General features: G+C 38.1%; 2 protein-coding genes and 1 pseudogene across 8 annotated transcripts; 2 read left to right on the forward strand and 1 right to left on the reverse strand.

Moving 5' to 3' along the window:
* Positions 1-29,811: 29,811 nt before the first annotated feature.
* Positions 29,812-93,661, reverse strand: LOC118933319 (sestrin-3-like). Of its 7 annotated transcripts, none has more exons than XR_008992268.1 (6): positions 92,886-93,661; positions 51,728-51,814; positions 50,007-50,189; positions 45,415-45,648; positions 41,990-42,138; positions 29,812-29,832 (listed from the first exon to the last, which is right to left on the reverse strand). XR_008992268.1 is itself a non-coding variant. In XM_057487514.1 (5 exons), the coding sequence occupies exons 1-5, from the start codon at positions 93,012-93,014 to the stop codon at positions 42,133-42,135; spliced, it is 639 nt and encodes a 212-aa protein (XP_057343497.1). In that variant the 5' UTR covers positions 93,015-93,661; the 3' UTR covers positions 39,777-42,132. The 7 variants fall into 7 exon arrangements, 1 of the variants encoding a protein (XP_057343497.1); XR_008992267.1 differs by lacking the exon at positions 29,812-29,832 and adding an exon at positions 32,475-33,163; XM_057487514.1 differs by lacking the exon at positions 29,812-29,832 and having other exon boundaries at positions 39,777-42,138.
* Positions 93,662-135,815: 42,154 nt separating this feature from the next.
* Positions 135,816-137,139, forward strand: LOC118908716 (lysine-specific demethylase 4D-like). Its single transcript, XM_036878610.2, is given in 2 exon segments — positions 135,816-136,064; positions 136,066-137,139. Coding segments are annotated over 2 exon segments (1,230 nt in total). The 5' UTR covers positions 135,816-135,908.
* A 5,012-nt stretch (positions 137,140-142,151) lies between these two features.
* LOC118908717 (nicotinamide phosphoribosyltransferase-like) overlaps positions 142,152-144,179 on the forward strand; it is a 9,082-nt pseudogene continuing 7,054 nt past the window's right edge.

Consider the following 144,179-nt stretch of genomic DNA (forward strand, 5'->3'; position numbering starts at 1 on the left):
TTCCTACCTTTGAGCCTTTGATTACATTCATTCATGGCCCTGTGTACATCTTTTCCCATCTTACCACCCACCTTTGCCCACAACAATTATCCAATATACAAAGCCCAACTTAAATCACATCTTGCCATGTAGTATAACATCCTGTCCATAGCACTGAAATCACACAGAACTCGTTGTGATATCCTAAGTTGTACTTCCTTGCTCTGTGAATGTACATCATTGTGAGGAAAATATTTTAAACACTAGCACTGCACCTGATAATATATATTCCTCTCACTTTTTGTCTAGATTCCACCACACCATAACTGACACCTACCTACATCAGAAAAACAGTATGAATCTCTAGGCATTTGCCCCAAACTCCACCCCACTAACTTCCAATGTTCTGTTCTCACTCTTGTCCACCTAGTTTTTACATGTGTTTCATGTGCTGTTCTCTGCTTTGGTATCTGCTTTATAACTGCTGCCATTGTCTGTCAGCTTTGATTGGGCTTCTTGAACTCGGTTCCTACATTCTCTTCAGCCCTATTCATTTGCAGCCATTTTTTGCCTTAGGGGAAATATTCCTCTGTTTCCAACATACTGTATTACTCCCTTCAGCACACATGTCATCAGGGAGCAGGGTTTCCACAGATTAGTAAACACTGATCTTTGAGCAATTACTGGAGGTGAATCTGAGAACTCTCCCCCATTAGAGACCAGGCTCTTCTTTCACATAGGGAAGTTTGATTTCAAAGCAGAAGAAGTATCCTTGCCAGTGGAAGTTCTAGAGAGAAAGAGCTCTAGCAACAGGGTGGGTCCCAGTGCTGCAGGGGCAGTATGAAAAGCGAATAAAGAGGGGTGCTACTTCACAGAGAGTAACCATAAAGGCCCCACAGAAGAGATAGTAGTTGAGGGGGGATGAAAAGGAAGTCAGTATCCAAACCATGTGATTTTATCTGGGAGACAAGCATTCCATAAAAGTAGAAAAAAAAAATATATATATATATATAATTTCCTGATATTGAATAGTTCTTCAATGTTTTAAGGAGATACAAGTGAACTAATTGCCTATAGCAGAATCAGGGTGAAAGGAATCAGCAATAAGGTCACAGAATGCAGCTACCATAAGGCCTTGTAGGTGATGGTAAAGACTGGATTCCCTATTAAGCATGATAAGAAACTATTAAAATGTTGAAAATGAGAAAGTGAGAAGATCTGATTTACATTTTTAAAAACAACCCTGATTTAAATATATTTGTGGGGTTCAAAATGTTACAAATAAATGCAACATTCAGATAGGTACAGACAACATCCTATAAAAATCAACAGGTTTCTAACTGTTATAACAAACATAAACAAAAAACAGGCTATTTTCCTCTAGTATTTTTCTAAAATTCAGTCTCAATTGACTAAGAAAAGCATAAACTATATGCATATATATATATATGAATACATAAAAATATGTATTGATTATTATTTTACTTGTCTTCAACTTACCCTGAATATCCAGCAAGTAAAATTAATGTGTATAAATTACAGAAAAATATTTTATCAATCCTATTGTGAGAAAACATTTTCATTTTTCCTAACTACATCTTTTAATTAAATATGTTGAGAATTTTGAAAATGAAGTTTCAGATATGGGACTCTGAATGCTCTTTCATACTTAAAGGAAAAGCAAAGGTACAAAATAGACAATAAAATGAATTAGCAAATGCAAAACACATATATGAAAAGCAGTAGAAAATGAGAGAAGTTAAATATCGTTTTTACCAAACACCATGTAAATACCAGCAAGAGATAATAATATGAAATATTATTCAAGGCTTTGTAGCAGAAGCCTAGTACTTTAATTCAGCTCTGCTATCAGCAGTACTGTTTTTCCTTATTAGATCACAGGAGAGATATTCCGCAGGTGTTATGACTTGCTGGTTTTATCTTTTTTTAATGGCAAAAAAGAGTAGAACAGAATGTTTAACATCTCTGATTGCAGGACTGGCTCCACCGATTGCTAATCATGTCACTTTTAGTAAGTCATGTACGTAACTGCTCGAAGTCTTAATTCTTTTACCTATAAAATGGCCATAATACCAAATCCTACATCAAAAGATTACTCCTAAAAAGTATATAGACCACAGTTTGAAATACAATAATAACCTTTTAAACGTTACCTATGATTATTATTTCTGGGCCATGTTGTGCTGTTGCTATCAAGATACAATAATAGGGGGATTTTCAAGATGGCAGCCTGAGAAGGGTGGCAGAAATCTCCTCCCTAAACCATATATACTTTGAAAATACAGCGAATACAACTATTCCTAAAAGAGTGACCAGATCACCAGCCAGGCTACATCTACATCTGCGAACTCAACATCTCACGGAAAAGATAAGATACAAAGCCGTGACCCGGCGGGACTGAGCACTCCCTACACCCCAGCTCACCCGGGGGAGGAAAAGAATCAGAGTGGGGAGGGAGTGGAAGCACAGGACTGCTAAATAACCAGCCCTAGTAATCTGCACCGGGAGCACTGACACACATTGCATGGTGTACTAGATATTAGAGGAACGGAAAAGTAAAATCCGAGACTAAGACTGTGAACAGGTTCCCACAGCCAGCTGCCCTGGGACAAAAGAAAGGTGGGTGCTTAAAAAATCTTAAAGGGACAAGGGTTTAACATGTGGAAGAAATCGTCCTGACACACTCAGCCCAGCAGGCTGGGAACCTTAAGGAACTTCAGGTGCCCAAACCCCCTGGGTGGCAACACAGCACCAAAGCCCCTCATGGTGATAAGCAGCCTGCCATTCATTCCCCCCAACCAGCACTGCCAGCAAACTGGCTGACCCGCCATTTCTGTGGAGCAACCCGGGAGCAGCCCCACCCACAGCAACCACAAAGAGGCTGCTCACAGCACGCAGCTAACCGGGCCAGACCCAGGGGCTGCTCCTTGCCCGCAGTTGACCACCACAGACAGCAGAGTCCAGAAGGCACAAAGGAGCTTTATTCTCGTGATGAACACATGCTGATCACCTGCAACCCCCGCCAGTGCCCTAGGCCATCCCGAGGGCCACCCCACCCATGACAGCTCAGGGGATTAACCCAGAAGCTGCCCACTGCATGCAGCCAATCAACACAGGCAGAGGAGGCCGGTGTGGAGTCTGGAAAGCATGTAGTGGCTCTGTTCTGGTGGTGAACACGCGCTGATCACCTGCAAACACCGCCAGTGCCCTGGGCCATCCCGAGGGCTGCCCCACACATGGCAGCTCAAGTAGTCAACCCAGAGACTGCCCCCTGCACATGGCTTACCAGCACAGGCAGTGGAAACTGGCATGGAGTCCGCAAAACACGTAGGGGCTCTGTTCTTACGGCAAAGACGTGCTGATCGCCTGCAAGCACCACCAGTGTGCTAAGACATCTTGAGGGCCGCCCTGTCCACAGCAACTCAGGGGATCAACCCAGAGGCTGCTCTCTGTGTGCGGTTGCCCAGAACAGGCAGCAGAGACTGAAGCAGAGTCTCAAAAGCACGAAGGAGCGCCGTTCTTGCAGTAGAACAAATGACACTCACTCTGACCTCTGCCAGTGCCCTAGGCCATCGTGACAGCCATCCTTCCATGGCAGCCCAGGGGATCAAATCAACCCAGAGGCTACACCCTGTGTGCAGTTGACTGGCAAAGGCAGCAAAGACAGGCAAGGGAACCAAGAAGCAGGAAGTGACTTTGTTCTCATAGCTGACATATACACCATTCACCGGCAATCACTTCCACTGCCATGAGAAGGCAGAAGAACATTGTGGAGTCCAAAATACCTCAAACACCAGAGAGAGAGCCTGGTGCGACCAAATTCACAAATCTTCCTGAAAAAGAATTCAAAATAAAAGTCATAAGCATGCTGATGAAGCTACAGAGAATCATGCAAGAGCTAAGGGATGAATTCCAGAGGGAAATAACAGAAATGAAAAAACAATGGAAGGATTTAAGAGCGCACTGGATGAGGTGAAAGAGACTGTTAATGGAATAGAAATCAGAGAACATGAATACAGAGAAGCTGAGGCAGAGAGAGATAAAAGGGTCCCTAGGAATGAAAGAATATTAAGAGAACTGTGTGACAAATCCAAAGAGAACAATATTTGCACTATTGGGGTACCAGAAGAAAAAGAGAGAGAAAAAGGGACAGAGAGTGCCTTTGAAGAAAAAATTGCTGAAAACTTCCCCAAGCTGGGGAAGGAAACAGGCTCTTAGAACATGCAAGTCCACAGATCTCCAAACACAAGAGACCCAAGGAGGACAACACCAAGACATATAATAATTAAAATGGCAAAGATCAAGGACAAGGACAGAGTTTTAAAAGCAGTCAGAGAGAGAAAAAAGATCACCTACAAAGGAAAACACATTAGGCTATCATCGGATTTCTCAGAAGAAAACTATAGGTAAGAAGGGAATAGATATATGCAATGGAATGAAATAGAAGGGCCTTGAACCAAGAATACTGTACAGAGCAAGATTATCATTTAAATTTAAAGGAGGAATTAAACAATTCACAAATAAGCAAAAGCCGATGGAATTTACCTCCCACAAACCATTTCTACAATATATTTTAAAGGGACTGCTCTAGATGGAAGTGCTCCTAAGACTAAACAGATGTCACCAGAGAAAATAAAACTACAGCAAAGAAAAGAGACCAAACAAATACTAACTAAATGCAAAATAAAATCAGCTATCCACAAAATCACTCAAAGGAAATACAAAACAGTACAGAATAAAACACCAAAATATACAGAGGGAAGGAGGAAGAAAAACAAGGGAGAGAAATAAAGAATCATTAGACTGTGTTCATAATAGCATAATTAAGTGAGTTAAAATTAGATAGATAGTAAAGAAGATACCCTTGAAACTTTGGTAACCATGAATCCAAAGCCTGCAGTGGTAATAAGTACATATTTATTGATAATCACCATAAATGTAAATTGTCTGAATGCACAAATCAAAAGACAGAGTAAGAGAATGGATGAAAAGGCAAGATCCATTTAGATACGCTGCTTACAAGAGACTCATCTCCAACCCAAAGACATACACAGACTAAAAGTGAAGGGATGGAAAAAGATATTTCATGCAAACAATAGGGAGAAAAAAGCAAGTGCTGCAGTAGTTGTATCAGGCAAAATAGACTTTAAAACACAGAAAGTAACAAGATTCACAGAAAGTATTCAAAAATACATCAAGAGGATCATATACCATGATCAAGTGGGATTCATTTTAGGGATTCAAGGATGGTACAACATTCAAAAATCCATCAACATCATCCACCACATCAGCAAAAAGAAGGACAAAACCACATGATCACTTCCATAGATGCTGAAAGCATATTAGACAAAGTTCAATATCCATTCATGATAAAAACTCTTAACAAAATGGGAATAGAGGGCAAGTATGTAAACATAATGGAGGCCATATATGACAAACCTACAGCCAACATTATACTTATCAGTGAGAAGCTGAAAGCTTTTCCTTTAAGATTGGGAACAAGACAAGGATGTCCACTCTCCCCACTTTTATTCAACATAGTACTGGAGGTTCTAGCCATGGCACTCAGACAACACAAAGAAATAAAAGGCATCCAGACTGGTAAGAAAGAAGTCAAACTGTCACTGTTTGCAGATGACATGATATTGAACATAAAAAACCCTAAAGACTCTACCCCAAAAACTACTAGAACTAATATCTGATTTCAGCAAAGTTTCAGGATACAAAATTAATACACAGAAATATGTTGCATTACTATACACTCATGATGAACTAGCAGAAAGAGAAGTCAGGAAAACAATTTCATTCACTACTGCTTAAAAAAGAATAAAATACCTAGGAATAAACTGAACCAAGGAAGTGAAAGACCTGTACCCTAAAAACTACAAGACACTCTTAAGAAAAATTAGAGAGGATACTAATAAATAGAAATTCATCCCATGCTCTTGGCTAGGAAGAATTAATATCATCAAAATGGCCATCCTGCCTAAAGCAATCAAAAGATTCAATGCAACCACTATCAAAATAACAACAACATTCTTCAATGAACTGGAACAAATAATTCTAAAATTCATATGGAACCACAAAAGAACCCAAATAGCCAAATCAATCCTGAGAAGGAAGAATAAAGCTGGGGCTACTACAAAGCCACAGTAATCAAGACAATTTGGCACTGGCACAAGAACAGACCCATAGACCAGTGAAACAGAATAGAGAGTCCACATATTAACCCAAGCATATATGTTCAATTAATACATGATAAAGGAGACATGGATATACAATAGGGAAATGACAGCCTCTTCAACAGCTGGTGTTGGCAAAGCTGGACAGTTACATGTAGGAGAATGAAACTGGATTACTGTCTAACTCCATACAAAAAAGTAAACTGGACATGGATCAAACACCTGAAAGTAAGACATGAAACCATAAAACCCTTAGAAGAAACTATAGGCAAAACTCCGTAGAATATAAACATGAACAACTCTTCATGAACATATCTCCACGGGCAAGGGAAACAAAAGCAAAAATGAACAAGTGGGACTATATCAAATTAAAAACCTTCTGTACATCAAAGGACACCATCAGTAAAACAAAAAGACGTCCTATAGTATGGGAGAATATATTCATAAACGACATATCTGATAAGGGGTTGACATCCAAAATATACAAAGAGCTCACACATCTCAACAAACAAAAAGCAAATAATCCAATTAAAAAATGGGCAGAGGATTTGAACAGAACACTTCTCCAAAGAAGAAATTCAGATGGCCAACAGACACATGAAAAGATGTTCCCCATCACTAATCATCAGAGAAATGCAAATTAAAGCCACAATGAGATATCACCTCACACCAGTTAGGATGGCCACTATCCAAAAGACAAACAACAACAAATGTTGGCGAGGATGTGGAGAAGAAAAGGGGAACCCTCCTACACTGCTAGTGGGAATGCAAATTAGTTCAACCACTGTGGAAAGCAGTATGGAGGTTCCTCAAAAAACTAAAAATAGAAATACTATTTGACACAGGACTTCCACTCCTGGGAATTTACCCTAAGAATCCAGGAGTCCAGTTTGAAAAAGATATATGCACTGGAATGTTTATCGCAGCACTGTTTACAATAGCCAAGAAATGGAAGCAACCTAAGTGTTCATGAGTAGATGAACGGATAAAGAGGATGTGGTACATATACACAATGGAATATTACACAGCCATAAGAAGAAAACAAACCCTACCATTTGCAACAACATGGATGGAGCTAGAGGGTTTTATGCTCAGTGAAATAAGCCTGGTGGGGAAAGCAAGTATCACATGATTTCACTCAACTGTGGAGTATAAGAACAAATGAAAAACTGATGGAACAAAATGGCAGAAGACTCAGAGAACCCAATAGTGGACTAACAGTTCCCAAAGGGAAAGGGACTAGGGAGGATGGGTGGGAAGGGAGGGATAAGGGGGGAAAGGGATATTATAATCGGCACACATAATGTAGGGAGAGGGCACGGGGAAGGCAGTATAACACAGAGAAGACAAGTAGTGATTTTACAGCATCTTACTACTCTGGTGGACAGTGACTGTAATGGGGTATGTGGGGGGACTTGATAATGGGGGGAGTCTAGTAACCATAATGTTGCTCATGTAATTGTACACTGATACCAATCAATTAATTATTTAATTAATTAAAAGGTACAATAATAATCTCCATGAGTTTAAAATAAAATGTAGTTAGGAAAAAGAATGTACTAATTAAAATATGTATTTTGTGTGTGGCTGTCAGTCAAATATTTATCAGGAAACAATATATTAATAGTCTATATCTGATTATAAAATTTTGACTATAAAATATACATAATGCAAAAGCAGAAGATAAAGATCAGTTTTCCTGGGGATGTTATAAAGTAGATCTACTTACTCTTATAAATCTAAATGTTAAAGCATATGGACTGAGATCCTTCTACTACCATTTCTATCAGGCTGAATCCTGTTTATCTTTCCAGGGCCAGCTCAAGTGCGACACATCAAGTTCTTTCTGACCCATCAGCCCTCTGTCGTAGTAACTCTTTTAACACTTTACGTTTATTACAGCTCACCAAAATCTGACAGCAATGCAGGAGACTTCACAGAAATCCAATGCAAAGCACTTAGCCTTCACTGCAGAGAGTACTACAGAAGACATCCAAAGGCATGTGCAGAAGATCTGAGAGAAATACCTGCTATGCACTCTGAACTTTTAGAGGATCCCAGAAGGCTTAGAGTCAGTCAACAAGACAAAGAAGGAACCCTCAAGGTGCAGAAACCTTCCTAGTTAATAATAAAGCTTAAAGAGATTTCTTTATTCAGGTGATCAGATTCTAAGTCTTGCTTAAAAGAAAATCTCACTTCTGCCCCAAAAATATTTGAAGCTAATAGTGGAATAAATTTAACTGAAAGTTGCAACGAAACCTAAATACAGTTTAACTACATATTATATTGATTCATCCTCTCCCTAAACTAACAACCAAACAAAAGAAGAGGTATTCCTTTTTTCTGGGGGCAAATATTATTTACTTCATGGTCTACTATTCTTTTACCACACAATGGCAAGCATACAAAAAAAAATTACAAGACATAAAAAAATGGTACCTATTTTCAAGAGAAGAAATTGCCAGTAGAAAATGAACCAGAGATAAATCAGTTGCTGGAGTTATTGGACAGGGACTTTAAAAAACTGTAAGTATATTAAAGGGCTATTACCAAAAGAAAATCCTGTTAAATTATTTCTTTGCATAATTATCTTGCTTGGTCTTATGTTCCAAGTTAAGTACAGGGGAATTTCTTATCAATCTTTGTATCCACAGAACAAACTGATTATTTTGTCCTTAGTAATATTCAACAGGTCTATTGAATAAATAAAATAAGTAATTATAACAATCTATTTTCATGTCTTGGGAAAAAATATGTACGCATACTTAATATGCATGATGATGGAAAAATAAACTAAAAGATGTATACACAGTATGGCTATTCCCAAGTATTCCATAAATGAAACAGCAGTTTGAACTTAGTCTCATCACTGTAATAATGCATGACTCTGCTTCAGTTATTAAACATCTCAGTTCAAGAAATCTGTGAAAAAAATACATTAATAGCATTGATCTAATTTTTTAGGCTGAAAGAATACAATTGCTTCAGGCATTTGAGGGTTGCACTGCAGTACTGGCAAAGTCACAATGAGAAGGCTACTTATCACCTGAGAAGCGCTGTAGATCATACTGTTATGCCAAAGGATTAAAGTTATACCTACAGGTAAACTCCCTTGCTGTGAGATATTACCTATAACCAATTCCTAGATCATTAAATGTTCTGTAGTGACATAAGGAGGACTGAATAAATACTTTCAGTTTCAATTATAATTTTTCCCTTTCAAAGGATAGTGATGGACTTACGGGTATCTATCTACCATCCATCCATCCATCCATTCCAATATTTTTCAAATAATTTTTAATATTTTCAGATTTCTATAGTCATACCCCTTCACCTTTGAATTCATGGAAGGAAGTAGGATATAACATAAGGATGTTGAGTTAAAAAGGAAGAGGGAAAAGAGAGCTGGTATTTTCCTCCCTCTTCCTCAGTGAGAATAGGGGAGGATAGGAGAAATAAAGTAGGATAAAAGGGTAGGTTTCAGAGTTCTCGTTTTTTCCCACTCCTCGTGACTAAGCTGCACATGGATGGTATTTCTATCCAACTATGTATGGGGAGGGCCACAAAACAGTTCGCTCACTGTCAGCATATCTGGGGAGGCTGAAGGCTTCTAGAAGCTTAGCAACAAGTTCACTGTTATGTCAGTTATGGTATATTAGTAGAACCTTGGCAGAAAAGATTATCTGGAAAAAGAGCCTATGCAGTACCCTGATTCTTCATGTCCTACACAGGACATATTAACTATTAGAGGTTACCATGTACCCAGTAAGGGAACATGAAGGGTCTAGGAGGGGTCACAGCTTCTAGTATATGAGGGAAATGTGGACTGAAACACAAGTTTGGGTTATAGCAGCCACCCAACACCCAAAAAGCCAGAGTCTACCACCAGCCCCCACAGTGGAGACAGGATTCAGGGAATACCACCTTTTCCCCTACCACCCTAAACCATATATCTTGCATAGAAGCAGATTGTTGGGGGAGAAAATATGAATAGCCAAGCATTTGACAAAAGGAGGTAAGTCATTCATAGGATACTATTTCAGCCAGAAGAAACAGTGACACTGTTAATTGTCTTATTTAGAGATCTGCTTCCGACTTAACACTCCATGGAGTTGGAGGTGAGAGAGGATAATTAAGTCTGTTACAGAAGCAAAAATATATTCTTTGCACATTTGGTTTTTAATGAGTATACATTTCCTCCTCACTACTGATAGGAAAATAGTCAAAAAGATCAATGGATTGATAGATGACAGCTAGGCAGACACAGACAAATATATCAGTTATATGATTCTGGAGTAAGACAATTCTGAAACTATGGCAGATTCTCTTCTAAAAAAATATGCAAACACTCAAAATTAATGAGTTAAAGGGGGATAGACCAGACATTCTCTATGTTTGACTATGAAAAGGATAATATGTTCACAAGTTGTGCTGCTTCATCTTGTATTTTCTTCTGATTACTAAAGAATGGAGGAATGTGTTAAATCAGTAAATAACACAAAATGTTATTTTCCATATGAAATAATATATAAAAATATTGATGTGACCTCTGCCTGATTCTACACTCAGAGCCAAGGATGAAGTGTCTAATGCCACTACACACTAACGGAGGAACTAAAAGGTATAAAAATTCAATTCAACTAAGAAATAGAAATCCATTTAGAAAAAAAAAACATACTTTTCTCTAAATTAGGGACAAGACAAAAAGTTTGATTTATTTTACTTATTAAAGCAAAAGTCTTCTTTCATCCTAAGACTCTTCTCCAAGATTTCATTTAAAAATTCCGAAGAAGCAGGATTATTTTATTTTAAATTTTTTTTATTGGTATTTTCTCTTCTCTTTTCCAGATCCATGTATCAAATGCAATTAATGGTATACTCCTTAATTTAAAAAAATACTATTGTCATTTCTACTGCATTGACAAGTACATTTAAAAATTTTGGTTTCTTTGCTTGCTATTGTCCCATGTCCTTTTGTCTGCTGTGGACAATATTTCTCAGACTCAACAGTCCAGGGAAATGTGGAAAGTCCCTGGTCCATGAGGGCCACCATCATCATTGCTCCATTTGAAAACAGGCAGCTCATCTCTCACTGTGACAAGATTGGCCCACTGCTCAGGCCGCTAAGATGTGCACACAGTCCCTGCCCACTGAGGTCTTGCTGCCCCAGAGGCTCCATATTTGAGGGACCTTGGGTTCCTGCATCTCCCATAGAACTGAAAACCCACAGCTTCATAGTGATTCCAGTATACACTGTTAAGTGAAGAGAAAATGCAGAAGGGTGAATATAATATGGTAGCTTTTATAAAATAAAGGAGTTGAAAATAAAAATAAAGAATTCTGGTTTCCTGAATGTCATAGTGTTTTAGAGCAGTGCTACTCAAAGTACAGTTGGTAGACCACTGATGGTCTTTGAATTATTTATTACTGATCTGCAAAGAAATAACATGGAAATTGAGCTTATGTGTTCAGAAATTTTTATAGTAACAATGAAATTTCATATCTGTTGAATCTAAAAATAAGACATAACAGGCTGCACTTAATTTCTCTAGTAATTCATTTATATCGTATTTTATAAGTTTTTGGTCTGCAATAGTTTGGATGGAGACAAATGAATACCTTCCCATAGTTAAGGTTTTAGAAGCAGTGGTTAAGGATGAGCTCTGGCAATAAACAGAGATTGTTTCCAGTCCCCGGTCTGCTAAATTCTAACTGTATGATGTTGGAAAAATTAAGTTTCAATTTCCTCATTTGAAAAATGAGTAACTATTGTATATACTTGTGTGGCTCCTGATCAGCAACATCAGGATTACCCAGGTGCTTGTTAGAAATGTAGATTCTCAGACCTACCCCAGACCTACTAAATCAGAATCTGCTTTTTTAACAAAATCTTCAGGTGATACATGTGCAGACATACAGTGCTTGAAATAAAGAAAATAAGCAGGAACTCTTAGCTGTTGCTGATTTTATTCATCATAATAATATATAAATATTATCACTTGAAATAGAGGGTGATATTTGGGATTATGTAAAAGCAGAGACAAAAAAAACAAACAATTATATTTCCAGTATTTTACAGGTACCTAAATAGTACAAAATATAATGCAAATGCTGCGGATCTTAGTAACAAAGAACACATGCTTCTCATCCCTGAAAATCCCATGTGATAAAATATAAGACAAGTACATCTAATAGAAATAACCAAGTATTATGACTTGTTGGTATAGCCATAAAGAAATTATTTCCAGAGAAAAATCCATAAATTGATGCAATGGTAGTTGAAGACAGTACTCTTGCACAAAGAGTCAAAGAAGACAAAGGGGGAAAATCCACTCTGTGCCTCACCAATAACACTTGTGTATGCTCAGTCTACATCAAGAATAACCTGAATGCTCAAGGGTTGAAATGCCAACTCCAGCCAAATTCCTCACCCTTTAAAGTCACCCTGCTGTGACAAGGCAATAGAGAGTTCACATGCCATTTCAGTTGCAATAGCAAAGCTCCGTGGGAAGTACAGAATGAAATCACTTGCTGCTTATCTCTAGATCCCTGTCTAGATTCCTGAGAAACCATTCTAAGGTAGCAAATATAACATAGTAATGATTTTGCAGAATCAACCCATGAAGGTTAAGACAGGAAATAAAGGGGTACACTGACATTTGCCATTTTTACAAAATAAAAGTGCATCCCAAAAATTTACACAAGGACTGTGCATCAACCTAATACTGTCAGTGATGCTCTGGAGGCGACAGCAGATACCTAATAGGACTGGTTTAATACCAAATACACATCTGATTGTTCATTTCTGTTACAGACACTTACAAGGATTGCCCAGAGCAGAGAGACAAACACTGGTAAGTCACCATTTCACTTTCTGTACTTTTACTTTTTTAACTCCATACAGCTGACTTTTATAAAAACTGAACTTTTACAAAATGGAAAGTTAAGTGTATAGGAATAAGGTGTAGTTTCTCATAATTTAAAATTCTGTTTCTATATTGCAAGGGAGAAAATCATCTGAAATATCAGAAGACTTGTGAACCTGATATACTATACTTAGTCCTAGAAACCAAATAAGAGTGCATGGATACACTTAATTCAGTAATTAGTTTCATATGCCATTCTTACACTTGGTAATACAGTGTCATTTTTTAAATGGTTCCATACTTCAAAATTACATTATTAGTTTCTAAAGACTATATTATCACTATTTCAGCCCAAAAAAGAAGTTGTGGAAACTTTATTTTAAATGTCATGGTACTATCTAATTTTCTTTGTAAGAATCTTCCTAAAGTACATGTGAATAATTCTGTTAAATTATTCATCATGAAAGTTAATTTGACAGTAAATTATAATAAAGGAGAGGGTTTTCTGAATGTAATCCAGGGCTTTAATGCCTAAAGAATAAATTACACTGAAAGAACTTGTCCTTGACTGTGGCCTTACTGCTATATACCAACCCCAAAATTAACATTTCTTACTTCAAAGAGCTAAAAAGAATGATTATGTTTTTAGACAGCACACTGTAGGCTGATTTTTCTTTTGGGGAGGAGCATGAAAGAGTGAAAGCTCAACATGCTTTGGACTGAATTCCTAACTTCACCTTTCATCAGCATGTAATTGGGACAAACTGTTTAATTCTCTGAGCTGCATGATTTTTTTTTTCCAGCTGTAAAATGTTGATTGAAATAAACAATTTTTGGCTCTGTTTGTCATTAAAAGCAATGAAAAGCAGCCCATATAAAAGTTACATTTACACTATATTACAGTCTACTAAGTGTGCAATATCATTCTCTTAATAAAAAAAAACCCCAACACTTGATGGCTAAAAAATCCTAACTAACCACCACTGAGCTTTCATCAGGTCCTAATCTTTTTGCTTATAAAAAGGGTCCTGCCTCAATGTTGATGGCTGCTAACTGATCAGGGCGATCGTTGCTCAAGGTTGGGGCAGCTGTGGCAATTTCTTAAAATAAGACAATGAAGTTCGCTTCACTGCTTGACTCTCCTTTCATGAACATTTTCTTTGTAGCATATGATGCTGTTTGTTAGCATTTTACCAACATAGAACTTCTTTCAAAATTGGAGGCAGTCCTCTCATACCCTGCCACTGCTTTATCATCTAAGTTTATGTAATAGTCTAAATCCTTTGTTGTCTTTTCAACAATCTTCACAGCATTTTCACCAGAAGATGATTCCATCTCAAAACACTACTTTCTTCGCTGATCCAGAAGAAGCAACTTCATCTGTTATAGTTTCATCATGAAATCACAGCAATTGTTCACTTCTTCAGACTCTACTTCTAATTCTACTTCTCCTATTTCTGCCTCATCTGTAGTTAGTCCCTCCACTGAAATCTTGAAGCCCTCGAAGTCACCCATAAAAGTTGCAATCAACTTCTTCCAAGCTCCTGTTAATGTTGATATTTTTGGCCTTTTTTCATGAATCACAAACATTGTTAATGGCATCTAGAATGGTGAATCCTTTCCTGAAGATTTTCAATTTATTTTGCTCAGATTCTTCAGAGGAATCACTAGCTATGGCAGCTACAGCCTTATGAAATGTATTTCTTCAATAAGATTTGGAAGTCAAAATTAGTTCTTGGTCCATGGGTTGCAACATGGATGTTGTGTTAGCAGACATGAAAACAGCATTGATCTCACCGTACACCTCCATCAGAGCTCCCGGGTGACAGGGTGCACTGTCAATGAACAAGGAATCTCTTGAAAGGAATCTTTTTTTCTAAGCAGTAGATCTCAACAGTAGGCTTAAAATATTCAGTAAACCATGCTGTTAACATGTGTGCTGTCATTCAGACTTTGTTGATCCATTTACAGAGCACAGGCAGAGTAGAGTTAGCATAATTCTTAAGAGCCCTGGGGTTTTTAAACTGGTAAATGAGCATTTGCTTCAACTTAAAGTCACCAGCTGCATTAGCCCCGAACAAGACAGTCACTGTTTTTTGAAGCTTTGAAGCCAGGCATTGACTTCTCCTTGCTAGCTATGAAAGACTTAGATGGCACTTTCTTCATCAGAAGGCTATTTTCATCCACAATGAAAATCTGTCGTCCAGTGTAGCCACCTTTGTTCATTATCTCAGGGAGATCTTCTGGATTAAGTTGCTGCAGCTTCTCCACCAACACTTGCTACCTCACCCTGAAATTTTATGTTATGCAGATGGCTTTTCTTAAACCTCATGAACCAACATGTTAGCTTCCAACTTTTCTTCCACAGCTGCCTCACTTCTCTCAGCCTTCATAGAACCAGACAGTTGCAGTCTCGCTTGGGATTAGACATTGGCTTAAAGGAATGAATGTTCTGGCTGGTATGATATCCGACCACTAAAACTTTATCTGTATCAACACTAAGGCTGTTTCACTTTCTTTTCATATGTGTGTTCACTGGAGTAACACTTTTACTTTCCTTCAAGAGTTTTTTCTTTGCATTCACAACTTGGCTGTTTGGCACAAAATGCCTAGCTTTCAGCCTGCGCTGGCTTTCAATATGTCTTTCTCAGTAAGCTTAGTCATTTCTAGCTTTTGATTTAAAATGAGAGACTTGCAACTTTTCCTTCCACATCAATACTTAGACACCATTGTAGGGTTATTAACTGGCCTAATGTCAATATTGTTGTGTCTCCAGAAATAAGGAGAGAGACCAGAAAACAGATCAGTGGAGCGGTCAAAACACACACAATATTTGCCAATTTAGTTTGCATCTCATACGGGTGATTCATGGCACCCCAAAACAATCACAATAGTAGCAGCAAAGATCACTGATCACAGTATTCACATAACATATAAAATAATAATGAAGTTTGAAATATTACAAGAATTACCAAAATGTGACACACAGACACAAAGTGACCAAATGCTGTTGGAAAAATGGCACCAATAAATTGTTCAACATAGAGTTTCCCAACCTTCAATTTGGGAAAAAATACACAGTATCTGCAAAACTCAATTTAAATTAGCAGCACAGAGGTTATGAGAACCACATTTTGGGAATACAGGACTAGAATGACCCTCCGTTTTCTCGTTTGGGGAACTGACTCTTTGGTAGTTACATTAACTAAGATTAAATAAAAAGGAAAAGAAAGAAAGTGGAAAAGATGTAGGGTGACAATCATTCTATGATGGCTGGGGCTATACCGTTATTAGTTCTGAAAGTCCTCCAACCTGGGAAATCCCTTGGTCCTGGGCAAGACCAGGTGGCTTGTCGCCCATAATTTAGAAAAGAAAAATGTATTTAGATAAGTAAGAACTGCTTGCTGAAAGTCTACAGATAGATGTCTAATAGGCAATTATCAATCTGGAAACTAAGACAAGACATATAAGCAGGAAGTACGTGTTCAGAAGTCACTATTACATTAAGTAGAAATTGAAGTAATGGAACTAGATGACACAGGTCTGGATAAATTGCAGAAACTAGCAGTAAGAATAAAGGGGAGGAAAAGAGGAGCAGGAAGACAACTATGGCAATTTTAATGAACATCAGAATTTAAGGAAATGGAGAAGAAAAGGAGTCTGCAAAGGAGAAGGCAGTTTCAATGAAGACACTGAGGAGAGTGTCAGGGTCATCAGTGTAAGCGATCGCACCTGGCAAAAGGGGTGATCCAGAACCCCAACTGCCGCAGAGAGGCAGCCGTTGGCTCTGGTATTTAGGAGACCATAAGTGAATTTATTTATGTGGAGTTTTACTTACAGTTCAACTTACATAGTGCTGTATTGTAATGTTTGAAGAATTAATGAGAAAAGAGAAAGTGAGGACAATAAAGACTGCAAATTTCCAAAGACTGTAAATTAGCCCAGACTAGCAAGTTATAGGCTGAATTCAGAAATCTCTTCACAGACCTGCAAAGTGTTTGTTGTTCTTTCATTTTATTCATCAGTAGCACTTAGCATTTGAGACAGTTTAGCTAAAATCCAGATATCCAGCTTTTCTTGGAAAATGAGAAGCTCTGGCACCTGGATTCTGCTGATGAGCGCAAACTCTGACAATTTTCCATTGTCTCCCTCAGGTTTCACATCTTATTTCCTCCAGCAGCAGCCTGGTCCCTAGACATCTGAGAGTGAGATTCAGGTATAACATATACCACTCTGAAGGGAAGGGGGAAATATCTCTATAGAGGATGATTGGGTCCAGTGACAGTTTTGACTTTATTGTCCATTTTAAAGAAAAGGATTAGCTAGAGCCTATCTATATGCTAAATAGGAGAAGCAAGAGGATAATTATTGAAGCAAGGGCAAAATGTGAGAGGGATGTGATGTAGAACAATGATGGAGATATCAACCTTGGATAAGCAGAAGGATTCCTCCTGAGAACCTAGCTATCTATGTAATGAATCTATAATTTAAGAATATGACATTGTAGCCCTATTCAGATCACAAGTCGGCAATTAAAAAGACAATAAAAGCCCTAGAATTTTCAGTTACATCAAGAAACTAGTATTCACTTTTTAAAGAGGCCCTGAGCATAGCTCATGTTTTTGTGGTTCTGAAGAATTACACCCAACAGTCCTTTGCTGCTATAGTGTGCTCTCATACAAAGGAATGGAGAAAATATGTTTGTATAAATCCAGAGTTTATAAATCAAGATTACTACAGCACAAAATGATCTACTTCCCAGCCTTGCCAAGAAGTATTATTTTACACATACATATTATGAAGTTAAAATTCTTTTTGCTCTGGTTGATGTACTGAGGCCAAGTGAAAGCACAAAGTATATTACCTGAGATACAGTTTCATATGAATTAGAGAAAGTTGTTGACAGTGGCTTGATTCTAAAACTGGGTTAGAATCTGCAACTAAATCTCTGATGGATTTGGTGCATCACCAACACTCCTTCAAATGAAAGCATATATATTATATGGTTCGGTATGACTATACAGTTAAGATAAACCTTCTCAATCAAACATCAAGAACACCTAAAATACAGCTTGATTTATGTAAATGAAATAAGTGAAAATTCAAGACAATCTACATATTTGGCAGATCAGATTGCTTTCTGGCTCATTCTGGTTGGGTGGGAACAGTTGTTCTTTCTCCATGATAATGATGGTCTAAATGTTCCATTTGCTTTAATGTCTTTATTGGACATCCACATTACGGCAACACTGCATCATTACAGACTCAGTCATTGTGACAAGTAGGGTTTGGGAGTTTAAAAACTTCCCAAAGGAAATCATACCTAGATGTAAGCAGGACCAAAATACTATAATTGTTACAACTTTAGAGAAATTAACCTATACATCATTTCCACAAGTATATTTGAAAATAGAAATATATTACAACCACTATGGCAATACTAAAAAATGATTACATCCAAAATGTCAATTTTCTGCAGACCTATAGCTCCTTTTATAGTCCTGAAGGAAAATATATATGTTGAAGGATGTGACATGAAAGTGAATTGAGCAACTTTGCAACTCCTACTCAATTTCAAGAAATTCTCTTCAGTCATATTGAAACCATGCAGGTCAACCTAATGTAATCTTAACTGGCAATCTGCAAATGAATGATCTTAAAATTTGTCCATTTCTCTTGTGCATATGCTTCTGAAGTTGGCCTAAAAAGATTTAGTGAAATTTGGGGCATAGCACACATTTGTTGTTACTCTCTTTCAAACATTGGTCCACTCGGGTATTTTTTGGACACGTGTTTCATCTCCTTCGTGAGAGTGCCCTGAGTTGCATAGGGATTCCAGATGTTCATGCTATTGAGGAAGCTCAGTCTAGGAAGGGGAGGTAGGTCAGCATGGATACATACCTTAACCTGAGCTCAGGCCTCCCCCAGTAGTTCAAATCACCTCTCTCCTAGATTTTTGCTGCCCATTTTTCAAAGAGCAACCACACGAACGAACTTTTGAAAACTTTGGTCATTTACACGCCCCTGCTTGCCTTGGACCCAGCCACAGTTTCCAGCTGCACTTCGAGCAGCACCCAAACTCCTCACCACAGCCTAAGGACCCAGGAGGCCCGGCCCCGGCCAACTCCTCTAAGCCCTTTGGTGCTACGCACCGGGGCCTGCTTCCTGATTCTTGAAGCACAGATTCTAGCGTTGTGCATTCCGTTCCCTCTGACTGAAGGGTTCTGTCCCTTTGGCGTACTGGTGGATACCACCTGCTTGTCATTCAGAGCTCTCTCTGCAGGCCACCTCTTCAGAGAGGGCTTCCTGGGTCCTTGCCCCCACAGTCACACCAACAACCTTGTTTCTGACAACCCTGCTCTACTTTGAAGCACCCACCACTAAGCTATCTGTGTTCCTATGTTTACTTACTTGTTTTAGTTGGCTAGAATATAAGCTCTCTGATGGCAGGACCTTAATTACATTGTTCACAAATATGTCCTTGGGCATGGATGGTGCCTGGCTTATTATAGGCACTTAAAAACATTTTTGGGATTGATGAATCATGGACTAGAGTGACCCCTTACCTTGTTTGTTCTGACCCACTCACCACACTCAACTAGAGTCTTTCTACAAGGTAAAATTGATCCTAGTGCTTCCACTATGAATGGCTGATAATAACTTACATAATAAGGTAAAAACTACTGGAATGTGGCTTGGGAAATCTATACCTTTGTTATTATTTATGTGTGTGTGTGTGTGCGTGCGCGCGTGTGCGTGCGTGCTATAGCACTTTATTAAATTTATTTACTTTCATATCCTTCTTATCTCCACTGATCTAATATAGTGAGTACCTCAAGGGGAGGAACTGTGCCACATTCATCTCTGGATTAGAGAACCAATAGAGCACCTGATGCTAATGAACTCACTGATAGAACTTGCTTACTCATCAATTCATTTCATATTCAAGAAATAGTTGTTAAGCCCGAGACTCTCCTAGGAACTAAGCACTGTGTTCTGGTCACTGGGGATGGGACAGGGACCCAAAGCCCCTGTTCGCAGGAAGTTCACATTCCGTTAGGGAGGTCGGCCATATCCAAACAGACCAACAATGTATGTAATACGATGCTGGATGATGCTGAGTGCCTCAAATAAAATGAAGAAATTCACTTTGAGGGAATTTTCCTTTAAAAGACAACTAGACCCCACATGCTAAATAGAGCTTGCTGGACTTACAGGCAATGAGAGGTGGGGGAAAGGCCAGGAGCTAAAATAAAACAGGGAAGCCCCAAATACAGGAAGGGCAGATAGAGATGCTGAAAGCGAATACCAGTGTTGGCACTGCGGTGGGGGTCCCTGGAGTAGCAGCAATCAGGGGAGGCTCGGCTTGGACTGACAGGCTAACTGGGATCCCGAATGGGAACTTGCATGCTGCCAGGACAGTAAACCATCCCTGGATCCCAGCCAAATACCACAGGTCCTCTCTGAAGAAGAGCACCTCTAATGTATGCCCTCAATATTAGCTCACAATAAAGTTCAAACCCCGAATTCACACAGCATGAGAATGAGCAGGAGAAACAATAAACACATTAAACTTGAGCACAATATATGTGGAATATCAGATATAGAATGTAAAAGCCGTATGTAAAATATTTGAAGAAATAAGAAAGGAATTAAAAAATTGAGCAAGAAATAACACTGCACAAGTTATTTGAAAAAGAACCAAGTAGATATGAAACATACAATTGTTGCAATAAAAACTCAATGGATGAGTTAACTGGTAGATTACCAAGGTAGGAAAAAAAATTCAGCAAACTGGAAGAAAGATTTGAAGAAATGCGGCATAGGAGATGGAAAAAATGAAAGAGAGGGTAAGAAATCTGCCATATAGAATAAGAAGCTCTGATTGCTATTTCAGAAGATGAGAAAAAAGGAAGGTGATATTTGAAGAGCTAATGACTGAGACTCTCCCAGAAAATGAAAGACGTAATTGCAGATACAAAATGCACAGTGTAAACTAAACAGGATAAATTAAAAATCCACATGCAATGAAGCAACAGAACATCAAGGGCAAACGGGTATTAAAAGCACTCAGAAACAAAGGGTAAGTAACATACAAACTGACAGTAGACATCCCAAGAATAGAATGAAAACTAGAAGGCAGTTGAATAAAATCTTTAAAATATTGTGAGAAAATAACTATTAACTTAGAAATGTGCACCCAGATAGACTCTCTTTTAAGAAGAGGTATAAAATAAAAACAAAGATAATAAAAACTGGGAGAGAGTTTAGTTCCAATAAAACTACACCAAAGGAAATTTAAAGGATGTCCATTAGAAAGGAGAAAGTGATCCCAGAAGGAATGTCTTAGCTGTAAGTTGAATGGCAAGCAAAGAAACTGGTAAGCATCTAGGTAAACCTAAATGTCTGTAAAAAACAAGTATTACCTAATTTGTAGTTTTTTTAAAAACAAAATAATGGACAAAAGATCACAAAAGTCAGGAGAGAGGTGATCAGGGTTACATATTCCCCAAATGTTTTTGTATTTGTATTTCCCCAAATGTTAACATTTGCATAATCAGAATACAATGACCAAAGCCAGGAAATTAACATTGGTACAATACTATTAACTAATTTACAGTCGTTACTCAGTTTTCACCAATTGTCCTAATATATTTTTCTAGTCCAGGATCACATGGTGAATGCGCAGGCTTGCAAATCTCCAGCCATAAGCACAGCAGTTGCTAAGTGATAAGGTAAGGAACATAGATCCTTTCAATGGGAAGCGTTAAAGAATTTACAAGCATATTTTTAGATTATCCCAAAGAAGAGGTAAACAAGACTAGCTAAAGTCACTCCTGTGAAAAAGAATAATAAACTGGGAACTTTCTATTGTCAGATATCAAGGTTATTATAAAACCATTAATGAAGACAATGTGATATTGACAAATGAATAGATAACCAATGGAATACAATGAGGAATCTATTAGGAGACCCACACATAATGTATAATATGCTCTTGACCTATTCCAGGGGTGGTAATGTAATTAATTCAGTGGGAAGAGGGTAAAAGGAAAGAGAGGGTAAGAAATCTGCAATATAGAATAAGAAGCTCTGATTGCTATTTCAGAATATGAGAAAAAAGGAAGGTGTGTGCAAACATTTAATAATCCAAATGGAAAGTTATTGAATCATACCTCACACATAAATCAATTACATATTAAAAATTCAGTGTCTAAAGCCCTAGGTAAGACTATTTTGAGGATGTCACAGTGCCCATCTCCTGTCTCTTCAGAGGCCCACTGCTTTCCTGTCCCTTGGTTTTCATGAGTTATCCTGTAGTCTTTTAATAAACTTTTGTTTTTGCTTCATGCCTGCCATCATCTAAGTGCCTTACATATATTAATTCATTTAATTCCACAAACAAGCCAATGAAATAATCTCTGATTATCATCCCCATTTTACAGATGGACATACAGAGGCTCAGAGAAGTTAAGACATTTCTCCAAGGTCAAAGGGTTATTAACAAGTAGCACAGTAAGGATTTTAATCTGGACATTCTGGGTCCAGAACCTAACAAGGGAGCTGAAATTGAGGCTTTCTGTTGTATCCTTAAACTCTGTTGTACTGTGAAGACCAGAGTTATCACAGATCTGTTCATTTTATTGTGTTACTTGTGGTCAGGCCAATCCCAGCTCCAAGGAGGGGCACGGCAAAAGCTCGCTCTGGAAACAGGCTGAGGTACTACATACCCACTTCCTACAGGCCCTGGGACTGGCCCTCACCTCTGTCATGCACACATTTTGGCTCCTAAGTCCCAGCACTAAAACCAGAAGAGGGACCACTTTGCCCTGCCACCGTCTTCGACCCCAAGCACTGCGTGGAGTGCACTGCAGGGGGAGTAAGTCTGCTCCCATAATGCTCAGGCCCTCCCACTACCAGAGGGACAGATGGCTTTAGGTATCTGCAAGTCACAATAAAGTGCTCATAGGCACATTTGGTGCAAGGAAATCAGTGTTGGTTAGTTTCTGCACTTGGCGAGGTGGGGCACACCTAGGATTTTGTATCATCTGAGTTCTGTCTATCTGATAAAAATAAGACTTTCTTTCCATCTGTCACCTTCAGAGGCTTTGCCTTTTTAAGGAGCCATCACACAGGCTTCACTTCGGTCTTGTGACCTGCAGCTGATGGAGGCTCTCATAGGAAGCCGTCACTGAGAGAGCTATCTGAAGCCTTGCTCAGACATATTGTTTTATTTTGTTTCTGGATGAGATGTCTAAATTTTAAACATGGCTAACAATTCCAAATATGAACTGATAGTTTCTAGAAATTGCTTGGAGTTTCACATTTTCTGGTCAGAGAAAGGCTTCTAAGCTACCACAACTAGAAATGATTGCCTGCTTCTCCAGCTTTGCCAGAAGTAGGCACCTGAGGCATGTTCATGCTGTTTTATTGAATACATAGCTGTACAGTCTCTCACCTCCCTACCAGGCCAAGTGCAATGGTGACATTGCTCTGCGTGAGCATAATCTCCAAAAGTGGCCCTGATTTAGAGGTAAAATGTTGATATGACAGAGGGGTCACATGTATGTCATTCTTGCAACCCCAACACACTTCAACAAAACCTTGGCCAAAATACACCACCTCATGAAGTAGGTCATCTGAGCTTTAGAGCAGATGTGTCGAGAAATTAGTTACCATATGCAACGGAGTTGCACAGCCTAGGATGTTTAATTCCTGCACCCAGGCTATTTTAAAATCAAGGAAAGAGGTGTTAAGAAAAAAAATATCCAAAACATAGAAATAAGGCAAAGGAAAAGCAGTATATTCTTTCAATGTTAAACATTTTAACAAAGCTACTGTTTTGCCTGAGGGTTTCAGCCCTCGGCAGGTTCACTATGAATTCAGTGAGACTGAGAAAGGACAACGGAACGTTCTTGGGGTAAACGGGTTTATTCCCAGCTTTATTCTCCCGGTAGGTTGAGCACTAGAATCACGTCTGCATCCAGCAGTCTGCAGGTCTGTAACCCACCTCTGCCCAGGCCACTGGGCAGAGCTCTTCGTGTAGTGACTCAGTCGGTAGTAGCTCATTGCCTACAGGCTGGAAGCAGTAGCCTAGCAGGAGGCTGTTTAGGGTCAAGTGAGGATCTTGGCCATAGGAACTTCCTTTTTCCCCACAGCTACCCAAAGGTCATTTAAGTATGTAAGAGAATGTAACTGTACTTAACTCTCCGTCTAACAGTTATTAAAAACCCAGATTCTGTGAAGCTGCATCTTAATTTGGATTCTGTGAAGCTGCATCTTAATTTTGTAGATTGTTTCCTTTGTAAAGAGATGTAAATAATTTCTGTCTAGTGGAAGGATAATCCCAAATTTATTATTGCCTTGTAATTCATTTACCAGATTTATATTAACCTAACAACCTTATTTTAATATCCTTTTTTCTGATGTCTTTAAATATCTGTTTACTCAAGGGCTATTTGAATCTTGAATTAAGCTTTACCATCTTACTGATTCCTTCATTACTGTTTGAATGAATCTCTCACTTGTGTTCCCATTATTTCCTAGCAGATCACAGGTCCCTATGCTGAAGCAATGTGTGGCTCTCTGCTGCCTGACATGGCTGAGCCCCAGCAGGCTAGGAGACTGCCGCCAGCAGTGCACCTAGGAGAGAGTAGGGGCAGGATCGAGAAGCAGGGGAGGTATCAGAAGTCTACAATCCCCAGAGAGCAGAGGGGCAAGGGAAGCAGAAAAAAATGGAGGAGAAAGAAGACAAAATAGGGAAAGAAAAATACTTCCCAAGGCCAGCAAGGGCTGTGGGGTGGTGCAAATGACTGAATTTCAAGCTCTTTGGTGGGAATTTTGAGAAACTCTGGAAATGGACATAATAAGGACTCAGCAGAGAAAATACCCAGTTCAGTTAGATGAGCCAACAGTAGTAAGGAGGGGCATGAAAGAAGTGCATCTCCAAAAATAACTGAGCAGGCCCAGCAGGACAGAAGTTGCAGTCAGTTACAGGAAAATCAGAAATCTGTTATTAGCTGAACATGGATTCAAATGTTCTGTGAATCCACCTATAATTTTATCCATAGCATGCACATTAAATATTAACCTCTATTAAGAACTCTTTCCCCTCTCCCAGCAGTTCAAAATAGCTCAAAATCTTTGAGGAGAGATTATGTTGTCAAGACAAAACAAAACCTGAAGTGGAATGAGTCATACCACGTATCCAGTCGCTAAACCAATGCTAAGGTGAGGAGAAATGACAGACCTCTGGGTCTGCTCTCCGGGCTGGGGGGCATCAGAGGGTGAAAGGGCTCTGCATCATGTCTGTATCCCGAGCACGGATTCCAAAGGTGACTATTTTGCTCCAGTTTTTAAAGTGTCCAAAATCATTGCTTTACAGCTGTGATTTAAAAAATGTTGGAGGAAGCAGTGTCAACAACAGGAAAGAAAGGAAAGGAGGGGCCTTGTTTTTCATGCTCGCCCCACCGGCCAAGTCCCCACTCAGGCGTATGCGCCAAGCCTCTTCCCTCTGGTGGCAGGCCCTTTGTCCGTCTCTGCTTACGCGTGGTCAGAAGGGGGAAGTGTCTGAAAGACTGACGCCTCTAAAGAAATGTTCAACTGGCTCAAAAGAAAAAGACTGAGGTAGCAAACCCACCCAAAAAATACTGAACAGTACTTCAAATGTATTGTTTAATTGCATTTAAGTTAGTAAAAGAATGGAGATCAAACCTGGGCAGAGGCCTTTGGTACCGTTGAATGCCCTTGCATCACTGAATTCAATACCCAAGCAATAAAACTTCCACCCAATAAACATTTTTCTCTATAGGAAGCAGTTCTACTTCTATTTTAGGAATATAGATCGTTGATGAAATTCAGGTGCCATTATCTCTTCTCCCTGTTTAAAGGATTCAGATTCCCCTTCTGCACCTAGTGTGGTCCGTTATAATCTGGGGTTGGGGGAAGCAAGGCTTCAAAACAGGTAAAATTGCTTTCTTGTTCTCTGTTGTCACTGTTAGGCAGGAAAATAGACATGAGCTGGTGGAAAGAGAAAAAGGCCAGGAAAGTCCACTAAAAAGACCCAAAGTTAATCAATTAAAGCTCAAAAAGCCAGAAGCAACTTGGCCTGGAATGCTTGAATATTACCCAGATAAAGGAGGGTACCTCAGCATAGCCCATGTCTTTATTGTGTTAATCATGCAGGCCCAGTTTTTTAACTTTGCCTACATGCTGTTTTTTTTCTCCTTCCAGCCCTAATCAAGTAGTTTGTAACCTAGGCAACAAATTAGCATGCAGGCCCAGCCATAAACAACATAGTAAAAGGAAGGAAGAATTCCATCTTAAAGATTGTATTGTAATATTCCAGGAAGTTAAAAATGTAAGATTCTTAACTAACTCTTTAGCAAACAGACAATAACTCAGCCCACCTTGGGGGCTGGACAGGCAGCTTTGCTTCATTGCTCCCAGACCAAGCCTCCAGAGAAATCAGAGCAGTAAGTTCCTTGTGTTAAGTTAATTCTAAGCATTCAAAGATCATTTAACAAGTCTGCACCCCCAGGTCTCAGTCACATTCCTAGAGAATCCTTAAAAGGGGGAACCCCTAACCTTTTGGGGCACCCCTCTCTCTGAGGTCACCCGCATTTTCTAAGTGTGTAACCTTTTAATCTTAAACTTTCTCTTTCCAAACATCTCAGGGTGCCTCTCCTTTCTGAGGTGGCCTGTAATTTTTTCTGTCTTTAAGTAACTTTAAATAAAACTTTTACTCTACTTTACTACTGTGTCTGTGCCCTTCAATTCTTTGTTGCAGTGGGGACAAGGACCAAGGAAAATACACAACGCTCCCCCAACATCATAAGGGAGTTACGTATTCAGCTCCAAAAACTGAGTTCACTAATACAATTCTTTGCTTCACCAGGAATAAGACAAATGATTTAAATCTTTATTTCCTTTCCACCTATGGGTTCTTGTTACCCTGATCAGCTAAAGGAATCTTAGAATATCTGCTTGGGAGAATGCATGGCCGAAGTCCAAGTGGTTAAATGCCCACAGATGCTGGGCTCTAAGAACTCACAAGAAGTCTGTTTGCAATTTACTGCTGGTATCTGTTGACATTCGGCACATTGCTAATAGGCTACCCTTGGGAACTGATGCTCTCTGATAACTCACTTATAAAATCACCTAAGCAAGTGAAGTAATTTTTATTTGCTGGCATGAATTATGCCACTGGTGAAAATCAGAATCCAACTTGTTAAACCAATGTGGATTTACTCTAATTTATGCATCACTCAGATGATCAGGGCGAAAAGGGCAGGCTGCTTGCTATTAAAATTCAGAAACGAATAGTTCCAGCTAGACTCAAATGCAACAAGGTATCACCTCAGCGGAAGGCTGCCTGTATCCGCACCACCCACCAAGGGGCTCATTAGCATAAAAAGGCTTTTGAAATGCACTTATTTCATGCTTCCTGGCCTTTGTTAAACTCACCTAAGTGTATTGTTCATTTTCTCTTACTGTGCCTGAACATTCCCATCAGACAATACATTTGCTTCCTTTTCTCTTTTCACTGAATACAGGAGAGGCTTTCTATTTCCCTTTCTTGTCTAGCAGAAACTGTCTACACATCACATCTTCCTCTTTTGCCAAATGGCATTTACATGTTCCCCTTCCCCCACCATACACACACACTTTGCTACAGTTAGAATGGCAAATGGGCAGTCCTCAAGGAAGGCAACCAGATCATGGAAAAGGAAAAATACATCAGGGGCTATTTCTTCAAACTTTTTTGCATCAAGAAGTGTTCCTCCAATGGATTACTGTTCTGTGCACAGTTAGGAAAAAGACGGACATCAGGGTGTCCAATGAAGCCTGCTATCTACAGCTAGGTTAGGCAGAGGGAGTTGTGGTTCAGAGGCTGGAGACAAAGGTGCCATCAGCCCCAGATATGGAGGAGCTGGGGAAGGATGAAGGGGTTGGTCCCGGAGGCACTGAACCCTCCTCTACTGAAAGCACGCCCAGTGGTTGTAAAGAAAATAAAGACACAGCAACCAAGGGTTCCTCCTGGAGAGGTGCAGCCTCCTCCCCAGGTCACGGAGCACTCTATGCTCCACCCCAATACTCAGGCTGAGCTGGTGGATTTGGCCTCGCGGTTTAGGCAAAAGCCCTCGGAGTCGTTATCAGCCTGGCTCCTGCATCTGTGGGATTTAAGGGTGGATGGAATTGTTCTGTTGGGATCAGAGATGGGAAAGCTGGCTTCCCTGACAGTTCATCCTGCCTTGAGGCAGCATTTACAAAATGCACATCAGACCCCAGGAAATCACTCCCTCTCAATTGGCTTATGGCTGCACTGGTGCTGTGTTGCCCAATCCGGGTGATTTACCATCCTCTCCTGCTAGATGGCAGACGTATGCTGAGCTCCAACAGGTGTTACAGAAGCTAGGCATAAAAAATGCCATCTGTAGACCAGAGAATTATGGCCCAGATGAGGAAACTATTACTGCAGGAATGAGAAATGTTGTGCTTCAAATGCCTCCCACATCCCTCTTTGGGTCTCTAGTGGGCATTCTTGCCCCTCACTTAGTGAGGTTACACATACAGTAGCAGACTTAGGAGAGGCTTAAGCAATGAGAACACAGAAAGAAGTAAGTTCTGCTACTCAGAGGAAGAATTTAAAGGGCTCCATGAAGGTTACGAGAACCCATATGTGGGTTGATTTAATACAAGTGGAGGCAGAGATGAAGGAGGATTACAGCAGACTGTTGGATGTGTAAAGGAATGCAGGAAATACCCTAGAGCGAGAGCCACCCAGTTTCCATACCCTAAGGGGGACGAAACTCGTGACAAGACGTTAAGGAATGCTCGTGCAAAGGTCAGGCAAGCGGCAGGTCCCCGTTTCAACTTTATTGGTTAAAGTATGGGATGTGTTTCAAATTCATTGGTTGTGGTAATGTGTGGGCTTTGGTGCAATGGCTGTGAAAATCCTATATAATCTATACCTAAAGTTGCTTGGGGGGTCGGCAGCTCGGACTCAGCCTGCGTGTCAGGGGAGGTGCTGTCGGCCCCAGCTAGCCGGCTGAATAAAGGCTTTGCTTGGATTTACATCTCCGTGTCCGTGTGGTTTGTTCTCTGGGGAAACCCCGGAGTCCTGGACCCTAACAGGTGCAGACGTAATTCTAGTGCTCAACCTATTGCTGGGAGAACAAGGCTGGTAATAAACCCTTTCACCCCAAGAATGTTCCAGTGTCATTCCTTAGTCTCACTGAATCCATAGTGAACTTGCCTGGGGCTGAAACCCATTGGCAAGGCAGAGACAATGTCAGGAAATGGGAAGTGTAATTTAATATGTTCCTCCTCTTTCCTTAACTTGGTGTTCAAAGGTGTCTGGTTTTGCCCTAAGTAGAATTCAGACATTTTGGGGATTTTCTGGTGAGCCAGAGGGGTAGGGTTTCAAGAATCTGCAAGAGGGAAGAGGAGCCCTCTGGAGGGAATCACTCTCCGAGAAAAAGAAGTAGACACCACAGCTGTAGGAGGGCAGGGGCCATTCTGAGTACTGCATAGTATCCTCAACTCACATTTGCCATCAGATCAGGCCCTGCACACTCACATTCCACACAGGAATGTGTGCAGTAAATAAACACTAAGTGTTTGTTCACAAACATCAGGTGAGATGGCAGCAGTGTGCACTGGTGAGCCTCATAGAGGTGCAGGAGGCAGTTTCCACCCATTGCGTCACGGCCACCGGAGCTCCACCTGTGAGGAGCCTGCATCACCGGCAGCGACAGCAGAGTCTTGCACATCAGCTCCGTCTGGAGAAGGGGATTGACATGCTCAGTGGAGGTGAAATGATGGAAAGGAAATGACTGTTACTGTAGGGTAACTGACCAGCCTTGTTTGGAGAGACACCCTGGGGACCTTCAAAAACCTTGGCTTTGGGCAGGGCCTTTGCAGAACACCGAGATCTTATATTAGCAGGTGGGAGCAAGAGCCCAAGAAACCGGGGCGACAGCTGATTCTTTTACCAAGTGCTGTTTTACTTATGGAGGGCATAACCAAGTGAACAGACCCTGAACTGTTCCTCTTTTGAAAGACAAAAGGAGATCCATGTCACCCAGGGCTAGCTCCTGAAATGCTTTGACACCAAGAGTAGCAAAACTGGAATGTGCTGCAGCTTTTGGGGGGCTGCTGACTCCCTGAAAATGTCATGGAAAATATTGCCAGGACTACTGATAATTTTAGCACTCTGCTGAAGGAATTAAACTACAGCTATCAGCTACAGGATGTAGGGAAAATGGAAGTTCCGTGGCCAGGATCCTCACCTGATCCTAATCTACTCACCCACTGTGTATGTGGGATGATGTAATACTTAGCTACTGCACAGGCACATGCTTGTATACCTGTTGACTGTAAGCCATTATTGCCTGTGTTGATATAAAAAAGATTTCCGCCCCATGCTATGAGCTGAGAAAAGCAGAGCCTGGAGCAGAGACAGAGACTGAAGTGGAGGTGGACAAGATTCTAGTGCTTGACTTGCCACAGTGAAAATAAAGCTTGGTAGAAGCCCCTTTTGACCCACAACATTCCTTTGTCATTTTTCAGTCTCACCAAATCCAGAGTGAACTTGTCTGGGACTGAAACCCCCTTTGGCTCTGAGCTACATGGGCATTGCTGAAACTTTGTTTTAACATTTAATTTCTGTAGCCCTTTATGTTTATTCCTTTCAGGCTTGGTTCATCCTTATTCAGTGAAAGCATCTTCAAAGACCTCATATCTGGATCAATCCTCCATGCATATCTTTCGTGGTATTTTCAGTACACTTAATTTAAAACCTTATTTTATATAAACATACTTGGTTTATGTTCTTGTCTTCCCCAGTGAAGCTATAAGTTCCTCGTGGACTTTATAGGGACAGGGATCATGTCAGATATTCAAATTATTTGAACTGAACTCTTCATAGCCTTCATTATTATCAGAGTAAGCTCATATCACTGCCCCCCAAAAATCAGATCAATTTTTTTGTGAATATCCTACCATGGGTAAGACCTGTAGTCATCATCCAACATCTATTTTCCTCTTTTTCAAGAGTAATAAAAATTGTATGCGGGCATAAAGCAACCCAGTAAATAAGACATTTCCCAGAATCCCTTGCTGTTAAGTATGGTCATGTGATTAAATTTTGGCCATTGGGATGGGGGCAAAGTGTTGAGTGTTACTTCCAGTTTATGCCAAGAAAGGGAAGGAAAGTACCTTCTTTCCTCCATATCTTGCATCTTGCTACTTAAATCAAGGATATGGTGATGAACCATCTCTGACCTTACAGAAGAAGCCCCTCTCTGGATAAGGCAGAAACCCCGCTGAAAGGGGCCTGGGGCCTGACAGCCCTGATGCTCGCCCCTGAGCCGGTGGGTGAGGGAGAGATCAACCAGCCGACTCCAATCACTGAAGGTGTGAGGAGAATCACTTTTTTAATATGTGGTATACATAAAAATATTTATTTCCTGGGACCAGCCAGTGTTCTTTCTTTATTTATAATACCTCACAAATGCTCTTGACACAAAATAGGAAGAAGTTTAATATCAAAATATAAATAACACATTAGGTCAGTAGCTGGTATATGAAATTGGCAGAATCCCTTTTATAAGCAAGGAAATTGCTAATGTTTTAAGTCTTTAATTTGCTCCTAACTGTGAAATGAGGGAAGAAACTTCCCTTTTAGCCTTCATCACTCCCACCACCCACTCGTCTACCACACAGACATCCACTGGCCCAGCTCCAAGAGGGCTGAAGTCAAATTCTCCACTTCTTGTCCTTCTGTTTCCCTCAGGTCACTAAAGTGTGGCCCCCTTTCTACCCGCAATGTGAGACTCTCAGATCACATGCTGAACTCTGACCAACTGTAGTGAGAAACAAATTTTAGCAATGCCCCATGTAGCTCGGAGCCAAAGGGGGTTTCAGCCCCAGACAAGTTACGTGAATGCAATGGTCATATTCTTTATTCATTTTTCTCTTGGGTTTAGCATTTTCTTGTTTAGTTAACAAAATGTTTTGTCTGTTGCAGATATTCATCCCTTGTTTGCTTTAGTTGTTTCAAATACCTTTTTCTGGTATATGATCTGGATATCAACTTTGCCTCATATCTCTTAAGGAAGAGAAGTCTTTGATTTTAATCTTTTACATCCATTTCCTTTTTATCTTAGAGTTTGCATTTTGGGGAGTTGGTCTAAGAAATTCTTCCTGTACTTAAAGACAGAAAAATAATCTATGTATTTCTTTTTTCTTTTTCCATCAGCTTTTCAGATTTACCTTTTCCATTTTTTACTTTAATCCAACTGGATTTCACCCTTTCAAGGGCCATAAACAGATTTATACAATATTTGTGATATTAAAATTTAATTGTGAAAGGAGAAAAACTAAGAAAAAGGTCTAAAAAAGGTTTTTTAAGAGGACAGCAATGAAAATAAGGTTGAGAAACACTGGTATAAGCAAAGAATCCAGCATCACTTTTCTCCACAAAATGACATTTCCCTAATATCCATTAAAAGCTTTATTAATCCTTTCTCCATGTGCACATACCAGCTGTCTGATAGTTGGCAATGGGTGCCCCTCTCACTGCCCTTTTGCATAATTGCTTACTCATAAAATATCTAGCTTTCTTATAGATGTTAGGATAAGTATGTTGAATTCATTTTTTAAAATGAATTTTCATTGGGATTGAATTGAATGTATAGATTAATTTTGGAGAACAACATCTTCACACTGTTGCCATTGGTTCCATGAATATGGTATAGCACTTCATTTATTTAGACCTTTATTACCATTTTCTTGTTTAATTAACAAAATGTTTTGTCTGTTGCAGATATTCATTCCTTGTTTGCTTTAGTTGTTTCTAACACCTTTTTCTGGTATGTGAAAATACATTTCAAATGTTCTCTTTATAAAGATCTTATATATTGTTTATTTGGTTAAATTCATAATTTTTTACTTGCTATTACCAATAGCATCACAGAATCTTATTTTTGGTTGACTGTGGCTGACGCAGAGGAACACCACTGATTTCTGTAAAAGGATCTTGTATCTGGCATTCTCGTAACATCTCTTATGTCTATAGTCTTTTTGTTGATTCAGTTGAGATTATCTCATCTAAAAGAAAAGAAAGAAAGGGGGGAAGAAGGAAGAAGGAAAGGAAGGAAGAAAGGAAGAAAGAAAGAGGAAAGGAGACAGAAAGAAAGAAGGAAAGAAAAAAAAGAAATTGTGTACTTTCTCTGAAGCAGATAGAGAGAAACCAATAAGGTGACCTACATACAGCAAGAGCAGCAGTGAACTGAACCCTTGAGGAGCATAGTACAATAATCAGCTGGTCTAGTTTAATGGCACATATAATTTCTGCTTTGCATTTCAGTGATCAGCTTATTCAATTCTGCCTAATAAACACCTATAATTACTTTTGGCTTCCTTATTCATATGCTCAATCCTTTTTTTTCAATATAATTACATATTTCAGGAATTTATTATGTAACAAAAGGGTAAACCACTTCTATTGCTTTATCTCAGTGAGCAGAGCAGTAATCAATATTTTATGAGTTTCTTGGAATAGCTGTACTTACTAACTTCTCAACATTCTCACCAGTACTCATAATGAGAAGAAAATTTAATCATATGTATTAGAGGACGAAAAAAATCTCTTGAATAGTTTCCTAAATGATGACCTATCAAAAAATGTCTAAGTCAAAGCAATCATTTTTGCCTGATGATCCAAATTAATTGCTTAATAAGAGCTTCAAGGGATGAGTTGCATGAAAATATACACCATTCCCTGAATCTAACAATATGTACAAAATTAAATTATGCACCATAGTAATAACCTTGGACAAAGTTTCCATGCAAACACATAAAGTAGGGTCTGGAAATTTCCCAAAATATTCACAAGAAATCTAGATGCCTTTAGAAAAAAGTACCTGAAAATGATTAAATCAGTTAGACTGTATTTTTCTCTACTACCTAAAAAGTCCAAGAAATCACTTGGCCTACAAGTAATTTCTACTAGAACAAAAATGTGGCACTTGACAAAATTTAAGCATATGTATTTTACACACTACCAAATAAATTTGTATATAAAGCTTTTTGTAAGCTAAATGGAATTCAAAGCTAAGGCATACTAAATAAATGATAATACTAATTAACCCTTATTAGAGAGAATGGACTTCTCTGAATCTATTAAGTAGGACAGATGGAAAAACAAATTTGTAGCAATGACATAATCTTAGCTGCCCTTCCTAGAGTAGGCAAGACTCAAAGTGAAATATCACAGCTTAGCAAAGAGGGAGAAATTCAGAACGGAAACATTTTTATGAAGATAATCCTGTGTGATTCTATCAGAAAATATGAGAAGAACAGGAGGTTTAAGGGAAGCATTTTCACATAAAACAGTAGTGATTTAATGTAGGTCATCATTAAAGATAGCAGAGCTATCAATAGTATTGGTAACTCATTGCACTTTGCACGTATCTGTGTGAAAAACACAAATTCACTCCATGTCATGATCATGAGTAATCGGCAGTCAGAAATTCTCTCCTCCACTCCTGTTTTATTTTAGTCTCCTGCACCCAGCACAGTGCATCGACATGTGACATATGTTCAGTCCTACAAATGTTTTGTGTTTTAAGTAATGTGATTATGATTTAAGACTTTGCACTATTTCTAGAAGTATTCATTATCATTGGTTTGTCTGTCTAATAGGCATGTGAGTTATGCTGCTTGAGCCAGTGCCCTGAATTAGTTTAGTCTAGACCAAATTATTTTAACCCCCAAGTTGGACTTTTAACTCTGCCAGATGCTATTTGACAGTAGATTCCCAACACTGAAAATCTTGCCAAGCATGCATTATGCGTTGTATAATTACAGCTTTCGAGGACACAGTGTGGTATTATTAGCTTAAGCTGTAGCTCATTTAGTATACGTAATTACAGCACACGCAGCAGTGAACGCTGACCTACAAAGGGAGGGTTTCTGAGGCTATTCTTTATCTACATCAGATGATGATATGTGTAATTATTACTAGAACTCTAAATTTTGAGAGTTTGATATTCACACTGTATTTGCAAGTATCTTTGGAATATCTAACACCACAGTGATATTTTAGAGCTGTTATTTCTCCTATTGATTATTGGATATTAATATTACTTGAGTACCACTCTGTTCATTCCTCTGGTGAGTGCTCAGTGAAAAAACAAAAGAGGGCAAAACGGTACAAAAGTGTTCAAGTCTTAAAGAACTGTTCTATAGGAGAGTTATGGCTCATTAGATTTTTATAATGCCTAGGGCATATTCACACCTTGGTAAATTACACTTTATCATTCTATTTATTCATTTTACAGCTTCAAACACCCCTCTTTCAGAGAAAGACACAGGAATTAGCCCTTAGGCAACCAGTTGTGGGTGGGTTCTCATAGGGACCAAAATTGCCCTGGATACAAGGTAGTAAGCTTTGGGAGAACTTGGGGATGGGAGCCAGGAAAGGCCTCGGTTGCCTGTCCATTTCCTCTCTAGCTACCTTCATGTCTTATTGTACCCCTGTCACTATTACACATCTCAGCTGGGCTATTTTGCCTTTGCCTATGTGTTCCTCTACACTTTTTTGCTTGCATTACAAGAAAGGTTAAGGCTCAATCCAAACATATAGCACTTAACTGAAAGTCACAATGTCAATAATTAAAGAACTTTAACTTAAAAAAAAAAAATCCTAAAGACTATTCTCTTACCCTCCTTTATATAACTGTCATAAATAGCAGGGGCTAATGCTTTTGCACATTATTCACGCTTGTAAAGCTCTGTGAACTTCAAGAAGAAATCTCTTTAAGTGTGCAGTATATATTCCATTTTATTCCAGTGCACTCAATATTTTAATTCAAAGAAATTGATTTTTAAGAAAAACTTTCAGTTTTCAAACTAATAATTTACTTAAAAAATTTTTTTATTAAGGTATTATTGATAGATACTCTTATGAAGGTTTCACATGAAAAAACAATGTGGTTACTACATTTACCCATATTATCAAGTCCCCACTCATACCCCAATGCAGTCACTGTCCATCAGTGTAGTAAGATGCCACAGATTCAGTTTGCCTTCTCTGTGCTACACTGTTTTCCCCATGATAATTTACATTTTAACAATGTACTTTTAATATTCTGAAGGTGAAAGTCATGGCTGCTTCAATATTAAGGATCTCTTTCCATTTTCAAACACACATAAAACTAAGTTTCATTTATGTGGTTGAAAGTTCATATGCTAATGCCTTTAATTCAATAAGTCTTTTTGGTATTATGTAAGGAGATGCTTGCCAGCATAGTCAGTTAATAAAGTTTTGGGGGACTTTTATTTTATGTGGGAATTTTTCAGACTTAAATTTGACCAATAAATAACATACACACAATTTTCTTAATGCTAAACCGTGTTATATGAAATTCCACTTAAAACATCTTGACATTTCCCTCACACCAGTCTTGTGACCATTATAGAACTGAATGACCATTATAAAACTGAGTCACGGGTTGCATAAAAAAAAATGGGGCTCTCATGATAAGTGTTAATAAAGTACATAAACATTAGAGCCGTTTGAGATCTTGGAGATCATTAGTACAGCAATGTCATTTACAAATAAACTACGGCTCCGGGAAATCAACCTGACTTCTAACACTCAGACTATCTGCACAGATAAAATCTGATATCACCACCACCATCATCATCCAGGAGACTGTTAAAAGGAAAATCTTTCCATTTGCAAATAAATCAACTAGTAATTTGCAAAAAAGAGTTTCTCTTAGAGTATTCATGTAGACATACACTCTACAGTGTCTAATGATGAAGGCCTACCATTGTGAAATGTTTAATGAGAATACTTGAGTTCAACATATCCACCTGAAATTTATTAGAAATCTCTTGTAAGAAGCATGTGTGTTAGAGGCTCTGTACGATTTTTAAATTTAATTAAAGGAAGGAGAAAGGAAGGGGGGGAGGAAGGAAAGAAAAAGACAATGTCTGCCCTATAAAAACTTATTTCTAGCTGGAAAAAGGTATTGTTATCTAACACTTTATTTAAACCTCTATATGTTTTTCTATAGTATGTCTGTCTCATTAACTAAAAAAGTCTCTGAGGGAGGAAAGCATATCTTGTTTACTGATTAATCACTCAGAGTAAGTACCTTCCGTTAATAGCATTTCCTCAATACAAACTTCCTGAATTGAAATGAATTCTGTCTCTATTATGGTGCATCCAGTCTCCAACACTAGGGTGAATCCTGTCCTTTATACAGTGTTTCAGACTCACTAATGCACATCTAATAAATCTTTTGCATAAAGAATAATTAATATTGTTTTTTTTTGCATAATGGCTTGCACACCTGGGTTTCAAATACCCAAGGGAAAAGTACACAATGGAAACATTCACCTATTTAAAAACCTCACTGACCATTTTAGATGAAATAATCAGTACATTTTTCTTGAAATGAATAATTACTGCTTTAGAAATACACTCATTGACACTCTTGCTAGTCATTTAATTGTGACTCTAGGTAAACTGGCAATCTCAGTTGAAGCTGAGTGCCTTGATTCTACATGCCTTTGTTAAGTCACACCAGGTCAAAAGGGGAAAATATCTAAGAGAAAGCAAAGAAGGGTGTTAAAAATTGGCTGAGGCCACTATGGCAGATGATAGTTGACAGGCATCTGGTCTACCTAATGGGAAGAAGGGTGGGGCTTGGATGTCAAAACAGAGGGTCTAGTAGGAATCAACCAGGAAAAAGAGCATGAGCGAAGGCATGGAGGTGAAAGGGTCAGTGCCTGCTACCCTTTGTGCTAGACCCACGGGCACCCTTTTGGGGATCTGTTCTGATAAGTGGTCTCTGTTTTGCTCACTGTGCCTAAGTGTATCCTGACATCTTGCCTAATTCCCCAAGTCACTTTAGAACTAAGGTCTTGCTTAACTCAGCCACACCCACAATAGCTGAAATTCTCCCACCATGCCCCAGAAAATGCTCACCAACTGACTGGCTTTCCCCCGTGCAGCCTGACTCACTGCTTGGTTTCCTGGCAGCTGGGTGAACTCGGGTAAGTTATGTAAACTTCTCTGAACTTCAGTTTTCTCATATATAAAATGAAGAAATCATATCTACCATTTTGGTTTGCTGTGATGATAAAACCAATCATGTCTGCACATTGCCTAGCCTGCTGCCTGACACGTTATGTGCATTCCCCTTCTGAGCTCTGTCTATTAGCTGGCACACCTCTGCTACTTTGTTACTACCACCTTCACCCTCCATGCCATCCAGGCACACGGACTGCTGGCTTGAAACACCGTGCACTTTCTGTTGGCTTTCTCTGTACCGTCCACAGAGGAAGTGCCCCTGCTCCCATGCCACCTGCACCATCTGTCCAGTGGGAGGATCTCCTTTCTCACACCAGCTCCTGCCAGGCTGCCCTTCCTGACGACGACTTAATCCTGAGATAGAATACTAGGAACTTTTGGTCTGGAAAGAGAAAGCTTGGGGAAATAGCTGTTTTCTAATATATGAAGACCTGACTCAAACAAGGAATTAGACCAGGGTTTCTAAATATTTTACGCCCTTTGGCAGTTCAGTGACACTTACAGATGCTTTCTAAGAATAATGTTTTTGTTCTTTATCACAAACTCGAGCTGTCAGTGGTATTTCAGACTTTCTGGAACAGCTGGAATGTGCTAGAAAAACATGTGTGATTTCTGTTGTTGACAAATAATTCATAGTGACTGTTAAAACTACTGTGGTTTGTTGTCTATATTCATAATCAAAGGAAATCTAAACTTAGAGATAAGTAAATATAAAGATGTCATTTTTTTTCCCCCACTTTAGTTCACAGATCCCAGGAATCTTTGCATAGACACCCTTGGCCCCTGCCTTCCCCTCACCCACCTTGTGTAAGGACTGTGAGGACTCTATGTTAGACTCATTCTGTGCCATTCAAGAGAGCAGAACTAGGCTCAGTGGACTCATAAGAAGTCAGTTAATCACAATGAAGAACTTCCTGGCAATTAAAAAATCCTCAGAAATAATGGATCACTTAGTGTTTTTCATCACTAGACCCTATTTAAAAGAGGTTGAATATTACTAAATAAGGATTTCTGTATTAGAAATGAAAGTGGTATCCCATTTACAGAAATATAACATGAACAATGCTTTCTAGAGATGTGCAAAGCCACAGGTACAAGGTGCTTTACATGTATCAACTCATTCAATTCTAACAACACTGGGAGATAGACCGTGTCTGAACATTAGCTCAGTTATTTTTAAATACCTTGATCAAGCCAAACATCTAAGAGGTAGAATCCAAATCAAAGTCTTTCAAAGATCCAAAGATTAGTAGCTTCCATTTGTAAACTGGAGTTAATATTATCTACTTATAGGGTTGTTATAAAGACTTTGTTAAATAATATATGCCAAGTACAAGTATCAGATCATTAGGGATAACAATATTCTAGGTGCTCTACATGTATTAACTCATTTCATCTTCACAACGCTAATTGGCAACTCTAATAGGTTAATGATATTGTCATCCCCATTTTACAGATGAGAAAATAAAGACAATAAGATATTGAATAGCTTGCCAAAGGCTAGTAATTGGATTTGAACCCAGGGATCTAATACCAGAGTTCATGCTGGGAACCACTATGCTACACTACCCAAGACATAGGCCTTGCAATTTGTTTCATGTTTATGCAACCATCTTAGAAAAATTAGGGTTGTCTGAGGTATATAAATTCAAATTAGGCCTGCAGTTTTGTTCACCACTGTACAGCTCATAAATGTTTTGTATTGAAGATTTCTGACTATCATCTTAATTCACATTTACATGCTCTACCTGCTCATATCTAAGCAGGAAAGACAGTTTCTCACTTCTTGATTCTTATTCCTTCATTCCTACTTGCATCAGAGCTGTTGGATGAACCAGATAAAGGACAGTGAGCCAAAGGAAGAGTCCAGGCAGGTCTCCTACCTGACTGTCTTTGAGGCAGATCAGCAACAAGTATGCCAGCTTCACCTAAGTCCCTCTGCAAGACAATAACCACTTAAAAGAGCCTTACAATTTCCTTTGTAGATCCCCACCCACTGTTTTTGCCCTCCTATTACACCTTCCTGGTTCCCTTTGCCTCCACCTGAGGGACAGAGCAAGAAAGACTCTTAAAAAGGAAACATGAAAATTTCAAAATAATAACATAAACGAACAAGATTTTTCAGGATCCATCCCTGTCGGTTGGGCTCAAATGCAACTTGTTCTGCCTCTATTGTCTGTTTCCTTAATTATTCATATTATTAATTATTTGCAATCTCTGAGGACTTTTCTTCATGGTTGATCACTGGCCATGTACCTAAGGAAGAAACAAGAACTACCCAATCTCAGGGAAGTTTTGCAAAGGGCTGTTGTCATTATTACTAAGCTAGGTTTCTCTGTCCTGCAGGAGACTCCAGGATGGTGATACACAAGCTGAGAGTTATGACTTGCTACGTTCAAAGAGACAAGCAAAAATATTTATTTCTGTCATTTCTCTCAAAAAGTTATCTGAGTCACTCACATGTCTCACTTGGTATTTAAAAGGCTATAGTTTTGAGTAATCATATGACAATCCCCATAAATAGATATTGACTGATAGATATAATGAGTTAGATTTGGCCAAGATAATTGCACTAAACACGTATGGAGCCCACTACTCGCAAGGCAGCGTGTTAAAATTCACATATATTCTCTCATTTGATCCTTACAAAAACTGTGTGAGGTATTGGTATCTATGGTCACCATTTTATATAATGAACAAAATAAACAATGACTGAGCAATTTACCAAAGGGCCTACCTCTGGTAAGTGGTAACACTGGAATTCAATACATGTCTGTCAGATTCCAGGGTACAAATTCTTAATCCTCTATTTTCGATTACCAGGGACCTTTCTCAATAACCCAGGCAAGACAAAACTGCTGAAATACTTGGTTTATAGCTATGACCTATAAAAAAAATGTACCCCAAGCTACTATTCCTGATAATCTCTACGCCTTGAAAACCTTTTAGAGAGTGCTCTTAATATTTGCTGAGCACCCTCCATGTGCTGATAAGTGCAAAAATTATTTTTAACAAGAAGAAAAGCCTTTTCTGATGGTCAGTTTCATAAACACTGCCACCCATGCTCCTCTTCAGTGAGATCCGGCTGAACCTGGCTGAAGTCACGGTGATGAGCTGAATGGGGGTCTGTCTTGACACTTACGACACCCTACAGTGCCTATCTCCGGATAGCCTATGAGGAGAGAGACCACTAGGCCAAGTCATGGGGGGGGAGAAATTTGGGTTTTAGTAACCAGTAGGATTTAAAGCCAATTCTTATATGGTAATGTTGGTAAAGATGTTTAACACTTTTTAGGTCCTAAATAACAATTCTTATGTATTTCATCCAAAGAAATATTCTGACATAATAAATAATATATTTGGCTCAAAGGTCTTGCATTATATTGTCAAAATACTAAATTACCAATTAGAATGAGAAACTATTGTTCTGATGTGTTAACTCTAATGGCTAGAGTTAATGAATCTCTAAATGGACATGCCTTCTGAGCCAAGATACAATTACATCTAACAACATCTCAGTAGGCTTGATTTTTATTAATCATTAGAATGATAGACGCCTTCACAAATGTACTTCAAAAATATCAACATTCGGGTCTAATCTTTCAAAGGTCAATACTAAACTTTATATACCACGTTGGACAAAATATGACCAAAATTTAGTTAATATTCAATAAACCTAAATTTAGTAAAATTAAAGTAAACAGATGGCTAGCTGATGCCACTTTCATAATGGCGCTAATTTATTATTTTCCTGTATAGTTTTTCATAATTATTGCTAATTATACTGAACCTTTATCTATGGTAAAATGTCCGGTCCTGAAACATACCTTTTCTGAGTATTTGAACTGACGCCAGTAACTATCATACATGCACTTGCTAGTTCTTTCAGGACAGCAGGTCACTCACTGTCTTAACATAAACCTTCAGGCTTCATTCAAGTAATTGATTAACTTCTCCATAATCATAGTCATCATACCTATGAGCAAGGTGACAACAGCTTTATAATCACAAAATAAAATTTTCTAAAGTTATACTGAGACTTTTGTTACCTAGTAATTAAATACCAAGAGCTCAATCATTAACTCATCTAACAAATACTGAGTGCCTGTCATATGCCATGTACCTTCTGGAACTCCTCTGTGAACTGGTGATACACTACTGAACAAAGTAAGACAAAAATCCCTGGTCTCATGGAATTTAAATTCTACTGGAGAAAAAAAAAATTAAAAAGACAACCCTATACTATGTCAGTGGCGGTAACCACTAAGGAGAGCAGAGGGCACAGGAAGTCGGGAAGAGAGCAGCTGTGGTTGTGACAGGGTGGGCAGGAGGGCGTCTCTGAGAGGCTGACACCTGGGCGAGTATCAGGAGAAGGGGCTCCAGGGTCCAGCCCTAAGGCAGGAGTCAAACGTTCCAAGAATTGGGAGTAGCCATCTCTCCAATGCCGCTGACTCGTCGGGGAAAGTGAGAACCGAGGGCTGATGCTGGAGTAGCTACAGAGAGGTCACTGGCTGCCTCACTGCCAAGGTTTTTTGGCAAGGGAGGAGTAAAAGCCTGACAGGATAGTGGGTTCCAGAGGGAATGGGAGATGAGAAAATAGGGATGGTAAATATATAACATTTTTTCAAAGAGATATGCTGTGCATGGGAGCATAAAAATGAGGCAACAATTAGAGGGAAAAGAAGAGTAAAGAAAGGAGTTATTTTTTAAAGATGAAAGAAATAGCATGTTTCTATACTGATGGGAAAGATCCAATAAAGAGTAAAGCTGATTATGCAGGAGAAAGAAGGTAGAATCGCTAGAATAAGGACCTTCAGAAGATGAGGGGAGATGGGATTTTGTGCCGAAGTGCACAGGAGCAGACAGCTCATCCATATTAACAGAAGGGACAGCAGAGGAAATGGCTGGAGAGGCAGACAGGAGGGTAAAAGTAGTGAGAGCTTGTGGGATTCACTTCCACATTTTCAGTTAATTTTTATCCCAAACATAATGCTTAGTTAAAAAGAAGTTATCTCAAGGATTTTATATAAACTTTATTTAGTAGCATCCTACAGATAAATATAACCATGACATGTGATTTACTATTTCGAATATAACATTTGTCACAACTGAATTAAATTCTATTAGTATTTATTTTTCTTAATTAGCTAAGTACAATGTATGTTTTAAAATGTGAGGATTCTATGATAACTTACTAAGACGGTAAATGGTCTAATAGCTGTTACTTAACCACATTAATAGTGTCTTTTATGCAGAATGTTTCATTATTAGTTGATTGTTCAGTAAATTTCTTTTTTAAGTTAAAATTATAGAAAATACTTTACTTAACAAATCAATTCTAATTCCATTCCATTAAGCCTTTCTGATACTCTCTCAGAAAGGATACACTACAGAGTCAAATTGAATATATTCATAACTGAGAATTTCCTTTCTAAAAATCTATCTCCATAAAATCCTTTATACTCTAGCTCAAAAAGGTACCTTCTTCAAAAAAAGCTTGCCTTGCTGATTAGACCATTCAATTTCATGCACTCATTTGCTCACTGTCCTTTCATTGCTTATTTTCTAAACTTACAGGCCATTAATTTATACTGATTGATAGTTTTGTTTTTGTGTTCTGATGGAAGCTTCATGAGAGCTTAGTTTTATTTATAATTACCATTCCTTCAAAAATAATAAATAAACCAACAAAGCAACCAGCACTTACTACAGTGATCTAGAGGGACTCAGTGTTTGTTTTTTAGCTGTCAATTCTTTCAGGAAGGATTCTCAAATTCAGTCTGATTCTACCTTATCCCTACTGATTACTGGTTATTTTTTCCCCTTCTTGGTAAATCCTTACCACTGTATTCATATGTACATGTTAAGATTCAAAATATTTAAAGAAAAATGCTTTTCTATAAAATGGAATTAATTATTTTTATTTTGGTATCATTAATCTACAATTACATGAAGAACACTGTTTACCAGGCTCCCCCCTCACCAAGGCCCCCCAGCACACACCCTACTACAGTCACTGTCCATCAGTGTAGCAAGACGCTGTATAATCACCACCTGTCTTCTCTGTGTTGCACAGCCCTCCCCATGCCCCCCCTCACTCTATACATGCTAATCGTAATGCCCCCTTTCTTTTTTCCCATCCTTATCCCTCCCTTCCCACCCATCCTCCCCAGTCCCTTTCCCTTTGGTAATTGTTAGTCCATTCTTGGGTTCTGTGATTCTGCTGCTGTTATGTTCCTTCAGTTTTTCTTTGTTCTTATATTCCACATATGAGGCAAGGTTGTGGAGAAAGGGGAACCCTCCTGCACTGCTGGTGGGAATGTAAATTAGTTCAACCATTGTGGAAAGAAGTATGGAGGTTCCTGAAAAAGTTCAAAATAGACTTACCATTTGACCCAGGAATTCCACTTCTAGGAATTTATCCTAAGAATGCAGCAGCCCAGTTTGAAAAAGACAGATGCACCCCTATGTTTATTGCAGCACTATTTAGCTAAGAAATGGAAGCAACCTAAGTGTCCATCAGTAGATGAATGGATAAAGAAGATGTGGTACATATACACAATGGAATATTATTCAGCCATAAGAAGAAAACAAATCCTACCATTTGCAACAACATGGATGGAGCTAGAGGGTATTATGCTCAGTGCAATAAGCCAGGTGGAGAAAGACAAGTATCAAATGATTTCACTCATATGTGGAGTATAAGAACAAAGAAGAACTGAAGGAACAAAACAGCAGCAGAATCACAGAACCCAAGAATGGACTAACAGTTACCAAAGGGTTGACTGGGGAGGATGGGTGGGAAGGGAGGGATAAGGGCAGGAAAAAAGAAAGGGGGCCTTACAATTAGCATGTATAATGTGGGGGGGTGGGCATGCAGAGGGCTGTACAACACAGAGAAGACAAGTAGTGATTCTACAGCATCTTACTATGCAGATGGACAGTGACTGTAATGGGGTTTGTGGGGGGGACTTGGTGAAGGGGGGAGCCTAGTAAACATAGTGTTCTTCATGTAATTGTAGATTAATGATAACAAAATAAAAAATTAATTAATTAATTAATTTTAAAAAAAAGAAAAAAGATAATTCAGAACTTCTGGTACAGGTTAAATTTTTATAGTAGTAAAAATTATGCAAAAATATTTCAAGTGTGTAATATACTGTTTAGTCAGAGAATAAAATCTCTCCAGATGTTTTTAACATTAGGAAGTTTAAAGGCAAAATGGTAAAGAAAAGCAGTTAAGGAAACTAACCCCAAAGTTGGTGCCTGCAAGGGATGCGTTCTCTATGTTGTTGTCATTAGCGAGATCACACACACCGAAATTGTTGACTGATAGCCTGAATCCATTGGATATTTCTGGGTCTCTCTCCAGATTGATGCCACTACCAAAAACAAAGCTTGCCAGCGCATGATAATGTGCCAGTAGGACCACAGCGTGTACCAGTTCTGGCAGAGACCAGTTATTTTCTCCAGTTTTGACAAGTTTCTGAAATGAGAAAGTAAAAGTGAAAATGAAAATCACAGAATACTACAAAGTAATTTTAGAAAGCATGGAAAATCTACCAAATTTCTTTTGTAATACAATTTTATAGCAATAAACTTAAAATCCCCTTTTAAAAATGTCTCATATTAAAGATACGTGCTTTGGTCAAACAATGTTACATGAAAACTATCAAACCTAACAGTAGAATTATATTGTGGCTTCTTCTAAATTCCTTATATATTCAATGGAACTTCTGCCTTCAAAGCACTTTGATGTATTATTTTAATAAGACAAATGTTTAATAAGACAAAAAGAGAATCAGCGAACACTGGAGTTAGAAGGGATTAGCAAAACATCTACCAAAACCATTCATTTTAAGGTTTTAAGCAGAGACTCTACCTTAAAAATCACATAAGAATCAAATTCAGTAAGTCAACTTTTAGTTATCTTTTAGGCATCTACTCTGATGGAGAAAGAGCCTATAGCAGATGCCAGAAACTGTAGAATACTACCTAACATTTCAATAAGAATTTTAAAGTTTCAAAGCACTTTTTCATATGCTATCTTACTATCTTACTTGATCTTCCACCTGAATGACGGACTCACAAGAGACGCCATTCAAAACAGTGACACCTCTGTACCCAATTTCTCCCAGAGCCTGTTCCATCTGTGGATCCCTTGGGGTTTCTTTCCCATCAGTGTGTCCTCTCTCTGTGCATGTGTGCTGCTGCTCCCGCAAGCCTACCCTTGTCTCACTCACTTCACAGCTAAAGCCCCAAACCAAAACCTGCTTTTGCTTTACTGTCATTATTTAACTACCATGCTTGCACGCTTGCACACATGTAATTTAACATATTACCGAAAGTGCAGGGAAAAGAAAAGGACATTTCAACCACCCTAGTATCTTTTAAACATCACCTTTTATTTTTATAAGAATAATTATATAATCAGAGTATGCATCTACTTTTATCTGCTTTTCAAACTTGACATTTTGACATGTTCATTTTTCTTGAGGCTACAATGTTTTATATTAATTTTAAGCATGGGATATATTCTACACTAATGCATGTACACAACTACTGCACCTATTCCTTACTGTTAGATATGTCAACTGCTCCTACATTTTTGCTTATTTGCTATTATTAGTATCTTCATGCTAATGAAGTTAAGGAAACTTTGCTCATATTCTAGAAATAATTCCTAATAGGACTTTTAGGGCAAAGAATATTAATATTTTTATGATTTTTGATAGTATTGCCAAAGAGATTTCCCAAGGGACTGGTAGAATTTATAATGCCTTTACCAGTCTTTGCAGGGTTATTATTAAACTTGAAAGGACAGCGAATACTTTTTAAATTCATTATAATCTAGAATCTTTTTTTAAACAAATCCTGAAGCTCTTTCAGTAAGGTCACATATGACCTCCAAAAGACCAAATCTATTCCTTTCTAGTCCTTATCTTTTATCATCTCTGCAGGATTTACATTTTCTTTACTTCCTCCCTTCCTGAAATTAATCTCCTGCAACCTCAGAAATTCCATGAGTTCTTTGCATCCTTTCAACCCTGAGATGCACCTCCCTCCTCACAGGCCCCCCTTTCCCACAGCCCCTCCAAAATGCTGGCTTGCTCTTTTCTACTCATGATTTTCCTGGTACAGTAAATCCTGGAAGGATCATTCATTCTTACAACTTGACCTTTGCTAATCTGTAAATATATACCTGATCTTATTTTGAATCTATCCCTTACCTTGAACTATGGACCTGTATTTCCTTCTGTAACCGGACATCACTGTATCGATGTCATAGACTGTTGGCAGGCCTGTGTATGCCATCCTGCTCACAGCAGTGCCTTCTGCTCAGTCAGGAAGACACGTTAGAGTTACTCTCCTGTCCTACTCCCTTTCTCTATCCTACCAGTCACCGAGTCCTGATTGTTCTTGAGAATAGTTAACGTACAGCCTTACCTCTCCTCTTTATCTCTCCATGGCTTAAAAAAAATCATTTTGCAGGTTGATTACTGCAACTGTTTATGTCTGGCGTTTCTACTTCTACACTAGACCATTTGTAATTTACCTTCTGCATTCGCTGAAAATGCTTATACTACAATTCAGCTCAGAAACCTTTAATGGATCTTGATTCTTTATCATTGTGACCTCCAAGCTCTTTTGATTATATATACTTCTGACAGTAACAATTGGGAGGCCTAACTCCTGATAGCATGTACATTTATTTATAAGTTAATATGTACTTACAAAATACATTTTATATAGATTAGTTATATACATGTACTGTAGTACTAATATTGTAAAATGCAGAAACCTAAAAGGTTAAGAATACACACACACACACACACACACACTCTGGCATTTTGAAGGACTGTCTTATGTATCCCGGAGGTACTATTACTCTGGAGACTATAGTTTCCTGAGGATAAAACACAAATTCTTGAACACAGTATTCACTGGGTCAGACACAATATGATCCCAATTTTTCCCACCTCCCATCCTCCACCTTACATAACCATTCCTAACCTGAAGCTGTTAGCTACTTTTCCAAGACACCATAATATTTCATACATTATTGTCTGGCCGAAATACCCTTCTGTACTTAAAAATTCCCACTTAGTTCTCAAGACCTACCTCAAATGTCACTTCTTTCATAAAATGTCCTGATCCCATTCTCTTTATGCCTTCATAAACTACTGTGCTGCGGCCATTATCTCTGCCTCTCCTCCCCTAGCCTCCAAGCATGTCCAATGGCAGGGTCTATCTTTTTAGACCCACCAAAGTATCTGGCACAGACTAATTATATTAATTAAAATTAATTCCTTTATCTAACTGACATATCATCAAACTAGAATATAAATCTCAGCACAGCATTGTGTCTCACATTCCCAGGTAGCTACACAAAGTCTGAGAGCATACAGACTGAAAGCAGTTGAGTCTGGTTTAGGCTGGGCACCTCTGGGTGCACTCTGTCTCATGGCCGCGCACATGCCAATCAGCCACCAGGATCGCTCTTTCTGGAGGGGGAGTGAATCCACTTAGCAAGCTGGCCCAGCTCGTCGAGGTGGCCTCTGCCACAGCTTTCAGCCTTTTAACACTTCCTACACAGACACAGGATCATGGGGGATCTATAGGGTCTGTGAACCAGCCACCTTTGCGCACATCCTACATGTTGTTCAAAAAGAATGGATGTGACTTTGTACAAGTGTCGCCGAAAGTGAAGCTACGGAAGCCAGAAATCTTTCGAAAACAGACATGTCGTGACGGCCCCACTGCGGTTTGTGAGCATGTCAGCGGGTGGAGAGTTTCCATCCTGAGCTTAAAGCGGCAACTGTAAATGCTGGCCAGTACGAGATGTGTGTGTCGAATATATTTATGATTAAGACTCCAGCTATTGCTGCTGTTGGTACCATTGAGTGACTACCAGACTTTTAACCAGATTCGCAGTGACATGCTGTCTTCATGATTAAAATGCTCCTCATCAAAATATTTTGAATATATGTGTTTTATAAAACAGAGACCTTCAAGTTTTATACTGTCAATCCCTAAAGAGAAAAATTAAAATGAACATACATGCTTGGGAGAAAAAAAAGTTAAGTTTGGTTTAACTGAGCAAAAAATAAACATATAGTCTAAGAAGATTTTTTAAAAACAGGCATTTCTATGCATTAGAAGCAGGGATTTTTTAATACTTAAGGCTTCCATTGATGGTAAATGACATGACAGTTCTCACTGATTGAGTAGTTACCAAGTACACACACAGTGCTAAGGGTATTTGTAATAGCCTCACTCTGCAGGCTTTTGATGGACATTCCTTTTGATGTGCAAGTGCTCCAGTCAATCACAGCTTTATTTCTCTTTTAAGTTCCAGCTTCTAGAGGCCTTTAAGCATTCACACACCACTTAGAACTAGAAAAGAGTGTAGAACTCCTTTAATCTAGGTCCCTCGTTTTACAGAAGGGGAAATTACTGAGGTCCTCAGAAGTTAACTTACTAAAGGTCGTAAACTTGTGAGTAAGAGCGGAGGACTAGAACTCAGGTCTCTGATTGCGCCAGGGCTTCCTTTGTTGTACCCACTGCTTGAAAATAGAACCAACTTTTCTCATAGCCACTCACCGAAGCACTTGTATAGTTAACTACTGATTACTTAAAGTATTCATTTGTATATTCATTAAATCCACTGACTCTCTAAATTTTTCTCTTCTACACATATTAATGTTATTTTTTATTTTCCGAGTTCCTATAATTATTTAAAGATTAAGCAAAATTAATTCTTAAGCAAAAAACAAAACAAAACCATGTAACTCTTAGAATCATTAGTATACTTCTTTTTTATTTCAAAGAAACACTCAGTACCTGAATGTGCTCTTCTGTGATCAGCCAGGGTCGGTGTGCTAGCAGCTTATTTATTTCATTAAGATTTTTCAGCCTTTGTGGTACATATTCCAAACCATTCAACCACTCAGCAATACCTCCTGTCTTTAAAAATTCATCCACATGCTTGCTTATTAAATAAGAACACTGGTGCCTAGCTGCAGCCTAAAACACAAAAGGAAGAGTTAGTTGATTAAACGATCATTAGAAAAGAGTCCTACTCTTTTTCTAAACAAATAATTTAGATGGAGTTTAATAATTTTTATGGCCAATAATTTTCTTACAGATCCCTCCTCCTTCTAGAACTTTCATCACAGTGCTGCCATAGATTTTTGAGTCAATACATGGATACTTATATAAGCAAAATAATTGTTACACAAAGACAGTCACTTCCTCATCTAGAATTTGGGTCAACCTAGACATGAGAAAATACATGTCCATTCCATTATGGTAAATGATACCAACTGTATTCTATTTAAACCATAATAAAATGTTATTAATTTGTATCTTACCAATTCAGAATGCATGCTAACTTGGATACCTCTTATCCCCTTTAAGATAACTGATTTCACATCTTATCCATGCACAGCACCCTACTGAGGTAGAATTGAAGCTCCTGACATCTTCCTTCCTATGCATTCAAAATCAGCTTTGATACTGACAATTTGGTAAATCCATGCAAAGCAGACTTTTCACTGCTCCTTTACTCAGAGCTGATCCTTAGTAAAATAGCACTATTTTGTTCTTTCTATTTTCTGTATTTTGTTTATCTCTTGGTTTGTAAGCATTCTAAGTCTACCAGAACTTTAAGCTGAAATTAGTCAAGCTCACCATTCAGTAAAACACAGGATGCTGCCCTTTTGTCATTCAAAGTGCAAGTGACACAGCACAGACAAGATGATCAAATCAAACTTGTAAAAACCAATCTGCCAGCTCACGGCCCCCTCTGCTGGCTCTGCCAGCCCAGCTGCTCTAGTCTCTCCAAACAGGCAGACCTGCATCCTGCTGTTCTCCTTCCTCTTTCTCTGTCATAGTCCACCTGTAACCCTGTTTCAGCCTACCTTTCTCATCCTTGCTGCCTATGGTCCCAATTTATAAGTCTCTCCCCGCAAAAGTATTAACTAGTTAACTAGTTTGTACCAAGTACTATACTGAGAAATATTGTAACTCATTTCAGAGCTTTCCTCTTATCCAGCATCTCTATGGGTGCTGACTGGTATTTCCCTTTTAGTTGGCCAAATCAGTAATATTCTTCCTGTATAAAATGACTAAACAAAATGTTACAACCTGTTTTGTATTAATAATAATAACAACAAGATATCAAGAACAAAAACAAAACTTGTGCGATATTAGCGATATTGCTTTGGATCGATCGTACAAACATCTTTAATCATAAGAGATTAAACTGATAATTAAATGAGAAATGTTAAGTAATTAAGTGGTATAAAGCATTCAAAATGTATCCAAAAGGCCACAGGCTTCTTCAATTCTTATCCCTATAAAGTGCTGCTAGCTTTGTGCACATACCCGTAACATTAGGTGGGAGGAGCGAGGACGATGTCAGGTGGGGGCAGGGCACAGGCCAAGCGCACGTTTATTGCGATGTAGGGCCTGTGCGGCAGGGGAAGGGGGCCGTCCATGCGCAGCATGTAGAACTGGCTCCGCAGGAAGGACTCCAGGTACTGGGCGTGCAGAGCCATGACCTGCGTGACGTTGTCCAGGCGGCCGGACGTCGAGTACTCCTCCACCAGGAAGTTGGTGCGATCATCCGCTGTGTCTGCTTGGATGACCTGGACACCAAGACACACGAAACGGTATTTAAAAGTAAACCGATCTGTAGTTTACATAAATCATGCCACTACAGAAGCAAATGATTGTTCTTTTGATATTAACAGCCACAGAAATTATGCAGTTGTTCATACCAGAAACAAAAAGGAAAGCACTACTCATTTTTGGCTCTGGGACCACAATTTATTGAACAACAAATGTCAAATTAACGAACATTATACACACACAGCTATGAAACCAAAGAGAAGCAGCTCCCATTGCTTTGCCTGGCGCACACGGCAAAGCTTTCGGGGCCCACTTGCTTGGCTGTTGACATACCGGTCTGCGGTGAGGCTGAAGAAGTGGCATTTGATTACATATACTTACAATTTTATCTCAGCAACCTATGAAGATACTTAATCACACTATCTTAATATAAATACTTTCAGTTTGATCCTTTGCTTGTTTTTGCTATTCAACATAAAAAAGGGCTTCTGAACTTTTTATAGGGACAAAGGAAAATATTTATAGGAAAATTTATAGGAAATGTGTTAATTGAAAAATTAAGTACACTTAAGTACTGGCATTCCTATTTTGAGCCTATCATATTAATCATTAAAAAACAAGACAATTTATTAAAATGGACATCCTCCATTCTAGGAAATCAAAAGAGCTTTCTCAAAAACAGGTTATTTATATGCAGCTTGACACATAATGACAGATTGGGCATCACACCAATAATTGGCTCTGAAGTTGTTAAAAGGTTATTAGCACCTTGTAGAAGGATCCAGCTCTGTGGGAATTATGTGGGCATATTCTAGGACTGGTTCATTATTATGGATATTTTAGAGCTAGAGTTCTAGACTTAAGCAGAACGTACTCCTTATTTTAGGTAAGAAAACAGATTCAAGTTTAAATTCAAGGTAACAGCAGAGCCTGGTCTAGAATCCAGGTTTCCTAAAATCTAGACCAATGGTCTTTCCAGAGATCTACACTGCCATTAAGAAAGCACTCTTCAGGGCTGGCTTTACAGTCTCTTTTGAAAAATATGTACAAATTATGTAAAGGCACTACTGACTGAGGAAAATCTAACCCCAAAAGAAGTGTAAACTGTGAGAAAATGTTAATTGCAATAGTGTAAAAATGAGGCAATTTCACTTCAGCTAATTATAAAGTCAAATGTACTTGCATTTGTTCATTTTCCCCATTTCGTCAACTACAAGGACCAAGATAATAGTTAAAAACATATTAAACAGGATCCAGATAAACCACATACGATGAGGCATAAAATATTTGTTGTTTTTGCTGTCTTCCCCAGCAGACATTTCTTCTGTTTAACTGATACCTAAATATATTAATAGATTCATATGATTTGACAGATCCTGAAAAATCAGTGGCTTCTGCAAACCGTATTACCTTCCAACACATACTGTGAAAATTGCTGTGTTTCAGGAAGTCTTCATGTATATGTGGCAATCAGTCCACTAAGAGCAGCCCGTATGCCCTAAGAGGGAAGCAGGCAGAAGCACAACAGTCTCTCTAATGCATAGTCACTGAGTTCCCAAAACATTTCTGTTAAACTTTCCTTTAACATTTTCATTTAAATGTTACTAAAAGTTGAAATGAAGTTGAAGGAATTGCTGACTCTGGCAATGTCCTGGCATGTATTATTTAAATTCTACTCATCCCTTCTTTTAAAATAATGGCTGGAATATAACAGGTGTCCCATAAATATTTATTTATTTCAGAACAATATAGGAATGATTCTGGTGCTTTAAGATAAGTAATGTTTTTGCAGTCAACAGCGAATAAGTTTACAAAACTGTACTTAACCTGAGTTAGTAACTCCTTGAAACAGAGAAAAACTCAATTAGTGATTCTTAAATTTTTCTTAGTCCAAGTATATCTGAGAGACATCCAGGAATGTAAAAGGTCCTGTACATTGTTAAGGATTATCATCTCCTTGCGTCATTTCACAACCTCTCTTTTCTGCATTCACAGTCTTGACTCCCACCCTCACCAAAGGTGCAGACTGCATTGGGCCTTCTGTGACATGCTGTCCAGAGACTTAGAGCCACATGAAAGGAGTAACTATTAGGGACATAATATCATATTTTATTAGGTCTAGTTGGGAAACTTACTTTTTCATTTCAAAATATCTTAACATTTCTGTAACCCTTAACCACCATGAAACCACAGCCATTTTAAAACCTAAAACCTTCAGGTTAATACTAAATTTTATTAGTTAGCAGCTTTGTTCAGAAAAGTTATGTTTGAAATGAAATATGGTAAAATTTTTATTTTCCTAGACTAGCAGTACTATCTAACTCTAAAATAAGAAGGTAGATTATTATATACACAAACTTTTAAGTGAAGTTGAAAATAAAATATTTCCGGTTTTCTGACATATAAATAAGAAACAAAAGCAACCACAAGTTTACTTCTGTATTAGAAATGGAGCTATTCAGATACAATTAAGGCTTTTTGTATACATATACATAACACTTAGTATATTTTAAGACAGATAAACTTACTTCCTTCTCTGGAATAAAGGCACTTGGTCTTTCTTGTCAAGGGCTGAGATACTCTGATTCTTTTATCCTGTTTTTAAAAGAAGTTTTATGCATTAATGATGACTATCTAAGAAGAGTTAAATTGGCGCAAATTTACTGCCAGGGAACTAAAACAGAATAAATAGAATTATATAAAATTAGAAAAAGTGTTAGGTCTCAGACCAAAGAAAATCCGCAGGGCCGTTGTGTGAATAAGGTTAACAGGGTGAGCCCCTAACATGCGTGCACAGTAGACTCCTCAAATGTCATTTCCTTCACATATTCTATAGCACCACAGATTTTTTAGTCCATATTTGCCATGATTGAAAACCATTAAATTCCATTATAAAGTCATATCTAACATATGCCAGTTACTCTTAGACCTCAATTTGAAAGCTAAGGAAAGGTTAAATTCAAAGATTACATGTAACTCCCCAAGCAATGGCCTGATCTGTGTTTTTTTCTTCCCCCTGAATAAAATAGGAGTAAGTATATCTAGCGTAAAGGTTTGAAGTTTTAAGTAAGAAAAATGTAAAACTTGGAGAAGTAGAGGTTAATTTAAGAAATGGGAACCCTAACAATGCTTACTGTTAAATTTACTATCCATTAAGTATTCACAACTTAGGGATTACCAGTGGTGTATCTGAGTGTTAGTTCTTTTAAGTTTTTAAATTTTTTGTTAAATTTCTTTAATTGAAAAATACTTTGGTGTCTCCATTTTAAGTGTGATTATCTCTAAGCCACAAAAATTCCAATCAGAAGTAACTTCCTTCTCCATAGGCATGTTGAGGAGCAGGAATAGCCAGGGGGAGGCTCCCACGTTTTGAAGTCCTTCCCACTAGGAGAAGAGAGAGGAGAAATGACTACTTAATTTTCTATAATAAAAGCAATATTCTAAATTCTAAAAATGAAGCCCTCTAAAACCATAACATAAAACATCAATGCATACACAAAAATTAATTCAAAATAGACTAAAGACTTGAATGTTAGACCAGAAACCATAAAACTCCTAGAAGAAAACATAGACGGTAAGCAATTTGACCTCACCCTTGGTGAAATTTTTTTGGATCGAAGTCCAAAGGAAATGGGCAACAAAAGCAAATATAAACAAACAGGTTTACATCAAACTGAAAAGCTTTTGCATGGCAAAGGAAAATGCAAAACAAAATAAAAAGGCAGCTTACTGAGTGGGAGAAAGTATTTGTAAATCACATATCTGATAAGGGTTTGAAAGAACTCATATACAGCTCAACTAAGTGAGGAAAAAACCTGATTAAAAATGGGCAGAGGATCTGAACAGATATTTTTTCAAAGAAGACATACAAATGACCAACAGGCACATGAGAAGATGCCCAACATTACTAATTAGGGAAATGCAAATCAAACCCACAATGAGGTATTCTCTCACACGTCAGAATGGCTGGTATCAAAAGGACAGGACACAACAAGTGCTGGCAAGCATGTGGCAAAAATGGATCATTCACATGTTGTCGGTGTGAATGTAAATTGGCCCTGCCACCATGGAAAACAATACAGAGGTTCCTCAAAATATTATAACTAGAACTACCACTGGATGATCCAGTAATTCCACTTCTGAGGTACCCAAAGAAAACAGAAACACTAATTCCAAGATATATGCACCCTTTTGTTCGTTGCAGCATTACTGACAATAGCCAAGATACGGAAACAACCTAAGTGTCTATCAATGGTTGAATGGATAATGAAGATGTGGTACATATATACAATGGAACACTACTCAGCCATAGAAAAGAGAGAAATCTTGCCATTTGCAGCAACATGGACAGACCTACAGGGTATTATGCTAGGTGAAATAAATCAGAGGAAGACAAATGCCATATGATTTCACTTACATGTGGAATCTAAAAAACAGAACAAATGACCAAATGAAATAAAACAAACTCAGATACAGAAAACACTTTGGTGGTTGCCAGGGAGGAGGGAGTGGGGAGTGGACAAAATGGATGAAGGGAGTCTAGAGGTACAAACTTCCAGTTATAAAATAAAGAAGTCATGTGGATGTAATATACAGCATGGAGACTACAGTAAATAATATTATATTGCAAATTTGAAAGTTGCAAAGAAAGTAAACCTTAAAAGCTCATTACAACAAAAAAATTTTGTAATGGTAACAGATGGTAACTAGACTTACTGTCTGGTGATTATTTTGCAATGTCCACAAATACTGAGTAATTATGTCATACACCGGAAACTTGTATGTGTAAATTATAATTCAATTTAAAAAATAGGGACTATGCCATGGTTTATAAAAATATTAGAAAGCCTGAGTGGGAAATTTAAGAACATGGAAACAGGTTATCTATTGGAAAAGAGGGTGTTAAGCTTTACACAACACCAGATGCCTCTCAGGAAACTTCTAAACTGAGGAAATAACTGTAGGTGGTTCCTTATCTGAGGGTAGCAATTCTTATTTCACATGACCTTGTCTCCTGGCCAAAGCCAACTGGACCAATCAATGTAGAAGCTAACTGGGAGCCCACAGGGTGGGGTGGGGGGCCTTTATGAAAAAATTCTGCCTAAATTAAGGGTAATTAGCTGGACCAGAAAGATTCTGCAGTACTAGAAGTAACTCTGGAGTACTAGAGTTACATGAAAGTAATGTACTGTGACAAAGAGAAGAGAAACAAAGCAGCACTCAGAAGCAGAGGCAAAGAGAACACAATGGAGAAGCATCAGAGTCGGCAGGAAAAGACACCTGTTTCTAGGGGAAAACCACTAGCTTTTACAGATTCACTAGAGAAAGTAAAGCCTAACCATTGGCTCTCTTCTCTTTCCCCCTTTCTCTTTTTCCTTTGCACTTTTCTCTCTCCGTAAGAAAACCTGAATCTTTTTTGTTCCTTACAATCAAAGAGCCTGTCCAACACAAAATAGATACTTAAATCCCTTACTTTATTAGGAAGCCGTTACAGAACAAATGGGCAAAAGTAGGCAGTCAGGCATTCGATGATTTTTTGAGAGCTTAATCAGGTACTGTGATAGACTCTGAGGACACAGGGTGGGCAAAACAGATACGATACCTGGCTCATGAGCTTGACACTCAATTTTCAGGGTTCTATCAACTAAATATATTAAATAATGACAATCTTAAACTGCTAAAGTTTCAGAAAGAATAGGCATCTAGGTTTTATTTATAAAGTAATAACAAATATATATATATCTCAATCTGCTGGTCAAGTACACTAGAGGACTCCATGTAAAAAGGAGGAATTTAGAATTTCTAATATTGAAATTCTTGTCTACATCATTGTAATTATTTCTTGTCTACATCAACAATAATCTGGATTTACCCAGAAAAATAATGTAAAGGAAAATAACAGATTTCTTCTTTTTGCTAACCTCTGAAAGTTACAGAAAACAAAATTTCAAATACTCTACATCACATCCTAATGCACTAGTATGCAAATTCCTTGATGACTGATCATTTCAAATGAAAAAAGTAGTTAGAGAAACTAAATGTGTGGACAAATCATAGGTTTGAGGTATTTACAGGTTTTATTTGTATTATAAAAAAGACATAAAATTCAGAGAAAATATTGGGAGACAAAAATAAGCTACAAGTGTACAAAAAAGACTGGGGCCACAGAATGATTTATTACTAAAATTATTCGTTTATAAAAATCACTATCTGATACATTTATCAACTGAATTTACCTTTCAGTGTTTGAAATTGTTATTTTGTCTACAAAAATATTTTCTGGAAAAGGAGATATTTAAATCTAAAATAACATTTTTATTACAAATGGAACTGCATCATACTGATCTTTTAACCAATTGATAAGCAACTAAAACTCAATTTCATTTATGACAGTATTCATTGGTTTATTTATTCAGCAAACATTCATTGAGCATTTACAATGTATAGGCACAGCAGGGTCACAAGTATGGATTAGAATGGCAGAAATGCATACGACTGACTATAGCATGTAATATATCCCTAACAGATGCACACACAAAGTGATGGGGGAGGACATCATTTCAGCAACTGTCATTGTTGAACATTAAAGTTATGTACAGTTTTCACTATCTTAAATAATGCTATGAGGTATAGACCTTTGCACACAAGATTTGGGGACACAGTTTGTGGTATTTAGATAGTTTCTTTGGGAGGATTCCCAGATGTGAATTACTGGAGTTCAGGTGATAAAATATCTTTAAAGTTCTTGTTACATTCTGCCAATAGGCTAACAAAAATGTTTTACCACTTTTCTCATCAGCTGAGAAAACGTCCACATAGCCCATTAATTTCAAAGTGAAAAACAGCATCCAAAAATGTGTTTGAAACTTTTTATTAAATACATATGTGAGGTAAAATTTCCTGAGCAGAGATGTGGATCAGATCTCTAAAATTGTTTTTTAATAATATAATTCTGGGGATGATGTAGCCCCTGGGCCTGAGACAAAAAAAAAAGCAAAACAAGGCAAAACAAAAACTCAGCTGGGAAGTTACTGCAATGGCCCAGGGGAGAGATGATGTGGCCTAAGAGAGCTGCTCATACCCTGAAGAGAAGGGAAAACTAACATCATTTTTAAGTTTTACCATCGTGTACCCTTCCTCAGTTGCATTTTTAAAATGGCAGCACTGCTAACACCATCGGCCCAGGCCCTGCCTCTGCGTGAGCAGCCTCTCTCTGGTCAGCACTGGACTGTTGTCCCACTGGGCTGCTTTGTGTATTCATATGAAGGCGAAGAACAGAAATTAAAAACGATCAAGGTGACTCATGGATTCTGCTGTGAACTCGCTTCACTGATTGTTTTTTTTTTCTCCACCTATTTTCTATCTGTTTTTAAAGCTGGTAAGAGCAAACCCAAAAGAAACAGGATGACACCACTTTAAAGCCACATGTGGGAGTTCTGGTCCCTGGTAATGCATCATAATACCTTTCCTCAGCTTTTATTTCAAATCCAAATGCCTGAATGGAGTTCCTACTTCATTCATATGCTGATTAACTTTCCTCAAGTCTCTAGACTTGTGTTGCCTTCTATGGAAGCCACTAGCCACATATGAGTTAAATTTAAACTAATTAATACTAAATAAAGTTAAAAATACAGTTCCTCAATCACGCCAGTCCCATTTCAAGTACTCAACAGCTACATGTGGCTATGGCTACAGCACAGGGCAGCACAGACACTGCCATCTGCCACTGCGGAAGGTTCTACCACATTAAGTGCTTGCTCTGGGCCCATCATTTGATTTTTTTAAATGCTAAATGACCACCTGTTATTGGTTTGATAGTCACACCTACTCAATCCATAACCAAACATTTTAATGTAATTGCAGAAATGGTTTTAACCAAATTAAGAATGAACCCAGATAGGGGCAATTCAAGAAAAGGAAAAAAAACAACAACAACAATCAGCCAGTTCCAAGAATCCTTGTCTCAATTTCTGTTCACATTACAGTCTCCAAAAAAATATCAAGAGCTCCCCCCACCTTTAAAAATTATGGGAAAAAACACATAAATGAGACTATCCTCTTAGCAAACTAAGTGTACAGTACAGTTTTGGTAACTGTAAGCACAATATTGTGAAACAGATGTCTAGGCCTCTTCCGTCTTGCATAACTGAAACTTGGTATCTACTGAACAGCAACTTTCCATTTCTCTCGCCTCCCGGCCCTTGACAACCATTACTTTCTGCTTATTATAAGCACTTCCAGATCCTAGGTGAGATGCTCCCCTGCATCACCAGCCTTCTCGCCTCTTGCACAACGCAGATCTGACCCTTCCTGCGCGACTCTCCTCTTGCTCAGCCCGCACCACGCAGAAACATTCCCACTCACTTTGACCACTTTCACACTTCCCTGAGACCTTCCCTGCATTTCTTTCATCAGTTTCCATTGTCTCAGGTGAGTTTCTCCTCTGTGGCTTAGATCTTCTTTACATAAACAAACTTCTACTGAATTGTGTGTCAGTCACTATATGGGGGCTGGGGGGAAATGGATTCAGGAGAAAAATGGGCATGTGAGATGAAAATGAGCAAGCCCTGTCCCGGACTCCTGAATCTTTTCTATCCAGCTAGGAGCGAGGTCTTCTCTGCCCTTCAGTTCAGTTTTGGGGCATTTTGAACTGCCCATGCCATCTGTTTGTATTATCAGCACCTTAAACTCAAAATGTTCAAAACTATTCTTCTACCTCAAACCAGCTGTTCCTCTTCACTTTCCTCTGTAAGTTATACAATCACATGCACACCAGTAACCCTGGCTCCGATTTACAGTTACCTTTCACTCTTCATCCTAGGAGTCTGCATTCAGTTGCCATATCCTGTAACTGCCTTTTCCCAGCTAAACCTTAATGTCAACCTTAAAAGAGTCGAGAAATATTTTTTCCTTAGAACTGAGAATAATGTTGGTTCTAGGTCTTAGCTTTCCCTTTCGTTGGGAGGCGTGGAGAAGACAATGCATAGAAAAATGTAAAAAATGCAAAGACAATACAAAATAAAGACTTGTTTTTTTCTTCTGCCAATTCTGCCTAATGTAAAACAAAACACCCCAAACAAGAAAAGATGTACTTTAACAGATGCTACTCTAATAGAAGAAGTCAATGGTTGTTCTATTAGAGGAAATAGCCTGCAGCTGTGCAAAGTTTGAGGAATAATATTGCCATATTTTCCTCTCCTTAAGCCTTGTTTTGTTCTATGATACAGCTTTGTTTAGCATTAATTAGTCCTGAGTTCAGCTACTGGGATGATGCAAAGTTACAAAATGGTTAAAAATTCAGGAATGAACTTAGCATAATAAATATGTATTAAGATAACTTCATAGAAATAAAAATTGATTAAAACTGGGAAACCAGTAAAACCAACAAATTACAGTGGCAGAAAAGTTGGAAGATACTACTCTTTAGAGACTTAATTTAATGATAATGTTCAAATATCTAACTAAAAAGAAATTCTCTAAGATGATGACTTCAATGTTAAAAAATAAGGAGAATGAAAATTTTAAGGAATTTTGAACAATAGTAAATTTAATTGTGATTTGTTTTCAAGTATCTTAGATAAGTCACAGGATTTGCTTAAATTTTTTCCGTGAAATTCTATAATTTCAATCAAGAAAAAAGGTAGTTATAAAATAGGAACTGATACTTTCTATATGTCAGTTATATGTATTTTAAGAGAGATTTTAAAGGGTTGTGATCTCAAGAATGCTACCATAAGGGAAGATTCTTTTTTCAGTTATGTTATTATAGTTGAAAGAAGTTAGTTTGAAATTAATCAGATGAGAAAGATCATGTCTATTAAGTAATTCTCTTCTGGGAAACAAAACACTGAAAAAATAAGGATTAATTATATTTAGAAAATTGCTTATTTTGACACTTAACAGGTAAGCAATTTACTAGATACTTTTATATAAATTAATCCCAATAGAAAATTAAAATACTTGGAAATTAGGAATTCTTAAAATCATGAGTCTTTACAGGTAATCAACTAATTACTTGCCCCTAATTGCCAAAGAGAATTAATAGCTGCATTAAGTACCAAATACTTTTTAAATAAATTATTAAATTTAATTTGCATTTATTTCTTCTTTAGTTTCATTTAAAAAGGGAAAAGCAAAAATATACATATTCTATTGAAATGTAAAAACTGTTTATGAACTTATCTCCATGGGAGAGAAAGAATATTGAGAGCAATATATGGGTTTTACATAGAAACACTTAAAGAATTTTAAAAATTTGTTTAATACATAAAAAACTTTGGCAAAGCAGAGATTTGACTCCACTGAACATACTAATCCGACAATTTTTAAAGACATCCTTATAAGATAGTTTCATATTTCAACTTTCTTTAACATATTATGACAAAATCTTAAATATTAAACATATGCTCCTAATAAAATTTTAAAATGTGTATAAGAAAGCCAATTGCAATTATCAATACAAATAGTAAATTTCAGTTGCTGACTCTATTCTTCAAAGATGTTTTAGCAGAAACCACTGTAAAAAGGGCAGGAATGGATATGTGACTCTGTGCTATGAAATAATGTGATACCATCTTTTTATTCTTTGGCACACAATTTCTGGAATAATGACGGGGTTTATAGAAATTAGTGATAATACATATTCCAGAGGGAAAGAGAAAAAGGAAAGGAACACAGAGATAAAAACTATCCCTGAGTGTGAAAAGATGAACAGGTTTTAAATTAGGTTAACTGCAGAAGACTGGTTAATTTTACAGTAAACTCAAGTCTGTCATTACCTGGAATATACACTATCTTCCCATCATCCCAAAATAGCTTAAAAGACTATTTAACAAAATTGTGACTTCTTCTAAACTTGATTAAAATACATATTGACCGTCATGATATTACAACTCACTGAGATCTAAGGTTATTTAGTGAGAAAAACTCTGGAAGCAGAAAATGGCGATGGCACTAGAGTCTTTCGAATCACACCAGCTCTCCTGTTACTTGCAGCTAGAGTGGCGCAAGGCACCACTGGGCATCAGAGCCCAGCCAGAAACTACAGGGTGTGGTAGAAATTCACCGGCACTCCAAAGAACACACAAACCCCTTCACAAGTTGGCCTTCCTGTCTCATTCTAAGGGCCTGAGACTTGAGGAGTCTTTTAACTGAGACATTAAAACCAAGACTAGCCAGCCCTTTCTGGAACTGCTCCAGCTCTAGGTAGCCACTTAAACATTGCAAAGATCTTGTTACCAACACGGTGAATTTCAGCCTTCTTAAACAACACATACTGATTAAAAACTTTAACTTGAAATCTTAAAACATTTCCACTAAAAGCATTGCATTTATCAACTGTATTTTAGTGATTCTTTCCCTTCTGGCTGTCAGCACCAGGTGGGCTAGGACAGCACCTTGTTCATCCTCGAGTATATCAACTTTAGTATGTATGTGGCGTGAGGTAAACTTCTGGTCCGTTTTTGAAAATTTTACATGATAGTCATTTGAATAAGAGGGCATTTTTTTCTATTCCATCTTTCAAAAAAATGAGTTCCAAGAAATAATGAGATATTATGATCAAGCAACTAATACTAAAAAAACAAAAAAACTGGGTGTGTCATTTGGTAAATTTTGTCTTACCAACCGTGAGCCTATGGATAGACACAACATCCTACTGAAAAGGTAGCCCTGAGTGCTACTATTACCAGCAGAAATCAGTAGTAGGAGTTGGTATAGTAGATGCAGATACGTATGCAAAAATGAATGGACCCCATCCCAGCACTAGAAGAATTAAAATTTATATCCATATAGCAAAGAGTAGCTAAATGAGTTAAATTTGCACTATAGATGAATTTCTAAAATGAACCTTTCCTTGGCTAGTACAAAACCCCTTAAATTTTACTTATTAGAACACATAGTGTACTTATTCAAAGTGTAAGAAGTTATTATATTTACACACTGACTGTGGAAAGCAAAAGGACTAAAGTATGCCCTGTACAAACACAGAGTGACACAAACCTGCAAAGGCAGAAATATTAAGAATACGGGACTAGCATAGTCTTTACACCATTTATACTATGAGCTAATCATTTAAACTGGAAGTAAATCTAAAATCACATTCATGTCCAGTGCCATTTGGAAGCAAGTAGCAAAGAATACACCTCTTTTTTGCACTTTCTTTGTAATGCCACAGACGAGCGTAAATCAATCAAGTTAGATCACCTGTAAATTAAAAATCAGTAGTTCTAACATGGTAGTTTTTTCTTCTGTGTTCTATGGAATTGAGATATATTTGAACCAGCATGTCCTGAGGCTCTGCCTTCCCTTTTTATCACTACTGAAATTCTACCCATTTTTCCTTAAGAGCCAACTCAAACGCCAGTCCTTTGGTGTCCTTGCACTCCTACCACCTCCCAAGCTCTTCTGTGAATGTTAATCTTTTCTTCTTAACATTCACAACTGCATTTTGTTTCTCTTATAGCTATTAACAGATTATCATTATCTCATCATTCCTTTCAGACCATAAATAGAGCTCCTTAAGGAGAAGGATCAATTTCTAACAAAATATCTGTAGCATTAGAGTATAGCAACATGAAAATTACAGATACTCATATATATTTGTTGAACTGAATTAAGGAGACAGGAGTCAGGCCCTTCCATCCCTTTTCATTCAACAGGGCAAATGCATCCTGCGGACTTGATGCAGTTCTCTGTGCTCTTACCGAGAGACACCAATAAATTAAACTAACGAAATGAACACAGTTCTGGAACATCAATTCACTACCTTCCTTGGGCTCTCTGGGTTCCCTATGGGACAAATATTCACTTTTCCCCATTTGTTTATTTTCTTATGTTGTTAAAACAAGTAATATCTGCAATTTCGTATAATTGGTACTGTTTTCCGAGAAACCAGGAAAAGATACTGCATGCTGTGACACTAATCTTGAACAACAAAGGCTCCTATATAAGCTCTTTTAAAATGTTGAGTCCTTTCTTTAGAGATGTAGTACTACAAAACACACAGTATTGTTGAATATGCTATTATTTGGGCTAAAGCTCAAGAAAATGAAGAGGGAACTATGTCTTTGCACCTGAGATAATACAAGTACATAGTAACTACCCTAACTCAATGTTCCCCCATTAACGTATAGATAATATACTTTCCTACCACTAACCATAAGATCTCTTTCCAGGTCTCAAGTATTAAGGGCTTTACTTCTATATAAATGTTTGGTTTTGTGTAATAAAAAACTCATTGAATTTTAGAAAGCTTTATCTATTAAAATTATCCCCCAATTAGATCAAAAGAAATTAGGATTTGGAGTTTTAGAAAGTAAGACTCCCATTAGAGAAAATTACAGCTACATAAAATTCTGATATTACTCATTATATTGTTGATAGCTACCAGTCTTGAAGAGAAACAAAAAAATATGCTGTGAATGTAGTTCCCTTGGTATATAAGGGAAAAGTAGAATTTTAAATAAAACCTCTATACTCAGCATCAATATCTAGGTTATAACTAAATCAAGGGCCTTTAGGTTATTCTAATGGAACACAGATTGACAGGATAGCTTCCAGATATTTCAAAACACTATAATTAATAAAACACAGGCCATTTGCTCAGCTTGAAGGAATCAGGGAAAAACATTAGATACAGTTGATTTCTGGAGATTTACAAAATCTCTAGATGGCATTTTAGCCATCTAAAAACCAGTATTTCTTTACACACTGAGTAGTCAAAAATAACAAGAACTCATGTTTTTATTTAAATTGAGAAAGTATCTTTCACCCAGTTTCCTGAGAACACAACCAAGCAAAATTAAAGTACGATTTTACACTGAATTATATAAACTTCAGTTTTAATGAAATTTAAAAGAAAAGCAGAAGTTTTTGTTTTTAGTTTTGAAAAAGGACATTTGTGTTTTAATTTTTGCCTGGAATAATCTGATCTGTATAGCAAATTCTCATTAACCTCATCTTTGCTATATTTTTTGTCAATCTCTAACTCTTTTTTTTTTTTTTGAGGGTTATACCCAACTTTATTTCCACAGTGGCAGGTCAGTCACTAACATCTCGTTCACTCAGACTGAGTCTGCATGCAGCAAGCTGATCTCTGCCTCTGGGCCCCTCTGCCTGCACCGCCGTCCTCTGGGGCCTCTCTGCCCACACAGCCATCCTCTGGGGCCTCTCGGCCCGCACAGCCATACTCTTGTCCTCTGTCCTCGGTGCTGCCACACCTCCAGCCTCTGCTCTGCTCTCTTGCAGCCCTGCCACCTTGTTGCCCAGAGCACTGGGCGGACCTCTTTATAGAGTCAATAGCAACTTACTGCCCACATGTGTGTAGTGAGCTAGCCAACCAGGGCCAGGTGAGAATCCTGGCCACAGGAACTTTAATTTTATCCACAGAGGGACTCAACTCCAATCAGCTTAAGCAAAAGAGAGAACGTGTTGGCTCATAGTAATGAGAAGCCCAAGGGAGATGCTGGCCTCATACGCTATTCACCTCCATCTGTGTCTCATCTGCTTCTCTCTTTAGTCGTTGCCAGAGCAGACAGGCTTTTTCCCTGAGAGGAGAGCATCCCCCAATTCATTCACATCCTTTCAGCAACATGCCTGGAAAGGCAAGGCCCCTGCTCTCTCTCTGGGAGGACTTTCATGCCTCAGACCTGTCCTTGCCTTCCATTCCCAGACCTGCCCCTATGGCCAGGGCCCAGGTGGCCAGCAGCCTGCAGCTTCAAGTTAGTTTTTCTTTTTTTTTTTTTTTTAATAATTATTTTTTATTGAAGGGTAGTTGACGCACAGTATTACATTACATTAGTTTCCAGTGTACAACACAGTGGTAAAACATTTATATACATAATTCTAGGTTCCAGCTATCACCCTACCAAGCTGTTACAATATCTTGACTATATTCCTTATGCTATACATTACATCCCAGTTACTTATTTATTTTACCATTGGAAGCCTGTCCTTTTTTTTTTATTTTTTTGTGAGGGCATCTCTCATATTTATTGATCAAATGGTTGTTAACGACAATAAAATTCTGTATAGGGGAGTCAATGCTCAATGCACAATCATTAATCCACCCCAAGCCTAATTTTCGTCAGTCTCCAATCTTCTGAGGCATAACAAACAAGTTCTTACATGGAGAACAAATTCTTACATAATGAATAAGTTACATAGTGAACAGTACAAGGGCAGTCATCACAGAAACTTTCGGTTTGGCTCATGCATTATGAACTATAAACAGTCAGTTCAAATATGAATACTCATTTGGTTTTTATACTTGATTTATATGTGGATACCACATTTCTCTCTTTATTATTATTATTTTTAATACAATGCTGAAGTGGTAGGTAGATACAAAATAAAGGTAGAAAACATAGTTTAGTGTTGTAAGAGAGCAAATGTAGATGATCAGGTGTGTGCCTGTAGACTATGTGTTAATCCAAGCTAGACAAGGGCAATAAAACATCCACGTATGCAGAAGATTTCTCTCAGAACAGGGGGGGTGAGGTTCTAAGCCTCACCTCTGTTGATCCCCAATTTCTCACCTGATGGCCCCCCTGCGACTGTGCCTGTCTTAGGTTGTTCCTCCCTTGAGGAATCTTACCCGTCTCTGGCTAACCAGTCATCTTCCGGGGCCATACAGGGAAATGTGAAGTTGGTAAGTGAGAGGGAAGCCTTATTGTTTGAAAAGGTTAGCTTTTTACTTCTTTGCATATTTATGCCCTGTGGCTTTTATGCCCAGCATTTGTCTTGAGGTATCTTTACCACTTGGAAGAGTTATGATACTCGGTAAATTTGATATGAGGCACGAATTCTATTTAAGGGTTGTAATTAGGAAGGAAGAAGAAAAGCTATAGAAGTAGCAGGCGGAATAAAACATGGGAAGATTGATTATTTATTTGACATATCTTCTTGTAGAGTAACTTCAGCACGTATAGGTTTTAAGCTACTACTTAAATTGCGCACACACATTAACATAATAGGAGTATAGTTACATAACCAAAGCATATCTGTAATTACCAGCCATCTCCAGTGAAACCAAGAAAACCAGTTAGGCACCTTAGGAATTTGTGAAAACTTATCTATGATATGGTGGATATTGTCCAACTGAACTTGAACCGTCTGAGAGAAATCAGACAAATTAAAACAACCCATTCCTGGGGAATGTTCACCTCCCTTATGTTCTTTTAACAGTAAATAGTCTGTAGTTGTAAGATTTTGGAGCGCTACAATTTGCACTTCTCCTAATTCTTGGTTGAGTTCCAACAGTATAGATCCAGTCAAATTTGTTGTTTTACTGTATGCACAGGCCAGCTTAGATATCTCCTTCCTCATTCCCATGGCAAGTCCAGGAACTGGTGGGATGAGTGCATCTACAGCTGTAGCAGTGCGTGGATCTTTGTTGGGGTTTTTTGATGATCATCTTCTGGCATGAGTCTTCCAGAGAGTGCAGATGTTGGAAGTTCTTTTTCATATCGTATCTTAGTTCATTTTCAGGGTAGCCCAATTAGGCTTTGATCCTCTGTATAAACACAAACAGACCCTTTGCCTACACTTTTATATGCCCTTTATACCCTTGTGTAGAACTCGTTGGAGTTTACCACGCAGGAACTGCCCCCCTTTTTTTTTTTTGCTTTGTTTTTGGTATCACTAATCTACACTTACATGACGAATATTATGTTTACTAGGCTCTCCCCTATACCAGGTCTCCCCTATAAACCCCTTTACAGTCACTGTCCATCAGCATAGCAAAATGTTGTAGAATCACTACTTGCCTTGTCTGTGTTGTACAGCCTTCCCTTTTCTCCTACCCGCCCCATGCATGCTGATCTTAATACTCCCTTACTTCTCCCCCCCTTATCCCTCCCTACCCACCCATCCTCCCCAGTCCCTTTCCCTTTGCTACCTGTTACTCCATTCTTGAGTTCTGTGATTCTGCTGCTGTTTTGTTCCTTCAGTTTTTCCTTTGTTCTTATATTCCACAGATAAGTGAAATCATTTGGTATTTCTCTTTCTCTGCTTGGCTTGTTTCACTGAGCATAATACCCTCCAGCTCCATCCATGTTGCTGTAAATGGTTGGATTTGCCCTTTTCTTATGGCTGAGTAGTATTCCATTGTGTATATGTACCACTTCTTCTTTATCCATTCATCTATAGATGGACATTTAGGTTGCTTCCAATTCTTGGCTATTGTAAATAGTGCTGCAATAAACATAGGGGTGCATCTGTCTTTCTCAAACTTGATTGCTGCATTCTTAGGGTAAATTCCTAGGAGTGCAATTCCTGGGTCAAATGGTAAGTCTGTTTTGAGCATTTTGATGTACCTCCATACTGCTTTCCACAATGGTTGAACGAACTTACATTCCCACCAGCAGTGTAGGAGGGTTCCCCTTTCTCCACAGCCTCGCCAACATTTGTTGTTGTTTGTCTTTTGGATGGCAGCCATCCTTACTGGTGTGAGGTGATACCTCATTGTATTTTTAATTTGTATTTCTCTGATAATTAGCGATGTGGAGCATCTCTTCATGTGTCTGTTGGCCATCTGTATTTCTGTTTTGGAGAACTGTCTGTTCAGTTCCTCTGCCCATTTTTTAATTGGGTTATTTGTTTTTTGTTTGTTGAGGCGTGTGAGCTCTTTATATATTCTGGACATAAAGCCTTTATCGGATGTGTCATTTTCAAATATATTCTCCCATACTGTAGGGATCCTTTTTGTTCTATTGATGGTGTCTTTTGCTGTACAGAAGCTTTTCAGCTTAATATAGTCCCACTTACTCATTTTTGCTGTTGTTTTCCTTGCCTGGGGAGATATGTTCAAGAAGAGGTCACTCATGTTTATGTCTAAGAGGTTTTTGCCTATGTTTTCTTCCAAGAGTTTAATGGTTTCATGACTTACATTCAGGTCTTTGATCCATTTTTAGTTTACTTTTGTATATGGGGTTAGACAATGGTCCAGTTTCATTCTCCTACATGTAGCTGTCCAGTTTTGCCAGCACCACCTGTTGAAGAGACTGTCATTTCGCCATTGTATGTCCATGGCTCCTTTATCAAATATTAATTGACCATATATGTCTGGGTTAATGTCTGGATTGTCTAGTCTGTTCCACTGGTCTGTGGCTCTGCTCTTGTGCCAGTACCAAATTGTCTTGATTACTATGGCTTTATAGTAGAGTTTGAAGTTGGGGAGTGATATCCCCCCTACTTTATTCTTCTTTCTCAGGATTGCTTTGGCTATTCGGGGTATTTGGTGTTTCCATATGAATTTTTGAATCATTTGTTCGAGTTCATTGAAGAACGTTGCTGGTAGTTTCATAGGGATTGCATCAAATCTGTATATTGCTTTGGGCAGGATGGCCATTTTGACGATACTAATTCTTCCTAGCCAAGAGCATGGGATGCGTTTCCATCTGTTAGAGTTCCCTTTAATTTCTCTTCAGATTGACTTGTAGTTTTCAGAGTATAAGTCTTTCACTTCTTTGGTTAGGTTTATTCCTAGGTATTTTATTTTTTTTGATGCAATTGTAAATGGAGTTGTTTTCCTGATTTCTCTTTCTGTTGGTTCATTGTTAGTGTATAGGAAAGCCACAGATTTCTGTGTGTTGATTTTGTATCCTGCAACTTTGCTGTATTCCGATATCAGTTCTAGTAGTTTTGGAGTGGAGTCTTTAGGGCTTTTTATGTACAGTATCATGTCATCTGCAAATAGTGACAGTTTGACTTCTTCTTTGCCAATCTGGATTCCTTGTATTTTTTTGTTTTGTCTGATTGCCGTGGCTAGGACCTCCAATACTATGTTAAATAACAGTGGGGAGAGTGGGCATCCCTGTCTAGTTCCCGATCTCAGAGGAAATGCTTTCAGCTTCTCGCTGTTCAATATAATGTTGGCTGTAGGTTTATCATAGATGGCCTTTATTATGTTGAGGTACTTGCCCTCTATTCCCATTTTGCTGAGAGTTTTTATCATGAATGGATGTTGAACTTTGTCAAATGCTTTTTCAGCATCTATGGAGATGATCATGTGGTTTTTGTCTTTCTTTTTGTTGATGTGGTGGATGATGTTGACGGACTTTCGAATGTTGTACCATCCTTGCATCCCTGGGATGAATCCCACTTGGTCATGGTGTATGATCCTTTTGATGTATTTTTGAATTCGGTTTGCTAATATTTTGTTGAGTATTTTTGCATCTACATTCATCAGGGATATTGGTCTGTAGTTTTCTTTTTTGGTGGGGTCTTTGCCTGGTTTTGGTATTAGGGTGATGTTAGCTTCATAGAATGAGTTTGGGAGTATCCCCTCCTCCTCTATTTTTTTGAAAAGTCTAAGGAGAATGGGTATTATGTCTTCCCTGTATGTCTGATAAAATTCCAAGGTAAATCCATCTGGCCCGGGGGTTTTGTTCTTTGGTAGTTTTTTGATTACCGCTTCAATTTCGTTGCTGGTAATTGGTCTGTTTAGATTTTCTGTTTCTTTCTGGGTCAATTGTGGAAGGTTGTATTTTTCTAGGAAGTTGTCCATTTCTCCTTGGTTTCCCAGCTTGTTAGCATATAGGTTTTCATAGTATTCTCTAATAATTCTTTGTATTTCTGTGGGGTCCGTCATGATTTTTCCTTTCTCGTTTCTGATACTGTTGATTTGTGTTGACTCTCTTTTCCTCTTAATAAGTCTGGCTAGAGGCTTATCTATTTTGTTTATTTTCTCGAAGAACCAGCTCTTGGTTTCATTGATTTTTGCTATTGTTTTATTCTTCTCAATTTTATTTATTTCTTCTCTGATCTTTATTATGTCCCTCCTTCTGCTGACCTTAGGCCTCATTTGTTCTTCTTTTTCCAATTTCAATAATTGTGACATTAGAGCATTCATTTGGGATTGTTCTTCCTTTTTTAAATATGCTTGGATTGCTATATACTTTCCTCTTAAGACTGCTTTTGCTGCGTCCCACAGTAGTTGGGGCTTAGTGTTGTTGTTGTCATTTGTTTCTATATATTGCTGGATCTCCATTTTGATTTGGTCATTGATCCATTGATTATTTAGGAGCGTGGTGTTAAGCCTCCATGTGTTTGTGAGCCTCTTTGCTTTCCTTGTACAGTTAATTTCTAGTTTTATGCCTTTGTGGTGTGAAAAGTTGGTTGGTAGGATTTCAATCTTTTGGAATTTTCTGAGGCTCTTTTTCTGGCCTAGTATGTGGTCTATTCTGGAGAATGTTCCATGTGCACTTGAGAAGAATGTAAATCCTGTTGCTTTTGGATGTAGAGTTCTGTAGATGTCTATTAGGTCCATCTGCTCTACTGTGTTGTTTAGTGCTTCCGTGTCCTTACTTATTTTCTGCCCGGTGGATCTATCCTTTGCGGTGAGTGGTGTGTTGAAATCTCCTAGAATGAATGCATTGCAGTCTATTTCCCCCTTTAGTTCTGTTAGTATTTTTTTCACATATGCTGGTGCTCCTGTGTTGGGTGCATATATATTTAGAATGGTTATATCCTCTTGTTGGACTGAGCCCTTTATCATTATGTAGTGTCCTTCTTTATCTCGTTACTTTCTTTGTTTTGAAGTCTATTTTGTCTGATATTAGTACTGCAACCCCTGCTTTCTTCTCGCTGCTGTTTGCTTGAAATATGTTTTTCCATCCCTTGACTTTTAGTCTGTATGTGTCTTTGGGTTTGAGGTGAGTATCTTGTAAGCAGCATATAGATGGATCTTGCTTTTTTATCCATTCTATTACTCTATGTCTTTTGATTGGTGCATTCAGCCCATTAACATTTAGGGTGACTATTGAAAGATATGTACTTATTGCCATTGCAGGCTTTAAATTCGTGGTTACCAAAGGTTCAAGATTAGCCTCTTTAGTATCTTACTGCCTAACTTAGCTCGCTTATTGAGCTGTTATATACACTGTCTGGAGATTCTTTTCTTCTCTTCCTTCTTATTACTCCTCCTCGATTCTTCATATGTTGGGTGTTTTGTCCTGTGCTCTTTCTAGGAGTGCTCCCATCTAGAGCAGTCCCTGTAAGATGTTCTGTAGAGGTGGTTTGTGGAAAGCAAATTCCCTCAGCTTTTGTTTGTCTGGGAATTGTTTAATCCCACCGTCATATTTGAATGATAGTCGTGCTGGATACAGTATCCTTGGTTCAAGGCCCTTCTGTTTCATTGTATTAAATATATCATGCCATTCTCTTCTGGCCTGTAGGGTTTCTGTTGAGAAGTCTGACGTTAGCCTGATGGGTTTTCCTTTATAGGTGACCTTTTTCTCTCTAGCTGCCTTTAACACTCTTTCCTTGTCCTTGATCTTTGCCATTTTAATTATTATGTGTCTTGGTGTTGCCCTTCTTGGATCCTTTCTGTTGGGGGTTCTGTGTATTTCCGTGGTCTGTTCGATTACTTCCTCCCCCAGTGTGGGGAAGTTTTCAGCAATTATTTCTTCTAAGATACTTTCCATCTCTTTTCCTCTCTCTTCTTCTTCTGGAACCCCTATAATACGGATATTGTTCCTTTTGGATTGGTCACACAGTTCTCTTAACATAGTTTCATTCCTGGAGATCCTTTTATCTCTCTCTATGTCAGCTTCTATGCATTCCTGTTCTCTGGTTTCAATTCCATCAATGGCCTCTTGCATCCTATCCATTCTGTTTATAAACCCTTCCAGAGTTTGTTTCATTTCTGCGATCTCCTTTCTGGCATCTGTGATCTCCCTCCAGACTTCATCCCATTTCTCTTGCGTATTTCTCTGCATCTCTGTCAGCATGTTTATGATTCTTATTTTGAATTCTTTGTCAGGAAGACTGGTTAGGTCTGTCTCCTTCTCTGGTGTTGTCTCTGTGATCTTTGTCTGCCTGTAGCTTTGCCTTTTCATGGTGACAGGAATAGTCTGCAAAACTGGGACGAGTGACGGCTGGAAGAACTTCCCTTCTTGTTGGTTTGTGGCCCTCCTCTCCTGGGAGAACAGCAACCTGTAGTGGCTTGTGCTGGGCAGCTGCGTGCAGACAGGGTTTCTGCTTCCTGCCCGGCTGCTATGGAGTTTATCTCCGCTGTTGCTGTGGGCGTGGCCTGGTTCGGGCCTCTGCTCCAAAGTGGTGGAGTCGCGTTGGAGGGGGAGCGGCCTGGAGGCTATTTATCTCCTTAAGGGGCCTCCCTGCTCCCTGCAGCCCAGGGGTTAGGGTTCCCAGAGATCCCCGGATTCCCTACCTGTGGATTAAGTGTCCCGCCCTGCCCCTTTAAGACTTCCAAAAAGCACCCGCCAAAACAAAACAACGACCACAAAAAAAAAAATTTTTAATTAAAAAAAAAAAATTTTTTTTAATTAAAAAAAAAAACAAACAAAAAACAAAAGTGGTCGCTCGTTTTTCTTTATTCTCCGGCGCCAGCCTCAGGCATCTGCTCACTGGTCTTGCTGCCCTGTTTCCCCAGTATTGGGGGCCCTATCCCTTTAAGACTTCCAAAAAGCGCTCTCCAAAACAAAACAGCAAAAAAAAGAAAAAAATGGTCGCGCGCTTTTCTTATGTCCTCCAGCGCCCGGCCTCCAGTGCCTGCTCACTGTTCTTGCTTCCCTGTTATCCCAGTATCGATGGCCCTGCCCTCTGGCCCGGATGGCTGGGGCTGGGTGTTCGGCAGTCCTGGGCTCCGTCTCCCTCCCGCTCTGCCTATTCTTCTCCCGCCGGGAGTTGGGATGGGCTCTCTGCTCCTGCCGGGCCGGGGCTTGTATCTTACCCCCTTCGCGAGGCGCTGGGTTCTCTCAGGTGCGGATGTGGTCTGGATATTGTCCTGTGTCCTCTGGTCTTTATTCTAGGAAGGGTTGTCTTTGTTATATTTTCATAGATATATGTGGTTTTGGGAGGAGATTTCCGCTGCTCTGCTCACACCGCCATCTTCCACCCCCTCCCCTCTGTATAACTTTTAATTCTTCAAAAACTCTGAAATGCAATTATTAACGTAGTAACTGTAAATTAAAGCATCTCCTAAAATAAACACCTTTTCCTATCCTCAGGTCCTAATAGGTAACATCTCTAGATTAATAAACAGTGTTCAAATTACATATTTGATAAATCCCTGAAATTTACACAATAAGTCTTATTTACCATGCAGTATAAAAGTAGAGAAAAACAACTGCAATCATCTCTTGAATTCAAAATTAAAGAGGAAAACTAGTTTTCTATTGAATATTAATAAACACGAGTTTTCAGAAAAATCCTGGAATGACTGATGTAATAAAGTAATATGCTATACAGACAGCTATAATACCTTCATTCACTTCCAGACTGAATGTATCTATGGCCACCTACACATACACTTTCTTCTCTGGCAATCTACCCACAGTTACCATGGTTATCAAATCTATGAGCTTTTGTTTTTACCTCAACGCATCTCTAATTTGCCATCACATTTAGATTTGCTCTCTGCCCCATCCTTCACTTAAACTATTTGTTGTACTTATTTCAGAACAGTAATAGCTCTTAAAGTTTTTATGAAGTACACATTTATTATTAACACAAACAAAAGAGAATGAAGAGAAGTAGATGATAGAAGTAATTTCTAGTAATCCCATCACCCAGAAATGAATACCACTTATTTTGGTGTCCATCCTACAGTATCTCTTTACCTTAAAAGTGAAAATGAAAAGCTTCATGTCCTTAAAAAAAAAAAACAACACAGGTTTTTCCAACTTAATAATCTATTATGGACATCAGTTCAACACATAGATCCACATCCTCAGAGATGCTCAGTGCTGCATTGTATATCACATAATTTGCTTAACTAAATTGCTCATGAAGAGTAACTTCAGAGTATTGAGCATTTTAATGGTAATACTTTAAAGGTGAGAGACAATTCAACTGGAAATTAACCCTATACTGAAATAAGGCTTAGTCAAGGAGGAAATACAGAAAAGAACAAAAAGATTACATGAGATAACGTGATCTTCCTCTTTGGACCCTAATACACAGCAACTCTCACTTTCCCTGAAGGCTCGATGGCCCAGCAGTGAGAACCAAAGCGTTCTGCTTCTTAAGCAGGTGTGGAAGCAAGAGGGATCTAGGGAGGCGGGCTGCCAGTGGAGTCTTTTTGACAGAAGAAGTGATCTATACAATCAAATTTGTAGGAGCCAGTTAGAAAAAAATGGCATAAATTTTTCAGCTTTTATTTTTAATCTTGTCATTGCTTCCAGTGTTCCAGAGATAATTCTGCTTAAATATGATAAGAAATGACCCCTGATTTCATCAGTATTTTTATTCTTTGTGAAAATAAAATTACAACTAGTTAGGCAACCTTTTTTTATCAGGCTGGACCCCAATCCTAAACTTACATCCAAGCTTCTCAGGTCTTCTATTAATCTGAAGGTACTAATTATCACTCATTAGTGAAGGGAAGGAATTACTGTATAGCATTTTTAAATACTCAGATAAAAAGTGCTCAATAAGAAAAGGTATGTTATGCTAGCTTTATCAGTCATGCAGTAACTGACAGGAAATATTCTCATACCTTGCTTTTGCTGTACTATTTTAGACCATGAAAATGCTTTTTTAAATTTTCTTTTTTTATGAGTCTCAAAGTCAAAAGCTGACTGCTCATTGCCATGGAGACAGTTCTATTTAAGATACTATATTAGTCCTTTCCTCACAGGAGAACAGAAAAGTGGTCACAGAAAAGTATCATTCTCCATGGTTTAGAATTAAGTAATTACATATGCCTCTGGGGCAGCCAACGCATAAGAGAATCTGGGAGGGGGATGAGGCATGCAATTTAAACAGTCCATTATTTTTCCTGAGTAAGATCACCAGAGGTTAAACTTAGTACTAAGTTAGAGACAATATGAGGAAAATTACATCAAAATTAGATGCAACCAAATAACAAAATTATTTATATTCGCTATCCTAGATAGAACTGCAACTAACTGAAACTGGTCTTTCCTTTTCAAAGAGCAATCTTTTAGCCTTTTGATTTATCTGGAGTACATGTATAATATACACTCCTTAGGATTGTTGTGTTTTGATTTTCAGGCTTCCTGCTATGACTTTCTGACATCCCATTTGTAACTGAAGAGTAAGCTACCAGCTTACAGATGAAAAAGACTGCCCATAATTTACATGCATATTTACTCTTAGCTAACAGACTCAAAACAATTTTTTAAAAACCCAATGATATCAAACCTAAAACTGTCTTTAGGGTAAATATTATTTCTCCTTCTTTTTAAGGGAAAAAACATCCAAGATAAATCTTCTTCTCCATGAAAACTTAATACATCAACATTCCTTGAAATAAAAATAATCTAAGATGGTTAAGACCTATCAGTCTAACAATGTTAACACTAAAACACTTATTTTTACATAAACAAGCAATCCCAAAAGATATTCTCAGTTTATTTCAATCATAAATGAGGTTCAAGACCCAACTCTATTTTTTCCCTTAAGACAAAGCTCAGAATCTGGCAACAATAAAATAAGGCATTATACTTTTCTTAGGGTAAGAGCATAGTATACCTGAAGATCTCAAATCTATAATCAGAGGAATTTTCCTGATTCTTAGCTGGTACTGCCATAATTACATATAAAGATCAAAGACATAGTATTAATTTAATTTGAAACAATTTATTAATTAATCCTCTTTTTACCATATTTCTCAAACAACTGAAAATGCATACTGAAAATAAAATGGATGCATACAATTGTGATTTGTAAAAGCATTTGGTTAATAATTCTAGACCAGCGGTTCCCAGTCCTTAGGAGTGCATCAGGATCACCTGGAGGCCTTGTTAACACACAGACGAACAGGTCCCACCCGCAGAATTTCTGGTTCAGCTGGCCTGGGGTGGGATGCAGAAATGTGCATTTCTGATAAACTCCTAGGTGACGGTGACACCTCTGATTCTAGGACCACATTTCAAGAACTATTGTCCTAGACACCACACAGTTTACAGAATTGTTATTCCCTGTTCGTAAATCACTTCAATCTTTCCCAAAATGAACCATTTAAAATAAAAACAATAGCTTCAGTCGGGGGTACAGTCAATCCTAGCAATATGAAAAGGATGTTAATTCCTAAAACTTGTTCTCCGGTGGTCGGATAAGTGCTGTGAGTTGCAATGACATCCAGGAAGATAAAACCCTGAGCAGCAGTATATTGCGTGTGTCCCCTGTGAATTCAACTGGCTTTGAAAAGCAAGTATCTACCATAAATCTGTGAAGCAGAACTGAAGTGTCTGAATGTTAATTTTTCTTAGAAATAACCAACTATGCATTACATATGTTCCAGAGCAAGTATGTAGCAAGTTTCTGTGAGTCCAATTTAACTTCCCACCCACTTACATCTTCATTTTAGAAATTACCTTTCTAATTGAAGAATTAATCTACAACTGGCAGCACAATACATTTTAGTTTTCAAGTGCTCTACAGCTCTGTCAAATAGTTAATTATCTATAAACACTAAATGCATTAAAATGACTATAATGATAGAATGAAAGGAAATGGTCTTTTATAATAGCAACGTGCGCTCTACTCTTTCATGGCCATGAAATGCAAACCTGCCACAGAAAAAAAAGTGATGGACAAGTTAGGAAATTAAGAGCACAAATTACTTCATTTTTATGACATCAGAGTACCTTTCATGAATGGTAATATAGCGGTTTATTACAAACTAAAATTGTTAAATGCACACTGCCACAACAGGCTGAAATATCAGTGACACCCTAAATAAAAGATGCAACACCTAGTAGTATATTGGTGGCAGGATTCTGAGTTTCTTACGCAATATTCTAAAAAGTCCAATTGTTTCTATAAATTTCTAAGTTAAATGGAGTTATCATTAAGGGTACTCATTATCAATATTTCCCATCTGTCATTGTGACAAACATGTTCTCTGCAATAGCTTTAATAAAGATCATTTGTAAAGAAAGAGAAAACACATAGATGTCATATACTTATGTTTAAAAAATTTAACATCAGTTAAAAGTAAAATGTTTTCCTAATGGCTGCTTATACATCATGGAAACTTGTTTTTTAAAAGCAAGTGCATCACATATGGTGTGTGGGGGGGATCAGGGAGAAGACAGTGGAGCACAGAAAAGGCACATAGTGACTCTGTGGCATCTTACTACACTTATGGACAGTGAGTGCAATGGGCTATGGGGGACTTGATAATATGGGTGAATGTGGTAACCACATTGTTTTTCATGTGAAACCTTCATAAAGTGTATATCAATAATACCTTAATGAAAGAAAAAAAAAACAAAACAAATGCCTCAATCCTAAAATTTTTATGGACCCACAGAAGATCCCAAGTAGCCAAACCAACCTTGGGAAAGAACAAAGCTGGAGGCATCACTTGCCATGATTTCAAACTATATCACAAAGTTATAGTAACAAAATAGTGTATTACTGACATTAAAATAGACACACAGACCAATGCAACAGAATAGAAAGTCCAGAAATAAACCCAAGCATATATGGTCAATCAACTTATGACAAAGGAGACAAGAATGTACAATGAGGAAAGAACAGTATCTTCAATAAATGGTGTTGGGACAACTGGACTATTACCTTACACAATACACAAAAATTGATTCAAAATGGATTAAAGACTTGAATGTAAGACCAGAGACAATAAAACTTCTAGAAGAAAACATAGATAGTAAGCGATATGACCTCGCTCTTGGTGATATTTTCTTGGACCTGAGTCCAAAGGCATAGGCAACAAAAGAAAAATAAGCAAGTGGGATGACATCAGCCTGGAAGGCTTCTGCACAGAGATGCCATCGACAAAACAAAAGGCAACCTACTGAATGGGAGAAGATATTTATAAGTCACATGTCTAATAAAGGGTTAATATCCAAGATACATAAAGAACAGTAACAAATAACAGCTCAATAACAAAAAAAAGAAAAGACCCAGTTAAAGAAATGGGCAGAAGATCTGAATACTTTTTTCCAAAGAAGATATACAGACGGCCAGCAGGCATACAAAAAGATATTTGACATCACTGATCATCAGGGAAATTAAATCAAAACCACAATGAGTTATCACCTCATACTTGTCATAATGGCTATTATTGGCTTGAATTGAAAAGGACAAGAAATAAGCATTGGCAAGGATGTGGAAAAAAGGGAACATTCATATGCCATTGGTGGGAACATAAAATGGAGCAGCCACTATGGAAAATAATATGGAGATTCCTCAAATAATTAAACTTAGAACTACAAAATGATCCAGCAATGTCACCCACTTCTGGGTATTCACCCAAAGAAAACAGAAACCCTAATTTCAAAAGATATATGTAGCCTTATGTTCATTGCAGCATTATTTACAATAGCCAAGATATGGAAACAACCTTGGTGTCCATCAACGGATGAATGGATAAAGATGTGCTATGTATATAATGGAATTTTACTCAGTCATAAGAAAGTATGAAATCGTGCCATCTGTGACAACATGGCTGGACCCCGAGGGTATTATGTTAAGTGAAATAAGCCAGAGAAAGACAAACACCGTTATTTCCCTTGTATGTGGATTCTGAAAAACAAACATACAAAACAAAACAAAACTCAGATACAGAGAAGAGACTGGCGGCTGCCAGAAGAGAGAGGAATGGAGGGTGGGTAAAATGGGTGATGGGGATCAGAAGGTACAAACCTCCAGTTACAAGTCAAGGGGATGTCATGTACAGCATGATGACTTTGGTGACTGTAGTTTAATAATACCGTGTTGCAAAGGAAGTTATCTTAGGTGTTCTCATCACAAGAAAAAAAGTTTGTAAGTTTATATGGTGATGGTAACTAGACTTAGTGTGGTGACCATTTTGCAATCTATACAAATGTGGAGTCTTTATGTTGTACACCTGAAACTAACTTAATGTTGCATGTCCATTATACAAAAAAAGACCCCCAAGTATATCAGATTAGTGACTACTTCATACAGAAAAGAGAATGAAACAAGAATGATGATCCATATCAGTGCTTGGTTATGTACTTTTAATTTCCCCATATATAGTCATAACAATACATAATCATAATGAGTTGGTCAAAGAACTCCTTACCTGATCTAGTTTGAAGCACACATTATTAAAATGCATGGCTGTCAATCTTCATTTCAATACAAATTCTCAATAGGGTGCGAATCTTGCACTTGTGCATTGGCTGAGCCATTCTCCTGGTATCATTGGATCTCAACCACAGAAAACATCATATACTGATGCTTTTACAAATGTGCAACCCTAATAAATGGTGCCATTTTATATTCACTGATTAAATGCTCAGTGAGAGCATTTAATTTTTTTTATTTTAAATTTTCAAGTTCATCTCCATAAAAAGTATTCTTCAAGAAAAATGGTTTTCCATTTTTAAATTATTGACAGCTATTACCTAATGGTCATCAGAGAAAAGGTTTGTTTCCACTGAATCGCTACTCCCAAAACACACATTTCCCAACCCCCACAACTCATTCAGATCTGTATTCACGTACTAGCTTTGTCAGCTCGGGCACATGTTCATTTTACTTACTATATGACACATTTCTTGAGTGCCAATGTTAATGTTGGTTGAGGAATGAAGGGAATTATGACTCTAATGGAATAAGACAATGAGTTTGATACTTTAAAAATATTTACTATAGAAAAATTACTATGCTTGCTGCACTGTCTATCTGTAGCCATAAAGGGTTATCTATGGAACTACCATATGTTAACTTCACTTGAGATCTCAAAGACAGTACAAATAACAGCTGTGAGATCCTAACTGGGGACTCGGACCAGCACACAATACATTCAGACTCTTTGTGACTAGTTTTGCACTACGACATGTCAATCCAAACTATTCATATAAATTAGGTTTTGGAAAACTCTCAAAATTCAACTTTAATTAAAATGGAAGTCTCTGTCATACATAATGGCACTTCTACTAAAATCAAACAATTTATGATGAAGTGTTACTTTGAAAAAGATAGAAAGCATTGTGTGTGCTAAAGGACCTGACAAATGTGTTTTTCAAGTATATTTAGTATGTACAGATTTTTTGAAGTTTTACTCTTGATCCATCTAAACTTTATGGTACCTATCCAGGTATGAAATAGACAGGTCATTCCAGTTAAATATTTTTATAAATGTAGTGTTTATTATATAGTTGGCTTTTGATTAATTTTTCACACCAATGAATATACAGTTAGAATAACAAAAAATATTTTAAAATACTTACTATTATTATCTATATTTCAATAATGAGCAAGCAAATTAAGAAAGGTCACCTAATCTAGGCCTGTGATGCCAAATTCTTTGCACAAAGGCAGAGTCAAGCAGTTGTCATAGAGACAACTACCTGTAAAATATGTATTCGCTAGGTCTTTGCAGAAAAAAGTCTGCCAAACCCTATATCAAGTAAGGGGCATAATCTTGAAGATCTCTTCATAAGATCCAGATGTATGGTCCAATTCTTACACACTGCTTAGGCAAGAACCCTGATATCCTCACTCTGTGTCTTTAATGTCTGTTGAATGAGTAAATAAGGGAATGAATATACTCATACAGTATATGAGTAGTTTGTAAATGTTAATAGCATTTACATTTCTTGCTGGCATAAGAACATGGAGGCCATGAAAGGGTAATAATGTAGAGATACAGAACAAGCATAAAATGGCAATGCATGTATTTTTACCAAAAACAGAGAATTGTGTCTATATTATTTATCTACACGTATTCTTCCCTCATTTTTAAGAGCACCAAATACTAAAGAGTTCTCTTGCATAATCAAAACAATATTTAAGAGTTCATGCTAATCTTGGGTGTTTAACAATGAAATCTGCCTAAGAAGTATTACAACCTAGACATTGTAGTTTTTTTAATAGCTACACAATATAAAACAGCATCTTACAAGATCATTAACTATATAGGTCATACTTTATTAAAAAAGAAGACTACAACACAAATAGGTATTTTGCCACCCCAGCAGAGCATTCACAAATTTCAGTTACATTATACAAAAAAGTTTTGATAAAATCAAAGAATTTGAACATTACTTGGGGTTTAGTGCCAAGGTACCTTTAGGTTAGATGATTTTGTTTTAATTCTTTTTTTTAGTGGATTCAATTTACTGGGCTTCTTTTCCCTTATTAATTTACAGAAGAAAAAAAATTAAGAGATACAAGTTAAATTCCTAATTTCATATAAAAGGAAATTTTCTGAGGAATTAAAATTGGTTATTTTTTCATTCCTATTACCTTAGAGACAACAGGGGTAGGTAAAAAAAATATGCCACCCAGCTTAAAATGCACTGTGCTGGGCCAGAGCCTCAGCACAGAGCGAACCAGGGAGAGCCAGCTGGGTGCTGGCCCTTGGTCATCCCAGCGCCCTGATTATCACCCAAACTTTATCTTTCTTCACTTCAACTACCTGAAAGTTGGATGGAACTGAATTAACACAGTTTTCCTACTAGACACAATAACCGAATATACTTTTGGAATGAACATATTAAAAAATATTTTCAGTCAAAAAATTATTACTTGTTTTTGGTGTTAAGTATACAATGTAGGAAAAATAACCTACAGTGGAGCAATTATTTAGATTTCAGGATGTATTTTCCCCTGGAAACAATGTTATACCAAATAGCTAGGTTTCCACAATAATCAGTACATGTCTACTGAATATACCTGTAATATGAACAGTACTTTGTAATTTTACTAGATATCTTACTGTGTTTCTATGGCAAACTCTTGAGAGTTACAATTTCCAAATAGCAGCCCTACCTTCCCACAAACCTCTCCCCCCAGCATAAGCCCAAACTCTTTGTAGGACTGGGAACTCTCCTGGAGACAGCACTGCAGGGGATGGAGGCAGGGGTGCCACTGAGGGACAGCAGTTCCAGGGGTTCTTCACCTCCTTTTGCCATCATTTTTGCCTTTACATAGAAAACCAAAATGGTGGGAATGAGTTCATGTTATTTCTTATCATCATAAATAATTATTTTCTATTGTAAAAAATTTACCAAAAAAGCAAGAACCTTTCTTACAGGTCCTATTCAGGAGATGCAATACTTAAACTCAAAACGTTTCTTGACAGTGTCCTTTGTCACAAATATTACAGCAGCATTGAATGAACCAACATTAATGAATTAATGAATGACTGGTTGGTAAAAGGAGTAGGTTAAGCTGGCTGGGAAAATAGGGGAAATATATCCTGGGAATAGGAAAGAATGGTCACATAATTAACAACAGATTGACATAGATACAAGAGCTAACTAGAGAGTTCAAAACTGTTCAATGAGAGCTTCACTTTGTTTCTTAATTAAATCTCATAAAGGTAAGAAAATTTTGTATTTCTATTGTAAAAATATAGAAAATACCTAAATTTGAAATCACTCCTATGCATCTCTTGAGTAATCAAGTCCTATTAAATTTCATTAATTTACATTTTATAAGAGTCTTTGCTTAAAAAAAACATGGAAGGAGATTCAGTGTTTGCACTTGTAAGCCAGGCTTTGGGGTTTGGTCTCAAGTCCTGAGTTGCCATTTAATGATATGATGACCTTAAGCAAGTAACTAAAACTCTCTGATCCCTAGTTTTTTCAACCACAAAGTATGAGTAATAATTCTTCATAGGTTCATTGTCATGATTAAATGTGATACATAGATCGGGTTTAAATGGCAAGTGGGTGGCACATAGGTGATATTCAACAGAAGCTACTATTGTTATTGATATAAGATGTATTTCAAAACTTAAGAGTTACAGTCTCAAATAATTACAATAATCTTCTGCACAATCCAGCTTTAGTTACCCCTAAGGTGGATCTGACCTTTCTAAATATTCAGCATCTTTCTACAGCTGGGAAGATTTCATTTCTTCAACTGACTACTGCCAACTTTGCAACACAGCAAGCTGTAAAAATAAAACATGCATCTAGAAATGAGAACATATACCACCACTACAAGTAGCTATTAATTGTAGAGAAAATAAGTCTTACTCAAATATATATTTTATATTTCAAGAAATCTCTGGTGCAAGAAATAATGTGGCCCTAAACCAGCTACTTTTATACTTGCTCATACTTACTCACTTATAATCTGTTCAATTAAATTCTTTATGAAAATGCCTGTCATTCCTTATTAGAAGCTTTGAGCAGCAAAATGCAAGGCATCTCAACCCACCACTGAATATCCTTATAATAGCCATGTTTCCCTCAAGGGGTACTCAATATCCTGGCCCACAGACCAATAAATGACTCACTTCCAGGTGGATCTAAAAAGTAAAGACTAGCTAAGGGGTAGCTCAGGCCTAGGAACAATTCTCCGGTTCAATTAGTTACCAGAGGAGTGTCTGCCGGCCAAAGAGATCAGAGCCGGTCTGGGGAGACTGCCAGAGTGAGGCATCCTGGCGGGAGCCGGAAGAGGAAAAGACTTAGCCAGGATTCTATGGTGACATGAATCTTAACTGGTGGCCTACAGAGCATGTTGGAAGCTTGAAGGTATGCCCTTAACCACTCTAAAATAGCCATCCATTACAGAACACTAGCAGTTGCCAGGAGGTGGAACGTATGTCCATATCAAAGCAATAGCCCTTTTACATTGTTGAGAAGGACCAACAGCTAAGGCCAGTATCCTGACCCTCCTGGCGGACTAACATTCTTGCTCCCTATCAGAACTCCCACCAAAATGTGATATATTTAACTGAACACTTCCATGGTCACAAAGACAACAAAATAATCTTTTGCTACAGAACCTCTCAAAGCATTCCTTACAAAGAGAACAAAATATGGCTGTAAAGAACAACATGGCAGACAAACATCAAACATATTTTGGAAAGTGAAAAAGTTCTCATTTTATTAGATTATACTATGTGCAATATTAATATATTGCCAATATGTATAAAAGCAATATATCTTTAAATCAAAATACTATTTGGCTAAAGTTAAACTTTCCATTAACCAGATCCATAAAGAGGCAACTCAGAAGGGGAAAAAGATGTACATACATTTTTCATTATAATTCAATGTTCTATGTGCAATACATGCAGTAGACACGGGTGGCATGGCAGTCCTGAGGACAGAGGGAAAAGGAAAAGAGTTTGAAGTTCAGGGAAGGCTTTTTGAAGATGTCACAAGAGTTTTTAAGAAAATTTTGAAAGACAAAAAGGAATTCTACATGCTTACTATGGATTTAGATGGTGTAGAATATTTATTTTTAAAGAGTTTACACTGCATTCCCTTGTAGGTTTAAGGTAACTGTTACCAGACACATGACTACACATCTTGACCTAGCAATACATACAGAGGGAGAACCCTGTCCTCACTCCCCTCAGTGATGGCCAAGGAGCAGTTTACACACTAGCAGTTATTTGTAGGTCTCATCAGATACACTCGGAGTAGATGAATCCTTACACCCATGCCTCCAAGACCACACCGAAGTGCAGGCAGTGGTCTTCCCTGGCTTGTGTGCACAGTGCAGCCTCCCCCCTGCTCCCACCCCAACGAGATGAAAATGCCCGGTACCTCTGAGGGCTGCACTAGGTAGGGACTCCCGCATTCAGAACTGTCCTATCGCCCGTCTACAGTGGTGGTTTTCTTTTTCCTTATCATTGGTGGTCTACATTGATACTTCTTTCTTGTCCCTTCTTCTGTTGCTTCTCCCACACTACTCAGCTTTCAGGAAAAAAAGGCCAAGCAGGCTACTCAGGCCTTTCTTTCCTTTTCAGCCAAGAACCAACCAATTAAAGCACAATGGACGATATCTTTGGATCTGACCATTCTTCACTTGTTGCACAATACTAAGGAGAATATTCTTTTTTTTCCCCTCCCTGGTTTTTACCAAGTGAAGAGATATTCACAAAAATTAGAGAAAAAAGCATCCCCTAGTTAGCCTAAGTCTTCCTGTGATAACAGAGAAGCTTCTAGGACGTCACTGAAAAAGTGCTAGGCGGCATCTGCAAGTGAATCCACACAGAACATAGATGACTGGGTTGGACTTCTCCACATTTTCTGTTAGTAGTATTAGCCTTGTATCTTCCCAAAGACACTCCTGAGAGTTGCATTTATATGTATTATCTACAGTGCTTTCAGGAACTCTGGTTTGTGTGTGTGTTGTAACTGACCATATTATTGACTGTATCACCATATGATTTCAGTTGTATGTGGAACCTAAAAAATAAAATGAACAAATAAAAGAGATAAACTCATACAGACACAGAGAACAGACGGTGGTTACCTAAAGGGAAGGGGGATGGGAAGATGGGTGAAATAGGTGATGGGGAAAAAATAGTAAGAATTTTGGTACCTTGATCTGGGTGATGGTTACATGAGTTCCTACCTACATGTAAAAACTCATCAAGCTGTACATTATCACCTACGCACTTTATTGTATCTCAATACAAATAAAAATTTACTGTATTCGAAATTAAAACAAAATTTTTAATTACTTCATTTAAATAAATCCATTACATGTTAACATCACTTATTTTTATGAAAACAACTATTTTTCAAAACAAAAAAGTGAGAAGAGTGAAGTTTATGTTTTTGCAAATCTTAGTGTCTGTTTAATATAAGCCAGCTAAATTTCATATCTGCTTCTGCGTTCAATTTGTGATACATTTTGGTTAAAGTATGTGAGGAAAACCTGGCCTCACACAGATACAGAGTTGGAAAATGAAAGAGATACTGTAAATATTCTTCTCTGATACCACACCAAAACTTGCCAAGTAAAGTTTCTTAAAGGTGAAGTGTTCAAAATGCAATGTGGAATCTGAAGGAATTCTACATGCTTACTATGGATTTAGATGGTGCAGAATATTTAATTTTAAAGAGTTTACACTGCATCCAAGTGTACGTTTAAGGTAACTCTTACCAGACACGTGACTACACGTGTATAAGAAACTCTATTTTATTAAAGTCTATGTGGCTAGTTTGTACTCTGAATGACTCTTTTGCCAACGGAGGATTTTGATAAACATTTTCTCAAAAATGGAGTGAAGTGATCCTGAAAATTCAAGGAAAACAACTGATAATATTCAGTGCCACTGACAGAAAGAATTTGTCAGATGGAGAGTTTTAGGTATCTACAGGCATTCCACAAATGCTAAAACTGGGTGTGGGAGGGAAATAAAACTATTCCCTGGCAGCTTCAATACTGCAGGGGACAATTAAAATACAGTTCTGTTTATTACAGAGGCAGTACTAAGAATTAAATGGACTTCCTACTAGTTGTATGACAGAAGCCATGCCACTTAAATTTTCTGGTTGAATCAACAGAGAATGGGAAGGTACTCTAAAAAAATGTGAAAGCCTAGACCAACTTGATTTATAACCCAATCCCTTCAAAAGAGAAAAAAAGATAAGGATAAATAGGGAGAAAAGAGTAAGAGACTACTACTCCCATAATTCTCCTCCTAAGTTAAAATAACTAAAAATTCTTCATTTTATCCTAGATTTGCCCCAGTTTCTATTAAGTACACTCATTCTTAACTCTTCACCTTTCAAACGAAATACTAATTTCCTTTATCTGCTGAAGTGTCCAAAAGGAAATTTCATTTTATTTAATTATTGGAAAAACCCAAAGCAACACACCGAATTACTATTTAAGGGGGGATGGGGTAGATACAAACAAATATGCAAACCAAAAATCAGTGTGTTGATAATCCTAACTAAAAGCTTAGTATCTTCATCTCTCATTTATAGGCGATAATTTAAAAGGACAGAAAAATTAAGACTAAACAAATTACTCAGTATGTATTGAAATATATTGCCACAACATACAAAGAATGAAGGTACTCTGGGAAAAGAGAAAATTAACAGGCTTGTCTTTTTCTTACACATAGTTGTATTTTATAGTTTACAAAGTACTTGAACACACATTACCTCAAGAGCTATGCAGCAACCTATAAGGTAAGTAGAAATTATCTGGAGTTTAATGAAAAAAACTAGGCTTCAAGGAATTTAACTCACTTGCCCCAAATTGAAAGACCCATCAAACGCCTCACTATGAGCACAGTCTGGTGGTTTCCAGTATCACTGCGTTTGCAGTAATGTTTTAGAAGTTTATTTGGTGGGGGTGGAAGCAGCAGAATATTTTAGTTACAAAGTAATAATTACTAATAACAATAAATTTGTTTTCTTACAAGTAAAAAACTAACCTGAATACCTATATATAGATGTATAGAGAAGAATTTTTTTCAAAGGTCACGCCCTTCAAAATCAATGATGATCTTTCTCATCAATGCCATATAAACAAAAAAGTTCAAATATATGTACAAAGCTAGAAGAACAAGTTTTAATTCAAGGCCTAAATAATATTGTAACAAATAATAACTTTTTAAACAATTTGTTAAAGTTTGGTAAAACATTTTGGGTATTTTTAAACTATAATTTAAAATAATTTACTATGTACTTAAAAACGTAATCTGACTCAAGCATTTTTAGACACTGAAACATCTTAAGTTTCCATGAAAAGCAGCTTGAAAATCAGTGCATAATGGTTTGCTCTCATAAATTAACTATTTGATCTCTCAGTTCATTTAATACCAGATTAAGTAAAAAACTGCTTTTTGAAATAAAAAATATGTATATAAGAAATCTAATTAACCAAGGAGAATATAGCTAAGTAACTCAAGTCAAAAGAATTCCATTCTGATTGAACCATATAAATTCTCTATTAACTGACAATTTTGACTATAAAAATGAGGTTCATATGGTTCAACAAATATTTCCCACTTTATTTTCAGTGTCTTCTCTTGTGAAACCATGAAAATATCACAGTAAGTGACTATATAAGCAAACTGGAAAAGTGCAAGAGCCAACAAAGCTGTATCACTAGAGCCACCTAAACATACTAAGAATTTTTAAAATTAAGTTAATAATGCAGGTTTTCTTCACTCCATTAGCTCCCAGCTGCTCAATACTCAAAGGACACTGTAATGTGCCACCTCTTGTTTATCAGAGGATAAGTGGGCAGTTACTTACCTTTCTTAATGCAGTTTGGCACTAACACTTTGAAATGCATCTAGTTTTCACTGGAATTTCTTCAAGTAAAATGTATTCCACTTCAAAACTCATTAACTTTTCCAAAGTAAATAGAAGCATTTCCTCTTTTATTAAAAATGTTATTGAATTATTTCAGTGGTAACAGAGCAGTTGGGCTTACTAGGAGTTACAGATCTGAGGACAGTTTTGTTTGTTCATTTGTTCCCCTATACAGTTTACCTCTCCATTCTTTTTACTGATTTAAGATTACCAAATCAAGTATATCCAATAGTTTAAGAAGTCTCTTTGTTTATCCCTTCCCTGTCTCTGACCCGCAGATGAGGGAAGAGGCGTGATGAATCATCGAAGACCTGAAAGGACCAGCCAGGGGACTCAAGGCATGACAGCGCAAGAGTGGTACTGCGAGGGCACCTTTCATATTTATTAATTAAATGGTTGTTAACAACAATAAGATTCTGTATAGGGGACTCCATACACAATCATTAATCAAGTCCAACTCTCAACAGTTTCCAACCTTCTGTAACGAACAAGTTCTCATGGTGAACAAGTTCTTGCATAGGAAATAATGCAAGAGCACTAGTATCACAGAAACTGTTTCTGTTGTGCCTACTGTTTCTGTCTTGACTACGAATCATGAACTATAAACAATCAAGGCATATACTTTAGGTTTTTATACTTTATATATGAATTCCCACATCTCTTTATTTTGGAAGACACCGAATCAAAATTGTCAGGGCACTTCTAGGAATAAATGTGATTCTCATACAATATACAATTCAATTTTCACATACTGGGTTAAACTAAATTTTTCATTTCAAGGTGAATTAGTTCCTTTTGAAGTTCTCCCCAAAGTCAACAAATTAAGCCACTTAGAGAAAAAGGTTTTATGCCTCATATAAAGGTGTGACTCTTCCCCTATCATTAATGAAGATTATAACAGCAAAGAGTAATTCACAGTGGGTATGCATGAGTTTCATTCTTCCATTTATGAACTACACTGAGCTAAAATTCAAAATGCTCTGACTCATTTGGTTATTACTGAACAGTTCGTTAAATGAAAAACACAGATAAATTCACAGAATCACATTTTGGGAGTTATAGAAGAATTTTAGAGTTACATACTTTCTAACAAAAAGGAAATACGAGAAAAAATTTTTATTAGAAAAAAACTCTAACATGCTACTTTTAGAATGAAGAATTTAAAACCGCTAAACACTTGGTATCTTTTAAGAGCACTTAAGAATGGCACTCTTAAAAAGCTACAAATGTTGACAAGTCATGTCATACCTGGCTCAAACAATCCCATTTTCACCTAAAATAATTATTTCATGCTACTGTGTGAATCAATGTTAAATACCCTGGAGTAACTAAAAATTGGAATACTGGCAGAGGTGTGCATAGCAATTATAAAATATGAAAATGGTGAATATCCATTTTCCATATACCTTTCTTTCAATAATGGCTAGAAATGAGGATGTTCTTTCTAGGTGAATAGGAACAATTTCTTAAAAGCTAAGAGATATAAAGAAAGCTAGCAAAATATGGTGGATCCATAACCATGGTTATCTCAAAACTAAGACAAAATAGATTTTGAAACCTAATATCACCTCCAAACACTGGCCTACCGAATTGCCAAAGCCATTAAAAAAAAAAGTCAATATAGTTCTTTTTTTCTTCATTCATTTAAAAAAAAAAAACCTAGCTGTTACTTAATCAGGCTTGACTTTAAGCAAACATCTCAACACTCTCCATGCTAAATATATAACTTAATCACTTTCAAAGTTAGGAAATAATAGTAATCATTATTTTTTAAAAAGCTGAGTTCAAGTGACAGACATCTGGCCCTGAAGGTAACATTCAACTAAGCTGATCTGCCCTTCTGATCCATTACATTTCTCCTAAGTTGCTCTACAGTGAGCTGAGCAAGTATCAACTGTAATTTGATCCCAGAGTTTATGGAAAAAAATAACTGCACATACTCAACATACACATTTAATAAAAACTATTTCAAGAAAAATATACCCAAAAAGCACAATTTAAGGCACATTTAACTGTTCGATCAACTTCAAATCTGCAGTCTCTTTGCTTTCTTCAGGCTCTCAAATAGGAAAGGAAAAAAAAAAGGCAGCCCTACTGCAGGGAAACGAGGCTTGAAAAACAACTTTTATTGGCATTTGGCCTGACTGACCCACAGAAGAAGAAAAAGACTTTTTGGACAAAGAGCGCAAATATTGGGGCTTGCTTATTTACGTGTTTTCTTTCTATTTTTAATATACACAGAACAACCCCAACTGAACGGTATTTAGAGAAATTGACTAAGAACGGTGCGTATTCATTTCAGTCTTTCAGTCCCGGTGCATTTGTCCAGTTCAGCAATTTTAATTCATTTGTACTGGACAAGCAGCAGCGCCTCAACTAATGTTTCCATTTAGTGAAATGGAAAGACAGAGTTTGGAGAAAAATAAACCGATTATATTACCGAGTGGAGGCTGTTAATGTCTGATAAAGCTTTTATCGGTCTTAAGATAAATCTTTTCATTCCCTCCGCCCCACCCTCCACCCCATACCACTCAGCGGAGCTATGAAGCCAAGCAAACGGAACAATACCGGAGCGAACTTCCTTCAGCCCCTGGAAAGCAATCGGCAGCCCGCGCGCTGATTCCTGCAGACTAACACGAGCCGGCGTGGGGTGTCAAAGTGCGATGACCGGGTCCGCCTTCCACCCCGACCCTTGCAGAGCCGCGGGGTAGGATGGCATCGCGTGGGCATTAAGTTGGAGCCGCCTCTCCAGTTCCTTTCCGGCCCGGACTGCAGGCACAGGCCGGCCGCCGGACGAGAGAAGCGCGGTGCAACCCCGGACGCTCCGCTCCCACGCCGGCCGCCGCCAACAGCCCGCGGAGGTCCGGCACGCCGCCCCCTCCTACCCCGCCCGCCGCCCGCGGCCCACGCAGTTCTCCAAAGAAGAAATTCAGATGGCCGCTGTGGGGCGAGGCGGGTGAACCCCGCTCAGCCGCCCGCACAGCTGCCTTCCCTCGACGCTGCGCCCGACAGCCGCCGGACTCCGCCGCTGCCCGCAGCTCCCGAGCACCCTCGCCGCCAACCACGAACCCACCGCCCTTTCCGCCCCACGTGGACAAGGAAGACAATCCGCCAGCCTCCTGTCACTCACGTTGGCCGAGGTCCCACCGAGCGACCTCCGCACTTCACACAGACACCACGACGACTCGCGACTCCCAGAAACCCCTGCGCCGAAGCCCAAGACACCGAAGCAAACCCGGGCTCTTCCAACGCATGTCATAGGCGGAGGCAGCCACCAATCCGCGGAAGCCGAGGTGTACGTTGGCGTGACGACGGTTGGGTTCGAGCCTAGGCGTTCGAGAGGCCGGGCGTTTGAAACCAGTGCTTTAGAGAAGGCTCTGAGCACGGCTGTGTACCTAAAGGTCTCTTCCGTCTTATTCTTCTCCGATCCCCTCCTAGACCCTTTCGTGGACAGAAAGCTCCGGGTAGCCGACTCCACATCTCCGGCGAGCGACAGAGAGTGTAGAAAAGGATTGCACCCAACTAATAGATCCACCGGCTCCTGCTTCGTTTCTGCTGAGCTAGACCCAACAAGCCTAGAGAGTTGGGCTGAGTAACTAGTATTTTCATTTAATTGGATTTGAAGAAAGAACAAATATATACGGGGGCAACCACGATCTTTATAAAGCTACTATTCCTGCAAAAATATTAGTCTTCAAAGCAAAAGTTGTATTTGTATTGTTGGTTAAACGTTTTGTTTTTAAAGAAGCCTAAGTTCTAGTGGGAGGGGAGGTGTTCCCGCTTCCACTTTTGTCCTAAAGTCAATATAGCAGTGAGACTGGTCTTTCAAAGTTATGAATCAGGTGATGTTGCTTCTCTGCATAAAAATCTAGTGATTTTAGAATAAAAAATCAAATTCCTTAAAGTGACCAGAGGCCTCATGGGCTCTTGTTCCTGACTTATGTCCGACTTCACTTCCAATCACTCACTCTTACATACTAAGCCCTAGCTACAGCCAGCTGGGCATTTCTGTTTCACAAACAAGGAAAGATTCCACTGTGCTGTCTTTGCTCTGCTGCCTGTGTCCCACGATAACAGATCACCATCTTTCAGGTCTCAGCTCAGATGTCACCTCCATGAGTTTTTCCCTCATATCTACATTTTCACCTCCAACACAAAAATACCATTGCATCACCCTTTATTATTTTTTCATAGTACTAAACAATCCTGAACTTACTCTGTTCATTGTTTACTACCATTTTTCTTGTTTGAGAGGAAGCATAGCAAAGTCATTAAGAGAAAGAGCTCTACAGCCTGACTCTCTTGGTTTGAAATTCCAGCTCTGCCCTCTGCTAGCTCTGTGACCTTAGGCAGGTTATTTTCCTTTTCTGTGCCCTCAGTTTCCTCATGTACAGAATGAAGATAAATCTAGTCTCTACCTTACAATGATGTAAGAATCAAACGAATACTTATAAAGTGCTTAAAACTGTCTCAACAAACAATACTTGCTAAATGTTAGCTGTTATTATTATTAATATTATTTTATTATTATTGTCTATCTTCCTGTATTAGAACATAAGTTCCAGGAAAACAGGAACCTTGTCTCTTGTTTACCTGTATATTCTCCGCATATAGAACAGTGCGTGGCACATAATAGGTGCTGAGTAAGTATTTGTTGAATGAATGAATGATTGTTGCACTATGAAGTGGAGAAATGAAGTAATAATGACAAGGTGCTGACACCATAACAGAAAATACCCTTGGTTATTGTTCCAGTGGCCTTTATCAGCTCTGAATTAATGACCCTGACTCATTTAACATCTAGCCCATCACCTAATCTTTTGATAACCAACCATGATTAAATAACCACTCCTGTAATTTCATTAATAGCAACAAATAATCAGTCCACAAAATTTAAAGCTTTGACTTAATGGTCTGAAAGTATTAATAAGAAATAATAAAATTAAAGTGTTAATAAGTATTAAGTAAAAAGTTTATGTAAGTGATTTGAAAGTGCTAATAAGAAAATTACAAAGCTTTTGGCTTAAATGTTTTGAAAATATTAGAAAAAGAAACTAAAATTAAGTTTATTAAAAACTTAAAATTCATCCTATCAGCTGCCTTTGCTGGCAAAGATCTTATATAACCTCCCAAGAATTCTCATTTTAAACCCATTAATACAAAAAATCTATTTGAGCCCTTAATTCTCTTGCTAATCCTCTTATACTCTTAATTTTTTATTCCCACTCTGCAATAATATGATTTCCCACATTCCCCTTTGCTCAAATCTACACACCTCTTCCACCCACTTTTCCCTCCTGACCGTCTTTCCCAGGAGTCGATGATGTTCTGACTTCTCTGGGAAAAGCAGCTCTTAAACAAGGACTACTTATCTCCCCTCAGGCAAACCTACCAAGCTGCCTTTGAGTTTGCCCATACCCTCAGTTTTCCATATGTAGTGACCCCAAACCCTCTCCTTTGTTCTCTGGGTTCCAAGTTCTCTAGCTTTCTTAGTAACTGGCATCCTGCTATATTTACTATCTTTCATTATCTATGAATCCATCCCTTTCAGATCATTCTTACCAGCTTTTGGATATGGTGTAGTATTTCTTAGCCTTAAAAAATGCTCCTTCAAAAAGGAAAAGAAGGCCGGGCCTCCAGGTGTCTGCCGGGTGGGGCCCGGTGGGACGGCAAAGGGCAATGGCCACCCCGGCTCGGAGAAGAGACACAGACACCCAGACGCACAAAGGGAAAATGCCATGTGACGGCGGAGGCAGAGATTGGAGTTACGCTGCTTGCAGCTGAGAAACATCAAGGATCAGCAGCCACCACCAGAAGCTAAGGAAAGGCATGGAACGCATTCTTGCCTAGAGGCTTCAGAGAGAGCATGGCCCCGCTGACACCTTGATTTCAGACTTCCAGCCACCCTATGAGAGAATAAGTTTTTATTATTTCACCACCCAATTTGTAGTACCTTGTTACAGTAGCCCTAGGAAATTAGTACAGAGACCTTCAGAAGCAGTGTTGGGACTACTGCCTTTTCAGTTTGGAAAAACACGTTATGGTAGATCATTACTGTATACCATAAAAATGTTGCACTCTAGAAATTAAAAGTCTAAACATGAAAAGCAAAACTTCACCTTTTGAAAGAAAACAATATCTTTGTGACCTGAATGTAGGAAAAAACTGCTTAAAAAAGCAAATGACTAAGATTGATGCATTTGCATTAAAATTTAAAATACAAGCATAAATAAAAGATAAGACACATAGTAGGAAAAAGTATTTGTAACCTAAAGTGTCAACAGTTAATTGACATACAAATTATATAAAGAAGTTACAGAACTGAAAGGACAGAGACCCAATAAAAATACAGGTAAAAGGATGTGAACAGCCAGTTCACAGAACTGAAAACAAATCGTCACTGGATAAAATAATGGATTAAGTATTGTGACATATTTAAACAATAGAACACTGTACAAAATCAGATCAGTTATATCTACATGGACAGATCTCAGAATGTTGAATGACAAATGCAAGTTACAGTATAATAAAGCACTTGTGCATAAAAGAGAAAGCAACACTTTACAAATGTACGTGTATTAGAAAATTAAAAACATGAAAAGTTAATATTCATTATAATGTTTACCTCTCGGAAAGGAGGAGAATAGGACTAAGTATAAGAACTATCGAAGAAGGTACCGAGGAGACTTGGGTTTCATCTGTCATATTCTATTGCATGAAAAGAAAATAAAGAAAAAAATGTTAATATTTGTTAAATAAGTGGTGAATAAGAGTGTTCTCTGTAATTGGGTCTTTTAACCTTTAGAAAATTAAGTAAATGAAGGTTTTTTGATCATTTTTGGAAAACATTTAAAGTGAATTTAATCTTAATTTAAAAGAATAAGTATATTTAACAAATAAAAACATGCATTTAAAAAAAAAAAAAAAAGGAAAAGAAGAAAAAGAAAATTTAGCCTAAACATGCCTACAATGTAAGCTTCACAAAAGGGAATGAATAAATCATTAGGCAACTGTCAAAAAAAATGTTCCTTCATTTTAATATGACAATGTTACTATTTTAATCAATGTGAAAAGGATGTTTTATATAATAGCTGTAATTACAAAACTGATTATTCTTATGGCAGGATGTAGGAATTCCAGCTCCAGTGCTTATACAAACACTATATATCCAGTTGAATTAAACATCCAAAAGAAAACAAAACTATAAACATTTAAAAAGGAAATTTAAGAGACTATTTGTACAACCTAGGGTTTTTTTGTAAAGACCTTTTGATCAAGGCAGGACACCTAAGAGCTATAAGAGAAATAACTTAAAAATTTTATCTATATAGCTGGAACCTAGAATTATGTATATAAATGTTCTACCACTGTGTTGTACACTTGAAACTAATGTAATGTAATACTGTGCGTCAACTACCCTTCAATAAAAAATAATTATTTAAAAAAAAAAATTTTATCTATATAAAAATTTAATTTTATGGCAGAAGATGCCCAAATTAAGTCAAAAGATAAATATTCAATTAGGTAAATTCTGTTATGCCTATAACATACAAAACTTTACTACTACTAGTACTATTACTAATAGTAATACACATAAATACAACCAGTAAAAAAAAGGCAAAGAATATAAAGAAGCCATCCAGAAACAGCAATTGCAAATAGACAACAAACATAAAAGACACTCAACCTCCATATTATGAAAATGAAAGTAAACTAACAATGAATTACCACATTACAGCATCAAACTGGTAATAATTCTTTTAAATTAATAATATTATTGAATGGGATTGGGAGAAAAGGGGATAGAGTCAGACAGTGGGGAGGCATTGGCTCCCCATTCCCCTTACAGTAAAAGTCAAAGGACTCACACTAACCTACAAGACTCTCCCCTATCTAGTTGACTTCCTGTGTTGCTTGTGCCTCTCTTGGTGTTGTCTGAACATAGCTCCTGTCTTAGGGCCTTTGCACTAGCCATTTCCTCAGCCAAGAATACTCTTACTTGTCTTACTCAAGTCTTTGTTCAAATCAGGTCAACCAACCATGACAGCCCTATTTAAAGTTTCAGCCATCCTCTACCTTGGTCCCCAACCTCCTGTACTCCTTTTCTACCTTAACCTGTTCTACTTTTCTTTTTTGTGTAGCACATATCATCCGTGATCCTGTAAAGTATGATCCTTATTCAATCCTATATAAATTTGTTTTATTCTTTCTTTCTCTGTCCCATACAGAATATAAATTCTACAAACACAAGAATCTTTGTATTGCCCAGTGACGTAAGCCAAGCATCTGAGACAGTGCCTGGCACCAATAGGTGCCCATAACGATTTTCAAATGTGTGAATGAGTGAATGAATGAATGAGTTCTAACAGGAGAAAGTCACATTTTTATGTAAAAAGTTATTGTCTTAACCTCTTACATATTTTAAAGGAAAAAAATGATTAACATTCTGCTAGTCTGAAATTCAGATTTGCAATGGAGATATGCCAAGACACAGAAAGAAGATTTCTTTTCAGGAAAGAATCTCTAAATGAAAATCATGTGATTATTAGGTTCTATACATACCATCAAAATTCTAATTCAGTCAGCCCCACCCTGAATCTAGTCACAACTCTAATTTAATCCACTTCCCCCTCTTCTAATTGAATCACTTTCTCCAATTCTAGTAAACCCTTTCATTACAAAGTTACCAGCCCACAAAATGTGAAAATTTTGCTTGAGGCTTTTAGTAAGAAAATGGAGGAAAAAAACTCAATGCTCACAAGTTAGAAATTACACTTAAAGTAGTATAAATGATAGCATCTGCTCTATTTTTAACCTAAAAATGATTAATTTTCTAATATAAAAAGCTGGTGCTTTAATCTAATTTGATAAGTGAAAAGGATAGAAAAATAAAGTAGCTTGCCTTCTACCAACAAATCCTGATTTTAATTGAAAATGCTTTGGGACCCAGAGAGATGATTACCTGGAACAGCCGCAAAATGATGAAATTTGCTGATGGTCCAGGCTAGATTACTAGATAATATTATAATTTAACCACCTCTTACCCAATCCAAGCACATAGCTACCTATCACTTGGTGGCCACTCCATTATTACTAAGACAATTAAAAGCAAGCATATTAAAAAAACAGTTAAAATGAAAGAACTAAAATATAGAAAATAAAGGGATAGGAAAAGACTTACCAGGCAAATACTAAAAAACAACAAAAAACTTTGTGTACAAAATTAGTTATTGAAAGTATTCTTTGAGTAGCATTAACAAGGACATTTGTGGAGCGTCTTACTGCATTTCAAAGAAAAATGTAGGAAAACATTAAATCATGAACATATATATAACTAATTGCATGGTCTGGAAATTTTGAAGCAATAATAAAGAATTAAAAGATTAAACGACAAATCTGTAATGGTGGGAATATTTTTTAATGGCAGTCTCTCCCAGATTAAACAAATTAGCAACATTGATGCATTGTGTGCATAGATACATATGTTTACTGTGTTTATATTTGAATATATATTTATATGTCGCATTTATATATGTATATAAAATCCTTCAACCAAAACAAAAGAAATACACATTCTTTTAAAAAAATGTTGGACTTTCATAAAATTAACTGTAAAGCTCCCAAATAAATTTCAATAAATGCCTATGTACTCATTTCTAAATGATATATAATCTTTCTAATTTTTGAACTTTATATAAATGTTCAAAATGTTTATGTAAATCAATCATGTAAAATGTTCAAAATGTTTATGTAAATGAATCATATGCTTTCTTTTATGTTTTGCTTTCATATAGCTGTTGTATACTATATAGAATTTAACTGGGTAAAAATACACAGTATGCTGGGCTGTTTATACTCTGCACCCTGATTCCCAACACCAAGCTACCCCCATGAGGACATCTGGGCCCAACAGCTTGGGAGGAAGAATGATTATTTATTAATTTAAAAAATTATTTCCAGTTTCTTCCATAGTTGTTACTTTTTTCAGTGATGTCAATTAAAATATTTTAAAATTATTTAGCTTTCTTTTAATATCATGTATTTTCCTGAAATATTAGGTTACTATACCTTTTTTCTTATTTCTACTTTTTCCCTTATTCCTACCACATACGCTTTTTTCCCTCTCGATTAGCTTTGCTTTTGCAGGGGTCTATCTTTTTGGATCTATTTACCATTGAGCTTTTACAAATACTAACCAATTCATTAATTTCTAATCTTAATGTCACTTATTCCTCCCACCAGCTTTTCTTAGATTTATATTATTTGTTCTTCTTTCTAATTCTACAATAAAGTGTTCAATTAAAAAAATACACAGTATAATTTATTCTAATAATTATGTTTCCAGTATGGTGATATTACAAATAATGCCACTATGTACATTTTTGTAAATGTGTAGAGGTGCATGGGTATACATTTCATTTCTACATCCCATCAGCACTTTGAGTTCTTGTTCTGTAATCTCACCACACTTGATATTGTCCAACTTTTCAATTCTAGGTAATCTGGTGGGTTTATAGTGATATCTTATGGAGGTCTTAATTTGCTTTTCCTTCATTGTTAATCACTTTATTTATGTTTATTGTTCACTTGAATTTTTTCTTTTGTGAGATATCTGTTAAAGTTTTTCTACTGAATTATCTTCTTTTTAGATTGATTTCTATGAGTTCTTAATACTTTGGGCCCCAGTTCTCTGTGACTATTTGTGCTACATATCTATTTTCCACTTCTTGGCTTTTCTTTTTGGTATATTTTGATCTGCAAAACAATTAGTATTAGGGTAATTCAGTTTATCAGTCTTTTCCTTTTTGCTTAGTGCATGGTATTTCTTAAGAAATTCTTCCCTACTTTGAGGTTACATTGGTATTGTCAGATACTATCTTCTGAAGGGTTTATAGTCATGCCTTTCACAGGCCCATCAGAAATTCATTCTATGCATGGTGTGATAGAGGCTCTTGGAATAATCCTGTGAAGCAAGTGTGGCCTTGTCCCTCTCTTCTGAGTGCTAGGCTCTCCTTGGCCTTTTGCACTTAAATATAAAATCTTAAATGTCATGTTTTACAAAATTACTTTTGGGATAACTGAATTTCAATTTAAGAAGGAATTGACAGTTCTACAATATTGAGTCTTCAAATATATTAACAGGTTATGTCTTCCCATTTATTAGGTCTTCTTTAATTGCTTCTAAGTAAATTTATATTATTGTTTCTATAGAAATCTTGTAAATTTTTGTTAGTTTTAGCCTTAGGTGCTGCTCAATTTTTAATGCTTTAATAAGTGCATCTTTCTTAATTTGTCCAATTGTTTGTTGCTGGTATATGTAAGTATAATGGTTTTTTATATATTGTATTTTAAATGCAGAGACTGTGCTAAACCCTCTTATTAATTAAAATAGTTAACTTATAACTCTTTGGGATTTTTTATGTAGACAGTCATATCTATGAATAAGGATAGCTTTCTCTCTCCTTCCCAGTCTTTTTCCCACTCCTTTTTTCCCCTTGCTGCCTTATGTCAGGTCGGACATCCAGTGAGATCATAGGCTTCCTTGTCTTCCTCCTGATCTTAATGGGAAAGTTTTCAAATTTTCATTGTTAAGTATGATTTTTACTGAAGGTTTTGGGTTAGTGCATTTTATTCAATTAAAATTACCCCCCACAATTTTTAGTTTGCTAAATGGATAACAAATTTTATCAGGAGGGTGGAGCCAACATGGCGGCATGAGCAGGACAGTGGGAATCTCCTCCCAAAAACATATATACTTTTGAAAATACAACAAACACAACTAGCCCTAAAAGAGAGACCAGAAGACGCAGGACAGTGGCCAGACTGCAGCTACACCAGCGAGAACCCAGCGACTGGTGAAAGGGGTAAGATACAAGCCCTGGGCCCGGCGGGACCCAAACACCCCTCCCCCCAGCTCCCGGCGGGAGAACAATAGGCAGAGCGGGAGGGAGACGGAGCCCAGGACTGCTGAACACCCAGCCCCAGCCACCCCCACCAGAGCACAGACACAGTGTGTGGGCAGAGGGCCCTGGATACTGGGGGAACAGGGCAGTAAAACCTCTGAGCAGGTGCCGAAGCTGATGCCCCTGTGACAAAGAAAAGCGGGGGCTTTTTGAAAGTCTTAAAGGGACAGGGACTTAACAGCTTGATGGAAACAACCCAGGTCACAGTACAGCAGTTGAATATTACAGGGAAAACCAGGTGCACTAACCCCCTGGGCAACAGCTCTGAGACCCCTCACGGAGGTAAACAGTCAAGCAGCCCCTCCATCCATTATCCCTCCGGGCGCTGCGAAAGCAGAGAAGCAGCCTGAGACAAACTCCGCCCACAGAAAGGGAAATTTCTCCCTTCCGGCCAGGCAAGACACAAAGACCCACTCTACATGCAATTACCCAACACAAGCCACTAGGGGTCGCAGTTGTCCCAGTAAAGAAAGGCCAGTAGCAAGTGAAAATTTTGGCCCTCCCAGCTGTCAGTCAATAGCACCTGTCAACATGAAAAAGCAAAAAAATATGATCCAGACAAGACTAACCCAGACAGCTTCGGCATCTGCTACATCTTCCCCTGAGAAGGAATCTGGGGAGATAGATTTAGCCAGTCTTCCTGAAAAAGAATTCAAAACAAAAGTCATAACCATGCTGGTGGACTTGCAGAGAAATATGCAAGAACTAAGGAAGGAGAATTCAGAAATAAAACAAGCTCTGGAAGGACTTCAAAACAGAATGGACGCGATGCAAGAGACCATTAATGGACTAGAAAACAGAGAACAGGAACGCAGAGAAGTTGATGCAGAGAGAGATAAAAGGATCTCCAGGAATGAAAGAATTTTAAGAGAGCTGAGTGACCAAACGAAAAGGAACAATATACGAATTATAGGTATTCCAGAAGAAGTAGAGAGAGAAAAGGGGATAGAAAATGTCTTTGAAGAAATAATTGCTGAAAACTTACCCAAACTAGGGGAAGAAATGGCCTCTCAGACCACAGAGGTACACAGAACTCCCATGACAAGGGATCCAAGGAGGGCAACACCAAGACACATAATAATTAAAATGGCAAAGATCAAAGACAAGGACAAAGTATTAAAGGCAGCCAGAGAGAAAAAAAAGGTTACCTACAAAGGAAAACCCATCAGGCTATCATCAGACTTCTCAACAGAAACCCTACAGGCCAGAAGAGAATGGCATGATATACTTAATGCAATGAAACAGAAGGGCCTCAAACCAAGACTACTGTATCCAGCACGAATATCATTTAAATATGAAGGAGGGATTAAACAATTCCCAGACAAGCAAAAGTTGAGGGAATTTGCCTCCCACAAACCACCTCTACAGGGCATCCTACAGGGACTGCTCTAGATGGGAGCACTCCTAAAAAGAGCACAGAACAAAACACCCAACATATGAAGAAGGGAGGAGGAGGAATAAGAAGGGAGACAAATAAAGAATCATCAGACTGTGTTTATAATAGCTTAACAAGCGAGTTAAGTTAGACAGTAAGATAGTAAAGAAGCTAACCCTAAACCTTTGGTAACCACAAACTTAAAGCCTGCAATGGCAATAAATTCATACCTTTCAATAATCACCATAAATGTAAATGGACTGAATGCACCAATCAAAAGACATAGAGTAGAGGGGCGGAAGATGGCGGCGTGAGTAGAGCAGCGGAAATCTCCTCCCAAAACAACATATATCTATGAAAATATAACAAAGACAACCCTTCCTAGAATAAAGACCAGAGGACACAGGACAATATCCAGACCACATCCGCACCTGAGAGAACCCAGCGCCTCGCGAAGGGGGTAAGATACAAGCCCCGGCCCGCGGGAGCCGAGCGCCCCTCCCCCCAGCTCCCGGCGGGAGAAGAGCAGGCAGAGCGGGAGGGAGACGGAGCCCAGGGCTGCCGAACACCCAGCCCCAGCCATCCGGGCCAGAGTGCAAGGCCCTCGATACTGGGAAAACAGGGCAGCAAGAACAGTGAGCAGGCACTGGAGGCTGGGCGACAGAGGACATAAGAAAAGCGCGCGACCATTTTTTTTTTTTTTTTGAACTTTTTGCTGCTTTGTTTTGGCGAGCGCTTTTTGGAAGTCTTAAAGGGACAGGGACCCCAATACTAGGGAAACAGGGCAGAAAGACCGGTGAGCAGAGGCCTGAGGCTGGCACCGGAGAATAAAGAAAAACGAACGACCACCTTTTTTTTTTTTTAATTAAAAAATTTTTTTTTTTTTAATTAAAAAAATTTTTTTTCTTGTTTTTTTTTGTGGTCGTTGTTTTGTTTTGGCGGGTGCTTTTTGGAAGTCTTAAAGGGGCAGGGCGGGTCACTTAATCCAGAGGTAGGGAATCCGGGATCTCTGGGCACCCTAACCCCTGGGCTGCAGGGAGCAGGGAGGCCCCTTACGGAGATAAATAGCCTCCCAGCAGCTCCTGCTCCAACGCGACTCCACCATTTTGGAGTAGCTGCCCGAGCCAGGCCACGCCCACAGCAACAGCGGAGATTAACTCCATAGCAGCCGGGCAGGAAGCAGAAACCCTGTCTGCGCGCAGCTGCACAGCACAAGCCACTAGAGGTCGCTGTTCTCCCAGGAACAAACCAACAAGAAAGGAAGTCCTTCCAGCCGTCACTCGTCCCAGTTCTGCAGACTATTCCTATCACCATGAAAAGGCAAAGCTACAGGCAGACAAAGATCACAGAGACAACACCAGAGAAGGAGACAGACCTAACCAGTCTTCCTGACAAAGAATTCAAAATAAGAATCATAAACATACTGACAGAGATGCAGAGAAATACGCAAGAAAAATGGGATGAAGTCCGGAAAGAGATCACAGATGCCAGACAGGAGATCGCAGAAATGAAACAAACTCTGGAAGGGTTTATAAGCAGAATGGATAGAATGCAAGAGGCCATTGATGGAATTGAAATCAGAGAACAGGAACGCATAGAAGCTGACATAGAGAGAGACAAAAGGATCTCCAGGAATGAAACAATATTAAGAGAACTGTGTGACCAATCCAAAAGGAACAATATCCGTATTATAGGGGTTCCAGAAGAAGAAGAGAGAGGAAAAGAGATGGAAAGTATCTTAGAAGAAATAATTGCTGAAAACTTCCCCACACTGGGGGAGGAAGTAATCGAACAGACCACGGAAATACACAGAACCCCCAACAGAAAGGATCCAAGAAGGGCAACACCAAGACACATAATAATTAAAATGGCAAAGATCAAGGACAAGGAAAGAGTGTTAAAGGCAGCTAGAGAGAAAAAGGTCACCTATAAAGGAAAACCCATCAGGCTAACGTCAGATTTCTCAACAGAAACCCTACAGGCCAGAAGAGAATGGCATGATATATTTAATACAATGAAACAGAAGGGCCTTGAACCAAGGATACTGTATCCAGCACGACTATCATTCAAATATGATGGTGGGATTAAACAATTCCCAGACAAACAAAAGCTGAGGGAATTTGCTTTCCACAAACCACCTCTACAGAACATCTTACAGGGACTGCTCTAGATGGGAGCACTCCTAGAAGGAGCACAGCACAAAACACCCAACATATGAAGAATCGAGGAGGAGGAACAAGAAGGGAGAGAAGAAAAGAATCTCCAGACAGTGTATATAACAGCTCAATAAGCGAGCTAAGTTAGGCAATAAGGTACTAAAGAGGCTAACCTTGAACCTTTGGTAACCACGAATTTAAAGCCTGCAATGGCAAAAAGTACATATCTTTCAATAGTCACCCTAAATGTTAATGGGTTGAATGCACCAATCAAAAGACACAGAGTAACAGAATGGATAAAAAAGCAAGACCCATCTATATGCTGCTTACAAGAAACTCACCTCAAACCCAAAGACATGCACAGACTAAAAGTCAAGGGATGGAAAAACATATTTCAGCCAAACAACAGCGAGAAGAAAGCAGGGGTTGCAGTACCAACATCAGACAAAATAGACTAGAAAACAAGAAAGTAGCAACAGATAAAGAAGGACACTACATAATGATAAAGGGCACAGTCCAACAAGAGGATATAAACATTCTAAATATATATGCACCCAACACAGGAGCACCAGCATATGTGAAACAAATACTAACAGAACTAAAGGGGGATATAGACTGCAATGCATTCATTCTAGGAGACTTCAACACACCACTCACCGCAAAGGATAGATCCACCGGGCAGAAAATAAGTAAGGACACGGAAGCACTGAACAACACAGTAGAGCAGATGGACCTAATAGACATCTATAGAACTATACATCCAAAAGCAGCGGGATATACATTCTTCTCAAGTGCACATGGAACATTCTCCAGAATAGACCACATACTAGGACACAAAAAGAGCCTCAGAAAATTCCAAAAGATTGAAATCCTACCAACCAACTTTTCAGACCACAAAGGCATAAAACTAGAAATAAACTGTACAAAGAAAGCAAAGAGGCTCACAAACACATGGAGGCTTAACAACACGCTCATAAATAATCAATGGATCAATGACCAAATCAAAATGGAGATCCAGCAATATATGGAAACAAATGACAACAACAACACTAAGCCCCAACTTCTGTGGGACACAGCAAAAGCAGTCTTAAGAGGAAAGTATATAGCAATCCAAGCATATTTAAAAAAGGAAGAACAATCCCAAATGAATGGTCTAATGTCACAATTATCGAAATTGGAAAAAGAAGAACAGATGAGGCCTAAGGTCAGCAGAAGGAGGGACATAATAAAGATCAGAGAAGAAATAAATAAAATTGAGAAGAATAAAACAATAGCAAAAATCAATGAAACCAAGAGCTGGTTCTTCGAGAAAATAAACAAAATAGATAAGCCTCTAGCCAGACTTATTAAGAGGAAAAGAGAGTCAACACAAATCAACAGTATCAGAAACGAGAAAGGAAAAATTACGACGGACCCCACGGAAATGCAAAGAATTATTGGAGAATACTATGAAAACCTATATGCTAACAAGCTGGGAAACCTAGGAGAAATGGACAACTTCCTAGAAAAATATAACCTTCCAAGATTGACCCAGGAAGAAACAGAAAATCTAAACAGACCAATTACCAGCAACGAAATTGAAGAGGTAATCAAAAAACTACCAAAGAACAAAACCCCCGGGCCAGATGGATTTACCTCGGAATTTTATCAGACATACAGGGAAGACATAATACCCATTCTCTTTAAAGTTTTCCAAAAAATAGAGGACGAGGGGATACTCCCAAACTCATTCTATGAAGCTAACATCACCCTAATACCAAAACCAGGCAAAGACCCCACCAAAAAAGAAAACTACAGACCAATATCCCTGATGAAAGTAGATGCAAAAATACTCAACAAAATATTAGCAAACCGAATTCAAAAATACATCAAAAGGATCATACATCATGACCAAGTGGGATTCATTCCAGGGATGCAAGGATGGTACAACATTCGAAAGTCCATCAACATCATCCACCACATCAACAAAAAGAAAGACAAAAACCACATGATCATCTCCATAGATGCTGAAAAAGCATTTGACAAAGTTCAACATCCATTCATGTTAAAAACTCTCAGCAAAATGGGAATAGAGGGCAAGTACCTCAACATAATAAAGGCCATCTATGATAAACCCACAGCCAACATTATATTGAACAGTGAGAAGCTGAAAGCATTTCCTCTGAGATCGGGAACTAGACAGGGATGCCCACTCTCTCCACTGTTATTTAACATAGTACTGGAGGTCCTAGCCACGGCAATCAGACAAAATAAAGAAATACAAGGAATCCAGATTGGTAAAGAAGAAGTTAAACTGTCACTATTTGCAGATGACATGATACTGTACATAAAAAGCCCTAAAGACTCCACCCCAAAACTACTAGAACTGATATCGGAATACAGCAAAGTTGCAGGATACAAAATCAACACACAGAAATCTGTGGTTTTCCTATATACTAACAATGAACCAACAGAAAGAGAAATCAGGAAAACAACTCCATTCACAATTGCATCAAAAAAAATAAAATACCTAGGAATAAACCTAACCAAAGAAGTGAAAGACTTATACTCTGAAAACTACAAGTCACTCTTAAGAGAAATTAAAGGGGACACTAACAGATGGAAACTCATCCCATGCTCGTGGCTAGGAAGAATTAATATCGTAAAAATGGCCATCCTGCCCAAAGCAATATACAGATTTGATGCAATCCCTATGAAACTACCAGCAACATTCTTCAATGAAATGGAACAAATAATTCAAAAATTCATATGGAAACACCAAAGACCCCGAATAGCCAAAGCAATCCTGAGAAAGAAGAATAAAGTAGGGGGGATCTCACTCCCCAACTTCAAGCTCTACTATAAAGCCATAGTAATCAAGACAATTTGGTACTGGCACAAGAGCAGAGCCACAGACCAATGGAACAGACTAGAGAATCCAGACATTAACCCAGACATATATGGTCAATTAATATTTGATAAAGGAGCCATGGACATACAATGGCGAAATGACAGTCTCTTCAACAGGTGGTGCTGGCAAAACTGGACAGCTACATGTAGGAGAATGAAACTGGACCATTGTCTAACCCCATATACAAAAGTAAACTCAAAATGGATCAAAGACCTGAATGTAAGCCATGAAACCATTAAACTCTTGGAAGAAAACATAGGCAAAAACCTCTTAGACATAAACATGAGTGACCTCTTCTTGAACATATCTCCCCGGGCAAGGAAAACAACAGCAAAAATGAGTAAGTGGGACTATATTAAGCTGAAAAGCTTCTGTACAGCAAAAGACACCATCAATAGAACAAGAAGGATCCCTACAGTATGGGAGAATATATTTGAAAATGATACATCCGATAAAGGCTTGACGTCCAGAATATATAAGGAGCTCTCACGCCTCAACAAACAAAAAACAAATAACCCAATTAAAAAATGGGCAGAGGAACTGAACAGACAGTTCTCCAAAAAAGAAATACAGATGGCCAACAGACACATGAAAAGATGCTCCACATCGCTAATTATCAGAGAAATGCAAATTAAAACTACAATGAGGTATCACTTCACACCAGTAAGGATGGCTGCCATCCAAAAGACAAACAACAACAAATGTTGGCGAGGCTGTGGAGAAAGGGGAACCCTCCTACACTGCTGGTGGGAATGTAAGTTAGTTCAACCATTGTGGAAAGCAGTATGGAGGTTCCTCAAAATGCTCAAAACAGACTTACCATTTGACCCAGGAATTCCACTCCTAGGAATTTACCCTAAGAACGCAGCAATCAAGTTTGAGAAAGACAGATGCACCCCTATGTTTATCGCAGCACTATTTACAATAGCCAAGATTTGGAAGCAACCTAAATGTCCATCAATAGATGAATGGATAAAGAAGAAGTGGTACATATACACAATGGAATACTACTCAGCCATAAAAAAAGGGCAAATCCAATCATTTGCAGCAACATGGATGGAGCTGGAGGGTATTATGCTCAGTGAAACAAGCCAAGCAGAGAAAGAGAAATACCAAATGATTTCACTTATCTGTGGAATATAAGAACAAAGGAAAAACTGAAGGAACAAAACAGCAGCAGAATCACAGAACTCAAGAATGGACTAACAGGTACCAAAGGGAAAGGGACTGGGGAGGATGGGTGGGTAGGGAGGGATAAGGGGGGGAGAAGTAGGGGGGTATTAAGATTAACATGTATGGGGGGGTAGGAGAAAAGGGAGGGCTGTACAACACAGAGAAGGCAAGTAGTGATTCTACAACATTTTGCTATGCTGATGGACAGTGACTGTAAAGGGGTTTATAGGGGAGACCTGGTATAGGGGAGAGCCTAGTAAACATAATATTCGTCATGTAAGTGTAGATTAGTGATAGCAAAAAAAAAAAAAAAAAAAAAAGGGCAGTTCCTGTGTGGTAACCTCCAACGAGTTCTACACAAGGGTATAAAGGTCATATAAAAGTGTAGGCAAAGGGTCTGTTTGTGTTTATACAGAGGATCAAAGCCTAATTGGGCTACCCCGAAAATGAACTAAGATACGATATGAAAAAGAACTTCCAACATCTGCACTCTCTGGAAGACTCATGCCAGAAGATGATCATCAAAAAACCCCAACAAAGATCCACGCACTGCTACAGCTGTAGATGCACTCATCCCACCAGCTCCTGGACTTGCCATGGGAATGAGGAAGGAGATATCTAAGCTGGCCTGTGCATACAGTAAAACAACAAAATTGGACTGGATCTATACTGTTGGAACTCAACCAAGAATTTGGAGAAGTGCAAATTGTAGCGCTCCAAAGTCTTACAACTACAAACTATTTATTGTTAAAAGAACATATGGCATGTGAACAGTCCCCAGGAATGGGTTGTTTTAATTTGTCTGATTTCTCTCAGACTGTTCAAGTTCAGTTGGACAATATCCACCATATCATAGATAAGTTTTCACAAATGCCTAAGGTGCCTAACTGGTTTTCTTGGTTTCACTGGAGATGGCTGGTAATTACAGATATGCTTTGGTTATGTAACTATACTCCTATTATGTTAATGTGTGTGTGCAATTTAAGTAGTAGCTTAAAACCTATACATGCTGAAGTTACTCTACAAGAAGATATATCAAAGAAATAATCAATCTTCCCATGTTTTCTTCCGCCTGCTACTTCTATAGCTTTTCTTCTTCCTTCCTAATTACAACCCTTAAATAGAATTCGTGCCTCATATCAAATTTAGCGAGTATCATAATTCTTCCAAGTGGTAAAGATACCTCAAGACAAATGCTGGGCATAGAAGCCACAGGGCATAAATATGCAAAGAAGTAAAAAGCTAACTTTTTCAAACAATAAGGCTTCTCTCTCACTTACCAACTTCACATTTCCCTGTATGGCCCCGGAAGATGACTGGTTAGCCAGAGACGGGTAAGATTCCTCAAGGGAGGAACAACCTAAGACAGGCACAGTCGCAGGGGGGCCATCAGGTGAGAAATTGAGGATCAACAGAGGTGAGGCTTAGAACCTCACCCCCCCGTTCTGAGAGAAATCTTCTGCATACGTGGATGTTTTATTGCCCTGGTCTAGCTTGGATTAACACATAGTCTACAGGCACACACCTGATCATCTACATGTGCTCTCTTACAACACTAAACTATGTTTTCTACCTTTATCTTGTATCTACCTACCACTTCAGCATTTTATTAAAAATAATAATAATAAAGAGAGAAATGTGGTATCCACATATAAATCAAGTATAAAAACCAAATGAGTATTCATATTTGAACTGACTGTTTAGAGTTCATAATGCATGAGCAAAACCGAAAGTTTCTGTGATGACTGCCCTTGTACTGTTCACTATGTAACTTATTCATTATGTAAGAATTTGTTCTACATGTAAAAACTTGTTTGTTATGCCTCAGAAGATTGGAGACTGACAAAAATTAGGCTTGTGGTGGATTAATGATTGTGCATTGAGCATTGACTCCTCTATACAGAATTTTATTGTCGTTAACAACCATTTGATCAATAAATATGAGAGATGCCCTCACAAAAAAAAAAAAAAAAAAAAAAAGGACAGACTTCCAATGGTAAAATAAATTAGTAACCGGGATGTAATGTATAGCATAAGGAATATAGTCAAGATATTGTAACAGCCTGGTAGGGTGATAGCTGGAACCTAGAATTATGTATATAAATGTTCTACCACTGTGTTGTACACTTGAAACTCATGTAATGTAATACTGTGTGTCAACTACCCTTCAATAAAAAATAATTATTTAAAAAAAAAAAAAAAGACATAGAGTAATAGAATGTATAAAAAAGCAAGATCCATCCATATGCTGCTTACAAGAGACTCACCTCAAACCCAAAGACGCGCACAGAATTAAAGTCAAGGGATGGAAAAAGATATTTTAAGCAAACAACAGAGAGAAGAAAGCAGGTGTTGCAATTTTGGTATCAGACAAAACAGACTTCAAAATAAAGAAAGTAAGAAAAGACAAAAAAGGACATTACATAATGCTAAAGGGCTCAGTCCATCAAGAGGATATAACCATTATAAATATATATGCACCCAATACAGGAGCACCAACATACCTGAAACAAATATTAACAGAACTAAAGGAGGAAATAGAATGCAATGCATTCATTCTAGGAGACTTCAACACACCACTCACCGCAAAGGATAGATCCACCAGACAGAAAATAAGTAAGGACACAGAGGCACTGAACAACACACTAGAACAGATGGACCTAATAGACATCTACAGAACTATACATCCAAAAGGAACAGGATACACATTCTTCTCAAGTGCACATGGAAAATTCTCCAGAATAGACCACATACTAGGACACAAAAAGAGCCTCAGTAAATTCCAAAAGATTGAAACCCTACCAACCAACTTTTCAGACCACAAAGGCATTAAACTAGAAATAAACTGTACAAAGAAAGCAAAGAGGCTCACAAACACATGGACGCTTAACACCACGCTCCTAAATAATCAATGGATCAATGACCAAATCAAAATGGAGATCCAGCAATATATGGAAACAAATGACAACAACAACACTAAGCCCCAACTACTGTGGAACACAGCAAAAGCAGTCTTAAGAGGAAAGTATATAGCAATCCAAGCATATTTAAAAAAGGAAGAACAATCCCAAATGAATGGTCTAATGTCACAATTATCGAAACTGGAAAAAGAAAAACAAATGAGGCCTAAGGTCAGCAGAAGGAGGGACATAATAAAGATCAGAGAAGAAATAAATAAAATTGAGAAGAAAAAAACAATAGCAAAAATCAATGAAACCAAGAGCTGGTTCTTCGAGAAAATAAACAAAATAGATAAGCCTCTAGCCAGACTTATTTGGAGGAAAAGAGAGTCAACACAAATCAACAGTATCAGAAACGAGAAAGGAAAAATCACGATGGACCCCACAGAAATACAAAGAATTATTAGAGACTACTATGAAAACCTATATGCTAACAAGCTGGGAAACCTAGGAGAAATGGACAACTTCCTAGAAAAATACAACCTTCCAAGACTGACCCAAAAAGAAACAGAAAATCTAAACAGACCAATTACCAGCAACGAAATTGAAGCAGTAATCAAAAAACTACCAAATAACAAAACCCCCGGGCCAGATGGATTTACCTCGGAATTTTATCAGACATACAGGGAAGACATAATACCCATTCTCCTTAAAGTTTTCCAAGAAATAGAAGAGGAGGGGATACTCCCAAACTCATTCTATGAAGCTAACATCACCCTAATACCAAAACCAGGCAAAGACATCACCAAAAAAGAAAACTACAGACCAATATCCCTGATGAACGTAGACACAAAAATACTCAACAAAATTTTAGCAAACCAAATTCAAAAATACATCAAAACGACCGTACACCATGACCAAGTGGGATTCATCCCAGGGATGCAAGGATGGCACAACATTCGAAAGTCCATCAGTATCATCCACCACATCAACAAAAAGAAAGACAAAAACCACATGATCATCTCCATAGATGCTGAAAAAGCATTTGACAAAGTTCAACATCCATTCATGATAAAAACTCTCAGCAAAATGGGAATAGAGGGCAAGTACCTCAACATAATAAAGGCCATCTATGAAAAACCCACAGCCAACATTATATTGAACAGCGAGAAGCTGAAAGCATTTCCGCTGAGATCGGGAACTAGACAGGGATGCCCACTCTCCCCACTGTTATTTGACATAGTACTGGAGGTCCTAGCCACGGCAATCAGACAAAACAAAAAATACAAGGAATCCAGATTGGCAGAGAAGAAGTTAAATGTCACTATTTGCAGATGACATGATACTGTACATAAGAAACCCTAAAGACTCCACACCAGAACTACTAGAACTGATATCAGAATACAGCAAAGTTGCAGGATACAAAATCAACACACAGAAATCTGTGGCTTTCCTATACACTAACAATGAACCAACAGAAAGAGAAATCAGGAAAACAACTCCATTCACAATTGCATCAAAAAAAATAAAATACCTAGGAATAAACCTAACCAAAGAAGTGAAAGACTTATACTCTGAAAACTGCAAGTCACTCTTAAGAGAAATTAAAGGGGACACTAACAGATGGAAACTCATCCCACGCTCGTGGCTAGGAAGAATTAATATCGTCAAAATGGCCATCCTGCCCAAAGCAATATACAGATTTGATGCAATCCCTATGAAACTACCAGCAACATTCTTCAATGAACTGGAACAAATAATTCAAAAATTCATATGGAACCACCAAAGACCCCAAATAGCCAGAGCAATCCTGAGAAAGAAGAATAAAGTAGGGGGGATCTCACTCCCCAACTTCAAGCTCTATTATAAAGCCATAGTAATCAAGACAATTTGGTACTGGCACAAGAACAGAGCCACAGACCAATGGAACAGACTGGACAATCCAGACATTAACCCAGACATATATGGTCAATTAATATTTGATAAAGGAGCTGTGGACATACAATGGCGAAATGACAGTCTCTTTAACAGACGGTGCTGGCAAAACTGGACAGCTACATGTAGGAGAATGAAACTGGACCATTGTCTAACCCCATATACAAAAGTAAACTCAAAATGGATCAAAGACCTGAATGTAAGTCATGAAACCATTAAACTCTTGGAAGAAAACATAGGCAAAAACCTCTTAGACATAAACATGAGTGACCTCTTCTTGAACATATCTCCCCGGGCAAGGAAAACAACAGCAAAAATGAACAAGTGGGACTATATTAAACTGAAAAGCTTCTGTACAGCAAAAGACACCATCAATAGAACAAGAAGGATCCCTACAGTATGGGAGAATATATTTGAAAATGATACATCCGATAAAGGCTTGACGTCCAGAATATATAAAGAGCTCACACGCCTCAACAAACAAAAAACAAATAACCCAATTAAAAAATGGGCAAAGGAACTGAACAGACAGTTCTCCAAAAAAGAAATACAGATGGCCAACAGACACATGAAAAGATGCTCCACATCGCTAATTATCAGAGAAATGCAAATTAAAACTACAATGAGGTATCACCTCACACCAGTAAGGATGGCTGCCATCCAAAAGACAAACAACAACAAATGTTGGCGAGGCTGTGGAGAAAGGGGAACCCTCCTACACTGCTGGTGGGAATGTAAACTTGTTCAACCATTGTGGAAAGCAGTATGGAGGTACATCAAAATGCTCAAAATAGACATACCATTTGACCCAGGAATTGCACTCCTAGGAATTTACCCTAAGAATGCAGCAATCAAGTATGGGAAAGACCAATGTACCCCTATGTTTATCGCAGCACTATTTACAATAGCCAAGAATTGGAAGCAACCTAAATGTCCATCTATAGATGAATGGATAAAGAAGAAGTGGTACATATACACAATGGAATACTACTCAGCCATAAGAAAAGGGCAAATCCAACCATTTGCAGCAACATGGATGGAGCTGGAGGGTATTATGCTCAGTGAAACAAGCCAAGCAGAGAAAGAGAAATACCAAATGATTTCACTCATCTGTGGAATATAAGAACAAAGGAAAAACTGAAGGAACAAAACAGCAACAGAATCACAGAACTCAAGAATGGACTAACAGGTACCAAAGGGAAAGGGACTGGGGAGGATGGGTGGGTAGGGAGGGATAAGGGGGGGAGAGAAAGAGGGGTATTAAGATTAGCATCCATAGCTGGGTGGGAGAAAGGGGAGGGCTGTACAACACAGAGAAGACAAGTAGTGATTCTACAACAGTTTGCTACGCTGATGGACAGTGACTGTAAAGGAGTATATAGGGCGGACCTGGTATAGGGGAGAGCCTAGTAAACAAAGTATTCGTCATGTAAGTGTAGATTAATGATAAAAAAAAAAAAAGCAGCTCCTGTGTGGTGACCTCCAATGAGTTCTACACAATGATATAAAGGGCATATAAAGTGTAGGCAAAGGGTCTGTTTGTGTTTATACAGAGGATCAAAGCCTAATTTGGCTACCCCGAAAATGAACTAAGATACGATATGAAGAAGAACTTCCAACATCAGCACTCTCTGGAAGACTCATGCCAGAAGATGATCATCATAAAACCCCAACAAAGATCCACGCACTGCTACAGCTGTAGATGCACTCATCCCACCAGCTCCTGGACTTGCCATGGGAATGAAGGAGATATCTAAGCTGACCTGTCATACAGTAAAACAACAAGTTTGACTGGATCTATACTGTTGGAACTCAACCAAGAATTATGAGAAGTGCCAATTGTAGCACTCCAAAATCTTACAACCACAGACTATTTACTGTTAAAAGAACATATGGGATGTGAACAGTCCCCAGGAATGGGTTGTTCTAATTTATCTGAATTCTCTCAGACTGTTCAAGTTCAGTTGGACAATATTCACCATATCACAGATAAGTTTTCACAAATGCCTAAGGTGCCTAACTGGTTTTCTTGGTTTCACTGGAGATGTCTGGTAATTACAGGTATGCTTTGGTTATGTAACTATATTCCTATTATGTTAATGTGTGTGCACAATTTAATTAGTATTTTAAAACCTATCAATGCTGAAGTTACTCTACAAGAAGATATGTCAAAGAAATAATCAATCTTCCCAGGTTTTCTTCCGCCTGCTACTTCTATAGCTTTTCTTCTTCCTACCTAATCACAACATTTAAATAGATCTCATGCCACATGTCGAATTTACTGAGTATCATAATTCTTCCAAGTGGTAAAGACACCTCAGGACAAATGCTGGGCATAGAAGCCACAGGGCATAAATATGCAAAGAATTAAAAAGCTAACCTTTTCAAGCAATAAGGCTTCTCTCTCACTTACCAACTTTACATTTCCCTGTATGGCCCCGGAAGATGACTGTTTAGCCAGAGACGGGTAAGATTCCTCAAGGGAGGAACAACCTAAGACAGGCACAGTGGCAGGGGGCCATCTGGTGAGAAAATGGGGAGCAGCAGAGGTGAGGCTTAGAACCTCCCCCCTCATGTTCTGAGAGAAATCTTCTGCATACGTGGATGTTTATTGCCCTCGTCTAGCTCGGATTAACACATAGTCTACAGGCACACACCTGATCATCTACATTTGCTCTCTTACAACACTAAACTCTGTTTTCTACCTTTATCTCATATCTACCTACCACTTCAGCATTTTATTAAAAATAATAATAATAGAGAAATGTGGTATCCACATATAAATCAAGTTTAAAAATCAAATGAATATTCATATTTGAACTGACTGTTTATAGTTCATAATGCATGAACAAAACCGAAAGCTTCTGTGATGACTGCCCTTGCACTGTTCACCATGTAACTTATTCACTATGTAAGAATTTGTACTCCATGTAAGAATTTGTTCGTTATGCATCAGAAGATTGGAGACTGATGAAAATTAGGCTTGGGGTGGATTAATGATTGTGCATTGAGTATTGACCCTCCTATACAGAAATTTATTGTTGTTAACAACTATTTTATCAATAAATATGAGAGATGCCCTCACACACACACACACAAATATATATATATAAACACACTTCCAATTGTAAAATAAATAAGTAACCGGGATGTAATGTATAGCACAAGGAATATAGTCAAAATATTGTAGCAACTTGGTATGGTGATAGCTGGTACCTAGAATTATCATGTATATAAATGTTGAATCACTGTGTTGTACACCTGAAACTAATGTAATGTAATACTGTGTGTCAACTACCCTTCAATAAAAAAATAAAAAAATAAAAAAATTTTATCAAACACTTTTCAGCATCTAATGAGATTCTCTTTTAGTCTGTTTGTGTGTATTATTATATTAATTTATTTAACTGTCAACTAACCTTTCATTCCTGAAATAAACCCATCTTGATCATAATGAATATATTGCAGGAATCTGTTTACTCAGATTCTATTTAGGACTTTTGCACCAATGTTCCTAAGTGAGATTGGCCCATTATTTTCCTTTCTCTTAGTGTCTTTATTTGAGACTTCTTTAATAAAGTTTATATTATAGAACATGTTGGAAAATACTTTCTCTTTTATGGCAAAATTTGTCTAAGCTTAGAAGTACATCTTCCTTGAATGTCTGCTAAAATTTGCTGGGCCTAGGTTTTCTTTGTTTACAGGGTTTTGACTAGCACTTCAGTTTCCTTGATGGTTATAGATATACTCAGTGTTCTATTTTTTCTTTTGTCAATTTTGCTGTTATGTTTTTCTAAGAATTTAATTATTTCCCCTGAATTTTAAAACGTATTGGGTTAAACTTGTCACACTATACTTACTAAATGTTTGTTTACACGTGCAGCATCTGTAGTGATGACTGCTTTATCTTTTCTGGTATTAGTGTGACTTTGATCTCTGGTCTTTCCCATTTTCACCAGCCTTCTACTGGTGAAATTTTCTTTCTTCTACTTTATTTGCTGTATTCTTTTTCTAACTTCTAGAGAAGTTAGATGCTTAGTTCATTTAATTTTCCAGCCTCCTATCTTTTCTCAGATATTTATTTAACCTATAAATCTCCCTTTTACTATTGCTTACCAACATCTCACAGGTTTCAGAACATGGAATATTCGCTCTCATTTAAAGTATTTCCTAATTTCAATTTTTACTTCTTTCTAAAGTTTTATTTAGAATGCATTTTTTATTTTACAAAATTGGGGATTTTTCTAGTTATCTTTTTAAAAGTAATTTATAACTTTATTTTATGGTCAGAGAACCTGCTTTCTATCCTCTTACATTTGCTAAAACTTGTTTTATGGCCACAGTTTTATAGCCAATTTTGTGAAATTTATGAAGAGCTTGAAAAAAATGCAATTCTGCAGTTTGGGAGTACCGAAGTTCAATATATGCCCATTAGGTCAATTTTTAGATTGCATTGCTCAAATATTCTATGTTGTTTTTCAACTACTTGATTAGTTAGTAGAGTCCTGATTTATGCCTGATTTCCCTTGGTCCCTGTTAATCTCAAAAGTGTGTCTTAAGGTCATAAATGATAGGATGTAACTCAATGTTAAAGTTTAGAGCCACCCTTGTTAAAGTCTAAAATTAGGGTATAATTTCTACTAAGTCAACATTCAACATTTTACTGAAGATTATATCTAATTTGTAAGACTGCCATTCCTGCCCAGCTACAAAAAGAAAGAAAGAAAGAAAAAGAATAAAAGCTATGACTACTGGAAAAGAGGTAATAATTTTTGTATTTTTTTCAGAAAATATCATCTATATGAAAAGCTTTGAATCAATGGTCAAGCTTGCAAACTAATAGGAAATAAGAATAAGGTTTGGAAAGAGATATAAGATCAATAAATAATAAAAGTTAATAGAAAAAGTGTCCATTTACAAAGCACTCAAAAATTATAAAATTTCCAAGAATATATCTAAAGAAATATACATTATCATGATGGGTAAAATTCTGAAACTTTATAAATACATATGACATCTCAATAAATGGAGGAATATACCAATTAATTGATGGGAATGCCCAATATGGGAGCTGTGTCCACCCCCAAATTTATTTTAACTTCATGCAATTTCAATTCAGATCAACAGGATTTTTATGGAACTTGACACATTTATTCTAAAATGAATACTGAGGTTTAGCTCTGCTAATTTTAAAGATGAATAAAGACATGGGGACTTGCCTTACCAAGTATCAATACTAAGTGTAAAGCTACTTAATTAAATTAAAACTATAGTTTTGGCACAGAAATGGGCAAATTAGTGGATTTAAATAGTCTAGAAAGAGATCCATGCTTATATTTGAACTTGGCATATAAGAGTGGAGTATTCCAATTCGGCAGGTTAAATGGTGGTAAACAATTAGATTTATATGAAAAATCCTAACAACCATACAGATCCCTACCTCCCAACAACAGCACAATTCTAAATGGGTGAAACTAATAAAGATGAAAAACAAAGAAAACAATGAAAATGAATCTTCATGACTTCATGGAAGAGTGGATTACTTAAACAGGACAGGAACAAATCACAATGAAAAGATGAATAAATGATTATGCTTTATTTTTCAAAATAATTAAGACACATTAATTACTTGCTACAATACAACAGGTAATTAGTATCCCAAATATTTAGAAAATTTTATAAATCAGAAAAAAAACAATTTAACTGAAAAAATGAGTGAAGTATATAACTAGTAATTTACTAAACTAAAACCCACAAAAGGCCATTAAATCTATGAAAAAGCACATCACCAGGAAACAGGCAACATATTAATATAAAAGGAGATAAATTATTTTGCCAATCAAATAACCAACAACTAAATATTTGACATCAAGTACATCTGGGGGTGTGGAGAAAGAAACTCTCCTTCTCTGCTAGTGAGTGTGTTATTAGAAAAATGACTAGGTAAAGCAACTTGACATTGCATAACAGTATAGAAAATGTAACTTGTATTATTTCTACACTACCTAAAAATACGGTGGTATAATTTCTGTACCGCATAAAAATAATGCTTAGGAAGATCTACCCTAGGTAAATTATCACATATAATTATAAGGATACATATAAAAGGTTTTTAATGCAGCATTGTTTATGGAAAAACACTGGAACTAATCCAAATACTCCCCAATAGAGAAATACTTCAACAAAATATATTCTTATGACAGACTACATATGTAGATATATATATGTATATATAAATATATCTTGAATCTGTTAGTGTTCAATTTAAAAATTGCACAAGTGTTAGCATATTTGGTGTAAAATCATTTATATAAAATAAAAATAGATGCCCAAATCAATACTCTGTATTAGTACATAATGCACATGCACACACAAAAACATCCACAGAAAATGCACTAAATCCATGATGCTAGGGAGGAGAAAGAAATTAGGATTTGGGATTTGAATCTGAAAGGGACTTCTTCACTTGAAGTATTTATTTCTTCTATTTAAAAGTACTTGCTGCAGGGACAAGACCCTTCCAGATGTCTATTCTCACTAGTTCTATTAAGCTTTACACTGGAGCTTCTACTCAGGGCTGTTAGGCAACAAAAGAAATAAAAGGCATCCAAATTAGGAAGGATAAAATCTATATTGGTACATGAAATGATTTTATGTAGAGAAAATCTTAAGGAACCATGAAAAAACTACTAGACCTAATAAACAAGTTCTGTAAGGTTGCAGGATACAAGATTGTTATTCAAAAATGAATTGCTTTCTATACACAATGAAAATTCTGCAAAGTTAATTCCATTCACAATATCATCAAAAAGAATAAATGTTTAGGAATAAAAAGGTACAACACTTCTGTAGAAATTATGAAACATTGTTAAAGAAGAGCTAAATAAATGGAAAAGCACTCCATATTCGTGGATCAGAAGACTTAGTATTGTTAAGATGGCAATACTCACCAAATTAATCTATGGATTCAGTGTAATCTCTTATTTTTCCTCTGACTCCCCACCCTTAATCCCCAGAAATTAAAAGCTGATCTTAAAATCGATATGTAAACATAAAGGACCCAGAATAACCATAACAGTCTTGAAAAAGAATTTTAAAATGTGGATGACTCACACTTCTCCATTTCAAAACTTTAATATAAAAAACTATACAAAGCTATAATAAGACACTGGTATAAAGATAGCTATGTAGTTGAATGGAATAGAATTGAGAGTCCGAAATAAACCCTTATATTTGTGGCCAATTGATTTTAACAAAGGTTTCAAGACAACAGCGAAAGAATAGTCTTTTCAACAAATGTTGCTGAAACGATGGATATCTACCTACAGAAGAATGAATTTGGATCTCTACCTCATGCCATTCACAAAAATGAAGCCAAAATTGGTTATAGACCCAAATGTAAACTAAATTCAGAAAACTCTTAGAAGAAAACATAGGAGTATATCTGCATAACCTTGAGCTAGGCAATAATTTCTTAGATAAAACACCAAGAGCACAATCAATAAAGAAAATTGATAAATTGGACTTCATCAAAATTTAAAACTTGTGCACTTCAAAAGATATAAGAAAGTGAAAAGATTACCTACAGACTGAGAGAAAATATTTGCAAATCATATATTCAACAAAGGACTTGTAACCAGGACATATAAAGACTTCTTGCAACTAAAAAAGACAAATAACTAAAAAAAAATGAGCCAAGTATTGGAATAGAAATTTCTTCAAAAAATTTATATGGCCAATAAACATAGGGAAAAATGCTCAGCATCTTTAGTTATTAAGGAAATGCAAATCAAAACCATGAGATAAGACTTCATGCTGACTAGAAGTGCTATATAAAGAAAAGACAAAAAGACAAGTGCTCGTAAGGACATTGAAAAATTGGAACGCTCATATATATTTGCTGATGGAAATTTAAAATGTTGCAGGCACTTTGGGAAAATGCATAACAGTTTCTGAAAACATTAAACATAGGGCTGCTATATAACACAATTCCATTCCTAGGTACCTACACAGGAAATATAAATGTCCACTTAAGAGATCTGTACATGAATGTTCATAACAGCATCATTCATAGTAGCCAAAAGATTAAAACAACCCAAATGTTATCAGCTGATGAGTGCATAAATAAAATGTGATCTATTCATAAAAATGAAAAATTATTCAACCACAAGAAGAAACAAAATGCTGATATATGCTACAATATGGATGAACTCCAAAACATGCTGAGTGAAATAAACGGGACACAAAAGACTATATATCATATGATTCCTTTTATATGAACTGTCTAGAATAGGCAAATCAAGATAAAGTAGATGAATGGTTGTCTGGAGCTGAGGATGGAAATGGGCTGTGATTGCAAATGGCATGAGGTTTCTTTTTGGAATGATGAAAATGTTCTAAAATTAGGTAACGGTGATGGTTGTGCAGCTCTGTAAATATACCAAAAATTACTGAATTGTACACTTAAAGTGGGTGATATTTTTGTTGTGTAAGTTACATTTCAATAAAGCTATTTTTAAAGACCATTTGAAGCAAACATGGCACTACAAAGATGTTAATTCTGGGCTGGTTGGAATGCAGGTTTTTGCTATATATTCTATTTTCTCTATTTTTAATGTATTTGAAGAGCAAAAAATTTAAGACAGCATAAATTCCTGGGCCCTAATTTCAAATCAGACAGATGCATAAATTTAAAGTCTTCTATTATACTCTTACCTCTAGATACTGACAGTTGCCCCCAGCCACAAAAGAAATGACTGGATCCCTATCAGAGCACTCTCTGTGAAGCCTACCAGTCTTACATAGGAAATGCAACTCTATAATGCTTGACTCTTAAACATACATCAAGAATAACTAGACATATGAGGAAAACATCTAACATAAAAGAAACCAAAATATCCTGGAAGGGTGGATTCAGAGGAAACAGACACAACATAGAGCACAAATGAATCTTTAATAAAAAATCCCTAAAATTTACACTTCTAGAGAGAGAAAAGAAAAGCTGCAGCCATGGAAAAATATCAGAAATCTATAATAAAAGGAATATCCAGAGAACAAAAGAATTTCTGAAATTAACTGCTAGAAAGCTTGGAAAATAAAATATAATGAACAAAAAGATGGAAAATAAAGCAAAGATAACAAAATTAGATGATCAGTCCAAGAGGTTTAATATCCAAAGTGTTAACTTTGAACTGAAAATAGTGGAAAGGAATATACAAAGAAATTATTTAAGAAAATTTCTCAGCCATGAAGAACATAAGTTTCTACATCAAAAGTTCTAGAATAATTATTGACAAATAAGACCAATCATCTTGATTAAATCTGAGAAAATAAAGGGCAAAAGAATATCCTAAAGGTATGCAGAAAGTAAAAGTGGGTTGCACAAAAAGAATCAGAAAACAAATTGGCTTTGGATTTCTAGAAGCTAGAATTCAGTGAAACAATGTCATCAGAATCCAAAAAGAAAAGTGTAAAATTAGAACAAAGACACTTCAGACATGCAAACTTTGCTAGACAGTGGTTATATTTGTGACCAGCCAATAACTCTGAATTCCCTTTTTATATTGGGAAATTTCCACATTATTACCCTTGCCTTGACAAGGTTGAAGCCAGAACTCAATTGTCCAGCATCTACTGCAGCAAATATGTAGGCATATGACCTGGGCTCCTCCAGTCAGACACTTTTATGGAGACCTCAATTTGAGGAAATGTGAAGAAATTGATTTTGTACAGGATCTGTTCCTGGAGAGGGTGGTGAGAGATTGGGCTTTCAGAGGCACTAGTGGCATAAGTTCTAGTTGGTAGTGTCCCTTGCTCAAGGTCTTTGGTGCCTTTGACCACAGGAGGTACAGGAATACCTTAAAATAGACTGTTGGATAATTTGGATATTGTTTTTGGATGCAGTCTCCAAACCCTATTTCCCCATCCTCTTGGAGATTCTGTGAGCTACTTCATAATCTCTAATGAAGCTTCCAAAGATGCTTCTGGTGTATATGCTCACTGACACAAGGGCATAAACTAGGAAAGAAGAGAGATGGGTGGAATCAAGGGGTATAACATAATATTGAGGGAAAGAGAATCCCCAGGATTATGGTTAACAACCCCCAGGATGCAGGCTCTGCAACAGTCTAAAGACTAGCCAACCCAGGTTTAAGAAAGCATATGGAAAGCTCCAGGCAGAATATTTTTAAAAGAGAAATCTGATTTAGTACCTGGTGTGGTTTACATAGTTAGAAGAGGTGTATACTAGTGGAAATGAATTTGGGAATGAGTTAGTGTGTATTAAGCCAAGCAAATGACATAATAAGAAAATTATTAACTATAGGATAGATAAAATTTTGTACATGCAAGGCAGGGTAATCATAGCACACTACATGACTCAGCTGAGACTAATTTTACATGGTAAAAATACAGACTTGATTTAACCAAAAAGTTTTGTATCTATATGACAGGCTAGGGCAGGGGAAGTCTCTGTGTTAGGATGAAACATAAGAGAACTTAACCCATGCCTTTTGTGGAATGAGTGTCCACAATCTCTAAAACTGAAAAGTCTACAAATAGTAGAAAAACAAAAGAAACAGCTAAAATATGTAAGAGTGATTTAGGAATGGGAATGAGGGAGACAGTGTATTGGTCAGGATTCTTTAGTTGCATACTATAGAATTCACTACTTTAATGCAAAGAAGTGTTTTTTTTTAGCATTAAAGTAATTTACAGAATCTCTTGGAGAATCCAAGAACGAGGCTTATGTGCTACTCAAGCAATGTCTTCAAAATGTATTGACAATTCAAAGAAGCATAGATGTTGCCTCAAAACTCAATAGCGTGGCTGTGTCTTGGTGATAAGGGGCTCAAGAAGGCTTCTGGCTCCTGCTGCTCCCTACTCCAGATACCACTGTGACTGCTAAGTGTCCCTGTAACAGAGGAAAGCAAACAGAGAAGACTAATGAGGTTAATATTATCATGCTCAACTTATCCTTTATATCACAATGAAGTCATAATGTGATATTTCAGTTGCTAATTTAAAGGACATGTCCTCCCAGCAAGTAAAAATAAAGGTCAAGTTCCAATCTTTGTCATGATTTAATCTGTGTTCTTCCAACTATGTCACAATTTAGTCTATGCTGTTCATGCCTAACACTTCCTGCCATGAGTCTTTATATCTACATTCCTGGATGTTCCTAAATAGGAAATCTACACCAAAAATTGGACTTTGAGGCACAAAGTACACAGAAAAAGTCACCTTTTTATCTTAACTTTTCTATGTAGCTTATCAAGAAGGGAATGTTGAAGCTTGTGAGGCAGAAACATGAAAATATCTTGGAGAGAAAAAGCAACCACATCTCATGGAAGGAATTTATTACTTTAGATAAGTGCCCATTAGAGATGAAAGGAATATTTTGGAGAGCTCCCACCTCAGCAGTTTGTATTAAGCACCAAATAAATGGCCCAAGCAAATAGTACTCATGGAATGTGGAAGACAGAATTCTCACCAAGGTCTAGGATTTGTAGGGAGGGGTCAATAAGGTAGGACCTATATCAGGAAGGCAGGGGTTATAACTTAGAAAAGAGAAGCGAGGGAGAGAGAACATTGAGTCAGAGACAATGGCTAGAGTATTTGCAGCCAAGGGTTTGTGGAGGGAGCTTTTGAGAGATACATTTGGGAAAACAAAGAGAAAAAGATGGTGACACAATCATTTACTTTGCTCCCTCCAAACTCCACTGAAGTGACAGTACTAGGATTTTTGTTTTAAGAAATAAGTTACAAAGAGAGCATATGGTAAAGGAAATAAGAGAGTAGTAAATTTTGAAAACAGATGGGCAAATAGAAACTGATTTATCAAACCCTAGAAACTTGAATCTTAAATTGGCAGTGAGAAAAGCTAAGAAGGAACACAACTGTGCCACAGAATCCAAAAGGCTAAGATTTCATGACACTAGCTTCCTCTGGATGTGGAAGGAGGCTAAGGAAGATTTGCTGAAAGTCTAAGAAGCAGTTGGAGCCTCAGACTCCCTTGCATTCTCTAGTAGCAGGATAAACTGCTCCTCTCTCATCTTGATGGAAAACCAAGTTTCATTTCCTAGAACAAGTGGAAAAGGTAGTCCCTGAACTGAGAACTTCCAGGAACCATTGGCAGTGTAGTTGTCATCGGGAAAACAAATTGATTTGGTGAGCTTCACACGTTGGATATTGGAAATTTCAGGTTCTTTTTTCATGTGGTAGGGAAGCCAGGCCTGTCCCTTCCAGGAAGAAGATTGGAAGATCCTTCACTGTTGCACATGACCAGCTCTTAGAGATGCCAGTGTCAGAGTTTCACCCAGGACACAGCCCAGCCGGATCACCATTCAGGGAAGCATAATCACCAAACCTATCCTTACACCCAGTTTTGAATCAGCTTTTTTTTTTTGTGCTATACTTGTATATGAATCAACTACTAAGAATCATCAGACATTTGAGGAAAGCCTTACATCTTAAAGATAGAAAACAAAATGAAAAAAGAAATGTAAAAAGAAATTTCAAAGAAACAGACCATGCAGGGGGAATAAAACACTTCAAAGCCATTGACATTTTAGTATTTTCAGAGAGATCGATGAAGTGCACCTGTGAAACAAGACCAGGACAATAAGACTGAGGGGGAAAAGGGTGGGGGAAGGTACATCTGCACACAGAAAAGGTAATGGATCAGAAATGAGCTGTTGGAAATTAAAATTTTGATAGGGGGAATGAAAAAGACACAATTGAAGGAGTTTGGGGAGGTAAAGATGAGGGCATTTTTCAAAAGAGAGAGCGTAGTGATAAAGGGATAGAAAAGTGGGAGAAAAAAAGACACAAAAATTAAGGTCCAATCTCCAAATAACAGGAGTTAATGTGCACAGGAAAAATGTAGAGGAAGTCATCAAAGAAGTAACTTGAAAAATGTCTTAAAACCAAAGCACCTGAATTTTGAGATTGAAAAAATTTAAGAACACTGGGACAGCGAAAAGCTTCTACAAACAGAGAAAATACACAGCAAACAGGTCATATATAGAGGCCTGTGGACCAGTTTCACCTTCCTTATTCCTCACACCATACACACAAGACAATAAAACAAATTAATAAAACAAACCAGTTAGAATGAAAGGTATAATTAAAATCAGAATTAAAGGTAAAATTAATGTATAATAAAGAAAAACCCATGAGGTAATACTGATCTGCCTCTGGACAGGGAAGTAACTTACTGAATATAAAAGACATGACAAAGGAAAAGATAAACTGCACCACAAGACATTGGAATGCATGTGGAAAACATTTCCAATGAAATAGAATTAAAGTTTTAAACTAAATGGCAAACTGGGAAAAACCTACGTGCATATATAACAAAGGGCTTATTTTAATATGTAAAATATTCATATGAGCAATATTTAAATCATCAGTTATGTAAAACAATATGTGAAATATGCATATAAGTAATATGTAAGATGTTAGTATAAGTAGATGAGAAAAAAAAGCACTAGAACCCTATTAGAGAAAAATGGGTAAAAGATATGAAACAATACATATAAAATGCAATGGCTGATAATCATGAAAGAAAAAATAGCATCCTTCAAGGTAATCCAAGAAAGGTAAATTAAAACTTGAGGTACACTTTTTCACTTACCAAATAAGCAAATTTTTTTTTTTCCCTAGGTTAAGTCACTCAGTGGTGAGAATATGAAATGACATTTTCTTTCTGAATAGTTTTGGCAATATGTGTTAGGATCTTAAAATATTTAAATACTAAAATGCAGTAATTCCATTCCTAATAACTAGTCTAAGGAATTTCATTCATTCAACCAATATTTTACTGTATATACTGTTTTAGGTACTGAAAAATAGAATAAATATAAGTGATTAGTAATAGTTGTGGAAAAGTAAAAACAAAAAACTGTCCAATAAGAGGGGGAAATTGAGCCATTTGCCTTAATAAAATAGAATTTATTCAGTCATCAAATATTATGGCTATAAATTATTTTCAATCAGTGGTTAGGTAGATTTTCTACCTCAAGAAAGTTTTTGAACACAATTTAGTTATTGTCAGCAGAAACAGTGGCCAATGCCTGAGGCATCTTGTCAAACAATCCCCATTTGAGATAATAGACTTGAAATATGTGTGCAGCATGAAAGACGAAAAGGCTTTCCTGCTATTCTGAAATTGGTGTGAAATCTGGACACTGGCTGAAGTGAAAGGGACTTTTAAATTTATTCATTTCGCTCCTCACCTTCTCTAGCTGAAAACACCCACACCCACACCCACACACATGTACACTCCACACACACACACACACACACCACACACACACATACCTACACACACACACATGTACACTCCACACACACACACACACATACACACAAGGAAAGGTCAGAGGAATTATTTTTAAAAGACACAGAGGAAAGACTTTGTAATTTCCAGAGATCCATTAAGTTTAAGAGACCAGGTATAATTTTTTAATCATTCTGATAAGACAATACCTTTCCTCCATTGTAAGAACTGTCAAGTTTCCTTAGATAAAGAATTTCTGTGTTACTGTGGATACCATGGATAAGGATATAATGTGTACCTGAAGTGAAAGTGTATTTATTTATTCTCAACCAGTACCTGCAGCCCAGCTTGAAAGAAGCAAGCAGGCAGTCTCATGGTTAAAGCAAGCAGCGGAGATCATAGAGAAGTGATGCATTTGGCTGGAATACTGAAGGATTACTGTCTGTACCTGGCAAATTCTGAGCAGTTTTGTTTTGAGTGCAGAGTTATATTAGTATATATAATATATACTTACATATGTTATATATACTACTTATTATATATGTTTATAACATAAAAGATTACCTTTTGTGCCTCAATATACCTTTTGTGCCTCAATAGCTGAAGACTAATATATATATATATCTATATACACACACACACACACACACACACACACACACACCTATAATAGATATGATAGCCCTGCCTCATTCTTCCTAGAATCCTTAGAAATGCACAAAGGAAATAATTTAGTTTCTAAAACAGATACAAAGTACTCAACTCAAAGATTATTTTAATTGTATATTCGATATTTCAATAAGAAATGAGGTCTTGTGTAATACTCACAGTCAGCATTTATTATTTCTTAAGGGAAAGGCCCTTAACATGGTATTTAAGCTTTTGATATTTAGCTCTCCTTCTAAATTGTTCATTCTTCCCATTTCTTTAGAGCAAGTTTTCAAATAGAATGGAAAATTTGAGTATATGTTCCCAAGAAATATTTAAAGAATTTATAAAATATCATTATAGAAGAATTTTAAGGTCATAAAATTAGGGTGAGTAGGGAGCCTATGACATGATACTATCACAAGGCGATCCTGGCACAAAGCAGCCAAGGCCTGGCTTGGGTGGTGACAGCTAAGTAGGAGAGGAAAGCGAACTGGGCCCTTGGGGTCCTAATACAAGGGAGGTAAGGAGAGCACAGAAGCCTCCCTGTGCTGTGTGAGTGTTCCTGGGGTCTCACAGTAGACAATCATGGGATCCCCTGACAGCCACTGCCTATAGGCTGGGCAGGGAGATGTAATGGTTGATGAAGGTGAGTAGGATAACTGTTTTACCATTTGTAGAAATGAAGACATCTAAAGGAGGAAATTAGTTTCAGAAGGAAGATGATCAATTTATACTAAACAAGTTAATTTCAGGGGCTTAGTGGACCTACCTAAGATAAAGGAAAGCAGAAGCTTAGGAGAAAGTCAGTATTAAGGAAAGCTGTAACAATAAATAATACTTGTAAGGAGAGAAAGTGCAGTACTAAAGAAAGCTATCGACATAAATAGGAAATTTAAAGGGAGAAAGAAAAAGAATTTAGAAGAGAGATGTTCCTTGAGCTTCAGGATAAGTTTGCATCTGTGTGTGGCAGGGAAAGGAAGTGGAACTAAGGAGGAAGAGGAAGAACCAGGAAGTTAAGAGTAGCATCAGTGAGGTCAGGGACCTTTTAGGAGCAAGAAGGTGTCTGTGAGCCAAGGATGTACAGAGATGAAGTGTAACCCCTGGAGCGGCATTTGGGAGGAAACAGCTTAATGATTTGTAGCCATCAGTTTCAGTGGAGAAGTGGGGGCAGAACCAGAAGGTGAGAGGGGAGGAAATGCATTTGTGGGTGCAAACTATTTTCAGGCATGTTTTCAACATGTTTGGTATTGAAATGAAGGTGAGAGGGAAGACGGTAGCTTAAATCAAGAGACTGATAACTGATGACTTAAGAGAGACAAAGATGACTGTGATATTTAATGGGCTGTGTCCTGGAATGAGGGGGAGGTGTTGATTTAAGGAATTTAACAGAAGAGATAGCAATGGAAAGGACAGAAATAGTTCTAGAGATGGAGAGCACAAGCTGTTGAATTAAATATACATTTTTCTACATTTCATTTTCTACTCCACTGATTGGGGGTGATAATAGTGCCAACTTCATAAACTAGCTGTGAGGTTTCAATGTGATATTATATAGAAAGTGCTTAATAAAAGGGCTGGCAAAGTGAAGTGCTACTAAGTAAAAGTGACTCTTGCTGTTCATATTATATAAGGTATAAATTATAAGTGCTAAACAAGAACTACAAGAGGTGGAAGAAGAGATGGTGCTTTGTTGGGTCAGTAAAGGAAGATATGGGATCAAGTTGCTGTACTTGAGAAAGGATGGAATTTAAGGACAAAGATGGAAGGGAAATATGGGAGAAATAATGGTGCAAGAGGAGGGCAGTTTAAAGTTGAATAGCATAAAGTAAAAGGGAAAATTTGAAGACATCAATAAGATAGTTAAAAAACGTCCTGAGTTAAAAAATGTTTCAAGCATCCCATTCTCTTTCTAGCTTACATTTCCCAGTGTTCTAATTTAGAACTGACTTAATGGAGAATTGACTTAATGGAGAAATTCAGACCACAAATCAAATACTCTTTCATTCTCCATCTCTACCCTCATGTTCTCATTTCCTTTTTACCCTGGATAAACTTAATTATCCATGCTTATAATCACTCTTTTGTCCCTCCATCCAGTCATCAGTATCCTTGTTTCTCTCTCCCTGAAATACACTGCCTGGAAAACCCTAACCCTGCTGAAGCTTACTATTTAAATGCTCCTTCTCTCTGGGGAATAATTCTGTCATTGGTCCTTGGGAGTTGTCAAAAGTTATGCAAAGGATGGGGATAAATACCACAAAGTTATATAGTATGAGTTAAGGACTTGATACACCTGTAAGAGTGTGTCAATACAAGGGACACAGTCTTCCCATTTCTTCAGAATTCCACAGAGGTATCCCTTTTTCAGGAGGGATCCTGGGTGTGTCTTGGGTTTTGTTCTAAGGGAGGGGCCCCTTCCCCATTGCTCTTCCTTCATATAGGGCTTTGATGATAGCGACTTTAAAAGGAAAGGAACATACAGACTTGGGGAATCAAGTAGCCTAGAAGTCATGCCAACCATATACAGGAGCTGTCTGGGAAGACCAGCAGCCCTCTGCTTTAGGAGGCAGCTGGGAACCTCAAGTTCCTTTGGATAGTACAGTCCCCCAGCCATGGGAAGGAAGCCACTGTTCCCATAGGAATCTGAACTTGAGCATTTTCCATCCAGCTGGGGGAATATCTAGGGCCATTTTTGGACAATGCTGCTCCTTTGTAATAACCTACCCCCAAACTCTGAGTGTTCATTAGGTATATCTGGAATAGGAAGAGGGAGATGTTGTTCTTTAGAGTCTAAATAAATTGCATTTTTCATACTCCCTAAGAATGAGCCATATTGTCACCAACTACCCCCCCATTTATTGCAATAAGTCCTATAAAGCCCTGCAGATAGTTTCACCAGCTGTGACCCTCCATCCATCCTCTGATGTTCAAGTTGGAAAAAGAGAAGTGTGTTTTGATCCTCCTTATCCCACTTTTTGCAGATTCTTTGGTGCATGAGGGTCCAGCTAAGGCAGAGGTCACTTACTGCTCACTTCAAGGGTCCCTACCATTAGTATTCATGTCTGCAGCAAACCTTGGTTTGACGCACTCTTACAAAAGCCACCAGCAGGAGTCACAGAGAGCAAGTCCTTCCTTTGCTATTTTTGCCCAAAACCCTAGACCCAAAGGAAGAAGGGATCCTATTTACTCAAAGAAGCCAAACGGGCACCCCCACTGAGGGTGGTAGGAGTAGAGGAAGGGGCCCCAGCCCCAGCTTCCTTTTATCTGAATGGACCTCCAATAAGGAAAGGCAGGAGGTATAGGGGGTGTTACTATTTTACACTGTGGCAGGCAAGCTGATCTTTTGAAGTCTTACTGGGGAGACTGCAGGGTGAGGAAGATTAAATGCCTGGACCTCTAAAGGGAATGGGGTTCCCTCCTCCTGGGAGCTCCCCCTCACCCCACTTCCTTGGCCTGACTTTCATCTCCCCATGGCTCTGTGCAGACCCCAGTACCAATGGTGTTTTGTGCCCTGACAACGGTGCTATCTTTACTACTTTCCCTTCCATCCTGGCAGCTTTCCCAGGGAAATCTTTCCATTCCTAAGAAGGCCCTGAAATTTGTATTATCTTCAGACCCCACAAAACCTGGATCTGTTCTTGGTTTCTGACAAATTTTCAGAGAATTTGTCCAGAACCAGTAACTCACAAATTCCCAGTAATTTTGTAAGGTGACTCCAAGTGGATTCATAATCTCTAGGAAGTCTCCTCTGATTTCATACACCTACTTATGATAGGAGTAGGCATGTTTCTCCTCTTAACAGGTGTGTCTTTTATTCCTAGGTCTCTCATTCCTTTGGGGCTGCTTTCTGGGGCAAAGGACAGGTTTGCTCTCTCTGGCCATTGCTAGTGGCTTTTGTAAGACTGTTTCAAATCAATGCTTGCTGCAGACCCGAGCTCTAGTCTCTGTAACTGGCTGTGGAAGGAAGCCATTTGTTGGAGCTTACGAGTTTTTTTATTTTTAAAATATGATTTCAGATTTGTTCAGGGTTGGCAGTCCTCTTTCCCTTTTCTATTTTCTTAGAAGAAATCTCAGAGAAAAAAATTTAGGCAAAACACCAATGTTTTGTGGGCTGATAACACTGAAAATGATGCCATTTACTAGAACAAGGAAGGCTAGTTCAACTGGAAGAGCTGGTTGGACAGCTGATTGGATTCTGTTGTGATTAGACTGGGGATGATGGAATTGGGGTGGGGCTGATTTGATTAGAATTTTGAAGAGACTTATAAATCCTGATCAGCAGTATGTTTCATTTGGAGAGGTTTTCTTGAGAAGAGAGTATATGTTTTCTTGAGAGAAAATAATCTCCAATTTTATCCTAAACAACTACCAGAGGACACCTCACCAAAGATCATATTTAAGCTCAGCCTTGAAGGGGTAGGGGAGCTGCCTATGTGTAAAGAGCATCACATAGGAGGAGGAGTGCAGGCTCTTCTGAGACATAGCCAGGAATAGGAGAAAGCCAGGGGAAGGGGTGATGGTGGCCCAGATCATGCAGGGACTTTCAGAACATTTGGAGGATTCTAAGTAGGATGGAGTAAGCATGTCCAAAGTTTAAGGTAAAAACAGATTATTTGTAGAGGGGAAAAACTAGGAAATTAGAATAAAGGACCACCTGAAATCATGCTAATGAGAGAGTTTGCTGATGTATCTGTTTTTCTACCTTAAACAAGGGAATGTTTCTCTTGTTTCACTGTTAAGGGCACTTGCTATTTGTTTTTACATTGAAACACTTTATCTTACTGTAGAAATTTTTCTGAGTAGTTTTCAAGTAAAGAGTTTTCAAATCATGAATGAATGTTCAATTTTATGAAATCCTTTTTTGGTACCTATAAGATGATGTTATTTTTCATTTCCTTCATTAATATTCTGATTGTATCATTAGATCTTGTGATGTTGAATCATCCTTGCATTCCTGAGATACAGTCTATTTGATCAAGATGTATTATTCTTTTAGCATTTTGCTTTACTGGTTAGATAATATTCTATTTAGCAAGCTTTCATTTATGCTTTATTTTCTGTTGTCCTTTTCCAGTTTGGCAATCAGATAAGTATAGCCTCATCTGAGTAGCTTTACAACCTTTTCTATAGCATGAAAGATTTCTATAATCAGTTGTTTTCTTAAAAATTTGCTAGGTTCACCTATAAATATTGTGTCTCAAGTTTTTTTTAGGGGTCATACTTTGATCCAGATTCTTATTTGGGATATTTGAGCTTTCTTGTTTTTGCTTTGATCCATTTTGTGTATGTTTCCTCTCTAGAAAATTGTCTTCTTATCTGTTGAAAATGTTGATGTCAGATGCTCATAAGATTCTCTTGAGATTTAGAAAAATTCTCTGCTATATTACTAGATCTGTGTACTGTTTAATGCCTAGTATTGTTTATTTCTACTTTCTATCCTTTCTTATCAATTATGCTCATGGTTCATTTCATTTCTTATCTCTTCAAATGACATTTTTGGCCATCATCCTTCTGTTTTGTATGTATTATTTTTCATTAATTTCATCTTTTTTCTTTCTTATTTCTTTACTCCTCCTTCTTCCATTTCCTAGCTTCTTCAATCAAATGTTTAGTTCATTTATTTTCACTCTTCCTTTTCCTTTTAATACAATGAAATATGTCTCTTAGTCTTCAGTGCTTCTCACTCTAAACTGTTTTTAAATAAACATATGGAAATTTGTGAAAATCTTAACAGCCGGATGAATGATCACAATTAGCTATTATGATGGCTGTGTAACCAGCACCAAGATTCCAAACAAAATATTAACGTTACTCCAGAGACCCCCTCATGCTCCCACTCACAACCTCTCTTTCTCAAAGGTAACCACTGCTCTGACTTCTCACATAGATTACTTTCCTCCTTCTTTATATATATTTATAGAAAAAGATGAAATTTCATGTAAAATTGAAATAATGGATTTGATAGTCTTTTAGGTCTGGATAATATTGCCCAGTATTATGTTTGCAAAATTATCCCTATATGTTCATGTAATTTTCAGTGCTCTATTGTATTCCATTGTAGGACTGTACCACAATGTATTTGTCCATTCTACTGTTGATGGACATTTGGGTTGTCTGCAGTATTTGCTATAGAAATGATATTGTTATGAGCGTTACTGGAGGTGATTTTCCATGCACAGCTGTACAGATCACCTAGACAGGTGGTAACAGTTGAATCATAGCACCTGCATATATCCTATCTTACACATGCATAAGTTCAGTTTTAATAGATACTGTCCAAATAGTTTCCCAAAGTGTGACTTACATTCCCTCTATGAGGGTATGAGAATTCCCATTGTTCTACATCAACACCACATCCTATATTGTCAATCTTATAAACTTTTAGCCTTTCTTTGAGTGTGGGATACTAGCCTATGGTGGGATCCCATGGTATTTTATTTGTAGCTCCTGAATAACTTTCTCCAAACATTAATGTTCAGGCTTTTGTATTCTTTCTTCTAGGTTTTGTTTTAAACACTGTCCTGGAGACAGTACATTTGGAACACTGTACACCCAGGACTGGGTGAGTCAGGAGGCGTCAGAGAACAAACCCCAGTGCCAGCTGAGGGAGGTCACAGAGTTGCACGCTCAGCCTCCTGTATCAGCTTCTGCCCAGAGGGCAGTCTCCTGGGGAAGCAGCAGGCCCAAAACTATCATCTCATTTGCATCAAAGTCCATGGGTAGTTCCTGCTGACTCAAAGACACTCACACTAATTTTGGAATAATAGCATTTTCCACCATCCTCAACTATCCAGACCATACCTGAAGACTTGAGAGTTTGTTGTTCATTATGGAGGCTATGAAGTCTCAGGCAAACTGTACCCAGAACCCAAGTTGTAGAATCATGACCTTCTACCCAATTGAAGAAGAGTTTAATGGTTTTGAGAAATATATTATTTATATGGAATCTCAAGGTGCACACCGAGCAGGTGTGGCCAAGATAATCCCCCCCCCAGGGGTGATAAGCCAGGAAGACATACTATGACATCAGTGACATCCTAATCCCCACTCCCCTCCAGCAGGCTGTCTCGGGCAGGGCTGGTGTGTTCACTCAATACTCCAAGAAGAAGAAGGCCATGACGGTCGGGGAGTACCACTACCTGGCAAACAGTGCTAAATATCAGGCACCACCACACTCAGATTTTGACGATTTGGAGCGAAAATTCTGGAAAACCTGGCTCTACAGTTCACCGATCTATGGCGCTGACGTCAACGGCTCCTTATTTGATGCAAACACTAAGCAGTGGAACCTCAGACACCTGGGTACCATTCAGGACCTGCTGGAGCAGGAGTGTGGGGTGGTCATCGAAGGTGTCAGCACACCCTACCTGTACTTCGGCATGTGGAAGACCACATTCGCATGGCACACGGAGGACATGGACTTGTACAGTATCAACCATGTGCACTTCAGGGAGCCCAAAACATGGTACTCGGTGCCCCCAGAGCATGGCTGGCACCTGGAATGCCTGGCTAAGGAGCTCTTCCCGGCCAGTGCCCACAGCTGCAGGGCCTTCCTGCGGCACAAGGTGGCCCTCATGTCACCCACTGTCCTCAGAGACAACAGGATCCCCTTCAGTTGGGTCATGCGGGAGGCTGGTGAGTTCATAGTCACATTTCCCTACGGCTACCACGCTGGCTTCAACCACGGCTTCAACTGCGCGGAGGCCATCAACTTCGCCATGCCGCGCTGGATCGATTATGGCAAAGCGGCCTCTCAGTGCAGCTGCGGGGAGGCCAGGGTCAGCTTTCCCATGGATGTCTTCGTGCACACCCTGCAGCATGAGCGCTATGAGCTCTGGAAGCGTGGGCAGGACCAGGCGGCGGTGAACTACTTGGCGCCCGTGGCCACGGGCAGCCAGGAGCCGGGCACCTGGAAGGAGTTATGGGCGACCGGGAGAGCCGCGCTGGGCCTCCGGGACCTGCCGCCCCGCCACTTACTGAGCCCTGCCAGGCAGGTGGCCGCGAGGCAAGGGGGCCCCCGCCGCGCCCCTAGGCTGCCCGCGTATCGGCACCGCGTGTGAGCCTCTGATCCTCCCTCTGCAGCTCAGGGCAGGGATGCCGCTTGTCGGTCCCCGGAGCACAGCTCAGCCCTGCTGACAACCTCGGGCCCATGCGACCTGGGTCTCCACCCAACTGGCAGGTGGGGTCCTGGCCGTCGTCCTCGGAGCAGGGGACTCAGAAGCTGAGTGACCAGGCACCAGCCAAGAAGCGCCTCTTGCTGAGCACAGCATGCACAGCTCAGGATCCCGATGCTCAGGCCCTGTCTTTGGACGGACCCTCACTGGACAACGCTGCACCGCCGAGCCCTGCGTCCCCGCATTCTGCTAAGGCTTCCGGGTGCTGCTGTGTCCCTGCACCCTAAGCCCAGGGGACGTTTTGGTAGCCCACTACTCTGATGCGTGGAGGCTCCTTAAGACTGGGCATGTGTACACCTCAGAACCTTCACAACATGCGGTGCTGCCACAGGACCTGCAAATGAGGCCCCACAGACATTGCCAAAGCCTGATCTGCACCTAAACCCCATTCTCTGGGCCAGCTCTGGGTGCTGTTGCAATTTGGATGAATCCTGGACTTTGGTTCCCCTCTGGTCTCTTCCCTTCCCTCTTTCCCTCTCCTCCCCACTTTCTTAGAAGTCTAGGCCCTTTTGACTAGTTTGGTCTGTAGAGGCTCAGAAAATAATTATGTTTCAGAGTCATTGGTGCCTTTAAAATGTATCACCAGTATTTTTTTCAAAAATACATTAAAGGTAACCAAAGTGTTAAAATCTGATTTTATTTCTAATATCATCCATTCAGCCAATTGAAGAATGAAGGTTATTCTTGTCTGCACTCTTTTTAATAGTTATATCAAAACATTTCAAACGAAACTTATTTTATGGGATGGTTATATTGTGTGATGTTGGTGAATGATTTGGGGAGATGCTTGTTGGGTTCTGGCTGGCTAGCTGGGAGGGGGGATTTGGTTTGTCAGCCATATCTAAGGATGACTTGGTGGAAACCACCTGGGAAACTGTATGTGGCCGGGCAGTGCAACCCAAGTTGCCGGGAGAGATGAGCAAGCACAGAACAGAAGTGCCACTGTCTTTGCTCTGAGTCTCCACTTCCTTTTCAACACTATATATTTCACATGGTTAATTCATTGATTCATCCCAATAAGCAAGTCCACTAATAAATGAACATGATAACACCAATTGGCAACATGTGCTGTGAAGAAATAAAGGGGATGGGACGATAGAGCAGAACGGGCAGGGCTGGCCTGTAGGTGGCCCGGGAAAGCGTCCTAGAGCAGGAGGCCTTTTCTGAGACCCAGTTGGTGAGAAGGAAGGTCCAGAGCTGACTCTCACTTAAAGGAAACAGCAAGTATAATAGACCTAATGTGGGACTTGATGGTTTTGTTTCCTTGGGAATAGAAAGGAAGCTCATTTGTGTCTGGGGCAGAGGAAGAGAGAGGGAGGCAGGGTCTGAGGCATATAGGCAGTTGTGGTTCATGTGAAATATTTGAATTTTTTCAACTTGAAATGAGAAGGCATTGGAAACTTAGAAAAGCACTTGACATGAAGTGGTTTACACATTTAAACAATCATCTTCTGTGGACAAGGTGGGGCCAGGAGTAATAGAACATCTTAAGGAATATAAGTGAGAGTTACTTAGACTTAAGTAATAGTATTGAAATGCACTGAAGTGGACAGATCAGAATCAACTTTGGATATGAAAATTTCTCCTAGGAAATTATTTTTAGTGTGTTCAAGCCTAGAAAATATAACCCTCCCATTAATGCAAGCTTGATTTGAGAGCTAATCCCCAATTTTGTGATCAAGCATTTGTCATTTTATATCTTGTGCTAAGAAAGAAAGCAGAACTTCCCAAACTTTGCTCTGTCATTCTCAGCCTAGATGGAATCACCTTGGCTTTTCTGAGGGTTTCAAAGAGTTGCTGTGAGGCAGAAAGGGGCCAAGTGTGAAATACTGATCTGGGAGTTGCAGGCCAACAATTTTATCTGACCATTAGTTGCAAAAACTTGGTTTCCAGAAAGGTAATAAGGAGAAAGTGATGGATCAACTATTTGCATCAGATTGGTTTAAATTAAGAAATATGAGTGCAGCTTCCCAGCAGACAAAGCTATCATCAGGCTGACAATATTGTAATCTGCAGGAGAGGCAAGAGTGACCACACTGGTAGAAGGGGCCAGGGGTGAGCTACCACAGGCTGCCAGGGTCCCAGCACCACTCCCTACACTCACCCTCCTGAGGAGCGGACACCCATACCCATACATCTGCCTGCTCCATACCCCTGGAAGGCTGCAGAGCTTATTCCTGCGGCAAGAAGGGGCCCTAGCCCAAGACCCGCTTTGCAAATGAGGAGACTGAGCTCAGCTCAGGGTTCTTCCTACAGAACTGTCACTTCCACCAGACAGTACAACCTTTGCCCTGAAAGACAGCTCCAGCAATTTCTCTGGAGAAGCATCATCTTCCAGATGAGCAAAGGCAGGAACAGGCACACCCACTGTGCAAGATTCCCACAGGTCCATGCAGGCCTGGCCCAACTCCAGACCTCACCTACAGCACTCCTGCGGCCATCTGCAGACCCAGGTTCAGGGCATGAGGTCAGAGGCACTTGGGCAGCAGACTCCCTGCCCAGCTCAATGCCTTTCCCTGGGCCACTCATCTTTCCTAGAACCTCCAGCCTACCATATACTTGGTTCATTCTTTCTGCAATGCTATTCAGCTGCAAGGGAGAGAAGATTGTATGGGCCCACAGCCACGGATTGGTGACTCAGAGGTACCCATTCCAGGAGACAGTCTCTTGCCTCATGCCATGTTAGACACCAAGGGCTAGACCCTGGCATCTGCCAGCAGCCCACCCTCAGAGAATGGAAAGCCCTTCCACCCTCACCTCTGTTTTGTAGGTTTTATGTGACACTCATTCATTATTTTTTTCTGCAGGACCACCTGCTGTGCAGACACAGGCCCATCTTCTGGGCAACCCTGTGAAAGCCACCTTACATATTGGCAGCATTGATGGGAAATAAAGATGTAGGTATATGCTATCCACAAGAGATTTTAGAGGTAAGGACTCAAGAAGGTTGAATGTTATATATGGAAAGATATTCCATGCAAATAGTAACCCAGAGTGACCTGGGGTAGCTATATTAGATAAAAATGACATTAAGTAAAAGCTTTTATAAAGGAGAAACCAAGACATTATATGTTCTTGATAGGGTCGATTGATCGAGAAAACAAAATAGTTACAAACACATTCCCCAAACATCAGCACTCCAAAATTTATGAGGCTAACTATGATAGCATTTAGAGAGAAACAGAAGTGATGCCAGGGTTCTTGTTTGTGGAGCCGAAGAATGAGCTTCACAAACAGTCAAGGTAAGAGAGCGAGGTACAGGCTTTTATTTAGAGATACAGTGAAAGGACAGAGCTCTCGGCTCACGCCAGGAGGGGACAAGAGAGTCCGTAGTGGTGCGTTGTCTAGGGAGTTTTATAGGCAGCTGAGGATTTTTCGAGAACATGAAAAAACTTAGGGGTGTGGACTTGTTAAGTGGTCCCTGAATATTTAAAATTAACTAACACAAGCAACTTCCTCTGATGATTTCTCCCTGAGATACCGGCATCTTGGTCTGGGGGCACAGGAAACAAGGCCACCTGCTTAGCCCCCCAAGGTGGGCTGAGGTATTGTTTGCTAAAGAGTAAGTTAAGAATTTCTAACATCTTAACTTCTTGGGTATTAAAATGCAATCTTATCTTTAAGGTGGAATCCTTCCTGCCTTTTACTGTGTTGTTTATGCCTTGGCTTACTTGCTAAATTAGTTGCCCAGTTTGCAAAATCACTTCATCAGATCTGAAGGAGAAAGACAGCACATAGGCCTGGGCCTTTTAGTATGCTAAAGTGAACCTTACACATGATTATAAATGGTTAGCATAATAAAGCATGTGCTACTCTTCTTTATCTGGGGAACATTAACTGATTTCACTGAAGAATGATTCTAGAGCTCAATGTTTAACATAGAGTTTTAGCAGGGGGTTTCCTTGCATGTAGTTCTATTGCTCTGACTGCAAATATCCTGCCCTGCCCCCTCCAGGGGCCCTCACCCTACTCTGACTACATCCATTGTCCCTGTCTCAGAAGGCTCCACAATAAAGTCTGGAGACTTAAATATCCTACTTTCAATAATGGATAGAAGAGCTAGACAAAAATATAAGGAAATAGAGATGGAACAGAGAATGTGAACAATGCAATAAACCAATGCCTGGAATTGATATGCAGAGACACTCCACATGACAATAGCCAAATGTACATTTTCCTCCAGGGGAAGTGAAACTTCTTCAAGATAGATTACAGGAAAGGCCACAAAACAAGTCTTAAAATTTAAAACAATGGAACTCGTTCAACAATGAAATAGAAAAAAGAAAAACTGCGCATAAATCTTGGAGCTGAAGAACACTGGGGCTGCACTGAAGAATTCAGTAAAGAGCTTCAACAACTGACTTGACCAAGAGGTAAACTAAAAGATAGTGAATTTGAAATTATCTGGTCATAGAAGCAAAAAGAAAAAGTAATAAAAAAGTGTGAGGAAAGCCTACAAGACTTAGGTGAAATCAACAAAAGAAATATATGCACTATGGGAAACATAGAAGACAGGAAAGAGAAAGGGATATAAAGTAAATTTAAAGCAATAGTAGTCAAACCTTCCGGAATATGGAGAATTTAGAAATGGACATCCAGATACATGAGGCACAATCGACCCAGATAAGTCGTACACATAAAGGGCCACACTGACACACATTAAATTTAATTTTGAAGAGTCAAAGACAGTAAATGCTGTGAGCCACTGCCACTGTCGCCCCTATGGCAGAGCTGCAGGGCCTGCCCTCCCCTGACACCTCCCGCTCCCTTCCTCCCTCCTCTCCTGCTCTCACTCATCTGGAGCCAGGACTCCAGCAAGGAGTGTGGTGAAGCCCTTATGTCCTTTGCTTCCGCTCTTTGCCGCCCATGATGCCCAGCTCCCCCGTCTCCAGCCCAAGATGAATGCTGAGGCAAAGGCCCAGTTCAACATCCTCCTGACTACCAAATACTACAATGTTGCTCACTATAAAAAATACCCATCCAGCACAAGCAACATTTATTCCTACTTTGAATGCTGTGAAAAGAAGACAGAAAACTCCACAATGAGGAAGGTGTAATTCAAAGAGACAGTGTTTTATAGGTTGCAGCACATTCTTTTTTTTTTTAGATAATTATTTTTTATTGAAGGGTAGTTGACACACAGTATTACATTACATTAGTTTCAGGTGTACAACATAGTGATTCAACATTTATATACATGACAGTTCTAGGCACCAGGTATCACCATACCAAGCTGTTAAAATATCTTGACTATATTCCTTATGCTATACATTACATCCCGGTTAATTATTTGTTTTGCCATTGGAAGTGTGTACTTTTTTTGTTGTTGTTGTGGCTTTTGTTTTTGTTTTTGTTTTGTTGTTTTGTTTTTTGTTTTTCTGTGAGGGCATCTCTCATATTTATTGATCAAATGGTTGTTAACAACAATAAAATTCTCTATAGGGGAGTCAATGCTCAATGCACAATCATTAATCCACCCCAAGCCTAATTTTCATCAGTCTCCAATCTTCTCAGGCATAAAAACAAGTTCTTACATGGAGAACAAATTCTTACATAGTGAATAAGTTACATAGTGAACAGTACAAGGGCAGTCATCACAGAAACTTTCGGTTTTGCTCATGCATTATGAACTATAAACAGTCAGTTCAAATATGAATACTCATTTGATTTTTATACTTGATTTATATGTGGATACCACATTTCTCTCTTTATTATTATTATTTTTAATAAAATGCTGAAGTGGTAGGTAGATAAAAGATAAAGGTAGAAAACATAGTTTAGTGTTGTAAGAGAGCAAATGTAGATGATCAGGTGTGTGCCTGTAGACTATGTGTTAATCCAAGCTAGGCAAGGGCAATAAAAGATCCACGTATGCAGAAGATTTCTCTCAGAACAGGGGGGGTGAGGTTCTAAGCCTCACCTCTGTTGATCCCCAATTTCTCAACTGATGACCCCCCTGTGACTGTGCCTGTCTTAGGTTGTTCCTCCCTTGAGGAATCTTACCCGTCTCTGGCTAAACAGTCATCTTCCGGGGCCATACAGGGAAATATAAAGTTGGCAAGTGAGAGAGAAGCCTTATTGTTTGAAATGGTTAGCTTTTTATTTCTTTGCATATTTATGCCCTGTAGCTTCTATGGCCAGCATTTGTCTTGACGTATCTTTACCACTTGGAAGAATTATGATACTCAGTAAATTTGATATGAGGCACGAATTCTATTTAAGGGTTGTAATTAGGAAGGAAGAAGAAAAGCTATAGAAGTAGCCGGTGGAAGAAAACATGGGAAGATTGATTATTTCTTTGACATATCTTCTTGTAGAGTAACTTCAGCATGTATAGGTTTTAAGCTACTACTTAAATTGCGCACACACATTAACATAATAGGAGTATAGTTACATAACCAAAGCATATCTGTAATTACCAGCCATCTCCAGTGAAACCAAGAAAACCAGATAGGCACCTTAGGCATTTGTGAAAACTTATCTATGATATGGTGGATATTGTCCAACTGAACTTGAACAGTCTGAGAGAAATCAGACAAATTAAAACCACCCATTCCTGGGGAATGCTCACATCCCTTATGTTCTTTTAACAGTAAATAGTCTGTAGTTGTAAGATTTTGGAGTGCTACAATTTGCACTTCTCCTAATTCTTGATTGAGTTCCAACAGTATAGATCCAGTCAAATTTGTTGTTTTACTGTATGCACAGGCCAGCTTAGATATCTCCTTCCTCATTCCCATGGCAAGTCCAGGAACTGGTGGGATGAGTGCATCTACAGCTGTAGCAGTGCGTGGATCTTTGTTGGGGTTTTATGATGATCATCTTCTGGCATGAGTCTTCCAGAGAGTGCTGATGTTGGAAGTTCTTGTTCATATCGTGTCTTAGTTCATTTTCGGGGTAGCCCAATTAGGCTTTGATCCTCTGTA

The sequence above is a fragment of the Manis pentadactyla genome, chromosome 10 (genome assembly GCF_030020395.1).
Source record: "Manis pentadactyla isolate mManPen7 chromosome 10, mManPen7.hap1, whole genome shotgun sequence".
Taxonomy (NCBI): domain Eukaryota; kingdom Metazoa; phylum Chordata; class Mammalia; order Pholidota; family Manidae; genus Manis; species Manis pentadactyla.

Excerpts from the sequence above, each read along its gene's own strand:
- LOC118933319 (XM_057487514.1), bottom strand. The coding sequence starts at position 93,014 with ATGACATGCGTTGGAAGAGCCCGGGTTTGCTTCGGTGTCTTGGGCTTC. Across the intron at positions 50,190-51,727 it reads GCCTGGACAACGTCACGCAG|GCTGCAGCTAGGCACCAGTG; the intron begins GTCATGGCTCTG and ends TTTGTGTTTTAG. Across the intron at positions 45,649-50,006 it reads TCACAGAAGAGCACATTCAG|AAACTTGTCAAAACTGGAGA; the intron begins GTACTGAGTGTT and ends TTCTCATTTCAG.